This window comes from Panthera onca, chromosome X, assembly GCF_046562875.1.
Source record: "Panthera onca isolate mPanOnc1 chromosome X, mPanOnc1 haplotype 2, whole genome shotgun sequence".
Classification (NCBI taxonomy): Eukaryota; Metazoa; Chordata; class Mammalia; order Carnivora; family Felidae; genus Panthera; species Panthera onca.
The window spans coordinates 30,982,914-31,124,440 of record NC_138357.1 but is presented as its reverse complement, the minus strand read 5'-3'; the positions used below and the strand labels follow the sequence as shown (position 1 = coordinate 31,124,440).

At 48.0% G+C, this 141,527-nt stretch overlaps 5 protein-coding genes, 1 non-coding gene and 1 pseudogene across 9 annotated transcripts; 2 read left to right on the top strand and 5 right to left on the bottom strand.

Moving 5' to 3' along the window:
* Positions 1–47,673: 47,673 nt before the first annotated feature.
* On the top strand, positions 47,674–68,651 carry SOWAHD (sosondowah ankyrin repeat domain family member D). Of its 2 annotated transcripts, none has more exons than XM_081794150.1 (2): positions 47,674–51,974; positions 52,564–54,515. In XM_081794150.1, the coding sequence occupies exon 1, from the start codon at positions 48,708–48,710 to the stop codon at positions 49,674–49,676; it is 969 nt and encodes a 322-aa protein (XP_081650276.1). In that variant the 5' UTR covers positions 47,674–48,707; the 3' UTR covers positions 49,677–51,974; positions 52,564–54,515. The 2 variants fall into 2 exon arrangements, with proteins under 2 accessions (XP_081650276.1, XP_081650275.1); XM_081794149.1 differs by lacking the exon at positions 52,564–54,515 and adding an exon at positions 66,573–68,651 and having other exon boundaries at positions 48,066–51,974.
* Positions 68,652–78,042: 9,391 nt separating this feature from the next.
* On the bottom strand, positions 78,043–81,850 carry RPL39 (ribosomal protein L39). The gene is made up of 3 exons (XM_081794166.1): positions 81,718–81,850; positions 79,642–79,745; positions 78,043–78,274 (listed from the first exon to the last, which is right to left on the bottom strand). The coding sequence occupies exons 1-3, from the start codon at positions 81,718–81,720 to the stop codon at positions 78,226–78,228; spliced, it is 156 nt and encodes a 51-aa protein (XP_081650292.1). The 5' UTR covers positions 81,721–81,850; the 3' UTR covers positions 78,043–78,225.
* Positions 78,674–78,805, bottom strand: LOC145714773 (small nucleolar RNA SNORA69). The gene has a single exon (XR_014136980.1). It is a non-coding gene; the product is annotated as a small nucleolar RNA SNORA69 (small nucleolar RNA).
* A 4,775-nt stretch (positions 81,851–86,625) lies between the features above and the next one.
* LOC145713719 (protein BEX1-like) lies at positions 86,626–87,091 on the bottom strand (annotated as a pseudogene).
* An 11,666-nt stretch (positions 87,092–98,757) lies between these two features.
* Positions 98,758–114,682, bottom strand: UPF3B (UPF3B regulator of nonsense mediated mRNA decay). Of its 3 annotated transcripts, none has more exons than XM_081793515.1 (11): positions 114,273–114,674; positions 113,223–113,329; positions 112,951–113,057; positions 109,186–109,284; positions 107,332–107,442; positions 106,283–106,326; positions 105,605–105,787; positions 105,165–105,203; positions 103,129–103,289; positions 102,474–102,792; positions 98,758–99,787 (listed from the first exon to the last, which is right to left on the bottom strand). In XM_081793515.1, exons 1-11 carry the CDS (start codon positions 114,426–114,428, stop codon positions 99,638–99,640), a joined length of 1,476 nt encoding a protein of 491 aa, XP_081649641.1. In that variant the 5' UTR covers positions 114,429–114,674; the 3' UTR covers positions 98,758–99,637. The 3 variants fall into 3 exon arrangements, with proteins under 3 accessions (XP_081649641.1, XP_081649642.1, XP_081649643.1); XM_081793517.1 differs by having other exon boundaries at positions 99,674–99,787; positions 102,412–102,792; positions 114,273–114,682; XM_081793516.1 differs by lacking the exon at positions 105,165–105,203 and having other exon boundaries at positions 114,273–114,671.
* A 12,646-nt stretch (positions 114,683–127,328) lies between these two features.
* On the bottom strand, positions 127,329–128,547 carry RNF113A (ring finger protein 113A). Its single transcript, XM_081794142.1, has one exon. It carries the CDS (start codon positions 128,415–128,417, stop codon positions 127,386–127,388), a length of 1,032 nt encoding a protein of 343 aa, XP_081650268.1. The 5' UTR covers positions 128,418–128,547; the 3' UTR covers positions 127,329–127,385.
* A 63-nt stretch (positions 128,548–128,610) lies between these two features.
* NDUFA1 (NADH:ubiquinone oxidoreductase subunit A1) lies at positions 128,611–132,505 on the top strand. The gene is made up of 3 exons (XM_081794143.1): positions 128,611–128,832; positions 129,792–129,881; positions 132,376–132,505. Exons 1-3 carry the CDS (start codon positions 128,731–128,733, stop codon positions 132,394–132,396), a joined length of 213 nt encoding a protein of 70 aa, XP_081650269.1. The 5' UTR covers positions 128,611–128,730; the 3' UTR covers positions 132,397–132,505.
* The last annotated feature ends 9,022 nt before the right edge of the window (positions 132,506–141,527 follow it).

Below are 141,527 nucleotides of genomic sequence, written 5' to 3'. Positions count from 1 at the left end.
CCGGACTCAGGGCCCGATCTCACGACCATGAGATCATGACCTGAGCCAAAATGAAGAGTCCAGCTTAACCTACGAGCCACTCGGGTGCTCCCATTCTGCTTCTTTTATCGTAGTCAGAGCATTTGCATCTAATACCGGGTAAGCAACACCCAGTCTAGCTAGGGTCAGCGTCTATTCCTGTCGGAACTCATTTGTAGCCCCAGGGCTGCCACCATCAGGCTACATTCAGGGCCTTCCCACCAGAGAATCAGCCACACAGCCATCTGCGGTCTCTGTCTCTTCTGTTGGCAGAGAGAACAGTTTTATTGGCTTCCTGTGCGATCTCTGCTTGTCGATTCCGATCATCTTCCACACCTCGAAGGGACTTCCTCCGATGGGCGCTGACGTGTCCTTGAATGCACCCCTCTAATTTCCACAGAGCCACACCCCGCACAGGCCTCCCTTTCAGGGGCCAGATTTTCATTGTCCTCCTGTCTGACCATATGACCGGACCATTGGCTGCTTCCCATGAGTCGGTAAAAACCCCAACAGAAGGGCTTTTTCCACCGAGCTGATTGGGTTTTACCTTCTTTGATCAGAGTGGTGGCCGTCCAAACAAGGTGCTGTCCACTCAGCATGCACCTGCCACCCACCAGTCAAGCAGCTCTTTGTTGGTCCATTGAGAGCTGTTTATAGGGCACTTTCCGAGTCACAGGAGACACCAGCAGGTCCCCATGCAGTTCCTGAGTCAGTCTTGGCGGGGAGGGGGGAGTCTCCTTGCTCATGAGCATTTCCTCCTCACGATCCTCTATGAACTGCTTCCATTTTATTGTGGAATTCTTCTGAGCACTGCCATTTCCATTACAGCTTTGTTCCAACCCCACCCAAGACGTTGTGAGCATTTCAGCTTTCAAGAACATCTTACGTCCTGGGGCACCTGGGTGGCTCAGTCGGTTAAGGCATGAACTCTTCATTTTGGCTCAGGTCACGATCGCACAGTCGTGAGATTGAGCCCCACGTAGGGCTTTACACTGAGGATGCAGCCTGCTTGGAATTCTCTCTCTCTCTCTCTCTCTCTCTCTCTCTCTCTCCTCTCTCTCTGTCCCTCCCCACTTGTGTGCTCTCTGTCTCTCTCAAAATAAACAAACAAACAAACATCTTATGGCTTTTGGTCATCAGGGTAGCTTCCATTAATGTCTGAAAGCAAGATGGTGAACGCCCCTCAAATCAAATTCTCCAGTCCAAAGTGCCAGTAGTCATCGCTGGGAGGTTCTCACAGACTTTTGCCATAAGTCCTAGTCCACTGTCTGCACAGGGCTAGCGGCCAGACAAATTGTCCCTACCAATATTGTGCAGGCTCAGTCAATCTTCCTGATCCCCATTTAGCATGCCAATTTCACATTGCTTGAAAGGCTGATTTGCATGCTTTCTGTTTTAAAATACTAGGTAGGGGAAACATTCCCCAGTCAGGTATAACGTTTCTCTCCAAAATACAATCAAGCAATGACCCAATCATTTCACATAAAGACCGTTCAAACATATCAATGCTCCTATAACCTTTTATCTTAATTCCATCAACCCTTACATTCCTAACTGTAGCCTCCATTAGGACTTCATCATCATATTTTGCTTTTACAATCTGGAGAGGGAAGGTGTTTCCGGGCCAGACATAATTAATGCCCATTCCCACGTAGGGGAGGGCTGAGACTTCCCTGTAATAAAAGACAGATTAACGGGAAAAAAAACACAAACGGAAGTTTAACGACATGCATACCTCCTGTATACATGGGTGGTACCTGGGAAAACTAACTTCTAGAAATGGCCCAAGCCATCACCTCAAATATCTCCAGCTAAAGACAAAAGACGGGGGGGGGGGGGTGTAGGAAGCAGTTATGGGAGGTTCCCAGGCAAAGCACAGTAAAGAGGGTAAGGTTGTTCTACAGATTTAAGTCCCTGCCTTCTCCACTGATAAAAATTTCTAGAGATTTCTCAGTCCTCCTTCTCTTCCTGGTACGCAGAAGGAGACCCCCTTACAAATGGAGATTTCCTTTATAAATGTAAATGTCCCTTACAAAAGGGTAACTTGTACTTGGTTTTCAGACTTTTGTGTCTATGGTTTCTTCAAAATAGCCAGCTCAGGATAATCCTTATGCCAAAGAGACTTTTTTGAGGCGGTCGATTCTGCTCCCCTTTACTCATAAAACATTCAGGAGACACAGCTTATTTACATAATAATACCGTTTGCATTTTCCAGCTTTCACTATCCTATCAACCATTATATTTGAAAATTCTTTCAATCTACTTATAGCCTGAATCATGGTTTCACCAATGTTTTGGTACCAGAGTATATGAGGATCCTATACCTATGAGTCTTGGAAACTTCTCTTCTCCATCCCCTGACCATTTTACCCACTCTTGTGCAAAAGGTTTGGGTCCACAGCAAGGGACCAAGCCAGGGGACCCTGGACTTTTGTCAATCTTTACTTTGATTAATCTGCCTAACCATTGTCCCAAGTTACTGTTGGTCAGATTTCTCATAATAATCTCTACTGTCCAGCTTTTATTTTAATGTTTGTTTATTCTTGAGAAAGAGAGAGAGACAGAGACAGAGACAGAGCATGAGTGGGGAAAGGGCAGAGAAAGAGAGAGACAGAGAATCCCAAGCAGGCTCCACACTGTCAGCACAGAGCCAGATGCGGGGCTTGAACTCATGAACCATGAGATCATGACCTGAGCAGAAACCAAGAGTCAAACACTTAACTGAGTGAGCCACCCAGGTGCCCCTCTACTATCCAGCTTTTAAAATTTTAACACCAAACAGGGGTAAATAGAGTAGACTTATTTGTGTCACTTTAATGTTGGGGACCAACAGGGACTCCCTTTGCTCCACACAGCCTTTGGTAATACTGATTAAAACCTTAGGGGCACCTAGGTGGCTCAGTCAGTTGAGCGACTGACTCTTGATTTTGGCTTGGGTCATGATCTCACAGTCGTGAGATCTAGCCCCGAGTCGGGCTCTGAACTGAGCACAGAGCCTGCTTTGGATTCTCTTTCCCTCTCTCTCTGCTCCTCCCCCACTCACGTGCATGATCTCTTTCTCTCTCAAAATAAACAAATAAACCTTAAAAACAATACCTTCAGGGGCGCCTGAGTGGCTACGTTGGTTGAGTGTCAGACTTCGGCTCAGGTCATGATTTTGTGGTTCATGAGATCAAGCCCCTCATGGGGCTCTGCACTGACAGCATGGAGTCTGCTTGGGATTCTCTCTCTCCCTCTTTTTCTATCCCTCTCTGGCTCACACTCTCTCTCTATCTCAAAAATAAATAAACATTTAAAAAAATATATGGATGCCTAAGGGCCCCTGGGTGGCTCAGTCGGTTAAGTGTCTGACTTTGGGTCAGGTCATGATCTCGCGGTTTGTGGGTTCAGCCCCCGAGTCCGGCTCTGTGCTGACAGTTCAGAGCCTGGAGCCTGCTTTGGATTCTGTGTCTCCCTCTCTCTCTGACCCTCCCCTGCTTCCACTCTGTCTCTCTGTCTCTCAAAAATAAACATTAAAAATTTTTTTAAAAAAAGAAAGAAATGGGTGAATAAAATGGACATGAATGGGGTTAAATCTGTTCAAAAGCAAAATTCAGCTGAGCAAAATTTGAAGATCTAATTGACTCTATTCAGCGACTCGTGAACTGGGCAGCGCATCATCTGGCAAGTAGAGGGACACCCCCAGAAATACAAAATGGAAGGGTTGTTGTCGGAAGGAGGATGGGGCAAGAAAGCTGCAAGCAATGAAAAGCCAAGATTGTTTCAGGCGAGATCACCTTCCCTTGGGAGAAGGACAAGGGTCTTATTATGCAGAGTCTGACACGGGTGTCCATCTCATGAACCTTAAGATCATGACCTGAGCCAAAATCACGAGTTGGACGCTCAACCAACTGAGCCACCAGGGGCCCCTCATCCCGTTTCTTAATAACCGCCTGAAGTCTTTCACTCTGCCGGGGAGAGTATGGTGACTCTTTCCTTCCTGTTTGCTCTTAGTTTTGCCCTTTTCTTTATTAATCATTTAAAAATTTTCACCCTAGGGGTGCCTGACTGGCTCAGTCCATAGAGCTTGCAACTCTTGATCTCGGAGTCATGAGTTCAAGCCCCACATTGGGTGTAGAGCTTAAACACACACACACACACACACACACACACACACACACACTAAAAAAAATAGTAATTAAAAATTTCCACCTCCGGGGTAAGAGTCCCATAACTCTGCCCTCAGCCTCTGCCCATTCTGTTGTTAATTAACTTACTGGGGTTTGTCGTTGTTGTTGTTGTTGTTGTTGTTGTTTTGTTTTGTTTTGTTAAAGATTTTTTTTTTTAATGTTTGAGTAATCTTTACACCCAATATGGGGCTTGAAGTCACTACCCTGAGGCCAAGAGTCCCATGCTCTACTGACTGAGCCAGCCAGGTGCCCCTCCCCTACTGTTTTCATTAGCCTCTGTAAGAACCGTCAGGGGAAGCTGAGGCAAAAAATTCCATAAGGCTTCCAGAACTGTTTTTCAGTTTTGCAACTCTAAGCTTCCGCGGTGTGCTCGTGTGAAAAGGGCCCCGTAAGCACAGCATATACCGTGACCCGGATAACAAGCAGGTGTTATATTATTTGGCGGGTGAATATCACGGTCATTGTAAGGCCAGTCTCACGCGACTTGCATACGAAACACACCAGCTGCTTTATCTGGGGTGTTCCACTGGCATTTATAGGGGGAGACCGAGAGTCCCCTTTCTTGGGCTGAACAGATCTTACAGTGGCTTCTACCCAATCCACCAGGCTGGCTGTTTCCGCAGGAATAACCTCCTGTGTGTGTCTGCATCGCATGTATGCATATGTGCTCGTGTCGCAGTGAGCTGTGGGTCCCGCATCACCCCACATGTGCTCTTTCACGCGGCAGCATTGAAAACCAATGACAAAAAACAAAGAACCCTAATTCAAAAGGATACAGGCAACCCTGTGTTTACTGCAGCACTGTTTACAATAGCCAAACAATGGAAGCAGCCCAAGTGTCCATCAATAGATGAATGGATAAAGAAGATGTGGGGTGTCTTGCCATTTGCAACAACATGGATGGGGCTAGAGAGTGTTATGCTAAGTGAAGTCGGTCAGTCAGAGGAAGACAAATACCATATGGTTTCACTCATACGTGGAACTTAAGAAACAGAGCAAACGGGCAAAGAAAAAAAAGGGAGAGAGACAGAGACAAACCAAGAAACAGACTCCTACCTCTAGAGAACAAACTGATGGCTACCCTACGGGAGGTGGGTGGGGGATGGGTGAAGTAGGCGATGGGGATTAAAGAGTACACTGAACATGATGAAAAAATAAAACAAAATTATTTTTAGGAAGCCAAAACAAAGACGCTCCTCCCAAATTAGTCACTCTCATAATCCAAGGCTTATTTTTTTTGGGGGGGGTGGGGGGAAGGGGCAGAGAGAGAGGAAGACACAGAATCCAAAGCAGGCGCCAGGCTCTGAGCCGTCGGCACAGAGCCCGATGCGGGGCTCGAACTCCCGAACCGCGAGATCATCACCTGAACCGAAGTCGCATGCTTAACTGACTGAGCCACCCGGCGCTCTCCCCCTTGTTTTTTATTTTTTTAGTTTTTGGCTGGTCTATTATTAAATTGACATAAGACAGGGGTGTCTGGCTGGCTCAGTCGGCAGAGCATGTGACTTTTGATCTTGGCATCATGAGTTCGAGCCCCACGTTTTGGATAGAGATTACTGAAAGAAAGAGAAAGAAAGAAAGAAAGAAAGAAAGAAAGAAAGAAAGAAAAGAAAGAAAGAAGCTTAGGGGCTCCTGATGGCTCATTCCGCTAAGTGTCTAACTCTTGATTTTGCTTCAGGTCATGATCTCACTGTTGGTAAGTTCAAGCCCCGAGCCGGGCTCTGCACCGGCAGCACCAGAACCTGCCTGGAATTCTCTCTCTCTCTCCTCTCTCTGCCTGTCTCCTGAATACTCTCTCTCTCTCTCTCTCTCTCTCTCTCTCATAATACATAAATAAACTTAAAAAAAGAAAAGAAAACAAAGGTGGCCCTGTTAGGCAGAGAAGTTTTTAGCGGAAAAGGTATCTCTGGCAAGAGCTCTCCAATTTAGGCAGTTGAGGGGGAGGTAAAGAGCTTTTCCTGAACCTGCTGGGTTTTGGTTGCCTTTAGCTCAAAAGAATCCTCACGTCAAAGTGACATATTTTGGGGCAGTAAACTCTGCTCCCCTTCACCACAAAACCAAACAACTGCTTCACACGAAACCCCCTGGTTTCAATGGTTTCTTGGTTTTTGCCCTGCCCCCCTGTTGACTACCTGCTTGGTGACCAGAGGTCGTAGAGATACGTTCTGTGGCCCCTACAGAATTGTTCTTTTCCTGGGTAGCTTTGAGGCTAGTAACTGAAGCTTTGACCAACCCAAATCTGAGCTCCAAAAATAAAACTGTCAGTTATTTTACCAGCAACAATGCGTTTTTTTTTTCTGGAATAGCAATCCAGGACCAGAAGGCTGTGCAGAACCACAGGCCAATCCAGAGGACAAAGGAGAAGCCCGCTCTTTTATACAGGAAAGGGGAGTAGTTGCGAGGGCTTTTATGAATAAAAAGTTTATTGGACTAAAATGGGACTTCAAGGTACAGTGCCTTTTCATTGGCTGAGCTGTGACGTCTCTCATTGGCTGGGCTGTTGCCAGGAGAGGAGAAAAACCTTTCTTCCTCCTGCCCGGGGAGTAAAGTAGCTACCTCAGTATCAACTTGGGAGGTGTTCCCGTTGGGTCTGCCCTTGATGACTGGTGGTGGGGTGTGGCAGCTTCCCCTGTTGGTCTCCCGACTCCATTCTAAACAAGGTTTCCTCTTATCGACTTCCACAAGCTATTATAGATAACAATAACCAAGGGATTCTATGTTTAGCTTTTTTCTTTCTTTACTTTTTTTTTTTAAGTAGGCGTCACGCCCAGCGTGGAGCCCAACGCAGGGCTTGAACTCACGACCATTCCCACCCCACCTCCACCTTTCATCCTTTCTCTCCCCAAGTCACATGGCTGCTCTAGCAAATTCCGCCTCGCTGACATCAACTAAAATCGGTTCTGCACACAAATTCCAATGGCGGGGTGAGGGTGGGGGCGGTTGCCAACACCGACAAGCAATGATTAGACACCAGCTGTAATGGAAAAACTCAATTTTCCACCCGTGTAGGGAAAACCCCAGTTCTTTCTTCCTATATCTTTCTCCCATGAGTCTACCTTTATTACTCCCAAAACACTTCACTTCTGATCACCAAATGTGTGGGGTTTTTTTCCCCTTACAATATGCAATTTTTTGCAACCCCAGCTGGGTGTCCTACAATTTAAAAACAATTTTTAATGTTTATTTTTGAGAGAGAGACAGAGACAGAGACAGAACATGAGCAGGGGAGGGGTAGGGAGAGGGAGACACAGAATCTGAAGCAGGCTCCAGGCTCTGAGCTGTCAGCGGAGAGTCTGATGCTGGGCTTGAACTCACGAACTGTGAGATCATGACCTGAGCCGAAGTCACAGGCTTAAACCGACTGAGCTGCCCAGGCGCCCTGCGGGTGTCCTACAATTTAACTCAATGCTGACATTATCTACCTGGAGATAGTGTCACATCCCCCAGGTTAAGGGCTCAGTCCCACAAGAATGCTCCCACCCTGCCTTAGATGCCAATCTCAAGTAGTAGGTCCCCAGGTTACCTACAACTTTTGTCCAATTTGGCTACAAATCAGAGCTTCCCATGACCCGCCCCTCAGGTTCGATTAATTTGCTAGAGTGGCTCACAGAACTCAGAGAAATGTTTTGCTTACTATATTACCAGTTTATGAGAAAACGATATAAGTCAGGGACAGCCAGATATAAGTCAGGGACAGCCAGGAAGAGACGCATAGGGCAAGATGTGTGGAAAAGGGCACAGAGTTTCCATGCCCTCTCCGGGAGCGCCACTCTCCCCAAATCTCCATGTGTGCGTCAACCTAGAAGCTCTCTGAACTCCATACTTTGAGGATTTTATGGAGGCTTCATCATGTAGGCATGATTGATCATTAATTCTATTTTCAGCCCTTTTCCCTTCTCAAAAGAATGGAGGGTGGGGCTGAAATTTCCAAGCCTCTTTTTTTTATGTGTTTTTTTTTTTTTTTTTTTTGTTATCATTTACTTTTGAGAGAGAGAGACAGAGTGGAAGCAGGGGAGGGTCAGAGAGACAGGGAGACACAGAATCTGAAGCAGGCTCCGGGCTCCGAGCTGTCAGCACAGAGCCCGATGCAGGACTCGAACTCGCGAACCACGAGATCATGACCTGAGCCGAAGTCGGACGCTTAACGGACTGAGTCACCCAGGCTCCCCTGAAATTTCCAAGTTTCTAATCATGGTTTGTTCTTTCTGGTGACCAGCCTTCATCCAGGAGCCCACCCAGAGTCGCCTCGTGAGAACAAAAGGCACTCCTGTCACCCAAGAAATTACAAGAATCTCAGGAGCCCTGTGTCAGGAACAGGGGTTAAAGCCCAAATATCAGAACAAATGATGCTCTTGGTCCCCTTATCACTTGAAATCGCAAGGGTTTCAGGAGGTCTGTGCCGGTAACCCCGGGGCAGAGACCAATATATATTTTCTATTATCTCACAACTATGAATTCTGTATGCCCCAACTAACATGTTCATGATATTGAGTCTTCATATTCCTGAACATGGTGTGTCCCTCCAAATACTCAGGCGTTTTATGTCCGTCAATAAGAATATAAGTCTTTTTTTCTTAAGATTTTATTTTTAAGTAATCTCTACGCCCAGCGTGGGGTTCGAACTCACAACCCCGAGATCAAGAGTTGCATGCTGTACCGGCGGAGGCAGCCAGGCGCCCCAAGAGTGCAAGTCTTTATTGTGCTTAACACAGTGTCTTATAAATAGTTGGTCCACAATAAATATTTGTTGATGCTTACGTGATAAGGCTATCCTCGGGACTTAGAGGTCAAGAAGGCAGGGCCAACCTTATGTAAAAGTAGGTCCAGTTTCAGGCAAGTTTGTATTTGCAATCTTGGCGTTTCACTTCTAAATCCTGACCTTCAACTCGGTGTCCCACATACACCCACACTCCCTTGTCAGCAACCCGCAAGCCTAGGGCAGAAGTGAGAAGCTGGGGGTGCTAAATAAATGCTTGGCAGATTTCAAGCGGCCACGGAATTCTGGGAGCAGCAGCTGTCTAGGGAGTGTACTTGAGACGCCTTGCTGGGGATGTTCCGCCCCCAAGACCGACGGACAAGTTCCGCAAGGAGAGTGATCGCAGAGGATGCGTATCTAAAACAGACACTGGGGGCGCCTGGGCGGCTCAGTCGGTTAAGCCTCCAACGGTCGATTTCGGCTCAGGTTATGATCTCACGGTTCGTGAGATCGAGCCTCGCGACGGGCTCCATGCCCAGCGTGGAGCTTGCTGAGGATTCTCTCTCTCTCTCTCTCTCTCTCTGCCCCTCCCCTGCTCACGCTCTCCTCTCTCTCAAAAATCAATCAATCAATCAATCAATCAGAAATAACATACTCCAGAGTGAAGTGTGAGTAGGGCACCCAGGAGAGGGACAGCCAGGGCTTGAGTCTCTGAAAATCCAGGAATTACCTACCCTCCATGACATCCCCATTTGTACCGGACAAGGGCTGGCCTCGTGCGCAGAGAGGGAGCCCGTGCGTTCCTCTGAGTCCTGCCCCGGGCGGCCGTGCGGGCTGCTCTCCAGAACCTCTGCAGTAGCCAGGTTCCCGGTCACGTGTTTACTCCTCGGTGCTCCCATCATCACTTCAGTTCTGCCGCTCTTCCCTGAGCTGGGCAAGCCTCAGCCGCAGGGGTCGAAACGAAGGCTGTGGATGCGTCTTTCATCGGCTGCTGCGTCCCGCTGGCTTTGCTCACTGCTGTCTTCCTCGGAGGTCTCTCCAGTTCTCATTCATCACATCCCGGGGCCAGTCTCTGCCGAACCACTGCGATCCTGCGGAGCACTGTTCAGGGGGACCAAGAGCCTGTTCTCTCCTTCCCTTTCAGTGTCACTGATGAGCGGATCCGTACTGCTCGGAGCCTCGTTTTCACAGCCTTCGTGCCTTCAGGTCAGAGGAACATCCATTCGTCACTAGGACAAATCCCTTGAATCGTGGCTTCCGGAAATGGGGTTGCAAAATTGTCCCTCGTGGAGCCGATTCTCAGCACCTGAAGAGGGCTGTTCTTAGCACTCGGAGCTCAGGGTCTCTATCCGTCTTGAAAGGGAAATGGTAACCGCGCTCTCAAAAGAATTAACATACTCCAAATCAATGGTGGGTTAGTCACACCGGTGTTCCAGGCAAGGGGAAGTGGGAGGAATAAAGGTCCAAACGTATACAAGGTGGTACTCGGGAGAGACCACAGAGCCAACCAAGAGCTGACGTCCAGCTGCCAGTGCAAAAGTAAAGGTCCCCTGTGGCTCGAGCACACTGCCAGGGACCAACGGCACCCTGTTTAGTCGGTAGAGCATGTGACTCCTGACCTCAGGGCTGTGAGTTCAAGCCCCACGTTGGGCGTAGAGCTTACTTAAAAAGAAAGAAAGACAGACAAGAAAAGAAATCACATCAAACCAATATACAACGGTCACTTTTGGGTGTCTGTACGGGAGCCGTCCCTCTCCTGCTCTGGGAACCTCTCTGACCCATCCACAGGATGGCCCCTGCATTGGTTTCCTAGGGCTGCTGTAACAAAGTACCACGGACTAGGTGACTAAAACTCCAGAAATGTATTGTGTTGCAGGTCTGGAGACTAAAAGTTCAAAATCAAGGAGTCATCAGGCCACACTGCCTCTAACACCCGCGCGGGGAGTCCTTCTTGTCTCTTCCTAGCTTCCGGTGGTTTGCGGGCAATCTTGGGTGTTCTGGGCTCGTAAGTGCATGGCTCCAATCCTTCGGGTTCACATGCCTTCCCCCCTGTGTGTCTCGCATGGTCTTAGCTCTGGCCGTGCCTCTGTGTTCAAGTTCCCCCTTTCCTCGAGGACCCCAGCCATATTGGATTAGGACCCACTCTGTTGACTTCATTTCAACTTGATTACCTCTGTTAAAGACTCTCTCTGCAAATAAGGTCACATTCTGATGCACTGGGGGGTAAGACTTCAACATATCTTTTTTTGGAGGGACACAGTTGAGCCCATAACAGTCCCCCAGGAAACCATGCTTATTTATTTTTTTAAGTCTTTTTTTAAAAAACTAAAAAAAAAATCTTTTTTTACTGTTTTATTTTTATCTTTGAGACAGAGTCAGAGCATGAGCGGGGGAGGGGCAGAGAGAGAGGGAGACATAGAGCCTGAAGCGGGCTCCGGGCTCTGAGCTGTCAGCGCAGAGCCCGACGCGGGGCTCGAACTCGCGGACAATAAGATCATGACCTGAGCCGAAGTCGGACGCTTAACCGACTGAGCCACAGGTGTCCCTAAAAAAATTTTTTTTAATGTTTATTTTTGAGACAGAATGCAAATGGGAGAGGGGCAGAGAGAGAGGGAGACAGAACCCGAAGCAGGCTCTAGGCTCCAGCTGCCAGCACAGAGCACGATGCGGGGCTCGAACTCATGAACCGTAAGATCATGACCTGAGCGGAAACCAAGAGAGACGCTTAACCAACCGAGCCACCCAGGCGCCCCGAATCCGCTATCTTTATGCCGTCTTTCAGAGTGGGGCTGGCTACTGTCCCCTCGCCCAACGATCTTGGCTGCTCAGGGTCCATGGTAGCTGAGAGGAAGAGGAAGGCAGCCTGACAGGCTCAGAAAAGGCTGGCGACACCCCGAGAAGCGACACCTTTTGAAAGTGGAGTTCTCCTGTTTCAATGCACAGAGCTTGCAACTTTTCTGTAGGCTAGAGATCATTTCCGAAATAAAAGCTTCCACTCTGAAGCCATTTTAATTGCCTTCTGGAGACTTCTTCGCTCCTTGCAGACATCTCTGGCCAGGAAGGGGAGGGGCAGCCCTGTGACGGGTAGGTGGGGGTGTTCCCTGGGGGTAAGGGAGCCCTGAGCTTTCTTTGCTGCTATGAGTTCATCTCCACTGCACACTGTGGGTTTCGAGATAAATCTGGTATTAGTCAATATAGGCCTTTTTGCCAGGGTACATGACGTTGGTTTCTAATAGAGGCAAAAATCTCCCAGATATGTGAGTGCCTCTCAAAAGTGCCACCCTCTGGGCCGCCTGGGTGGCTCAGTCCGTTAAGCGTCCGACTTCGGCTCAGGTCATGATCTCACGGTTCGTGGGTTCGAGCCCCGCGTCGGGCTCTGGGCTGACAGCTCAGAGCCTGGAGCCCGCTTCGGATTCTGTGTCCCCCCCCCCCCCGCCCCTTCCCCGCTTATGCTCTGTCTCTATCTCTCAAAAATGAATAAAAGTTAAAAAATTGAAAAAAAAATAAAAAGAGGGGGCTCTGTACTCAGCACCGTGCTAGGAACTGGGGACACAGCAGAGGGAGAAACGGACAGCATCCATTCCCCATGGGAGCTCACAGTCTAGGTAGAGGTCAACAGTTAAGAACCATATACAAGAAGGGGCACCTGAGTGGCTCAGTTGGTTAAGCATCTGACTTCAGCTCAGGTCATGATCTCACAGTTCGTGGGTTCAAGCCCCACGTCTGGCTCTGTGCTGACAGCTCGGGACCCGGAGCCTGCTTCAGATTCTGTGTCTCCCTCTCTCTCTGCCCCTCCCCTGCTCACGCTCTGTCTCTCTCTTTCTCAAAAATAAATAAACATTAAAAAAAACTAATTAAAAAAAAATAAAAGAATCTCATACAAGGGAAAAAAAAAATCACATACAGGGCTGCCTGCCTGGCTTGGTTGGTAGAACATGTGACTCAATTTCAGGGTCATGAGTTCAAGTCCCACGTTGGGCATGGAGCCTACTTAAAATTTATTTTTTTTAACGTTTATTTATTTTTGAGAAAGAGAGTGAGCACGAGTGGGGGAGGGGCAGAGAGAGAAGGGGACAGAGGATCTGAAGCAGGCTCTGCCCTGACAGCCCCACGCGGGGCTCGAACTCACAAGCCATGAGATCGTGACCTGGGCCGAAGCCGGACGCTTAACTGACTGAGCCACCCAGGTGCCCCAGAGCCTGTTTAAGATTAAAAAAAAAAAATTGGGGCGCCTGGGGGGTTCAGGCAGTTGAGCGTCCGACTTCGGCTCAGGTCATGATCCCACACTTCATGGGTTCGAGGCCCGAGTTGGGCTCTGTGCTGACCAGCTCAGAGCCTGGAGCCTGCTTCGGTTTCTGTGTCTCCCTCTCTCTCTGCCCCTCCCCCACTCTGTCTCTCTGTCAGAGAAGAGTAAATAAACATTAAAAAATATTGTTAAAAAATCACATAAAGACATGTAAAATTATAACCATAATCAGGTCCAGGAAAGAGAATTTGCTGAGAACCCATAATAGGAGGAATTCTCAGGCCTTTTCTGAGGTAATAATCATAAGATCAAAGGATGAATAGGTGTTAACTAGACAGAGTGGAGGGAAGATTTGTTTCATAAAAAAAGGGGGGGGGGTGATATGTGCAGAGGCCCTGTGGTAGGAGGTGGCTGGGCATTCACGAGGAACTGAAAGGTGTCAGTGAAACTAGAGTCCTGAGAGCAAGAGGGACCTTGGGAATGATGGGGCTGGAGAAGAAGCAGAGCCAGACTACACAGAGCCTCAGAGGCCATGCCAAGAATTGTGACCTTTATTTTGACAGGAAGAGAAACTATTGAAGTACTTTTGACAGGGGTGAGTAGAAGCAGGGAAACCAGTTAGACGTCCGTCCAGAATTCCAGTCAGAAAGATGAGTGCACCGGTGAGAGTGGGGACAGAGACCCAAAGAAGATCCATAGCCACAGAACTTGGTGGTGGGTTAAGTAGAGGGGGTGAGAGCAGAGAGTGCAAGTATGGAACCCACTAGAAGACAAGAGGGCCAGAGGTCTAGAGGTGAGCAATCGCGTTGAGTTGGAGAGACCTGCTGGAAGCCGAGCTATCCCAGCCTGATGGCAAGGCCCAGGCCGTGGACGGATTGCTTCACCGACCGTGAAGCTTCTTGTACTCCCGCTTTTAGGTAATTTGGCCTTAATAAAAGTCTGTTGGGGAACTGCCCTCGACAGACCCCCTGGAAAAAAAACCATTAGGAAAGAAAATAAGGTTCCGCGAGAAATCGTGCGGCCTTACGTTTAGCCCTTGCCATCCCCTATGGAGGAAGGATAGCCTCATGCCTTTGCCAGCAAAGGAGGCCGACAAAGGAGAGACAAATGGTTTTGAAAGCCCCACTCCGGTAACGAAGGAGTGTATCTCTGGGCACAGATCACTCCAACCCCTAGGCCCACTTGGCCCCCAGGAGGCATTCCAGATGATGACTGAACCTAGTCGGTTAAGGTACAGAATGCTCATTGGTTCCTAGGTGCATTGTCTCTCTGAGAATGTATAAGGCGTGGGTTTCTAAGGCCCTCTTGGCCCCCTCCTGGAACCTCAGACCGAGGCGAACACTTTTGTTCTTCGAAACCACGAATGGTTCAGGGAAACAACTAAGAGGTCATGTCCCTGTAACTGTTCCACTTGAGGCGTTGAGAGATAAATGAACTTTCGTGAAAACAGCAAAGCAAATACTTTATAGATTATAGACCAACGTAGCTACGTAATAAAAACAATGAAAGAAATTAATCAATAAGCAAAGGGCAGGAGGGAACGTTACCAAAAAAACCAATCACGTTATTCCTTATTGGGCGATGATACAAAGGAACAAATTTAGAATTGGGTGATGCCAGAAAACATAGATGACGTATGCTACAAGGAAATCACTAGCTAATATAATGCCAAGTTTGCTACAATAAATCGGCCAGTTCAGCACACTGCTTTTGTCTGTGTCCATTTTTATTTTTTGTTTTAGTTTTTTAGTTTAGTTTTTTGTTTTACTTGTTTCCCGACGCTGTTCATCCTTCGGGAACCCCTGGACCTGCTGGGGCTGGTCTCTGGCAGAGACCTCTGAAACATTCAGGCTGAGATGTTCGAGAAGCAGCTGGAGTCCTGGTCTGGCGTTCAGAGGCATGTTTGGGTCAGCCGTATAAATTTGGGAGTCATGGGCACGTAGATGGTATTGAAACTGGGAAGGGCACAGAGAGGAGTCAGGAGGGAAGAGTACAGACGCAAGAAGAAACAGCACTCAGGAATGAGGCTTGGGGTGCCACCTGCTTAATGGCCAGGGAGAGAAGATTGAGCCTGCGAAGGAGACAGAGAAGGAGCAGCCAGAGAGGTGGGAGGAAGCCCAGGGGACGGTGGTGCCACAGAAGCCACGGATATCAGCAAGGTCAAAATCGGAAAATTCTGTATTTTCAGTAGAGGGCTGAAAAATGACTTTCAGGCTTGGTGACAAGGAGACCCTTAGTGACCTTGCAGATTGCTGTTTCTGTGGAGTGGCGGACTGGTGCGGGTGGAAGCAGGGGTGAGTGGGGAAGAAGTGGAGGGAGCGGGTATAGACGACCCAGGAAGTGCGGTTGTGATGGGGACAGAGAAATGGCAGTGGCTGGGAAGGGGTGTCATGGGGTCGAGGCAGGGATTGTCTGTTTTGTTTTTCATGAGGGTCTTGAGTTGACTGTGATGCAAACTAGCTTAGAAACAGCAGAGGACAAGGGCACCTGGGTGGCTCAGTCTGTTGAGCGTCCAACTTCGGCTCAAGTCATGACTCACAGTTCGTGGGTCTGGGTCCCGCATCAGGCTCTGTGCTGACAGCTCGGCGCCTGGAGCCTGCTTCGGATTCTGTCTTCCTCTCTCTCTGACCCTCCCCCGCTCACGTCTGTCTGTCTGTCTCTCTCTCTCTCGAAAATAAATAAACATTAAAAAATAAAAAAATTAAAAACAGAAAGAAAGAAACAGCAGATGGTCGAAAGAGCTTGGACTTGACCTCGGTTTAAATCTCATCTCTGCCAGATGGCACGAAGGTTAGAGGTCAGGCCCCGCAGCTAGCTGTAACCCCAGCTCCACGCTCAGACTCCCCGGTGTGACTGTGGGCCAGTTACGTGCTGTGCCTCAGTTTCCCTCTCTGTCAAGTGGGTGTAATAACAGTACCCACCCCATAGGATGGCTGTAAGAAGTGAGATCATTCATGCAAAGTGCCTAGACCAGCGAGTGCCTGGTGCACAGTTAGTGCTTGTTATGTGTTAGCTGCTATTATTGTTGCTAGCTCATTGGCCTTGGCCGTGTCAGTTAACCCCCCCATCTGTCTTTCATCCTCTCATTTAACTTCTCTTTTAAAGTTTATTGATGTATTTTGAGAGAGGGAGAGCGTGCGCGCATGCATGAGTGGGGTAGGGGCAGAGAGAGGAGAGAGAGAGAGAATCCCAAGCAAGCTCCCTACTGTCTGAGCAGAGCCCAATGCGGGGCTTGAACTCACAAACCACGAGATCATGGCCTGAGCTGAAATCAAGAGCCGGACGCTTAACCGACTGAGCCCCCTGGGGGCGCTCCTCACTTAACTCCTCATCGGTCCTCACTTGATTCCACGAAGGATTCAAAGCATCCGGTACATAATAGGTACGCAATAACAGTTCCCTTAGTTCTTTGTTACCCTATGAACCCTTACCATACGCTGAGCATGTTACCTATTACTTTAGGTACCCACTTAATTACTAAGACCACCTCATATATGAGGAAGGCGTGATATCGGGGAGCAATTATCCCTAGTATATAGATGAGGAAACGGAGGGTCAAAATAGAGTGCGACTGGCCCAAGGGCATATACAAAGTGGTGATGCTGAGACTGAAACTATTTAAACTCTTTCTTTCTGGGGCGCCTGGGTGGCTCAGTCGGTTAAGCCTCCCGCTTCTGCTCAGGTCATGATCTCGCGGTCCGTGAGTTCGAGTCCCGCATCCGGCTCTGTGCCCGGAGCCTGTTTCAGATTCTGTGTCTCCCTCTCTCTCTGCCCCTCCCCCGTTCATGCTCTGTCTCTCTCTGTCTCAAAAATAAATAAACGTAAAAAAAAAAAAACTTTCTTTTTCACATATTGATGGCTGTCGTTTGTTAAATTCAGGGACTGAGCCTCGAGGGCTATGTGGCTTCAGACCCAACCTCCTTGGGGGCTGGTGCTTCCTAGCCTTCCTCTGAGCAGGAACACTTTGCTGCCCCCTTGTGACTCATCAAGGTCTTACCTCCAAGTTTGGCTCCATTAAAAAAAAAAAAAGTGTCTTTTCTACGACAATAATTTCCTTCTAGGAAAGGTGTTGCCCTGGGAGAGACAGGCAAGGAAAACAGATGATTGGGGTTGACATTTTTTATTTTTTAATACAGAGGAGCAGGGGCGCCTGGGTGGCTCAGTCGGTTAAACTTCCGACTTAGGCTCAGGTCCTGAGCTCCACTTCGTAAGTTTGAGCCACAGACGGGGCTCTGCACTGACGGGGCAGGGCCTGCTTCTCAATCTCTGGTCCGGCCTCTCCTCCCCTCCCCCACGCGCACGCATGCGCGCTCTCTTTCTTTCGCAAAAAATAAATATTTAAAAAATACAGAGCGGGGAGACAAACACTGGTGCCTCTTCCACCAACAGGGTTGGTGTGCCAGGCACGTGTTTCCCCAAAGGAAAAAGCGACACAGCAGCTGACCTTGGCGGAGGGGAACGTTCGGACAACCAATTCAGCCTGCAGAGCGTCCCCACTGCGGGATTTCTCCAAGTAGGGCTCCCAGTTTCCACACCCCCCCCCCCGCCCCGCCTCAGCTCCCAGGAAAGCTGGTCCTGGTCCTGCATCTGTCCCCAGACCCCACGAGAAGGATCTGGGGGATAGATGGAAGGGCTGCCAGCTCCTGGTTCTGCCCACCGTTGTTCCTATTCACCCGCAGCTGGCCCTGGCCCGCTGGGCACCTTGGCACTTCTAGAGGTCTTGCTTGTGGATGGGGGGGGGGGCATGGAGGGGTCCAGGCAAAGCCAGGCCTCCTAGGGTGTCTGGTGTAGACACCCAACTGTCTTCCACAGGACTTCCTTGAGACCGTTAGTCCGCTCCCCATGGAATCAAGATGGCGGGCAGGTAACTGTTACCAAGTGGAAGGTGCAGTGTGACTTCATTCGTGTCTTTTATATACACACAGGCATATAGTGTTTCACAGACACCCATGTGCACGTGTTGGTGCCTACCTACACACCAGGGGAAGTTATGTCAAAATATTAGGATCTACGATAGGGGACTGTGGATGGGTTTTCTCTACACTCGCCCATATCTTCTAAATACTCTCTAGTACATGGGCACAAGATCCGAAAGCCCTGGCTCTTGATTGCATGCACCCTAACAAACCTGAGCAGCCATAGTTTCCACCTGTGATGTGTTTAAAAAGCAAAATTCAATTGAGCAAACTTGAAGACCTGATTGGCTTTATTAACAATTCGTGGATTGAGCAGAATCCCACCTGGCCGATAGAAAGGAGCTCCGAAGAGCTACACAAAATGAAGGGATTTTATAGACCGAAGGGGACAGGAAAAGGAAATTTCTAGCAAAGAGAGGATCGTTTGAGGCAAGGTCACCTTCCTGTGGGGGGACAGGAGGGGTTTATCAAGTGGATTACCTCACTAGCGCTGACCAGATGATTCCAGATTGACTGGTTAAAGTTTACATTCCTGGGACAGGCTGAAAGCACAGGTCCGTTAGGTATTGAGTCTTAGCTGGCTGATGTGGGGCTTAGCACAAATGACTCCCTTCGGTGTCTGTTGTTTTTGCTTTTGCTTTTTTTGAACAGGTAGATTTTTTAAATTCAGTCTTGTCTCTAAAAACCGTGATCAAATTTGTCCGATAGGGGGCACTAATTTTGGAGTTTGGAAATTACAGGCATTGCGGCTGGGAGAGGTTAGTGTCTCTTTCTAGAAAGTTTGGATAAGGGGCAAGGTATCGAGGTCAGTCCGGAAAACAGAGGAACTTCCCTAGTGAGGGGCTTCCAGGCATCCTGAGGACACGTACCCGGGGAAAGAAATGGTTCCCTCTTTCCCTCCTTTCTACCCCCTTCCTCTCTCCTCTTGGAGTTCATTCATTCATTCAGTCGCCAAACCTTTACCAAATGCTTAAAGGTTGTGCAGGACTGCGCCCTGGGCATACAGGGCTGAAAAGACACAGTGCTTGCCCTCGGGAAGCTCGTGGTTTCCTGGAAAATTAAGACAAATTGCCTGGGAGTCAGGCATTAATTGAGGCACGCACAGGATGCCGTGGGGTCACTGCCTGGAGACCCGGGAGCGTCACGAAGGTGGTGCCCGTGGGGTTGGGTCTTGAAGGACGAGTAAGGGTTTTCCGGGAAGATGGAGAGGAGGAAGGCCCTTCGGAGCAGAGGGAGCTGTAGCAGCAAAGGCAGCGAGTTGCAATGGAGCATCGCAGGATTTTAAGCTAGGAGAGCAGCATGAGCAGAACGATTCATTCATCGACTCAGTATATGTGCCGCGTGCTACGCCAGGTGGTGAGGACCGCGGCAGTGAACACAGCAAGTCTTTAGACTCGTGGAGCTTACATTCCAGTTGGAGAGATCAACGTGGAGCAAAGGTAGAAAAATCAAGAGGGGGCGGGTCTACAGAGGGACCAGAAGAAGCTATTTTTTAAATTAATTAATTAATTATTAATTCATTTATTTTTGAGAGAGAGAGAGAGAGCAGGAGAGGGGCAGAGAGAGAGGAGGAGAGAATCTCAAGCAGGCTCCACGCCCAACACAGAGCGTAAGGCGGGGCTGGATCTCAAGACCGTGAGATCACGGCCTGAGCCGAAATCAAGAGTCGGACGCTTAACTGACTGAGCCACCCAGGCGCCCCGCAGAAGATGCTATTTTAGACACGGGAGGCCTCCCTGACCGAGTGACATTTGAGCAGGACTGAATGAAGGGAGGGGGCAAGCCTCCTGAATTGATGGGGAAAGAGACACCAGGCAGCGAGGACTGCGGGTGCAAAGGCCCTGGGGTGGAAGCATGCTTGGCGTGGTCAAGGAACAGCAGGTGGGGTGGGAGTGGTGTTGGTAGGAGATGGCATGGGGGAGGTAGAGGAGGGCCTCGTGGGCCGCACACGGCAAGGAGTAGAGATCTCACTCTAAGTGGGATGGGCGTGTGCGCTGAGACTGCACGTTGGGGTGTGAGAGAGTGAGGCATTAGAACGACGTAAAGGTTTTCACTCAAAGCAACTGGAAGGACGGAGACGCCATTAAAGGGTGAGGAGGAGACGGTGGGGGTGGGTGGAGCTCAGAAGGACTTCAGTCTGGACGTGGTAGGTTTGATGGGCCTGTTAGATCTCCAAGGGGAGCTTGTTGAAGAGGCAGCTGGATCTGTCCGTCTGGAACCCAGAGGAAAGTTCAGGGCAGCGGGTGTCCTTGCAGAGGGGACGTTTAAAGACCTGAGACCAGGGGCGCCTGGGTGGCGCAGTCGGTTAAGCGTCCGACTTCAGCCAGGTCACGATCTCGCGGTCTGTGAGTTCGAGCCCCGCGTCAGGCTCTGGGCTGATGGCTCGGAGCCTGGAGCCTGTTTCCGATTCTGTGTCTCCCTCTCTCTCTGCCCCTCCCCCGTTCATGCTCTGTCTCTCTCTGTCCCAAAAATAAATAAAAAAAAAGTTGAAAAAAAAAAAATTAAAAAAAAAAAAAAAAAAAGACCTGAGACCAGATGAGGTGCTTGAGGAAGTGAATGTACAGAGAGGTAGTCAAAGGCCCTACCCCCAGGGCTCTCCAACCTCCAGACTCTAGAGGATGGAGGGAAGAGGAGAAGGCAGAAGGCACCGAGGACTGACTGGTGAGATCAGAGACAAATCAGGAGAGCTGGGCGTCCCAGACGCCAAGGGAAGCGAGGGTGGCAAGAACAGAGCGATCAGTTATGTCAGATGCCACCGAGAAGCCAGTAAGATGGGGACTTCAAACTCGCCATTGGATTTGACAGCAAAAGAGGCCATGGATGCCCCTGGCACACTCCTGCTTCATAGGCATGCGATCTATGCACTTGGACAGAGTCCTGTTCTCAGCAGGGTCCTGCACTTGCCTTAACGCTTTTCTGCAACCATCTTGAAATTCTTTTATTTATTTATTTGGGGGAGAGAGAGAGCGAGAGAGAGAGAGCGAGAGAGAATTCAAGCAGGCTCCATGTTCAGTGTGGAGCCCGGTAAAGGGCTCGATCCCACAACCCGGGGATCCTGACCTGAGCCGAAGTCAAGAATCAGACCCTAAACCGACTGAGCCACTCAGATGCCCCAACCATCTTGAAGTTCTTGAATAACTTTTTGTACTGGGTCGAATGATGGCCCCTCTCCTAAAAGATATGTCCACCCCAAATGCGACCTTATTTGGGAAAAGGGTCTTTGCAGATGTAATTAAGGTAAAGATGTTGAGATGAGATCAAATTAATGTGGGCCCCAAATTTAATAGCAGGTGTCCTCAAGAGAGAAAAGTGGGGGAAAGACCCACAGAAGGTGATGGAAGGATAGAGGCAAAGATTGGAGTGATGTATGTACAAGCCAAGGAATGGAACACCGTCAGGAGCTAGGAGAGAGGCGTGGAACAGGGTCTCTTTCAGAGTCTCCAGAAGGAATCCTCCCTGCTGACACCTTGGTTGCCCACTTCCGGCCTCCAGGACTAGGAGAGGATAAATTCCTGTTGTTTCAAGCCACCCAGTTTGCGGTACTTTGTTACAGTAACTCCAAGAAACAAATACACTTTTGAACAAGGGGCCCCACGCTTTTACTTTGCACTGGACCCTTCAAATTATGCAGCCCACCCTGCCTTGGCAAATGTGCATTCTGAGGCTTGGTTAAGTTTACTGGAATGTGTTCAAGAAACAATGGGAGGTGAGGAAGTAGAAACTGCCAGAAAAGACAACTCGAAATCCAGAGAGTCTTGCTGCAAAGGGGGGCATGGAAATGGGGTGGTGGGGGGATGGGGATATGGGGTCAAGAAGGTGTGTGTGTGTGTGTGTGTGTGTGTGTGTGTTTAAGTAGGCTTACACCCAGTGTGAAGCCCAGTGCAGGACTTGAACTCACAACCCTGAGATAAAGGCCTGAACTGAGATCAAGAGTTGTACGCTTAGACTGCCGGATGGCTCAGTTGGTTAAGCGTCGGGCTCTGGGTTTCAGCTCAGGTCACGATCGCACAGTTCGTGGGTTTGAGCCCCGCGCTGGGCTCTGCGCTGACAGTGAGGAGCCTGCTTGGGATTCTCTCTCTCCTTCTCTCTGTCACTCCCATGCTCGCTCTCTATCCCTGTCTCTCTCAAAATAGATAAAAATTTTAAAACATTGGACACTTAACCCACTGAGGCGCCCCAGGTTGTGGGTGTTTTAAAGAAAAGAAACAGGGGGCGCCTGGATGGCTCCGTCGGTTAAGCATCCAACTTCAGCTCGGGCCATGATCTCACAGTTTGTGTGTTCCAGCCCCGTGTCGGGCTGTGTGTGTGTTGACAGCTCAGAGCCTGGGGCCTGCTTCGGGTTCTGTGTCTCCCTCTCTCTCTGCTCCTCCCCCACTCATGCTCTGTCTCTCTCTGTCTCTCTCAAAAATAAATAAACATTAAAAATTTGAAAACATAATTTTTTTAATTAATAAACTTTTTTTAAATTAAAAAACAAAAAAAAGAGCACGAGGAAACATTACAGTATACTTGAATGTGGATGGCAACGTTCCATTGCAGGGAAGGGGTTAATAATGCAGGAACAATAGGGGACACTTGCTGAAGCAAAGTCCTTGAGTACTTGTGAAACTGAACACAGGAAACCTTATTTAAAATGGAGTGGGGACGGGTGCCTGGGTGGCTTAGTCGGTAAAGCATCCGACTCTCGGTTTCGGCTCAGGACATGATGTCACAATTCATGAGTTCAAGCCCCACCAGGCTCTGCGCTGACAGCGGGGAGCCTGCTTGGGATTCTCTCTCTCTCTCTGTCCCTTACCTTCTCTCTCTCTCTCTCTCTCAAAATAAATATAAATAAACGTAAATATAATAATAAAAAAGTGAATGGAGTTGGGAGGCCAGAAGGGGGAGCTCTAATGCCCTACCACTCCTCATCAACTGCAGACCCAACACCATCAAGGGTACCTGGCCTCCTTGCCCGGCAACAAGCTCAGCCAATAAGAAAGTAGCACAGCCCAGCCAATGAGAAACCGCCACCTCCCTGAACTTTTAGTTTCCTCCAATAACTTTAGTTCAAAGCAGCCCCTTCCGACTTCCTCTTTTTCTCTATAAAGTAACATTCCTCCCCTCCCCCGCTTTTAAAAGATTTTATTCCTAAGTAATCTCTACACCCACTGTGGGACTTGAACTCACAACCCCAAGATCAAGAGGCCCGTGCTCCTCTGACGGAGCCAGCCAGGCGCCCCTCCTCTCCTTTGATCTCTCTCCTCACTTGCCTCTGTTTTGCACACCCCCCCCCACCTTGCAGGCCCCGAGTTGTAGTGACTCTGTTTCCAAACACATTCATTTCACTGGTATAAAAGGTAGCTGTTTTACTTTGAAGGTCGACATCCTTCAGAGGAGAAGCCGTGGCAAGTTTTGTCTGTTCACACACACACACACACACACACACACACACACACCATGTTTTAATCAGTGTTTTTGTGTCTTATTTGCATTGGTGCATCCACACCACACAGCAGCACCAGGACGGCACCAAAATGCTTACCAACAGCGTTCCTGTCCATGATCTCGTCTGAGCCCCACAAAAGGCCTATGAGGCAATAAAAATAGTTCCTTTCGTGTCCATTTTTTTTTCAGATGAGAAAACAGAGGCTCCGAGAGGTTAAGGAATCGCCCCAAGTCACACAGCTGGTGACGGGCAGACAGCCCTAGGGCTGCGATCACAAGGAGTTCTTAGCCTCTCTCCCCGGCTGCCCGTTTTGAGCCAGTCTTCGAAGTACGAGGAATGTGGGTAGCAAGTTCCTGAGACATGTCCACTCACAAGTTTGGAGACCAACGTCTCTGTGGGGACTGGCGGCTGCTTCTCTCTCAGCAGTGATCCAGGCCAGCCCTTGGCAGGACTCCCTCCCTAGAGTTGGCGTCAGAGCCGTCCAGCTGGCAGCCAGCCAGGCTCACAGAGCGGACCCGATTGGAGTCAAGACCCCTGTGAAGGGCGCTGTCGGCACACGGGGTCCAGCAAGCTCGGGGGGGACAGAGGGCACAGGCGAGGGCTGCCTCGAGAAGCACGAGAATCCTCCACGGGGCCGCTGCGCAGGGGTGGGCAAAGAGGGGAGTGGAAGAGTGCCTGGGGGGCAGCGGCCGTTGAGTTGAGGCTGTATCAGGATGGCAGTTCGAGGTGCTGGTTGAAGGAAGGAAGTGACAAGCCGAGCTGAGTGGGAGGAGTGGGTAGGAGGGCAGTCCAGGCTCTGGAGAAAACAGCATGTGAACCTTCCTCTTTGACATTGAACTGAGCAGAAAAATGTCACTTTAGGGCCCGGAAATGGCCGAAGGGGCGCAATACTGATTCCCACCGCAGCCTCCTCCCCTCTCGGGAGCTGGGGCCGTAGGGCACGGTGGCGAGACTCGTGCCGTCCCAACCTGGTGACACATAGACTTGGCACTCGGTGTTCAGTCACCGAAGTCAAGATCAGGAGCCCCGAAGTCCCATCCCTGGAGGAGCTGCGTGGCCCAGATGCTTCAGGGGGCCAGGCGACGGACAGGGCCAGGTGCGGGGCACCTGTTACAGCCCGTCAGGCAGGAAGCAGGGGGAGAGGGGCGGGCTGGATCCTGCTCCCTGAATGACAGCTGAAGAAAGCAAGCCCCAGGGAGAGGACAGAGGAGCCTGTGGCCCGCCAGGGAGGTCAGGGCTGAACCGGGATCATAAAACAAAACCAAATCCGGCTCCCATTAACTGGAGGCTTGCCATGCCACCCACCTACAGTGCTGTTATAAGCATGAAATACAATAAACTATGATATCAGTAATAGTAAGAATAACCACCTCCTTGCATTGAACACCTGCTATGTGCCAGACATTGTCCTAAGCGCTTTTACAGGCAAGAAAAGAACTCCTTTGATAGTCACCACCACCTTGAAAGTAGATTTTATCACTGGTATCACCCTCCTTCTATAAATGGGGAAACTCATTCGTGTAACATGAGACAGAGGGCCCGGTTTTTGCAAAGAGCCCAAGGGTTCCTGGATGGCTCCTGGATGGGGGCTGGTCGGAAAGACCAAGCCATCATTAGAAGCTTGGAATTTTCAGCCCACTACCACCCCACCCCCATCCTCCAGAGAGAAACAGGGTTAATAATTAATGATGCCCGCACCAGGCAGCCTCCGTGAAATCCCAGTGGTAGGGGGTTTCGAGAGCTTCCTGGTGGTGAACACATCCACACCAGTAGAGTGACACATCCCAGCCAGCTTCAAGGGGACAGAAGCTCCTGTACTCAGGACCCTCCCAGTTCTCCCCCTATGGATCTCTGTCCATCTGGCTGTTCACCTTGTTAAACAACAAAATTTCAACAGAGTACCTTTAAAGATCAAATTAGGTTTCTTCAACGATGCATGAATCGGGCAGCATCCCATCTGAAGGATAGAAAGGAGCTCCAAGGATCTGTACAAAACGGAAGGCTTTTTCAGGCAGGAAGGGAAAGAGATCAGGAAAGGGCAGATTGCCTCGCCTTTCTTTGGGGGGCAGAAGGGATTTATGTGGCAGATTACCTCCCTAGTGCTAACCAGGTAGTTCCAGATGGACTGGTTCAAAGTCACGTTCCTGGGAGACACTGAATCTGTAACTAGGTCAGGTATTAAGTCTTGGTTTGCTGACATGGGGGTTAGCACAAGTGACTCCATTTGGGGCCTGCTGTCTCCTTGTGAACAATCCATATCCTCCATCATATCCTTTCATAGACTAGTAAACATAAATGTTTCCCTGAGCTCCTGTAGCAAATTAATCTAACCCAAAGACGTTGTTACCTGTGATCTATAGCCAGTTGGTCAGAAGCACAGGTAACAACCTTGCATCACAGACTGACATCTGAACTGTGTGTGTGTGTGTGTGTGTGTGTGTGTGTGTGCGCGCGCGCGCGCACGGGGTGCGGCCTTGTGGGACCCAGCCCTTAACCTCTGGGATCTGACGCTATCTCCAGATAGATAGTGTCAGAATTGAATTAGATTGTAGGACCCCCAGCTGGTGTCACAGAGAATTGCTCGATGTGCAGGAAAACCTCCACACATCTGGTGACCGGAAGGGAAGTGTTTTGTGCGAGCAGCAAAGGAGACTCACAGGGAAGAAACACAAGGCAGGGGAAGAACTGGGTTTTTCCCTTCGTACCGTGGAGGGAGGAAAAATAATTTTCCCTCTACTCTTCTGCATACGTGGCTCAGACGCCCCTGTAATAAAAAGACAAAACAAGAAAAAGTTTAACAACATGTATCCCTCCTGTGTACGTGGGAGAGACCCAGGAAAACTGAGTAAGTCCCCCAAATGGCCCAAACCACCGCCTTAAATAACTCCAGTTAAAGACAAAAGATGTTGGGCTGGGGGGACAGAGGGGAGTAGCTACAGAGGGAATAACCCTAGTCCCTTTTCCTTCTGTAGAGACGGAACGGTGTTTTGACAGTGGAGATTTGCAAGAGGATGTCACCTACCTCCATTTTGACCTCAGTCGGTACTCCTTAACTGATTAAATTCTTTCCGGCTTATCCCTTAGCTCAGGCAAACCACCCCGTGGGCAGAGCATCCCCTGATGGGAACTGAAACTACCCCCTCAAGCAGCGAGGGCTGCCCCGAGCCACCAAGACCCCCACCAGTCACTGACCCCAAGACGGTGATCGACCTGACCTTTCTTGCCCACCTGCACATACCCACTGACCTTCATCCCACATTTTCCTTATATGAACCTGGAAGGATGTTCAGCACTTTGGAGACAGTCCTTGAGTCACTGTCACCCTGGTGTTTGCCTCACTGAAATAAATTCCTTTCTCGTCTCCCCACCACTCCTTGCTCTGCCTTTGGATTTTGGAGCCGCGGAGCCTGGTCTGTTTGGGACCCCCGGAGCCAGGTGGTCTCGTACTCCTGAGCCCCGGTTACCAAGAGCTAAGGGGCCTGCTCCTGAGTGATCTCGCCCCACTGATGAGAACAAGAGGCGGGGGACATGTCGCCAGAGGCTAGAAGCCCCATCCTGTCGGATCTGTTGTCTTCAGGCAGCAGAATGGAGCCTCCCCCACGCTGGGCCTGGGGCGGGGGTGGGCGAGAATGCTTGAGAAAGACTCCGTGTAGGTTTGCTATTTGTTAACTCCAATCTGTGTGATGGTGTTATTCCAATCCCTTAGCCAAGTGAGAAGGACGTGGCTCCTTCCACGTCTACAAGGACAGATTCCCAGGACAAGTCTTAGGAGGCCTAAGGCAGCCTTGCCCAGGATATCAGCCCACAGGGACGCCGTTTCTATAGCTGGAGAGTCCACACACCTTCCATCCCACAGAGGCCTGGCTGAGCAGCTGGGGGGCCTTGGCTCCCCCAATATAAGAAGTCAACTCTGTGAGGCAAAATGCTCTATTTCTCTATTCCCAGCTCTTAAAACAACCCAGCAAGGGGCGCTTTGGCGTCTCAGTCGGTTAAGCATCTGACTCTTGATTTCGGTTCAGGTCATGATCCCAGGGTCATGGGATCGAGCCCAGTGTTGGGCTCCTCACTGAGTGTGGAGACTGCTTGGGATTCTTTCTCTCTGTCTCTCTCCCTCTGCCCCTCTCTCCAGCTCTTTCTGTCTCTCTCTCTCTCTCTCTCTCTCTCTCTCTCTCAAACAAACAATAAAAACAACCCAACAAAGGGTAGGTGCTACATAAACATCATGTGTCAAGTGCACGGGGCTGGGGGAGGGGTGGGAGCAGGAAGGGGCGCAGTCCTGGAGGCCATCCGCAGATGGGAACCCTAACAATGGCTTTTGGCACTTAGCTGAGTCCTTCAAACCTCTTCTGTTTACTTCCTGGAAGCCGTTGCCACATTATCATTTTTAATGGATTTCATTTTTATTTCTTTTAAATCCCACAAAAGTGATATAGGAATACAGTTTCCTTGGGGGAAAAAAGGCAAACATTACAGATATGACTAAAGTCTTCCTTGACACCCCTTCCCCATCCCCCCGCCCACTGGGAAGTAACCCTAGTTATCACGGCTGCCTTGGCTTTGGTGTGATCCTTCGGAGACGGCTCTGTGCATTTGCATCCATTTGCATGCATATATGCAGAATAGAATGGTGCCTAGTGGGTGTTCTTTTACATAAATTAGATCACACTATTCTTGTTGCCCTGCAACTTGCGTTTGTCACTTACCAGTCCGTCTGGGAGGTTACCAAACATTTATTGAGCACTTACCTGTGCCGGGCACCGTCATAGGAGCTGGAGAGACCTCACCACACAAAAATTCCTGCCCTCCTGGAGCTTCCTTTCTAACGGTCAATAATAATCATATTCAGTGAATAAAACATATCGTGTGCTGGGTGGTAACGAGTCCTAAGGAAAAAATAAAGCAGGGAAGGGAAAGGGGGAGGGAGGAGATGGTGGAGGGGGGGAGAGGGGGCTGCATTTCTAAGTAGGATGGTCAGGAAAGGCGTCACCAAGAAGATCTCAAGGCGGTGGGTGAGCAAGCAAGCAGACCAGATATCTGCAGAAAAGAGCATTCCAGGCCAGGAGCGTGGCTGGCATAGTGGAGGGAGTAGCAAGGAGGTCCGCTGATTCCCGGAGCAGGTTAAATGGAGAGAATAGTTGGGAGGTGAGGACTCCGGCTTTGGCTTTAGTAACATGGAGCCATTGGGCGGTTCTGAGCAGAGAGATGATGTGATCTGATTTATGTGTTACCGGAAAGTGAGAAGCAGCTGGCTTCTGGATACATGTGGAAGATAGAGCTGCCAGGATTTGCTGATGAATTGGATGAATTGCACCCTACAGGTGCAAGATGACCCCAAGATTTTTTAGTCTGAGTGACTGAAAGCACCGAGTTGCCTTTTGTGCAATGAGGAAGGTAGTGGGAGGAGTGGCTTTGTCCCGTGTTGAGCCTGCTGAATAAAACTCGGCAGTTAAACACCCAGGCGGTGATGTCAAGGTTGATTGAACAGGTGTGGAATTCAAGACAGAGGTCCCGGCTGGAGATGCGAACATGGGGGCTGTCCTGTAAATAGAGGCAAGAGCCCTGTCCAGTATATATATATATATATATTTTTTTTTTTAAATTTTTAACGTTTGTTTATTATTGATGGAGAAACACAGAGCATGAGCAGGGGAGGGGCAGAGAGAAGGAGAGACACAGAATACGAAGCAGGCTCCAGGCTCTGAGCTGTCAGCACAGAGCCGGACGCGGGGCTCGAACTCACAAACTACGAGATCACGACCCGAGACGCAGTCGGTAGCTTAACCAACTGAGCCACCCAGGCGCCCCGCTGTCCAGTATATATTTAAAGCCATGGTCGGCATGCGACCACTAGGAAACACTAGGGAAGAAAAGAGATCTGGGGTGTCTGGGTGGCTCGGTCGGTTAAGCGTCCGACTCTTGGTTTTGGCTTAGGTCATGATCTCACAGTTTGTGAGTTCAAGCCCCGTATCAGGCTCTGCGCTGACGGTGCAGAGCGTGCTTGGGATTCTCTCTCTCTCTCAACGAATAAATAAACAGTTTTGAAAAAGAAAAAGAAAAAAGAAAAGCCAGGAGACTGTGGTGTCCTGGAGGGAAGGAGAGGTCAACTTTATTGATCATGAGGAGGGGACAAGTCAGGGAAGATGGGGAAAACTGATCCTTGGGTCTGACGGCATGTAAATTGTCAATGACTGCACAGGAAAAACCCTCGGTTTTCTTCCTTCCTATGTAGGGAAAAACCCAGTTCTCCCCTGTGTGCCTCCTGTAGCTTCACAGACAACACTTCACTTCTGACACTTCTGGTCACCAAATGCCTTTCCCCACACCCACAAACAATTCAAGGACACCAGCAGGGGGTCCAAGACTTCTACTCAATTCTGATAGTATTTACCTAGAAATGGCATGAGATCCCACAGGTTAACAGCGTAGGCCCAGAAGACTGCCCCCCAACTTCAGGTGCCAGTCACAAGCCCAGGCTATCCCCTGTATTCCTGACCTACCGGCTATGGATTGGAAGTTCCAATAACCTCTCCCCCGTCTTGGGTTCGATTAATGTGCTAGGGCAGCAAACAGGACTCAGGGAAACACGTTTACCAGTTTATTGAAGGATATGATAAGGGATCCAGATGAACAGCCAGATGGAAAGATACATACTACGACTGGGATGACCAATTATTAGCTCTGTTCCCAGCCCCTGTGCCCGCTCTGGAGGATGGGGTTGAAGCTGAAAATCCCAAGCTACTAATCACGGCTTGGGCTTTCTGGTGACCAGCCCCCACCCAAGAGCCATGTAGGACCCTATGCGGAGTCACTCCAACAGCACAAAAGATGCTCTTAATGCTCCTATATTAGGAAATCACAAGGTTTTAGGAGTTCGGTGCCAGGAACTGGGGGCAGAGACCAATATATATTTTGTCTATTAACTCCCAAGGATCTTAGCGTACCAGGGTGGCTCAATCCGTTGGGCTTCCGACTTTGCTGAGCTCATGAGTTCTAGCCCCACATCGAGCTCCCTTTGGATCCTCTGCACCCCGCTCTCTGCCCCTCCCTCACTCACACTCTGTCTCAGAAATTTTAAAAACTTAAAAAAAAAAAAATTCACAGTGATCTTAAGAAGAACTACCTTGGTGGAGTGGTGGGGGCAAAGGCCAGATTGGAGTATGTAAAAGAGAGGGTTTGGGGAGAAAGACAGCAAATGCAGGCAGCTCTTTTGAATGGTTTAGAAAAAGGGAGGGAGAGAAACGAGGTAATCGGCTAGAGGAAATCGTTTTTTTCTTCACTTGGAGAATAAACAGCCTATTGGTGTGCAAATAGAAAAGACCCAGGAGAGGAGGAAAAATTGATGATGCAGGAGCAAGGGGCCAACTGCTATCCAGTGCAGAAGGAGAACACGCACAATCCCTTATGGTAACAGCACTGCGTGGAAACTCGGTATAGAATCTTTAACCCTAAAGGTTGGAAAAGACCTGAGAAGTGATGCACTCCAGCTTTCTTCTGTATGCAGGAATTCCCCCATGAAGCCTCCCAGAAAATCCTGGTCTGGCCTCTGCTTGAACGTCTCCGGTGATGATGAACTGGCTCCTTCTCGAAGCAGCCATTTGCATGTTAAGCCTCCTCTGTCGGTTAGGTAGCTCTTCCGAATTGTATTGCGCCAAAATCGGCCTCTCCGTCAATTTCACCCACTGGCCCGCCCTCCGTGATCCGGCGCCACCGACACTCACAGTGATATACATTGCCACGAATTTTGCAGATTCCAAGCAGTCTTTTAATAGACCGCCTCTCACGGAATCCTCACAACAGCACAGTGAGGAAGGTATTAGCCTCCTCCTCGCACCAATGGGGAAACCGAGGCTCAGGCAGATTCAGTGACTTACCAAAGGGAGCAGGCTTGGTAAGTTGCAAAGCCGTGGATTCAGCTGGGGGGAGGGGAGGGTTCTGAGTCCAAAGCCCACTCCCTCCTCCATCTCTCCCACGGACCAGCCCTTCAGTATTTTAAAGGCAGCTGTCATGTTCCCCCATGAGCCTTCTCCTCCTTCAGCCAAACATTCTCAATTTCTTTCAACCATTTCTCATCAGGAGTCCCTTCACTCCTGGCCACTCCCACTAATGGTCTCCCAAATCTGAGTACAATATTCCAGGTGGGGTCTGGCCGGCTCCATGTGGAGCAACCTTCTTCTGCCCCACCCCTTTTGCTGTGGCTACTGTCCCGCTGTTCCTGCAGCCTGGAATCAGATTCCTGCCTTGGTAACGACGCCTCGTCAATCTGGTGTCTTACTCATTTTTCACTCATAAATAGGAATCATTTGCATATGTGTTTGGTCTGTTTTGTTCCTTTACAAAATCTTCAGTCCCCAGGAGCCCTGAAAAACAAGTGTTACATGAGCACAGAAGGAGATGCCCCGACACTTAATTATACTTTGAAATGTGTGAAGTGTGAAACCGACCCTACCCACTTGCTACATTAGGCGTGTGGGTCCTATCTGTCTTTGGAAGGAGTGTGTCCTCCCCCTGGATCTCGATGAATGAAACCATGTCGAGCTGTTGCCTCCCGTGTGGATTTCCAGCAGCTCTGAGCGTCTGGCAGGGAGGAAACAAACCAAGTGACTATTCTTCCCAGCCCGCTCTTGCCAAACTGGCTGCCAGGGGACCCTAGGAACACAACCCCTGATGATGCCAGCTGGCCAAACTGGAACTAGTGGCCACGTTGGGGCACAATCTTTCTTGTGCCTTAAGGAAGCAGCCAAACTCCCCGAGGAATGGGAAGCACCCCCGGATAGGTCATACTGAGCTGTAGGCTTGCGGGTCCTAGAGCACCCAGCGGGCATTTGACCCCGAACCCTCCACTGTCCTGCCAGGGCCAGGCAGGGTTGTTTTCCTTCAAGGGGTTGACAACCTCTGGCATGCACGCCAAAGTAGGCTTGCAAATCCATTAGCACTGGCACTGGGACCAGCTGCAAAGCTCTCTCCCTCTCCCTTCCCTTGCTGTTTGTGGGCACCGCTAGGCATTCACTGGGGGAGCTGGCCCGGGGACAGGGTCTTGTCTTAAGAGCCTGTGCTGAGCTCGAGGCCCTCCTTGCCCCCTCTACCAACCCGAACCACACCCCAGCGCATCAGACAGAAAGATCATGCTCTAAGCGGACCAATTGTGAGACACTGTCCACACCTGCCCTAACCGATAGGTGAAAACAGAGTGTGGTTTGCTTCAAGAGCCACAGAATGCACAGGTGAGAGCCACGGTCTCCATGCCACCAAAGGCACAGAGCCTGTTTCTTAATCTCAAGAGCCAGAACAGATGACAACGAAGCATGATACAAAATAAACCCAGGGGCACCTGGGTTGGTTTAAGCGTCTGACTCTTGGTATCGGCTGAGGTCATGATCTCACGGTTAGTGAGATCGAGCCCTGCATTGGGCTCTGCACTGTAAGCGTGGAGCATATTCAGGGTTCTCTCTCTCTCTCTCTCTCTCTCTCTCTCTCTCTCTCTCTCTCTCAAAATAAATAAACTTAAAAAAATAATCAACATGATCCCTTGAGCCCATAGCCCCTTCTAGCCTCTACTATGGGGCACCTGGGTGGCTCAGTAGGTTAAGCATCTGACTCTTGGTCTTGGCTCCAGTCATGATCTCCCGGTTCATGAGTTTGAGCCCCACATCGGGCTCTGCGCTGATGGCACGGAGCCTGCTTGGGATTCTTTCTCTCTTTCTTTCTGCCCCTCACCTCCTGTGCTCTCTCTTGCTCTCTCTCAAAATGAGTGGGTAAACTTTAAAAAAGAATAATACACCCCAAACTGCTTTATGTTGAGATCTCACCAGATTCTGCCCACTTGAGTCAGAACAATGTTCAAGTGAACTCAGCCCTCACAGGGGCCACTGAAACATTTGAGGCCAAGACTTGGAGGCCTTGAGTCTTTTTTTTTTTTTTTAATGTTTATTTATTCTTGAGACAGAGAGAGACAGAGCATGAACGGGGGAGGGGCAGGGAGAGAGGGAGACACAGAATCCGAAGCAGGCTCCAGGCTCTGAGCCATCAGCCCAGAGCCCTACGCGGGGCTCGAACTCATGGACCGCGAGATCGTGACCTGAGCCGAAGTCGGACGCTCAACCGACTGAGCCACCCAGGCGCCCCCTTGAGTCATTTTTGAAGATGCCACGAGCCCAAGCAGGGAGCTATTGTCCCTCGTTTACTTCACATAAGAGGCAGCTGTGGTCTCCCAGAGGAGCCGCCATGGAACGTAGGGCTGAGTGTACTTCCAGGAAAGGCCTCCAAGAGGCCTTTTCTCTCCCCCTGTTGGGCTCCCCCATGTCTGAGATCTCCACCATTAGAGCCGCTCCTTCACGTTAAGGCACCGAAGGTCCTTTGTGTTGATATGGCAAATATTTCAGAATATAGGCTATTGGCTGAACATCTGCCCCTTGAGCCACACTGCCCGGGTTTGAATCCCAGCACCACCACATACCAGCTGTGCAATCTTGGGTGAGTCGCTTAACCTCTTCACTTCTCTGCGCCTCAATTTTCACACGTCGAATGGAGGCAACAATGGGAAGGTCAGTTTGAGGATTCAATGAGCAAATGCATGTGAACAGGGGAAGTGCTAGATGTTAACATCATGACAGGCTCAGATTGGGAAGGGCCTTGAATGCCAGGCTAAGGAACAATGCGGGCTCAGGTTCTGCCTGGTTCCCAGAGCCTAGTCCTCCCCAGCCCATGACTGGGGACAGTTTCTGAGGATCATGCAACCCTCCAGCTGTGAGCTCAGCTCTGCCCCAGGCTCTAAGCCAGAGGGACATCAGTGGCCCCAGCTCAGCACTCTGGGGCTCTGCCTGGGGTCACCCTTGCTGCTGGGCCAGTCCTAACTCCGGCCTTCGGCTCTGATAACTGGGCAGTCCCCTTGGGTCCATCATGCTTCAGTTCTGGCTGCTAAATCACTGCCTTTCCCCCCAAGCTTGCTTTGGGGACCTTTCACCCAGGTAGGAAATTGAGACATAAGGCACTGAGAACCATTTGGCTGCTATATGGTAGCAGATTGGGTTGCGTGTTCCAGACCGCAAGGATTCCGTGAGGGGAAAACTCACTTCACAATCTAGTTCAAGTTCTCAGTTCCTCAGAGCACTACCAAGCGAGCCTTTGAAATAAAAATGATACTGGATCTTTAAAGGCAGCGTCATTATCATCTAAAGCCAACCGCCTCATTCTCTTTGGGGAACCCCCAAAAGGAACAGGGTCAGGCCCTTATTGGCTTTCACAAACCCTCAGCATCAGGTTCAACTTGGGAACCTTGATTCGTCGCATCATTCCCATAATCCGCTCTCAAAATGACAGCCCATGGGCATGGATGGTGCACAGGATTTGTTTATACCAGTGCTTCTCAAACGATCTGTGGTGAAAGATAAGTTATTTATCTTTTTTTTTTTTAACTTCCAATCTGTCACAAGCGGATACTTCTGTAAAATAAAAAAAAAAAAAAAATGAATCATGCGCTTAGACGCCGCAGTGATATCAGATTTCCGTAAATGCTTCTAAGCTCTCAATTTCTGTTCTTACACTGTCGGACTGGCGTCAGTCCACAGACCGCACCATTCTAGGCCTCTCTGGATTCCATCTGCTCAGTGAGGAGTTGCTGACGGCATGCTTAACGGACTCCCCAAGAAAGGCTGGCTCTGCTGCGATCGTGTCCGTTCCCTGCCCAAAGCAATGATGGAAGGGAGGCCAGCCCCGGTGGATCTACCACTCGCTAGCGGCCATGTGACCTTGGACAAGTCGCTTAGCCTCTCTGAGCCTCTGTGTCTGCATCTGTAAAACGAGTACCTCTCTTGTGAGGCTGTTGTTGGAATTCAATGGGGTATAACACATGGAAAGCAGTTGTTACGGTAACCGGCATGTTGCTGACTCTGCGTGCTCACTAAAGCGATATCATCTATGGGGCAGTGGGACTACATACTGGTCAAGAGCCCGGGTTTAGGAGTCATTGCACGTTTGGCTTGGAATGCCAGCACGGCCACCTGATCTATTTGTCACCTGTAAATGGAAATGACACCCGGACCTACCCCCTAGGGCTCTGAGGAGGGTTCAGCGCTCAGCTCCGCGTCTTACACGTGGTCAGTGCCCAACGCCTGGTAGTTAGATTCCAATTCGGCCCACATCCTCTCTCCAATCCTAACCCCTGCTCTGCCATCGACCACCCGGAGGGAAACGTGCCCTCAGCTGAGAAAATAAGATTTGGCAGTCACCATTCTGGCATCTGAAACCAGAAACTATGCGTCGCCGAATCAGCCAGAATCTTTTGGTTGTAATTGAGGGAGCATGGGCATTGGAGCCAAACAGACCCGCGTGAATACTGGTTCCATGGCATACTGGCTGTGTTTCCTTGAGTCGGTGGCTCGAGCCGTCAGCACCTCAGCTGTCCCACGTGTAACATGGAACCAAGGCGATGAACCAGTTGTCTCCAGGGTGGGACAGGATGATTCACTGAGGTGTGGGCAGAAAATAGCAGAACTTCTGTTTAAATTTATCTTGTGACAAAATCATAAGAGAAATTCAAGTGTAATGTACACACCACACGGGTTGACGCTGGCACCCTCCACCATCCGGTCCCTTTGTAAGATGGTCCCTGATGGATATCCTGACGGAGGAACAAGAATTCCGCGACACAGAAACACTGATGGTGACGCCGGCCCCCTTTCGTTTTATTTTCAGCTTATTGCAAAGTTCTGCAATTTCTGTGTCGGGCTGTGAATTTACAGATTATATCATCTGGTTTTAACTAAACCGGTCCTCCCCAAATGGAAAAGTGGCTTGAAAAGATTCCTACAAAACCGCAGCCTGAATGAAGATAATATAAAGAACAGAAGTACAAATGGGCAAAGGAAAATGGCAGAACTAATTCATCTTCCCTCCTCGCGTGACCTTCTCATCCGGCCCCGTCGCAACGTAACAGCAACAACCCGTTGGTTCTGATAAGAAATCAGCCAAAAGTATCAATTTCTTGATCTGGCTGCCGGCGGTGAATTTGTCAAGCTGTACGTCCTACTTGTTTCCCGTTTACATTAAAAAACTGGGCATCCACAACAAAGTTAAACCTCTACTACTTTTCCGGCAATGTTTAACATCACGTGAGTTTCAACACAGCACTCTGTTAAGTCTCACTAAATGTAAAGATACATGTTTAGAAGCTGCGTTTGGAGTTTCTTGCTAAATAATGAGAGACAAAAGTTCGCAGATCCTTTTGGTTTTGAAAACACTTGTTTTTCCGGTCCTGGTAAGAACTGGTCAAAACAAATCCATGTGAAATAACACAGTGACAAACTAAGATTCATTGTTTTGTCAGCAAATACTATTGGAAGGCATCTAGAGGCCATTGCTGAAGAGCTGAACAAAGTGTTAGAATAAATGATAGTGTGGGGAGCTTGCTGTACAGCTGGATAAAATGTTTCTAACATTTGAAGCTTTGTATCTACAACGCTTTTGTTACAGCTAGATTCTGTTTCATCAATGAAATCCACAAAGAATTACTTTTTTGCCACTGCTAAAGAAAGATATAAATAAAGAGGAAGATGTAGTCTGAACCAAAAAATGACTACTTTACTTCTTTTATTTGATTATTTAAAAAAACATTTTTTTTAAGTAGGCTCCACGCCCAATGTGGGGCTTGAAACTCATAACCCTGAGAGCAAGAGTCTCATGCTCTCCTGACTGAGCTGGTCAGGTGCCCCCTAATTTTTAAAAATATCTTATAGAGGGGCGCCTGGGTGGCTCAGCCAGTTAAGCGTCTGACTTTGGCTGAGGTCATGATCTCACAGCTCATGGCTTCGAGCCCCGCATCGGGCTCTGTGCTGACAGCTCGGAGCCCGGAACCTGCTTCGGATTCTGTGTCTCCCTCTCTCTCTGCCTCTCCCCTGGGGGCGCTCTGTCTCTCTTTCTCTCAAAAATACATAAAGATGAAAAAAATACCAAAAAAATCTTATACAAAAACTGGAAATACAGTTTTTTGCACAAACGAGGCGCCACTTTGTTGGGAATTCTTTTCCAAAGGTGGGGGTGGATTTCAAGGTAAGTTTACTGAGAAAGTTGGCAAGCTGTTACAGCTAAGATGTTGAAGCCTGAGATACGCAAAGTGTTTTAGGATTCATCCAGAATGGTATAGAAACTAGACTTTTGAAATACAGTAAAATCTTCACAGTGCTCTATTTTGTAATAATAGGTAGAGAATGACACTCCCATTGTCACTCTGGTACCACACAGACGCTGTTTATTTTGGGACAAAGTCCTTTAACGAGTTTTCAATCTAAAAGATAAGCTTTTCTTTCACACAAAGATACGCGTTTCAAATTTACTGACTTCTTCCATGGTGTCCTATAGCAGTCAGTGAACCTTTAAAACAATTATAAGCACTCTCAATCTAGCTAGTCAAGGTTAAATTGATATTTTAACAATGAGTGAGAAAGTAACTGCTTTGGGAGGAAACTCAGGACATGGAGAGAACATTTGGAAAACAACTACATGTGTTTTCACTGTTATGTCATTTTATTGCCAAAAATGATGTGAGTTGCATACCTAGAAAACCTCTCATATCTGCACACTTAAAAACCTAGGACTGACATTTTCTGCCCTGGCTTAAAATCTTCCAAATGTAGAGTTTTTGTGGGTTTGGAAGACATTTGTTAAAAACACAAAAGTGCAACGGGCGCTGATTGGTTGGTAAGAACAAACGATCGACATCAGGAAACGTGTCCGTTCACCAGGTGAATTTCATCGAAAACCATTGAGTAATCAGTGGGTGGAACTGAAAAATGGCATCATGACGTAGTGAGCCAGCCAGTGGAGTTGTCTTCTGTTGAGGGCTGTGTGTCTTTTTGAGACATCATTCTCATCTATGACAGCCCCTGAAACCAAGTGCTGAAATAAACCAAGCTCAGAACCACATCTTTGCAGAGGCTCATGGCCGGCTCAGCCAGAAGAGCAAGTGACTCTTGCTCTCAGGGTCATGCGTTCAAACCCCATGTTGGGTGTGGAGATTACTTAAAAAAATAATAAAGGGGTGCCTGTGTGTCTCAGTTGGTTAAGTGTTGGACTCTTGATCTCAGCTCAGGTCTTGATCTCAGGTCTTGATCTTAGGGTCGGGAGTTCAAGCCCCACATTGGGCTTCACATTAGGCATGGAGCCTGCTTTAAAAAAATAATAATAAAATAAAAATAAAAATAAATCTTAGGGGCGCCTGGGTGGCTCAGTCAGTTGAGCTCCCGACTTTGGCTCAGGTCATGATGTCATGGTCTGTGAGTTCGAGCCCTGCATCGGGGTCTGTGCTGACAGCTCAGAGCCTGGAGCCTGCTTCAGATTCTGTGTCTCCCTCTCTGACCCTCCCCCATTCATACTCTGTCTCTCTCTGTCTCAAAAATAAATAAACATGTTTTCTGCCCATTTCTTCACTGGATTATTTGTTTTTCAGGTGTGGAGTTTGGTGAGTTCTTTATAGATTTTGGATACTAGCCCTTTGTCCGGTATGTCATTTGCAAATATCTTTTCTCATTCCGTGGGTTGCCTTTTAGTTTTGTTGATTGTTTCCTTTGCAGTGCAGAAGCTTTTTATCTTCATGAGGTCCCAATAGTTCATTTTTGCTTTTAATTCCCTTGCCTTTGGGGATGTGTCAAGTAAGAAATTACTGCGGCTGAGGTCAGAGAGGTTTTTTCCTGCTTTCTCCTCTAAGGTTTTGATGGTTTCCTGTCTCACATTCAGGTCCTTTATCCATTTTGAGTTTATTTCTGTGAGTGGTGTAAGAAAGTGGTCTAGTTTCATCCTTCTGCCTGTTGCTGTCCAGTTCTCCCAGCACCATTTGTTAAAGAGACTGTCTTTTTTCCATTGGATATTCTTTCCTGCTTTGTCAAAGATTAGTTGGCCATACCTTTGTGGGTCCAATTCTGGGGTTTCTATTCTATTCCATTGGTCTATGTGTCTGTTTTTGTGCCAATACCATGCTGTCTTGATGATTACAGCTTTGCAGTAGAGGCTAAAGTCTGGGATTGTGATGCCTCCAGCTTTGGTCTTCTTTTTCAAAATTACTTTGGCTATTTGGGGTCTTTTGTGGTTCCATACAAATTTTAGGATTACTTGTTCCAGCTTCGAGAAGAATGCTGGTGCAATTTTGATTGGGATTGCATTGAATGTGTAGATAGCTTTGGGGAGTATTGACATTTTAACAATATGTATTCTTCCAATGCATGAGCATGGAATGTTTCTCCATTTCTTTATATCTTCTTCAATTTCCTTCATAAGCTTTCTATAGTTTTCAGCATACAGATCTTTTACATCTTTGGTTAGGTTTATTCCTAGGTATTTTATGATTCTTGGTGCAATTGTGAATGGGATCAGTTTCTTTATTTGTCTTTCTGTTGCTTCGTTGTTAGTGTATAAGAATGCAACTGATTTCTGTACATTGATTTTGTATCCTGTGACTTTGCTGAATTCATGTATCAGTTCTAGCAGACGTCTGGAAGTTTTCCTTCCCTTTCTATTTTTTGGAACAGCTTGAGAAAGATAGGTATTATCTCTGCTTTAAATGTCTGGTAGAATTCCCCAGGGAAGCCATCTGGTCCTGGACTCTTATTTGTTGGGAGATTTTTGATAACAGATTCAATTTCTTTGCTGGTTATGGGTCTGTTCAAGCTTTCTATTTCTTCCTGTTTGAGTTTTGGAAGAGTGTGGGTGTTTAGGAATTTGTCCATTTCTTCCAGGTTGTCCAGTTTGTTGGCATATAATTTTTCATAGTATTCCCTAATAATTGCTTGTATTTCTGAGGGATTGGTTGTAATAATTCCATTTTCATTCATGATTTTATCTATTTGAGTCATCTCCCTTTTCTTTTTGAGAAGCCTAGCTTGAAGAAATGGGCAGAAAACATGAATAGACACTTCTCTAAAGAAGACATCCAGATGGCCAACAGGCACATGAAAAGATGCTCAACGTCGCTCCTCATCAGGGAAATACAAATCAAAACCACACTCAGATATCACCTCACGCCAGTCAGAGTGGCCAAAATGAACAAATCAGGAGACTATAGATGCCGGAGAGGATGTGGAGAAACGGGAACCCTCTTGCACTGTTGGTGGGAATGCAAATTGGTGCAGCTGCTCTGGAAAACAGTGTGCAGGTTCCTCAAAAAATTAAAAATAGACCTACCCTATGACCCAGCAATAGCACTGCTAGGAATTTCCCCAAGGGATACAGGAGTGCCGATGCAAAGGGGCACGCGTACCCCAATGTTTATAGTAGAGCTTTCAATGATAGCCAAATCATGGAAAGAGCCTAAATGTCTATCAACTGATGAATGGATAAAGAAGTTGTGGTTTATATATACAATGGAATACTACTTGGCAATGAGAAGGAATGAAATATGGCCATTTGTAGCAATGTGGATGGAGCTGGAGAGTGTTATGCTAAGTGAAATTAGTCATACAGAGAAAGACAGATACCATATTTTTTCACTCTTATGTGGATCTTAAGAAACTTAACAGAAGACCATGGGGGAGGGGAAGAAAAAAATAAAAAAGAGGTTAGAGAGGGAGGGAGCCAGAACATAAGAGACTCTTAAAAACTTAGAACAATCTGAGGGTTGATGGGGGGTGGGAGGGAGGGGAGGGTGGGTGCTGGGCATTGAGGAGGGCACCTGTTGGGATGAGCACTGGGTGTTGTAGGGAAACCAACTTGACAATAAATTTCATATTTAAATACACAAATAAATAAATAAATAAACATTTAAAAATTTTTTAAAATAAATCTTAAAAAAAGAACCACACTTTTGCATAGCTACATTACAGTGTTAACCTGAGGTTTTTAAAAAATGAAGCACACGTTGAGGCGCCTGGGTGGCTCAGTCAGTTAAGCATCCGACTTCAGCTCAGGTCATGATCTCACGGTTCGTGAGTTCCAGCCCCTTATGAGGCCTGCATCAGGCTGTCAGCACAGAGCCCGCTTCACATCCTCTGTCCCCTTCTCTGCCTCTCCCCTGCTCGTGCTGTCTCTCTCTCCCTCCCTCTCAAAAATAAAGGTTAAAAAAATGTTTAATGAAGCATATGCAATCACATTCTCTTCTGAAAAAATGTATTAATGAGAACATTGTAGTGACAATCAAAATCGGTTTTGTACTATAACTAATATAAGAAGTTTAAACTGTTTGAAATCCATTTATTTCATCCTTGTCTCATCCATGAAAGTGTCCTTTGCGGGGCACCTGGGCAGCTCAGTCAGTTGGGCAACCGACTTCGGCTCAGGTCATGATCTCACGGTGTGTGGGTTCGAGCCCCGCGTCGGGCTCTGTGCTGACAGCTCAGAGCTTGGAGCCTGCTTCGGATTCTGTGTCTCCCTCTCTTTCTCTGTCCCTCCCTCATTTGCTCTCTGTCTGTCTCTCTCAAAAATAAATAAACTTAAAAAAAAAGACACTATCAACAATAGCAGAAGTATGGAAGGAGCCCAAATGTCCATCGATGGATAAATGGATAAAGAAGATGTGGTATATATATATACAGTGGAGTATTACTCCGCCATCAAAAACAATGAAATCTTGCCATTTGCAACTATGTGGATGGAACTAGAGGGTATTATGCTAAGGGAAATTAGTCAGAGAAAGACAAATATCATATGATTTCACTCATATGAGGACTTTAAGAGACAAAACAGATGAACATAAGGGAAGGGAAGCAAAAATAATATAAAGACAGGGAGGGGGACAAAACAGAAGAGACTTTTAAATATGGAGAACAAACAGAGGGTTGCTGGAGGGGGTGTAGGCAGGGGGGATGGGCTAAATGGGTCAGGGGCACTAAGGAACCTACTCCTGAAATCATTGTTGCACTATATGCTAATTTGGATGTAAATTTAAAAAAATTAATTAAATTTAAAAAAGAAGAAACAGTTAAAAAAAAGAGAGAAAATGTCCTTTTTGTGTATGCTTTATAATATACATCATATATTAGAAGAGTAACGCACATCATTCTGAAATTACAAAACACTCAAATGTGGAGACTACTGGCTCAAAACACTTCCATTCGAGGGATGTACAACCAAAAAAGTTGGGAGACCACTGCTTTAATGGTATCTACCTTGTCTGAAGCGCCAACAAGATCAGGAATGTAATGTGCTTGGCACATAAGTCCCCAGTCGGTGCAGGCTGTAACGGTAGCCTCTGTATCAGTGATGTACGAGAGAGGGTGTAGAATTCGATCGAAGGCGCGAGCCTTGCAGTCAGGCAAAATGGGGTGGGTTCCCCCGACACTAGCCCGGTGAACGTGGCCACATTATCTTCACTGGGCCTCAATTTCTCATTAGTCCCCATTTCTTAGAGTTAATGTAAAGATTAGAGAGAATGCACTTCTTTGGTAACAGCTTTATTGAAAACAGCTTTATTGAAATATAATCCACATACCATACAATTCACCATTTTATTTTAGTTTAGTTGTTTATTTTTGAGAGAGAGAGAGAGAGAGAGAGAGAGCAAGTGGGGGAGGGGCAGAGAGCGAGAGGGAGACACGGAATCCGAAGCGGGCTCCAGGCTCCGAGCTGTCAGCACAGAGCCCGACGCGGGGCTCGAACTCACGGATTGTGAGATCATGACCTGAGCCGAAGTCGGTCGCTCAACGGACTGAGCCACCCAGGCGCCCCGGAATTCATTATGAAGTGTACCCCTGAGTGATTTTTAGCATTATGCAACTATCACCACTATCTAATTCTGGAACATTTTTGACACCCCAAAAGGAAGCCTGTACCCATTAGCAGTTGCTCTCCAATAGCCCTTTCCTGCCCCCCACCCCACCCCCCCAGCCTAAGCCATCACTAACCTACTTTCTGTCTCTATGGATTTGCCTCTTCTGGATATTTCGTATAAATGGAATCAGACAATATGTGGTCTTTTGTGTCTGGCTCCTTTCACTTACCATAATGTTTTCGAGGTCCCTCCATGTTGCAGCATGTGTCATTATTTAACGTCTTTTTTTTTTTTAGCACCAGGTGGGGACAGGCAGAGAGAGGAGAATAGAGGATCGCAAGCGGGCTCTGCACTGACAGCAGCGAGCCTGATGGGGGGCTCAAATTCGAGAATCGCAAGATCACAGCCCGAGCTGAAGTCAGACGCTCCAGCGGCTGAGCCACCCAGGCACCCCTAAATCCTTTTTGTGACCGAATAATATTCCAGTGCATGGATACGCCTTGTTTTGTTTATCCATGCATCTGTTGGCCATGGGGATTACTTCTACCTTTTGGCTGTTGTGAATAGAACTGCTCTGAGCTTTCACGTATGATTATGCACGTTTAATATCTGGCACAGGGCCGGCCAGGCACCCAAGTGCTTAGTACCGGCAGGTAGGTGTTATCCTTATCATTAGGGAGTGCTACATTGGGTAATTTGAGGCACAGGGCATCTGGATTAGAAACAAAAGGCAGAAGGCACCACGTAGGACATTCACTTACTGCACAGCGTTGCTGACAGCTGACCCGCAGACCGGTTCCACCACGTTTGAGCTGTGTGGCTCTGGGCAGGTCACTTAACCTCTCTCGGCCGTACGTGTGAATTGGTTACAAATACTGTCTTTTCTACATGCCTCCCAGGCTTGCTGCCTGGGTCAAAGAAATAATGAAAAAACATGAAAGCGCCTTGAAAACCACAAGGGATTATTATTCCAAGCATAACAGACTACAGAAGCCTACTCCTCTTGAATAAAGTAAGGAAACACCTTATTCTGTTCACCCTCCTCCTTCTCTCTCCAGATTGCTCACATTCTCTTCAAGATGACACCCTGGCCTTCTCATCACAGCCCCTGATGCTTCTGCTTCCTTCTCTGCATCTACTTAGGGACCAGGGGTGAGAAACCGGGGTGAAAACTTGAATCCACACCGACAAAGGACCTGCAACGCCTCTTCCCCGCCCCTCCCCGGTGGAAATCCGTGCGACCTTTCCGGTTCTCTCCATCTCTAGTTGGCTAGCGCGCCCTCGTGTGTGTCCGCGTGGTAATACTTCGAGAAAACGTCCGGGATGTGACATTTTCACAGCAGTATCAATATGTGTAATGGAAATTTTTTTTTTTTTTTCTCTCGTCACACTTCAGGGTCCATGCTTGACACGTGGACTTCAGTTAAGCCATTGCAGCCCAAGTCTTAGGAAGTTTCCTATTTGCAATAGGGCCTGGGCCTAAAGATTTCTTTCTGCTCCCTGCATGCCCCTTCCTCCTCAGCCATTTTGAAAAACCCTTGGTCTCATCATTGTTCACAGATCAACTTGGTCTCACCACCTTCTCCTACGCTAAGCTTACCCTGGTCCCAGAGTAAGAGCATAACTTTTTTTCCCCCAAAATGTACATCCCGCGGCGCCTGGGTGGCTCAGTCGGTTGGGCGTTCGACTTCAGCTCAGGTCATGATCCGGCTTTGTGAGTTCGAGCCCCATATCGGGCTCTGTGCTGGCAGCTCGGAACCTGGAGCCTGCTTTGGATTCTGTGTCTCCCTCTCTCTCTGCCCTTCCCCTGCTCGCACTCTGTCTCTCAAAAATGAATAAAAGCATTTAAAAACAATTTTTTAAATGTATATCCCCACTTTACTGAAGGACTGGCAGGGGGCAGTAATTCCAAAGTAGTAGGAAAGAATTTTTAAAGTGTCATTTGTTCTATCATCTAAGGAAAAGGTAATCAGAATGTTAAACTTTTCACAGGGGTATCCTCAAGTAAAGCCCTGACACGTGGAAAGGGGGAAATGACAACCAGAGACAGGCCTGGCAGTGTGCACCCACACACAAACACACACTCAAGCATACGCTCGTGCACGCACGTTTGCACACAGCCACACACTCTTTGGCTCAGTGGGAAAGGAGCTTTCTCTCCTTCACTGAGAATCATGTGATGATATCAGCACAGGTCTGCGGAAGAAAGGAAACATATTTGGCACTTCTATATTTGGCACTTCTAGAATGTTCTCTGCCCCCTGCCATCCTTCCTGACAGGTCAACCACAGCTGAAAAATGAAAAAACGACCAATGAAATAGGAAGTTCTAATTCAAATGGTCCAGGATCTGTAAACAAACCCGGAGTATTTATTGTATTTTATTGTTTTATCAGAGAGGCTGGCCGGAGAAAGACACCAGGCATCGCCATTTGAAATGCAAACACCCGCCCTGAAGGCACCTTTGGGGGGGGGGGGAGACTGTTTCCAAGGGGTTGAGGGGGGTCGCTCCACTCCCTCTGGGGGTGAGCAGTCACCTCAGGTGCCGGGCGTCTTCATTTTAGGAGGGTCAGTCCTGTTGTTTCTGCGTTCTGCCTCCGCTACCCCACTCCCAGCCCTGAAGTTCCAGGGACCCTCTCTCCTGAACTAGAGGCCATGCGTGGCTCTGGGGAACCGTGAAGGCGGCTGGTGACCTAGGGCAGGAAGTACTTGCTAAGTAAAGGTGGAATGAGCTGCCAGGGAGGCACCGTGGGTTCGGTTTCTGGCAACAAGAGCCAACTAAGCAAGGGCACGGGTGTCATGGGTGTGCGGCGCCGGTCAGGTGACCGCCTTTGCAGCCTTTGGACTGTAACCAGAGATATCATTAGCGCCAACGGGGAGGGGGATTGCCCGCTTAGTGGCCAGGAAAATTAATAGCCCGAGCATTCTTCTATCCTGCATTCTCCATGCTGGCATTTTCATTTAAAAAATATATATATTGCTGCAGCTGTTTGCATATTCTGGAAGTGTGTGTGCATGTGTGCGGTTTGGTGTTTACAAATTTGGGGTTATGGAGGGGAGTTTCCAGAGCAACGGAAGTAGCTGCTTGTCAGTCAGGGTTCATTTTGAAAATGAAAGCCTGAAAGCTTGGGGCCCCGCTCTGGGCCTGGGCCTGGTCTCTGAGGAGTCAGCAAAGGCCAGGAGGTGGCTTTGGCTGATGGGCTCGGTGCAGCAGCTACTTGATCGCTACTTTATTTTATTTTTTATTTTTTTTATTTTTTTTTATTTTTTTTTAACGTTTATTTATTTTTGAGACAGAGAGAGACAGAGCATGAACGGGGGAGGGTCAGAGAGAGAGGGAGCCACAGAATCGGAAGCAGGCTCCAGGCTCCCAGCGGTCAGCACAGAGCCCGACGCGGGGCTCGAACTCACGAACCACGAGATCATGACCTGAGCTGAAGTCGGACGCTTAGCCGACTGAGCCACCCAGGCGCCCCGCTACTTTATTTTTTTTTTACGAACGACGAACTCCACGAGTCGGTTTTGGTGTCCTACAGGTGGCAGTCCGAGGCAGGGACGTGGGAGTGGGCACCCCCCCAACGCACACCGCCCCCCTCGGCCTATACACGCAGTCACATTCCCTCCCCCCCCCCCAGGCTGCCAAACCAGAGCAAGGATAGTATGACACAGCCATCGAAGAGTTGAGAGTGTATTTGGCATGTCAGAGCACAGAGAGGGAAGCACCACAAGGCGGTCAGCGCTGGGTGCCAAGGGAGGAGGGCAAACAGCTGGTTGGGAGAGGGAGAGCCATCACTGGGCTGGGGGAATCGGAGGAGGCATGCTGGAGAAGGTGGACACTGAGGCCAATGTCAAAGGACAGGGAGAAGAACTTCCCCGGACGGAAGCTCTGAGGGAGGACGCTCGGGAAGAGGAGGGCAACCGTCAGATACGCTCAGGTTGGGACAAGTCCGTCCATTGGGCTGAAATTTGGGGCCTGTGTGAGTGACTGGCAGCTGATAAGCCTGGCTTGAATGCCAGTCCCTCTGTGCCAGGACACAGACTGTGGTGTCACACAGACCTGCTCTGCCACTTTCCTGCTGGCTGACCTTGAGCAAGTGGCCTAACCTCTCTGCAAACTGGGGGTAGCAATGAGACTTAGCTTTTGAGGTCACTGGGAGGATTAAAAGAGCTGATATATATAAAGCATCTAGTCCAGCGTCTGGCACATAATAAATGTTCAAAAATCGATTGCACATGCATAGGCTGTCACGAAGGAAAGCTCAAAATATTTAGGGCAAAATATTTGAGGGTCAAGGAGGAAAAGCCTCGGATAGCTTCCATCATTGTTGGGCCCAGTGGAGTGAGCTGGCCTGGCCTGAACTCCGGTCCCCTTTGGCCTAGACTGTCGGGACGGTCTCCCGGCTTCTTGCCTCTGCCTCTCCCCGAATCATCTTCCCAAACACCACCTTAAGCACGACTGTGCCCCTCTCTGACTCAAGAAGGTTCTATGCGGCTCCCTGTGGCCCACTAACTGAACTCCCTAACACGGCGGGGGCGGGGGCAGGAGGCAAGAACTACCACTCGGTCGAGGGAAGGAAGGTAAAATATCCTCAGGGAGACAACAGCGACACCTCTCTGGAGAGGGCAGGGCGTTGCCCCGGCAGCGGACTGATTCACCTGTGCCTGCTTCTTCAAGCCAACTCGGGAACGGTTGAAGAGGAGGAGAGGGCGGAGAGCCGAGCAGGGACCCGCGGGGAGGAGGGGAACACCCCTTTTCGGGTCCCTGCAAGAGTTTCCGCCTGGACCCTCGTCTCGGGTTCCTCTGCGGGAATCCCGGGGCGCTCCGGGCTCCGCGGGGAGGGCCAAGGCCGTACGAAGGGCAAGGCAAGGGAGCCCGAGTCCCCGGCCGCCTCCGTGAGTGCTAGGGGCGGGACAACGGCGGCTCGGGGACAAAGTGCAGGGAGACTCCCGAGGAGATAAGAGGGAGAGGCGAAGGAAGGGGGCGGGGAGCCAGCGCCCCGGGGCTCAAGGCTCGCGCTCCCGGAGGTCTTGGCCGAGAGCCGAGCTCAGCCCGCCGGGGAGGGGGCGCCCTAGAGCCTCTTCACCCCAGCCGCTGCCGGGATGCCGAGAAGCCCCGCGGGCCGCGGCGGCCGGGCGGCTCGCGAGCGCGGGCGGCGGCCGGGGCCCGCTCGCGCCCGCCCCACCGGAGCGCGCGGGGCGGGAGGCGGGGCTGCCCGGCTCACCTGGCCGTTTGGGGCGGAGCCCCCGCGACCCGGGGACGCGGAGGGAGCGGCGGTACCCACGGGGCTCTAGAGGGGCTTGCCCTGCGTACCCCGCCCGAGCTCCCACCCTCCCAAGCACACCCCCCACCCCCCCACCTCCCGCGCCGGGCCCTCTCTCGGCTCGCGGCCTCTCTCCCTCCCTCTCCCCTCCTTTGCTCCCTCCCTCCGAGCCCAATTGCTCAAGCCGCTTCCTTCCCCAACGCCAGCGCCAGTTCCTCTCCCGGAGGGGCCCGGGAAGGGCAGCGAACGCTCGACACTGGAAACGCCGCGGCGGCAGCGGCCGGACCATGGCCGAGCCCCGAGGGGCCGCGAACCCGGGGCGCAAGGCCTCCCTCGCCGCCACCGCGCTGAGCTCGCGGAGCGCCGCGCCACCCCGCCCCCCGAGAGCGGACCCCAGCAGCCTGGGCAGGTACCGGGACCACGCCGCCGCGGCCGCCGCCTCCCGGGACTTGCACGGCTCGCCGATGCTCTCGGGAACGGGCAGCGGCCGCCGGCGCGGAGCGCTGTGGGAGCTGCTGGGGCTGCAGGGGGCGGCCCCCGCCGGCTGGCTGTCGGAGGAGCGCGCCGAGGAGCAGTCCCCGGCCGGGCCGAACGGTCCGGGGGGCGGCGGCGGCGGCGGCGGCGGCGGGCTGTGCCTGGAGCCCCACGAGCACGCGTGGATACTGGCGGCCGCCGAGGGCCGCCTTGAGGTGCTGTGGGAGCAGCTGGAAGCCGAGCCCGGGCTGCTGCTGCGGTGCGACCCGATCACGGGCTACACGGTGCTGCACTGGCTGGCCAAGCACGGGTGCCACGAGGAGCTCATCCTGGTGTACGACTTCGCCCAGCGCCGGGGGCTGCAGCTCGACGTGAGCGCCTCGGGCAGCGGCGGCCTCACGCCCCTCCACCTGGCGGCCCTGCAGGGCCACGACATGGTCATCAAGGTGCTGGTGGGCGCCTTGGGGGCTGACCCCACGCGCCGCGACTACAGCGGCCACCGGGCCTGTCACTACCTGCGACCCGACGCGCCGCGGAGCCTGCGGGAGCTGTCGGGGGCCGAGGACTGGGAGACGGCGGGCGGCAGAGGGCGGAACAACGCCAACAACAACAGCAGCGGCTGCGCCGCCGCGTGGACGCTGCGACGGACCCCGAGCGCGGTGGGCGCGACCGCCGTGGAGAAGAACTACACGCCCCGAAAGGAGAAGGACTACGCGGGCAGCCGGGTGGCGCAAATTCAGGGCCTTTTCCGCCAAATATTCCCCTTCTTCCAGGACCGGTGAGGGCGACGGAGACCAGAGAGCGCGGAGGGACCGCGACGCCGCGTCGAGGCCTCGGTCTCCGGTTGTCTCGGGCCCCGCCCGAAGGGGCGGCAGCTCGGGCCGAAGCCGAGCGCGCTGTGCCTGCAAGCGGCGGACCACCTCCAGCTTTGTCTCAGGTACCTGTCCCAGGTCTTCTACGGCCACCGGCCAGGAGACCTGGGGACCAGGGTACCCTCACCGAGACAGCAAAGACCAAGCCGCCCTGACGCCGAGTCCCAAGACTACAGGACTACGGAGTTAGGAGCGGGAGTGCCGTCCTACGTGGGAGAGGAAAACTTATGCTTCCAAGAGCCATTTCTGGGCAGGCAGAAGCTCTGGGTTTATTAGGAAGCACTCGCTTAGAAGAACGAGTTAAGACTATAAACCACGGATAACAGAGGAAACACCTAACTGAAGGCTTGACTCGGCTATTCCTGCGGGCAGAGTCACCCTTCCCCCCATCCTGCTCCTGACACCTCCAGGCTTTTACCGGTACTTTTTCTAATGTATCACGGATGACTTCTTGAGCATATTAAAGCGGAGTATGTTTTCCTTTCACATGACAAAGCTGTCCTTTGAGTGACTTTTTTTTTTTTTTTTCCATTAACCGCCGAGTGCGGGAAGCTTCCTACATTTGCAGGGAAGAGCTCACCAGCTGGCCACGAGCTAGTGATGGGGCGGCTCAGGACCTCGTTCCCACAGCAGATGGCCAAGCCGTGCACTAGAAGGAGCTGCTTTCACCTTGGCTCTGAGTAGAGACACACAGTTTGCCTGTCCCCCGGGGCTCTTTGGCCGCTAGGTCTGGCTTCCGGCACAAGTCTCATCCTCGAGGAGTCGTCTGTAGGGGGCAGAGGGGTGGGAGAAGGGCGAAATGTGCAAGTGTACGTTTCTGATATTTTGTGGTGAGTCATGTAATTTACCTGGACTTCTGCCCTCCCATGAGATACACCCACTGGCACTTTTTCCGAGATAGGGCTTCTTTAATCATCGGCATTGCTTTTTCATTACATGTAATCTATAAGTTATAGTTAGGAAAATTGCCCCCATTCAGAAATTGTGTATGAAGACAGTAGAATACAGGAAGGTTGACTTTGGCCGAAGGGAGGGAAAAGCAGTTGGTGGCTAGGGATCCATGCTGCCTTAGAGAGCGGTGCATTTTCAAAATAGCACGGCATCCCTGGAAGCTTGGACAGCCCTTGCAATGGACTGTTGTGTCCCCAGCCCTCCCATCCCCATCCTTGAACACCAGGGAGAAATTGAGTCATCACAGAACACAGAAAGGCCACCCTGAGCTCATCCACACAGGTTTCCGTCTCCGCCTGGCCCGCCTGCTTGGCCCTCTCTGTTACCTCCTCCCGGCTCAAAACGTTCCGATCTTCCCTTAATAACCCACCGGGTTCTTGTCATCCATGAAATGATCCAAACCCTCCCTGTCAACGTTCTCGGCCTGTGGTATGTGTCTAGGAACTACGCCTCAAAACAAATTGACACGGTGTGGCGTAGCAATAACTTTTTGTTCTCCATGAACTTCTTCGGTGTTTGAAAGGGTGAACACTTCCTGGATCCTGGCAGTTGCCATCGGCAGCTGGCACGGCCCACTCCACCCCCAAGCCCATTTTGTAGATGCAAATTGGGTGCCTGATGCAGGGCTGTGGTCTCTGCTCCACCGTCTCTCCCTTGACAGCTTCCAAGGTGGGCGGGGCTGGGTGAAGGCCGTGGGGGCGGGGCCTTCCTGCCCAGCGGCTGGGGCTGCGGGCTCCCGGGCTTGGAGGGAACGTTGGCTTGCGCCGGTGCCCAGCGTTCAAAGGACCGTTAGAACAGCAGTCCCCTCTTCGTGGGAAAAGTCTGCCCCTAAGCATCTGAACTATCAGCAGATCTGAGGACCTGAGACAGGCATCTGCCCTGCTTCTTCCAAAATGAAAACCAAGTCAGCCGGAAGATTGGAAAGCACTTTGTATCGTTTCTCCCGGAGTCAGCTATTCTCCCGCGCAGATTTCCCTCATCATGTGATATTGCCTAGCCTACCTCCTCCATGTAAAATTGAGGTTTGGCTGCAGGGGACAAACTCCCATGCTGAAAAGCCTCCATGCCTCACATCAAGCCATTGGCATTTCTGGTATGCTTTTTGAGGCAAGACTGGTATGCTTACCCCAAGAGAAAGAACAGATTCCCTGAGAAACTGCTTTCCAGGGGAGCAAGACGGAGCTAAACAGATGATGCAAATCTGCATTCTGGTGGAGCAGGGGACGAGGAAAGGTGACAGAAGCAGGCCTGTGACAGGTGAGCATGAGAGTTTCAGGTGGGTTGCCACCCAAGGGCGGGGCCTGACCCAGGGGAAAGGTGCAGGAAAAGCTTTCCAGGGAGGAAGGTAAGGCCGGATCTGAGGCTCCAGGGGTGCGTGGGGCGTTGGTCAGTGGAAGAGGGGAGGGGCCTCCTGGCAGAGCCACCGGAGTATGTCTGGGAGAATACAGCAAGTACCAGGAAATGTAAGTCGGCAGGTTTGGCAGGAAGGCGGGAGCCGGGCAGTAGTTAAGGACAAAGCTGGAGAAGTGGGCGGGGGTTCAGATCACCAAGGGTCTCATAGGTCATGCTAATGGAGGAGCGTGGATTTTGGCCTAAAGGTAGCCAGGAGCCATAGAAGGTTTCTAAGCAGAGGAGTAACCTGCTGGGATTTTAGAAAAGTCACTCTGGCAGTCACATGAAGCATGGATGTGCCAGGGAGACAGTCGGGGGAGGGGGGGGTCGCAGTGGAACATCACACAAGCAAAGCGTTTCTGGAAAAACGCTTCAAGAAAAGTCATGCTTCAACTCAGAAGTTCACAGAACCCTGTGGAGAGCAGTGGCTTTCAAACTTTTTTTTCCTCCATAGAACTTGCTCTCACGAAGCTGACCTCGAAGCCCCACGTGTAAAACTGGTGAACACGGAGATGGACAGACGGTGGCACACAGCGACACCCCCCCCCCCCCACCGCCCAGCAAAATTCAAAACCACTGGTGTGCAAAGCACTTAGCCTAGCCTGGGTTTGAATGCCGACTACCGATCAGTGACCTTGAGCAAGCAGGCCACTCACTCCTCTGAGTTGTGCTTCCTCATCAGCAAAATGGGACCAACACAACCTCCCCAGCAGGGTTCCGAGGGTTTCAGATGATGCATGTGCAACAGCCTAGCACACCGCAGGGCACACGGAGACCAGGAGAGGGGCGCCTGGGGGGCCCAGTCGGTTGAGCGTCGGACTCTTGATTTCAGCTCAGGTCATGATCTCACAGTTCCTGGGATCGAGTCCCAAGTTGGGCTCTGAGCTGTTGAGCAGAGCCTGCCTGAGATTCTCTCTCTGCCACTCCCCTGATTGTGTGGGTGTGCACAGGCTCACACGTGCACTCTCTCTCTCAAAAAAAAAAAAAAAAAGGGAGGGGGGACAAACGGGCTCAAGTCTCCCCCAGCCTTCTGGCCAAATCTGTGACTCTCTCCTCTTGGCAGCCAAGCCTCTCCAAAGGGAGGTCTCCTCCCCTCACTGTCTCCATCTCACATCTTTTTTTTTAATGTTTATTTGTTTATTTTGAGAGAAAGAGAGTGCACACCAGCATGGGGAGAGGCACAGAGAGAGGAGAGAGAGAGAGAATCCCCAGCAGGCTCCACACTGTCAGCACAGAGCCCGACTCGGGGCTCGATCCCACGAACTGAGATCATGACCTGAGCCAAAATCAAGAGCTGGATCCTTAACCGACTGAGCCCCCCAGGCGCCCCTCATCCCCTCATTTCTAAATCTCTCCTCGACGCTCTGCATTCTGGTTTCCACCTCCATCATCCCAGCACGATTGCTTCTACGCCGTCTCCAGCGATGACCTCCCAGCTGCCCAGTGCAAGTCCTTATCTTCATTCGCTTCCTGGCCTCACTGACTCATGTTGGCTACTTCCTACTCCTGGAAACTCTCTTCCCTCGTCTTCCATGACCTCCTACAGCTGTGATTGCTGGCATTTCCCAACTTGAAGTGTCAGAAAGCTTTCTTTTCACTCTGCATTCTCTCCCCGAGTCCTTTTCTCCCTGCCCCACGCCCCTGCCTGCTCCCTTCCTCACTCTGCCAGCCACACAGCCCTCCTAGCAAGGTTCCTTGAAAGAGCCATGTTCTTCCGAGTTCTGGGAATTCCTACATGCCGTTCCCTCTCCAGAAACACTCTTCCCTCTGTTCTTTGCCCCCTTCACCTGGCCCACTCCCACTCATCCTGCAGATGTTAGTCACTGCCTTGGGGAAGACTTCCTTGCCCCTTGGGCTGGGTTAGCACTTGGCTCATTCTGCTCCTTTTCATAGTCCTCCTTATACTTTTTTCAAAATTTTTTTTTAGCATTTATTTATTTTTGAGAGACAGAGCATGAGCGGGAGAGAGGCGGGGAAAGAGGAAGACAGAGAATCCGAAGCAAGCTCCAGGCTCCGAGCTCGAACTCACCAACCTGTGAGATCATGACCTGAGCGGAAGTCGGATGCTTGCCCCCGACTGAGCCACCCAGGCGCCCCTAGTCCTCATTACACCTGAGGAAATTATTCCAGCAGTTATTACATTAAAATCTCCCCTGCCACCACTAGACTTACATTCCATGAAGACAGGGACCAAGTCTGTCTTACCCACTACAGTACCCCTAGTTCCTGATGAATGGAGGGTGCTTAATAAATAGATATGGATTTGGCCATGGAATCATAGCTTGGCACTCAAAGCCACAAGGGACAAAACGAGAAAGAGATAAATTGGACTTCACCGAAATTAAAGACTTGGGGGCCTCAAAGGAAAACGATTGGGAAAGTAAAAAGACGACCCACAGAACAGAAGATATTTGCAAACATATATCTTGTAAGGCTCCAGTATCTAGAGTATATAAAGAATCCTACAACTCAACGACAAAAATATAAACAACCTGTCCTTAAGAAATGGGCAAAGGACTGGAACGGGCGGGGCGGTTCTCCGGAGAAGAAGGGATATATGCAAATAGCCGACAAGCGCCTGAAAAGATGTTCGACATCATCAGTGATGAGGGAAATGCACGTGAAGCCCAGAATGACATACGACTTCATAGCCACGAGGATGGCTGTGATCAGATTATAACAAGCATTGGACAAGGATGCAGAGAAATGAGAACCCTCATTCTCCACTGGTGGGAACGTAAACTGGTGCAGCCACTTTGGAAAGCAGTCTGGCAGCTCCTCAAAAAGTTGGAACGTACAGTTACCATATGTGATATTGCGATTTATAGTAAATACATATTTGGGGGCGCCTGGGTGGCTCAGTCGGTGCAGCGTCCGACTCTTGATTTCGGCTCAGGTCAGGATGTCACGGTTCATGGGACTGAGCCCCACATCCGGCTCCGCGCTGACAGTGTGGAGTCTGCTTGGGATTCTCTCTCTCTCTCTCTCTCTCTCTCCCCCTCCCCCGCTCACATACACTCGCTCTCTCATTCTCTCTCAACATAAATAAATAAACTGAAATTTAAAAAATATATATGTATATATTTGGCCCTTGACCTTGTTCCAGGCTCAGAGCAACCCTTCAAATTTCCTGATAAGAGTGATAATGGTGTCTTGTTATGTTAAACAGGTGTCTTTTGGAAAGCCCTTAAGACAGGGCTGGTTGCCAGGGCCACCAACCCCAGGATTACCCAAAGTAACAGAACTTTCCGTACCTCCCCCAAACCTCCTGGGAGGGAAGAGGGCCTGAGGTTGAGTCAGTCCCCAAAGGCCAATGATTTAATCAACCATGGCTAGGTAATGAAGCGTCCATAAAGAGCCAAAAGGAAGGAATTCTAAGAGCTTCTGGGATGCTAGGTGAGTGGCACCCTGGAGGGCATGGAAGCCCCGAGAACCCTTCCCTATGCCTTGCCCTAAACATTTCTTCCATGCGTCTCTTCCTGAGTTATACCCTTTTGTCATAAACTAGGGATCTAATAAGTGAAACGTTTCTCTGATTTCTATGAGGTGCTCTAGCGAATTAATCGAACCCAAGGAGAGGGTCCTTGGAACCTGCAATCTACAGCTGGTCAGCCAAAAGCACCGGTGACACCTGGGTTTATGACTGATATCTAAAGTTGTCAGGGGAGGGGGTGAGTCTTGTAGGACTCAGTCCTCGACCTGTGGAATCTGGTGCCGTCTCCCGGTGGACAGTGTCAGAATGAAGCTAAATCGAGTTACGTTGTAGGGTATCCAGCTGGCACGAAAGAATTGATCCTTATTAGTGTGGGGAACACCACCCCCCCCATACACACATGGGAATTGGTACCGTAACTTGTTTGCTCTGTGACTCAGAAATTCCACTCCTGGGTATCAAGTTATCTACCTAAGAGAAATGAAAACATATGTCCACACAAAAATTTCTACGTGAATGTTCATAGCAGCATCATTCATAATAGCCAAAAGCTAAAAATAACCCTAATGTCTACCAACAGGTGAATGGATAAGCAAAATGTGGCGTCACCACACAATAGAATGTTGTTTGGCCATAAAAAGGAATCAAGTTCCAATACATGCAACAAAGTGGATGAACCTTGAGAAGGTAATGATAGGGATGCCTCGGTGATTCAGCCAGTTGAGCATCCGACTCTTGATTTTGGCTCAGGTCACGATCTCACGGTTTGTGAGTTTGAGCCCCGTGTCGGGCTCTGTGCTGACAGCTTGGAGCCTGGAGCCTGCTTTCGATTCTGTCTCCCTCTCTCTCTGCTCCTCCCCCGCTCATGCTCTGTCTCCCTGTCTCTCTCTCTCTCTCTCTCTCTCTCTCAAAAATAAACATTAAAAAAATAAAAAAATATATATATATATATATACATATATATATATGTATATATATATATACATAAAGGTTGCCTAGGGCTGAGAAGGATGGGGGGCTAGAAGGTGATAGTAAAGGGCAGGGAATTTCGTTTAAGGTGATGAAAATATTCCAAAATTGGCTGTGGTAATGGTAGCACATATCTGTAAATATACTAAAAGAAACTCAACTGTACACTTTGTTTTTTTGAGAGAGAGAGAAAAGAGAGAGAGAGAGAGAGAGATGCAGGGCTCACCCGAAACAGGGCTGGAGCTCACCCGATGTGGGACTCGAACTCATGAACTGTGAGATCATGACCTGAGCCAAAGTCAGATGCTTCACGACTGAGCCCAGGTGCCCCCGTACACTTTATTTTTCAACTGAGGTATAGTTGACGTACGATATTATACTAGTTTTAAGTGTACATCGTAGTAAGTTGACAATTACATACATTACAAAATGCTCATCATGGTAAGTGTAGTTACCACTGGCCAACCGTACAAAATTATTACATTATTGACTGTATTCCCTAGGCCGTATTTTTCATCCCCATGATTTATTTCTTTTATGACTGAAAGTTTGTACCTCTTAATCCTCCTCACCTATTCTCTCCGTCCCTCCACCCTTCTCCTCTGGTGACCACCATTTTGGTATGTTTGTTAATGAGTCTGTTTCTGGGACACCTGGCAGGCTTTGTCCATAGAGCACGCGACTCTTGAGCTCAGGGTTGTGAGTTCAAGCCCCATGTTGGGCATGGATCCTACTTAAAATAAAAATGAAAAACAAATAAGTCTGACTCGATTTCTCTTTTGTTTGTTCTTTTCTTTTGTTTTTTAGATTCCACATATACGTGAAATCATAGGGCATTTGTCTTTCTCTGACTTATTTCACGTAGCATTATACCCTCTAGGTCCATCCATGTTGTCATGAATGGCAAGATTTCATTCTTTTTTATGGCTACGACTCCACCACATTCTCTTTACCCATTCATCTACTGATGGACACTTAAGTTGTTTACCTATCTTGGCTATTATAAATAATGCTGCAATAAACATAGGTGTGCATGTATCGTTTCGAATTAGTGTTTTCATTTTCTTCGGGTAAATAACCAGCAGTGGAATGATTGGATCATATGATATGTGTGTTATTAATTTTTTGAGGAACCTCCACACCGTTTTCCAGAGCGGCCGCACCAGTTTGCATTCCCACCAACAGTGCAAGAGGGTTCCCGTTTCTCCACGTCCTCGCCAGCATCTATAGTCTCCTGATTTGTTCATTTTAGCCACTCTTACCGGTGTGAGGTGGTATCTCAGTGTGGTTTTGATTTGTATTTCCCTGATGAGGAGTGACGTTGAGCATCTTATGTGCCTGTTGGCCATCTGGATGTCTTCTTTGGAAAAATGCCTATCCAGGCCCTTTGGCAATTCTTTACCCAGATTATTTGGGGGTTTTGGGGTTTGCTTTTTAGTGTTGAGTTGTAGGAGTTCTTTATATATTTTGGATATTAATCCCTTATCAGATATATCATTTGCAAATATGTTCTTGCATTTCAGTAGGTTGCCTTTTTGTTTTCTTGATGGTGTCCTTCACTGTGCAGAAACTTTTTAGTTTGATGTAGTTGCAATTACTTGTTTTTGCTTTTGTTTCCCTTGCCTGAGGAGACAGATCCAGAAAAATATTGCTAAGGCTGATGTCTAAGAGATTACTGCTTTTTTTTTTTTAAGAGTTTTATGGTTTCAGGTCTTACATTTAGATCTTTAGTCCATTTTAACTGTATTTTTACTTATGGTGTAAGTAGTCCAGTTTCATTCTTCTGCATGTAGCCGTCCAGTTTTCCCAACACCTTTTATTGAAGAGTCTGTCTTTTGCCCATTGTAGATTCTTGCCTCCATTGTCATAGATTAAATGACCATATAGGCATGGGTTTACTTCTGGGTTTTCTATACCATTCTATTGTTTTATGTGTCTTTTTTTTTTAATGTTTATTTATTTATTTATTTATTTTGAGAGAGAGAGTAGAGAACAAGTGGAGGAGGGGCAGAGAGAGTGGGAGACAGAATCCCAAGCAGGCTCTGCATGGTCAGCACAGAGCCCCACATGGAGCTTGAACTCATGAACTGTGAGTCCATGACCTGAGTTGAAATCAAGAGTTGGATGCCCAACCCACTGAGCCAGCCAGGTGCCATCTGTGTGTCTGTTTTTGTGCCAATACCATACTGTTTTGATTACTGTAGCTTTGTAGTGTTGTTTTATTTTTTTTAATTTTATTTTTATAAATTTTTAACGTTTATTTATTATTGAGAGACAGAGACAGAGCACGAGAGGGGCAGAGAGAGGGGGAGACACAGAAGCCGAAGCAGGCTCCGGGATCCAGCTGTCAGCACAGAGCCCGATGTGGGGCTCGAACCCACAAACCATGAGCTCATGACCTGAGCTGAAGTCCAAGGCTTAACCGACTGAGCCACCCAGGCGCCCCTGTAGTATTGTTTTAAATCTAGGATTGTGATACTTCCAACTTTGTTCTTCTTTCTTAAGATTGCTTTAGTTATTTGGGGTCTTTTGTGGTTCCATAAAAATTGTAGGATTATTTGTTGTAGTTCTGTGAAAGAGAGTATTGGTATTTTTATTGGGATTGCATTGAATCTGTAGATTGCTTTGGATGGTACAAACATGTTAACAATATTAATTCTTCCCATCCACGAGCATGGACTGTCTTTCCATTTATTTGTGTCATCTCCAATTTTGTTCATCAAGGTCTCATAGTTTTTAGAATACAGGCCTCTCACTTCCTTGGTTAAATTTGTTCCTAGGTATTTTATTGTTGTTTTTTTTTAATGTTTACTTATTTTTGAGAGAGAGAGACAGAGAGAGACAGAGAGAGAGAGCATGAGCGGGGAAGGGGCAGAGAGAGAGAGAGACAGAGACACAGAATCTGAAACAGCCTCCAGACTCTGAGCTGTCAGCACAGAGCCCAGTGTGGGACTCGAGCTCGGGACCAGCAAGATCATGACCTGAGCCGAAGTCGGACGCTGAACCGACTGAGCCACCCAGGCGCCCCAGTATTTTCAGTATTTTATTCTTTTTGGTGAAATACAAATGGGATTGTTTTCTTAATTTCTGTTTCTGCCACTTCATTATCAGCGTATAGAAATACAACAGATTTCTGTATATTAATTTTGTATCCTGCAACTTTATTGAGTTCATTTTCAGTTCTCCCTTCCAATGGAGATACCATGTATGCTTTCCATGTTACATAGTATCATGTCATCTGCAAATAGGGAACATTTTACTTCTTCTTTACCAATTTGGATGGCTTTTACTTCTTTTTCTGGTCTGATTGCTGCGGCTAAGACTTGCAGTGCTATGCTGAATAAAAGTGCTAAGAATGGACATCCTAGTCTCGTCCCTGACCTGAGAGAAAAAGCTTTCAGCTTTTCACCATTGAATATGATATTAGTTGTGGGTTTGTTATATACGGCCTTTCTCCTGTTGAGATAGGTTCCCTCTACTCACAAGCATGAGGTCATGACCTGAACTAAAGTCACAGGCTTAGCCGACTGAGCCACCCAGGCGCCCTGAGATGTCTTCCTTCTAGACTCGCTTTACCCACCCAGGTGCCTCTCCTTATTGATTTTCTATCTGGATGATCTATCCACTGATGTAAGGGGATGGGTGTTAGAGTGCCTTATTATTGTATTACTGTCACTTTCTCCCTTATGTCTGTCACTATTTCTTTACATATTTAGACACTCCCCTGTTGGGTGCATATATATTTATAATTGTTATATCCTTGGGGCGCCTGGGTGGCCAGGTCGGTTAAGCGGCCGACTTCAGCTCAGGTCATGATCCCGTGGTTCATGGGTTCGAGCCCCGGATTGGGCTCTGTGCTGGCAGCTTGGAACCTGGAGCCTGCTTCGGATTCTGTGTCTCCTTCTCTCTCTGCCCCTCCCCCACTCACGCTCTGTCTTTCTCTGTCTCTCAAAAATTAATATACATTAAAAAAAATTTTAATAAAAAACCCCCACAATTGTTATATCCTCTTGTTGGATTGACCCCTTTATCATTATGTAGTGCTGTTCTTTGTCTCTTATTACACTCTCCCTTTTAAACCCTATTTTGTTTGATACAAGTATTGCCTACCCCAGCTTTTTTTTTTTTGGCTTCCATTTACATGGAGCATATTTTTCCATTCATTCACTTTTTGTTTGTGTGTGTCTTTAAGTCTGTTGTGAGTCTCTTGTAGGAAACATATAGATGGGTCTTGTTTTCGTTTGTTTGGTTGTCTGGGTGTTTTTTTTTTTTTAATATATTCAGTCACCCTAGTCTTTTGATTGGTGCATGTGGACCAATTGCTTTTTTTTTTTTTTAATGTTTATTCATTTTGAGAGAGAGAGAGAAGAGAGAGAGGAGGACAGAAGATCCAAAGCAGGCTTTGCTGACAGCAAAGAGCCCAATGTGGGACTCGAACCCATGAACCATGAGATCATGACCTGAGTGGAAGTCAGACGCTTGACTGACTGAGCCACCCAGGCAACCCTAGACCATTTACTTTTTTTTTTTTAATTTTTTTTAAACGTTTATTTATTTTTGAGAGACAGAGAGACACAGAGCATGAGCAGGGGAGGGGCAAAGACAGAGACACATACACAGAATCTGAAGCAGGCTCCAGGCTCTGAACTGTCAGCACAGAGCCCGATGCAGGGCTCGAACCCATGAGCCGTGAGATCATGACCTGAGCCAAAATCAAGAGTTGGACGCTTCACCGACTGAGCCACCCAGGCGCCCCTCCCTGAACTAATTTTTTAGATGTAATTAATTGCATTACTTTTGTCTTTTACCATTCATACATAAGTGATGGTTACCTTTACCAGTGAAATTATTTTTTCATAATTTTCTTACTTCCAGTTATGTCCCCTTTTTTTTTCCACTTAAAGGAGTCCCTTTAACATGTCTTGGAAAGCTGGTTTTGTGGCGATGAACTCCTTTAACTTTTGTCTGTCTTAGAAACTGTATCTCTCCTTTAATTCTGAATGGCAGCCTTGCTGGGTAGAGTATTCTTGGTTGTAGGTTTTTTTCCTTTCAGCACTGTGAATGTGTCGTGCCACATCCTGGCCTGCAAACTTTCTGCCAAAGGATCAGCTGTTAGCCTTATAAGCTTTCCCTTGTACATAACACACACACACACACACACACACACACACACACATACTAGTAAAAGAAAAGTATCAACTCTTACTTATTCTTGTATCCCCCATGCCCAATACAGAAATATGAGCATTCATTTTGCATGATGCTTTTGGTCGATCTATTTCACATTTGACATGAACTAGATCTCAACCTCAGGACAAAGACCTGACGGTTGACACAGGAACTAAATGACCTAGAGCCAACTGAGCTCAGCTCAGTATGATAAATGATGTTCATATGAGGGGCCCTGGGTGATTCCGACCAGATAAAAGTAGTTAGTAGTTCAGTTGAAGAAGGCGGAGAAGTTTATGGTGCATCCTGAATATGTAACAGTCTAGGGGCACTTGGCTGGCTCATTTGGTAGAGTATACAACTCCTAATCTTGGGATCTTGAGTTCAAGACTTACGTTGGGCATAGTGCGTACTCAAAAACAACCAAACACGGGGCACCTGGGTAGCTCAGTTGGCTGAGTGTCCAACTCTTGACTTCAGCTCAGGTCATGATCCCAGGGTCATGGGATCCAGCCCTGCATTGGGCTCCATGCTCAGCGTGGACCCTGCTTAAGATTCTCTCTCTCCCTCTCCCCCCTCCCCCATGCTGTCTCTCTAAAATTAAAAAAATAAAATAAAAAAACAAAAACAAAACAAAACAAAACAAAACTTCTGTTTTGAATATGTAACAGTCTAAAAGCTTTAGTTCATATGGGAGTACTCTTCAGTAATCCAGAAAATGTACATTTATAGAACACAGTCAGTAGATGAGGTGCTCCAGGATTTGGAGCCTTTTAAAGGTACGATGGTCTTTTTGATGTGTTGCTTAGGTAGGCTACAGTCCCCATTCACTCAAACACTAATCTAGGTATTGCAGTCAGGGTATTTTGCAGATGTAATGAAATCCATAGTTCAGTTTAAGTAAGGGAGGTTATCCTGGATAACCTGGGTGGGACTGATTTAATCAGTTGAGGAGCCTTAAGAGCAGGGTTGAAGCTCCCTCAAGAAAAGAAATTCTGCCTGTGGACAGCCCAAGCTCATGAGGTACACTGTGCCCTTCTGAAGGCCTGCCCTGTGGATTCCCAATTTGCCTAGTCAGACCTCACCATCATGGATGTCAGTTCCTTGTGATAAATCTCTTAATAGATATTGCCTACTGGTCCTGCTTCTCTGGTTGAACACTGATACAAAAAGCAACTATGATGGGGCACCAGGGTGGCTCAGCCTGTTAAGCGTCTGACTCTTGGTTTTGGTCATGATCTCACAGTTCGTGGGATTGAGCCCTGCATCGGGCTCTGAGCTGACAGTGCGGAGCCTGCTTGGGATTCCCTCTCTCTCTCTCTCTCTCTCTCTCTCTCTCTCCCTCTCTCTGTTCCTCTGCTGTCCCAGTGCTCTTCTCTGCCTCAAAAGAAATAAATACACTTAAAAAAAAACCAATTATGTTACTTCAAGATGATAGGTTTGTGATCAGATTAAAGTTTATTCGGATGGGAAATACCTAATGCCCAGATCTTGGTTTCTAATACCATTTCTCAGTAAAAGAAACCAAGGTTCCTTGCTTCTTTGGAAAAATAGTTGATTCTAGGGCTGGGAAGGTACTGGATTATAACACAAAGTATAAAAGAAATATCCATAAGTCCATTTTGATAGAAATAAATTATTAAATAAATAAACAAATAAATAGAAAAGAAGAGACACATGTCCCACGCAGAATAATTCCAAATAATTTATGGGGACATTCCTCCCTTAAAGTGTGGAAAATACAATTCTCTGCTCCTTAAGAGAGTGCTGCACATTGTGACTTCCTTCCAAAGAGTAAGGTTGGGAAGAAGGGAAAGTAACTTTATGGTGAAGCCTGAGCCACACTACTTTAGCCAGGTGATCAAGGTCAATATCAAGGGGGATAAATCAGGTTAATGGTATGTACCCTTGACATGATCTGAGAAGAATGGCACTTTATCTCTGTGACCTTCCTCCTCCAAACCCATAACCTCATTCTAATCATGACAAAAACATCAAACAATCCAATAAAGGGGCATCCTACAAAAATTTGACCAGTACTCAAAATTGTCAAGGTCATCAAAAAGGAAAATCCAAGACACCATCACAGCCAACAAGAGCCTAAGGGGATATAACAACTATATGCAAAGTGGATGGGATCCTGGAACAGAAAACGGATATTAAGTAAAAACTAAGAAAATCCAAATAAATCATGAGTTTTATCTGTATTATCTTCTCAACTTTTTGGTATATCTATAATTGTTCTTTACAAAATCTATTAAGAAACTAGATCAGGGGCACCTGGCTGGCTCAGTCGGTGGAGCACGTGACTCTTGATCTCGGGCTTGTAAGTTCGAGCCCCGTGTTGGATGTAGAGATTACTTAAAAAATAAACTCTTAAAAACAAAGGAAACTAGATCAGGAAAAAACCAGATGAACAAATACTTGTGATTTGTACTGCGTACAAGTTTCAGTACTAGGCTACAAAAGCAGGAGTCACTTTAATTTAAAAGCAAATCTTGGGGCGCCTGGGTGGCTCGGTCGGTTAAGCGTCCGACTTCGGCTCAGGTCATGATCTCACGGTTCGTGGGTTCGAGCCCCGCCTCGGGCTCTGTGCTGACAGCTCAGAGCCTGGAGCCTGCTTCGGATTCTGTGTCTCCCTCTCTCTCTGCCCCTCCCCCACTCACGCTCTGTCTCTCTCTATCTCTCTCAAAAATAAATAAACATTAAAAAAAAAAAAACCCAAAAAGCAAATCTTGACGATTTCAGTGACTGGCAGTTTGTTGACCCTTGTTGACAGTGACTATCCTGTCTCCTAGGCAATGCAAAACAAGTGGCTTTTCTAGTCTCAGAGACATTTGCACATAGCCCCCTTTAGATAACCTCACCTTTTATTTCATCAAAAAGATATAAAATATCTAAAAAGAATTTGTTCAGCTTCCTGTAACCAAACCTATGACCCGACTTGTGCGGGCATCCATTGTTTTTCCTCCTGTGCTCCTGTTATAACGATGACACCTCCCATTTAGGCGGCACGACCTAAGAGCCAAGCACCGTGGTAAGCCTATTACACACACTATGGCCTGTGATTATCAGGCCAAACTTAGCAGGTTCTCATCATTTTCCCACTTTAAAGTTGAGGAAACTGACACTCAGGAAAGTAAGTGACTTGCCCAAGGTCTCACAGCTAGAAGGCGACAGGACCCAGATTCCAGAGGCTGAACTCTTTTCTTTTTTTTACCTAATCTTGCCCTGCAACGTGGGTCTCAAACTCACAACCCCGAGATCAAGAGTCACGTGCTCTACCGACTGAGCCAGCCGTCGCCCCTGAACTCTTTTTTTATTTTTTTTTAAATTCCAGTAGAGTTAACATACGGTGCTATATTAGTTTCAGGTGTACAATACAGTGATTCAACGGTTCTATATGCTACTGAGTGTTCATCAGGATAAGTGTACTTTTTTAATATAAATGATTTTCTTTCTTTTTTTAAACTGCTTATTTTTTGAGAGAACGGGGGGGGGGGGGGGGGAGGGTGTGGAGTGGGTGGGGAGGGGCAGAGAGGCAGGGAGATCGAGGATCTGAAGCAGGCTGTGCGCTGACGTGAGATCATGACCTGAGCCAAAGTTGGACGCTTAACCTTCTGAGCCACCCAGGCGCCCCTAACTTTTTTTTTTTTTTAAAGATAAGTGCGTTCTTAGTCCCCTTCACCTAGTTCACCCATCCCCCTACCCAAGCATCTGAACGCTTAATTCCTAGGCTTTCCTCCTCTGTAAGACAAACCCCTAGTCCTGGGCTAACCCGTCCCTCCCCAGCCCCCAGGAGCTTCGATCCATTGGCTATTCCTATTGACCCCCTCTGTCTTCCTACCTTTCCTTCTCTTCTGCGCTCTTCAACGTCATTTTGCAAACAAGCCGTCACTCCTAGGTCAAAACAAAACCCCTCCCCTAACCCACAGCCTCCTCCAGTTCTCTTTTGACTTGCATATCCACAAGATCTCTCTGTTGGATACCTTCACCTGGAAGTCTCACAGCCATCCCAAACCAAATACAGTAAAACCTTGTTTGGTGAGGGTTCCCCAAGATGAGCAAACACTTCTAATCAAATTTAATTTGACAAACGAGTGGTGTCTTGCAATGCGAGTAGTACGTGACGATGATCGCAACTGAGCCCATGGTTCTTGAAATTTGCTCCGAGATACAAGCGCTTTGGATGACAGTCACGTTTCCGGACCGAATCATGCTCGCAAACCAAGGTTTCCCCGGATATACCAAACTGAACCCTTGATCCCTCCGCTTCTCCTCCAAAAAACAACTGTTCTCGTGGTCTTTCCCTCTCAGTAAATGACACCACCATCCACCCTGTTGCTCCGACCAGGAACTTGGGCATGACCCTTGCCCTCTTCTCCCTGCTCTACACGCGGTCACAAGTCTCGCTTCTACTAAATCTCTCTCGTCTGTGCATTTCACGCCATCTCCACTGCCCTGCCTCTGCCTTCGTGCCGTCACCATCATTGCTCACCCAGACCACAAACCGCAGCCTCCTACCAGGCTGCTCCCAGCCTACCCTGCCCTACTTCCAACCAGTCTGACCTCGGCAGTCCACACAGCAACCCCGGTGAGAGTCCTTCGACCCAGAGCGGAGACCCTCCGTCCAAGTTCGAACCCTTCAATGTTTGCCTGGGCCTCAGGGTAGAATCCAAACTCTCTCTCAAGGCTTAGAGGCTCCCGGTGATCTGACCCCAGCTTCCGCCTTCAGCCCCGTTCCCCCATCACCCCTTCCGTCAGCACCCTCTCCTGCCACTACCCACCGAACACGTCCCCTTTCTGCACTTACTTCCACACAGAGTGACTTTCCGTTCCATCAAGTCTCCCAGCTTTCCCCCGACCGGGCCTTTTTGCAGGCCTCTGCCCAGGACGGGAACGTGCCCCACTCGGTGCCCCGGCCCTGAGTCCTCCGCAGCCCGCGGGGCTCAGCTGGCTCTTCCTCGGCCCCTCCCCCATCAGGGCAGGACTTACTGCCTTCCTGGCCACATTAGAGGCTGCGACTGTCTACATTCACCTGCCGCACCGTAGGCCGTGAGCCTCTGAAGACTGGAGTCTGTGGATGTGGCTCATCCCCGCAGCCCAGCACCCAGCCCTGCGGGTCTGCCTCATCGCCCGCGGTGCGCGTTTGTGGGAGGAACAAGTGGAAGGTGGAGGCAGGTGACCTTGAACCTAGATCCACAGCCCTACTGATTAAACCAATAATCTTTTTTTTTTTTTTTTTTTTTGTAGCTCATTGCCCTTCCGTTCCCATGCCCCGTGGAAACATTTTTGTTTTCTAACGAATACCCTATCAGATGTACATGTCGAGAGTTACAAATGTGTCACTAGAAGTTCATGACTTTTGAACCAGTTTCCTCATTTTAAGTGGAAGGAAACCGAAGTCCCCAAAGCTGAAGTGATTGTTCGCAGCAGGCCCATTGTAGCGATAAAACTGGGACCAGACCTCAGATTTCTTCTTCTTCTTTTTGTAACAGTTTATTTATTTAGGAGTCTCTACACCCAATGTGGGGTTCAGACTCATGACTCTAGGAGTCACGTGCTTTTCTGACTGAGCCAGCCGGGTGCCCCTAGATCTCGGATTTCTTGCTTCTAGTACTCTTATCACCTCTCTTACACCATGCGGTGATGGATTAAAGACCCTGAGTTCTTTGATATTCTTCCTGATGGTGAGCTCTGTATCCCCTTCCCTTGAATCCACGTGGGTTCTGCAACTGCTCAGACCAGTAAAGTAGAGCAAAAGAGATATTCTGGGCAGAGCCCAAACTGAAAATGTAGGGTCCCTTCTAAACATTGATTAAGAATTTCAAGATGGCGGGGTGGCCACGTGACTCAGTTCATAGAGCATGTGACTCTTGATCTCAGAGTCATGGGTTCGAGTCCCATGTTGGGTGTAGAGAATGCTGAAAAAATGAAATAAACTTTAAAAAATAGAATATTTTGGGGGCACCTGGGTGGCTCAGTCGGTCAAGCCTCTGACTCCGGCTCAGGTCATGATCTCCCGGTTGGAGAGTTCGGGCCCCGTGTCGGGCTCTGTGCTGACAGCCCGGAGCCGGGAACCTGCTTCGGATTCTCTGTCTCCCTCTCTCTCTGCCCCTCCCCTGCTCGCATTCTGTCTCTCTCTATCTCTCTCTCAAAAACAAAAACAAATCAAAAATTTTAAAAAAAGAATAAAAAAATTTTTTTGAAAGAATTTCAAGATGGCAGAGAAGCAGGGCCTTGAACTTAGCAGCGCCCCGTGTGACTGCACAGTCTGTGTGCCCATGAACATGCCAGTTTCAGGGCTCAGGTCGGAAGAAACCGGCAGCGGCTTCCAGTTCCTATTTCTTGGAACGTTCAGTCAAGCCAGATGCCATGCAAGCAGTCAGCTGCCCTGAGATCACCATGCTGCGAGAAGCCCAGGCTACACGGAGAGGCCCTGGAGGATGAGATGCCACGTGCAGAGGAACAGACCGAGGAGCGCCAAGGTGCTCAGCATGTGAGCGTCGGGGTTCACAACAATCACCCCAAGATGTGCCACTTACACATGCGGATTCCTTCAAGCTGAAAGCAATCAAGGCCCAAAAGACTCAGGAAGAGGGGCGCCTGGGTGGGTCAGTCGGTTGGGCATTGGACTTCAGCTTAGGTCATGGTCTCACAGCTCATGGGTTCGAGCCCTGCATCAGGCTCTGTGCTGATAGCTCAGAGCCTGGAGCCTGCTTCGGATTCTGTCTCAGTCTCTCTCTGCCTCTCCCCACTCACGCTCTGTCTCTCCCTCTCTCTCGAATATAAATAAAAATGTTTTAATAAAGTAAATGTGAGTTCAGAATACTTCCCTTGGCCCCTAGGAATACTTCTCTGTCATTGCACTTATAACACCGTATGATAATTAATTGTCTGTGTGTCTGTTTCCTTGACTAGATCAATGCTTTTCAAACTGTGGATGCAACCTATTAATGGGTTATGAAATATATGTATTTTTTATTAAAATTTTTTTAATGTTTTATTTATTTTTGACAGAGCATGAGCAGGGGAGGGGCAGAGAGAGAGGGAGACACAGAATCCAAAGCAGGCTCCAGGCTCTGAGCTGTCAGCACAGAGCCCGACGCGGGGCTCAAACCCACGGACCGCGAGATCATGACCTGAGCCCAAGTCGGACGCTCAACCGACTGAGCCACCCAGGTGCCCTGAAATATATATATATTTTTAATTTTTGTTAATGTTTATTTATTTTTGACAGAGAGAGAGACAGAGCATGAGTGGGGGAGGGCAGAGAGAGAGGGAGACACAGAATCTGAAACAGGCTCCAGGCTCTGAGCTGTCAGCACAGACGTGGGGCTCGAACTCATAAACTGTGAGATCATGACCTGAGCCGTCGGACACATAACCGACTGAGCCACCCCGGCGCCCCTGAAATATATTTTTAATGAGATAGAATAACATAAAAATATGAGTATGTGTTGCACACAACCAGTATTATATCTAGAAACTTGCAGGTGTGTGTGTGTGTGTGTGTGTGTGTGGCTATTGGACTACACTGTGAGAGCCCTCAGTGCAGTGTCCGTGCTTAGCCTATTCACCACCATATCCCCAGCAGCCGGCCCATTGTTTGACACATGTAGATGTTGTATAAATATTTGTTAAATGAATGAATGTTATTCTTGACATTTCCTATTCAGAGATGAACCTCCTCATCTTCTTGGGACCCTTTACTGGTTCCTAACAATCCTGGGCTCCAGACTTCTACTCCCTCCATAAAGCAGGGAGTCTTATAGCAGTTTATTTATTACCCATTCGTTTTCAAATTTTAGTTTTCAGTTTGCACCTAAATATCTACACCAGTGTGAGCTTTCTGTTAACTGCCTGCTGATACAGAAGCTGTTCATCCCCTCCCCAATCCAGTCAAAAACTAAAGAAGGAAGCAAAGGAAGGAAGCGGAGGAGGGAGGGAAGGAGGGAGGGAAGGAAGGAAGGAAGGAAGGAAGGAAGGAAGGAAGGAAGGAAGCTGAGGGAAGGGAAGGGAAGGGAAGGGAAGGAAAAGAAAGAAGAAAAACTATGTTACAGGTTTACTCTAGGAACTCTTAAAGATGAATTGCTACCATTTACTAAGTCTGAACAATAGACCAGATATTTTTTTAATTTAAGTTTATTTATTTATTTTGAGAGAGACAGAGAGAACAAGAAGGGGAGGGGCAGAGAGAGAGCGAGAGAGAGAATCCCAAGCAGGCTCCGCGCTGTCAGCGTGGAGCCCGATGTGGCCTTGAACTCACGAACCGTGAGATCAAGACCTGAGCTGAAACCAAGAGTTGGACGCTTAGCCAACTGAGCCACCCAGGTGTCCCCTGACCAGATATTTTTGATATACCATCTCATTTAATTGTCACAGCAAGTCTGTAGCACAGTATTATTTTTTTTTTTCAATATATGAAGTTTATTGTCAAATTGGTTTCCATACAACACCCAGGGCTCATCCCAAAAGGGGCCCTCCTCAATACCCATTCCCCACCCTCCCCTCCCTCCCACCCCCATCAACCCTCAGTTTGTTCTCAGTTTTTAACAGTCTCTTATGCTTTGGCTCTCTCCCACTCTAACCTCTTTTTTTTTTTTTTTCCTTCCCCTCCCCCATGGGTTTCTGCTACGTTTCTCAGGATCCACATAAGAGTGAAAACATATGGTATCTGTCTTTCTCTGTATGGCTTATTTCACTTAGCATCACACTCTCCAGTTCCATCCATGTTGTAGCACAGTATTATTAACCCCCATTTCACACATACCCAGGGAGGTTAAGTAACTCCCCTAAAGTCACCCAGCTAGTTAGTGAATGGTAAACGATGTAAACCCAGGCCTGGCCAGCTCCAAAGCTCCATGAGCTTTCCGTATTCTTCTGCTACCCCCACACGATTAACCAAAGCACCTATACAGAGGGTTGTACTAAGAATGGACAGGCTACAAATAGTAGATTTTCTCTGTCAACCAATGGGGAGCCAATCTGTGTAGACACAACCTTAAGATAGGTGCTTATAGGGGCGCCTGGGTGGCTCAGTTGGTTAAGCATTCTACTTGGGCTCAGGTCACGATCTTACAGTTGGTTAAGAATCCAACTTCGGTTCAGGTCGTGATCTCACGGTTCGTGAGTTCAAGCCCTGCATCGGGCTCTCTGCTGTCAGTGCAGAACCTGCTTCGGGTTCTCTGTCCCCCTCTCTCTCTCTGCATCTCTCTCTCTCTTCCTCCCTCAAAAATAAATAAATGTAAAGATATTTAAAAAAAAAAAGATAGGTGTTTATGATGTACACATCATCAGTGGAACTCAATAGCTTTTGGTGATTTGTAAACATACCAGGAGCTCACTTTCCTATCGGCATACTTCTGTAAGCACCACATTTTAAAATGCGTGCTTTAAAAAAATTTTTTTTTCTAAAGTAATCTCTACACCCAACATGGGGCTCGAATTCACAACCCTGAGATCAGGAGTCGCCTGCTCTACTGACTGACCCAGCCAGGCACCCCTAAAATGCATGGTTAATTAATTTCACCCTTAGGTTTAGGTGTTTGGTTGGTTATTTCATTCTGTTTTTAAACTCGTTTTATTTTCAAATAGTTTTAGATTTACGGAAAAGTTGCAAGACTATCACAGAGAGTTCCTGTGTGCTCTGCACACAGTTCCCCTATGGTTACTGGATTTTTAAAATGTTTTCAAACACAACCACAATAATGAATCGATAGCAATCAAACAAGTGGCATCTATCATGTGCTGTTCGGAACCCATCAAAATACATGTCTTGGAGAACTCAGACGCATGCCAGGCTGTAGGCAGCTCCAAGGGCTTCCTCCAGAACAAGTAGCTCCAGATAAGAACACGGGGCTTGGAACGCCTGGGTGGCTCAGTCTGTTAAGCGGCTGACCTCGGTTCAGGTCATGATCTCACAGTTTGTGGGTTCGAGCCCCGCCTCGGGCTCTGTGCTGACAGCCTAGAGCCTCCCTCTCTTTCTGCTCCTCCCCCACTCTCTCTCTGTCTCTTAAAAATTAATAAACAGTAAAAAAAAAAAAAAAAAAAAAAACATGGGACTCGTTCCTCAGTCTCTAAAGAGGAGTAACATTTTTTTCTAGCTTGAATGCCTAACTGGCCTTGTAGCCCAAACCACGAATTTGGTCTAAGGTCAGAAGGGTATGTCTTTTTCAAATCCCACAGCTCGTAAGTTTGTCTAGTTTATTTCAGGATTCTCTCTTGTTTACTTGACACGTCATCTTTCCCACATCTCCACGTTCGTGGAAGCTTCTGGAAACACCCGCAGAAAAGCAAACTTAAGACTCGACATAAAGAACTGTAGAGAGCACTGGATGAAGAGAAGCGAACAGAAGAGGACAAAGGCCCAGATACGTAAGAGGTTCCTTGAAGCAACAGCAGCCCTAGGGTGCAGGTCTCTCGTTCCCACCTTAGAGCTCCACTGGAGTCCGTGCGCTTCGGAGGCGTCAGCTCAGTCCACACTGTTCTTTCTGGGCACTAGTCCATCCACAGGGCAGTCATGCTTGCACAGGACCCTGCCCTCCAGCGATAGGCGACTGATTCTTTTTTTTTTTTTAATTTTTTTTTTTTTAACATTTATTTATTTTTTTTTGAGACAGAGAGAGACAGAGCATGAACGGGGGAGGGGCAGAGAGAGAAGGAGTCACAGAATCGGAAGCAGGCTCCAGGCTCCGAGCCATCAGCCCAGAGCCCGACGCGGGGCTCGAACTCACGGACCGCGAGATCGTGACCTGAGCCGAAGTCGGACGCTCAACCGACTGAGCCACCCAGGCGCCCCGTTAGGCGACTGATTCTTGACTGGGCCAGTCAGGCTCACCATCTCATGATCTTGCTGTGGGGATTCAGAGATTCCCACCCATTTCTCTCTGGGACCAAGTGGACGCCAGGTTCGGCTTTGCTCGAAGGGAAGCAGAGGAAAGAGGTCTGCCCAGAAGGACGAGAGTACAGTGACGTTCAGAAAGAAGCTGAGAGGGGCACCTGGGTGGCTCAGTGGGTTAAGCGTCTGGCTCTTGGTTTCGGCTCAGGTCATGATCTCACGGTTCGTGGGTTCAAGCTCCACGTCGGGCTCCACTTTGTCAGTTCGGAGCCTGCTTGGGATTCGCTCTCTCTCTGGCTCTCCTCCGCTTGTACTCTTTCAAAATAAACAAATAAACTTAAAAAAAGGAAGGAAGGAAGGAAGGAAGGAAGGCAGGCAGGCAGGAAGAAGCTGAAAGAAAGGCCCCAGAGGGAGAACAGCCTGCCTGGCTTCTTAATGGCTTTTAAGACCCTGGTTCTGGTTCTTGAAGCCTGGGTGTCTCCTGCCGTTGGATTCCATGAGACATCGTTGAAGGATTATATTAAAGTCCCCACTTGAAAGAAAAAAAAGCAGCATATATGGCAGCATATATGAGTGGTTCCCTTCTAAACCCTGAAAAAGTTTTCTTTTCCTGTTCTTTAAAAAAAATTTGCTTTCTGGGGCACCTGGGTGGCTCAGTCAGTTAAGTGTCTGACTTTGGCTCAGGTCACGATCTCACGGTTCGTGGGTTCCAGCCCCGCATCAGGCTCTGTGCTGACAGCTCAGAGCCTGGAGCCTGCTTCAAGTTCTGTGTCTCCCTCTCTCTGCCCCTCCTCACACTCTGCTTTCTCTCTCTCTCAAAAATAGACATTAAAAAAATTTAAAAAACCATTTTTGTTATGTTTATACATCCCGAGAAATAGAAAATGAAAACTAAATCACTTGTAGTGAGATGCATACACATGTCCAACGAAAGGTATGTACAAAGACGTTCATAGCAGTTCGCTAAAGGCCCCAAACCTGAAACTATCCAAATGCCTATCAAGAGTAAAATGGGGAAATAAACCGTGGTCTATTCACACACTGGAACGCTTGTGAAAATTCATCAAAAGGAAAGCTCATTTAAAACGGAGACAGGAGGCCAGAAGGGGGAGCGCCCATGCCCTACCATCCATGGTCAATTGCAGACCCCAACAGGAAAAGACCCCAGTTAGAAGCCTATACTTTACTACCCTAGGAGGAGGAAGGATTTTCTCCTTGCCTCATAACAGCCCGGTGACGGCCACAACTCAACCAATGAAAAGCCACATTTCAAACTCCCAGTTTACTCCCATGGACTTTTTATTTGTAACAGCACCTTCCAACTAAAGCCTTCACCTCCTTTGTTTGCTTTTGTGCCTCGGTTCACGTGTCCCGAGGTGCAGTTCTCCGCTATTCCTGAAAAAATCCATTTTTGCTGGTTAAATAACTGACAGTTTTATTTTATTTTATTTTATTTTTAAGTTTATTTATTTTGAGAGAGAGAGAGCGTGCACATAAGCAGGGGAGGGGCATAGAGAGAGGGAGATAGAGAGAATCCCAAGCAGGCTCTGCATTGTCAGCACAGAGCCCAGGGCAGGGCCTGAACCCATGAACCATGAGATCATGACCTGAGCCAAAACCAAGAGTCGGATGCTTAACCGACCGAGCCACCCAGATGCCCAAGTGACAGTTTTTTTTATTTATTTATTTATTTATTTATTTATTTATTTATTTATTGTTTATTTATTTTTGAGAGAGTTATTTATTGTTTATTTATTTTTGAGAGAGAGAGACAGAGAGACAGAGAGAGCGTGAGGGAGGGGCAGAAAGAGAGGGAAACGCAGAATGTGAAGCAGGCTCCAGGGTCTGAACTGTCAGCACAGAGCCTGATGCAGGGCTCAAAATCGTGAACCACGAGATCATGACCTGAGCCAAAGTCAGACGCTTAACCAACTGAGACACCCAGACGCCCCACTGACAGTTTTATTTATTTATTTTTTTAGTGTTTATTTATTTAAAAAGATTTTTTTAATGTTTGTTTACTTTGGAGAGAGAGACAGAGCATGAAATGGGGAGGGGCAGAGAGAGATGGAGACACAGAATCCAAAGCAGGCTCCAGGTTCTGAGCCGTCAGCACAGAGCAAGACACGGGGCCCAAACTCACAAACCGCGACGTGACCTGAGCTGAAGTCGGACGCTTGACCGACAGAGCCACCCGGGCACCCCTGACAGTTTTAAGGTCAATACGTTACGTAGCAATGAAAATGAATCCTCTACAACTGCACATAACAACAAAATCTCCTATGATGGTGAGTGAACAAAAGAAATTAGACACAGTAAGTGCAAAGTTAATTATTCCATTCCTATAAAATGCAAAAATAGGCAAGACTAATCTATGCTGTTAGACGTTAGGACAGTGGTTACATCTGGGGGCAGTAGTGACTGGAAGGGGGCCCGAGGAGGGGCTTCTGGGATGTCGATCATCTTGTTTCCTGACAGCTGTCAGCACAGAGCCCGATGCGGGGCTCGAACCCATGAATCGCGGGATCGTGACCTGAGCCAAAGTCGGACGCTTAACCGACTGAGCCCCCCAGGCGCCCCGTATAGTCTTGACTGCAGTAGTCCTGCAGGTTATGCTTGCCTCTGGTGCCCCAAACACCCACCAGTGTTTTTGCCTGGGAGGTGGTTTGATGTTGACTTCTCTGGAACAGAACAGGATGGGGGAAGTGTGAATGCTTATTAATATTTCACTCTGTTCCGTCGGGTCCTCGTGGCCATTCCTAAGGGCGGCTCCCTGGCATGGTAAGCACTCAAAATGTCAGTTGCTATTAGCAGAAGAGTTGTATAACCTTTTAAAATCTGTACGATGGGGGAACACCTGGTAGAACCGACCCTTTATAGACATTATCGATCCTTACAAACCCCAAGGTAGGTAGGACTTGGGGCGGGCGGTGGGGGGGAGTCTCCTAAAGTCCTAAAGATCGAGTTTCCACAGTTGGGTCAGGATGGAGCTGGGACTCAACCGACGCCTGACTGCAAGGCCCAGGATTTTAACTCTCACACTGCCCTGCCTCCTCTCCGAGCCCTCGAGGTGGTTAAGGCACTCGCAATTAGAATCCCGGGATTGCAAGGGAACCAACATCTGTCTAGAGGCTGACACTGAGCGCGAACATTGACAGCTGTGCCTGACCTCTCCCTGGACGACCTGTCCCTCCCCACTATCTGTCCTTAGCTTTATCCAGCACATAGCTCATGTCTGCTGGGGAGGGATCCACACCCCTCGACTCCTGCTCACTCCCCATTCCTTGTTTTCCTGGTCAGGCACCAAACCAAGCGCTGTAGGTACATGATCCTCACAGCCCCCTGAGGGAGCGCCCACTGGCCCCACTTCACAGATGAAGACCCGGAGGCTTACAGCTGGCAAACGAAGAGTGGGATTTGAATCCCAACTCAGCAGACTCCCCCCCCCCCCCCAAGTGCCTGCTTCTCAGCAGGACGTCAATGGGCGGGCAGTGTCAGCTCAGGGTTGACCCCATGTCTTTCAACAGCTGACCTCTAATGCCACACTTCTGGGAGTTTGTAAATGTAGATCTTGAAGGTCTCAGAGCTCCCATAATTCCCCCTTCAGGAAGCACTGATCTAGTCCTTCACAGATGGGCAAACAAATACTGGCAACCGAACGAGCTAGAGCTAGTGAGGGGCCAATGGAACCAGGACCTGTGCCCAACTCCCAGGCTCAAAAGTAACTCCTTAGGGAAAGAAAAAAGTTAGCCCCTTATGTACAACCAATCATCCCTGGTGCCCATGTCATTCTACCTTTCATTTCTGACACCTGTTTAAGGTCCATTAGTGGCACCTTCGCGGTGTCCCAACCTACTCTGAACAGTGAGGCTGAGGTTTTGTGTGTGTGTGTGTGTGTTTTTAATATTCGAGTGTGTATGTGAGCAGGGGAGGAACAGAGAGGGAGAGAGAATCCCAAGCAGGCTCTGCGCTGTCAGCATGGAGCCCAACACAGGGCTCCATCCAGAGTCGGACACAACAGATGGAGCCACCCGGCCGGCCTGAGGCGTTTTTAATACTCCAAGTTGAAAATTCCCAGCACAGGACTGCCAATTGTTTATCGAGCCCCACTGCTTTGGATCCGTGTAACATTTTTTAGGTTACCACTGCTACCAGGGTGCCTGGGTGGCTCATTTCGTTAAGTGTCTGACTCTCGATTTCGGCTCAGGTCACGATCTCGTGGTTTCCGGGGTTCGAGCCCTGCATCGGGCTGTGCACGCAGTGCCTTGCAGGGCCTGCTTTGGATTGTCTCCCGCTCTCTCTCTCTGCCGCTCTCCTGCTCACACGCTCTCTCTCTCAAAATAAATTTTAAAAACAAAACAAACCCCCTGTTGTCCCCACAGCAGCAGCTCCCAGGTTCCTAGGTTGGTTAATTGGTATTCTGTAGCCCACTCTTCTGATTTCCAATAAACAGTGGTCCTTCAGGATTATGACCATCTGAACCTCTTAGTGTGGTTCTGGGTTAGGGACCCCTGTGCCAGGCCATCCCTGGCCACTTGCTCTCTGCTATATCCAGCACAGGGTCCCTACAAACCCCATATGGGGTCGCCACCAAACCTGACTCCCCTTTCCCTCGCTGTAGTTTCACCTACATCCCACAGGTAATTAGGGACCCTTTGTTCCTTCCCACGTTTTCCAGACCTTTGCTCTGGCTTCCATATTGGCCCCTAGGGTGTAGCCTAACCTACACCCACACCTGTCTATCAACTGACCCCAAGTATCTAGAACAGTTCCTGGCACATAAAGGCCCAGTAAATCTGAATTTTAGTGTGTCAAAACAGTCTTTTGATTTCGTTCAACAATTTAAAAATACAGAAATTTAGTTCACAGGCCAAACAAAACCAGGCAGACCAGTCTGATAACCCCTGGTTCAGATGATTCCTACTTGTATTGACGACTGGCATTAGAGAATAGTATATAAAGATGCTATTTAAGAATGTGCTTGGGCACCTGAGTGGCTCAGTCAGTTCAAGTTCCATTCTTGATCTGAGAGTCCCGAGTTTGGGCCCTGTGTTGGGCTCCGCGCCAGGCATGAAACCTACTTAAAAAAAAGAATGTGCTACCTCAAATATTCACTTCCCATAAGGCGTAAGAGCCATTAGCCACATGGAGTTTTTTAATTACAATTAAATAAAAATTTAAACATTAGTTCCTGGGGCGCCTGGGTAGCTCAGTTGGTGAAGCGTCCGACTTCAGGCCGGGTCACCGTCTTGCGATCTGTGGGTTCGAGCCCCGCGTCGGGCTCTGTGCCGACAGCTCGGAGCCTGGAGCCTGCTTCACATTCCGTGTCACCCTCCCTCTCTCAAAAACAATTTACACATTGAAAAAAAAAAAAATCAGCTCTTCACTCAAACTAGCCACACGTCTTCCAATACTCAGTAGTCAAAGGACATTTCTATCACTGCACAAAGTTCTACCGGACAGCGCTATGGGAGATCTGACAGGAGGAAGTCAGTCCTTCACAAATCAGAACACAGCAGCAGTTCAACCAAAATGTCTCACATGTTTATTACTGAACCAACCTACAGGAGCAGAAGAAGCATCATAACAGAGAAAAGTCAATTTCCTGATAAAACAGATCTACTGGTCAGGCAGCAGGGAGGTGATGGAATAGAAACGTATGACTTTCAGGCGGCATAAACGTGTGCCATCTCGTGTTCGAACCCTTACAGACCCAGCTTCGTTCTTCTCCAATGCCGCCTCTTGGAGTTGTATCTGCACAGAAGGAAACTGCGGGTTACAAAGGCAGTCTGACTTCAACAGGCTCCCAGTTTGCCTTCCCTTAACACGTTTGGAGCTCTTTGGAGAGTAAAAAGTGACTTGCTGGATGTGTTTAAGAACTGGTCACATCAAATTTTTGCCTCTCCAAAGGATTCCAGGCCAAGAAAACACACTGGTTCTTGAGACTGGACTGGTGGGGAAGTTCTTTCCCCTGCCAAGAGTACGCACACCTACTTGTGATTCAACATCCCTGGGGAGACCCAGACATCTTTATTTTCGAACCTCCCGTCTTTCAAAACATCAAAACAGCATCTGCAGAATCTTTCCAATAGATTAACACCCCCAATCATTTCAGTATCAAAGCAAGTGACGTGCAGAGTGAAAGCTCCTCAGAATTGTCCGTGTCAATCTGTCCTGATTTTACCCTTAGAGAGGCAAAATCAAAAATGATCAACACTGTTTTTCTTTCAGCAGGATAATGTCAGTACTTCCACAAAACGAAGCACTGTAATTGCAACCTGCTTTAACACACTTTAAAAGTTGCAAGGCAGCTGAGGGAAGAGAAAAATCCTACAATTGTGCCAGTTTCTCTGGGCCAAGTGTATACTCTGAAATATACATTTCTTTCACTCCTCACAATAACCCGTAACAGCAGGCCCCACCACCAGGTGGGGATAGGACAGAGAAACCGATGTTCATGTCAATCCATTTAAAAAGGGCTTTACTATGGATGTCCAATGTTCTCAACGGAACTGCAGCAAGCTTATAGAAGGGCTGACCTGCCCAAGTAACCACTTCGCCAAGAGGCTCAATGCTCTTTTCTCAGTGTTGTATGAGGGCAGCGCCTGGGTGGCTCAGTTGGTTAAGTGACTCTTGATTTTGGCTCAGGTCATGATCTCCCGGTTCCTGAGTTCAAGCCCCACATCGGGCTCCACACTGACAGTGTCGAACCTGCTTGGGATTCCCTCTCTCCCTCTCTCTCTGCACTGAGGGCATGGAGCCTGCTTTGCCTGTTAGCCTAGATGACCCCAGAGGCCTTCTGTCGAAATTCTAGCAATTCCACCTTTTTTCCAAAACCATCAATTCAACTACTTCTGCAGTAGAGGGCAATCTTCCAATCTTTTAGAAAAGATAAACACCTCAAAGATGGACTAGGCGAGCAACAAGACAGCCTTCCATTTTACGTTCTGGCTCAGACTAAAGACAACAGGAAATTAAATATTGGAGTGTCTGCCCTTAATCCCAGAGGTGGGCTGGGTTTCTGTCCAGAAACACAGAGGAAGCACATTAAAACAAAACAACAACCCCACAAAAGACGCAGGTGATTACAGGGCGGGGTGTGTGTGTGGGGGGGTCCTTACCTGATTTTATTACCAGTTTTCATCCGAATCCACTGGGGAATGGGACGATTCTGCTTTTGTTTCTTGGCCAGGAATCGCTTGATCCTGAAAGTCTTGTGAGAAGACTGGGAAGAAAAGGTAACCAATTAAAATTTTTTCAAAATGTTTTACTTATTTTTGAGAGAGGCAGAGCATGAGCATGGCAGGGGGAGAGAGAAAAAGAGACACAGAATCTGAAGCAGGCTCCAGGTTCTGAGCTGTCAGCACAGAGCCTGATGCGGGGCTCAAACTCATATGAACGGCGAGATCATGACCTGAGCCAAAGTCAAGTCAGACACTTAACCAACTGAGCCACCCAGGCGCCCCAAAAAGGTAATCAATTTAGACAGCAACACCAGAGCTTGCTCAAAAGATTCAAAGTCAGGAACTCCCTCAATCCACAAACATTTGAATGCTTTATCTATACCAAAAACAACCTTCTCAATGCTAAACCCACCCATCACGCCCTTTGTGCTGCTTCTTACAATTTCTAGAGGCAGATATATAATTCCCACTGTTCAAATAAAAACCACCAAGAGTCAGAAAAGTAAGTAACCTACCCCAAATCAGAGTATTAATGTGCAGACCTGGGATTCAAGCTCAGGTCATCTATGCTCCAAGGCTAGGGTGCCTTCCACTCTTCCCTGCTGTCACCCAGGACCCAGAGGACCACTGGGGATGGCTGAGGAACTTGGTTTTCACAAAAGAACACAAGCTTTTTTTAAAAAAAATTTTTTATTGTTTATTATTATTTTTGAGAGAGAGACAGAGAACAAGCAGGGAAGGGGCAGAGAGAGAGGGAGACACAGAATCGGAAGCAGGTTCCAGGCTCCCAGCTCTCAGCACAGAGCCCGACATGGGGCTCGAACTCACAGACCACGAGATCATGACCTGAGCTGTAGCTGGCCGCCCAACCCACTGAGTTATCCAGGGGCCCCAAGGACACAAGCTTTTGGTCACCCAGAACAATCTGTCACTTGCAAGCCAACTAGTCTCAGTGCACTATGTACAACAGGTACCTAATTTCAAGGGTCATGCCAAGAGTAATTAAAATATACACAAAGTCCTCGACCGTCAATAAATCTATTCTAACCCACTGACCATTTTGGTATTAATTCTAACTGTACTTAACACATAATTTTCAAGGATGACTTTCCCAATTTCTCATTGCGTTTTTGGCTTTAAGTACTTGGGTCATCTAAGTCCAACCCCAACCACCCCCCCCCCCTTCAGAATGCAGAACAATCTGGAAATGGCAGGAGTGGTAGTCTCGTCTGGCCAACGTGGTCCAACACACCCTTGCATAATAACAGGGGCCATTACAAAGAAGGCAAGGACTACACTCCTCTCTCCCAGCTCACGGTAGCAGTTGTAAATTTTCTGTCAACTAAAACAACCAGTTACCGATCCTCTCTCTCCACACCTAGAAGCAGAAGGCAATTTTATGTTCTAAGAAACCTATCACAGGTTAAAATCCACGACCATAATTGTCCTCAGTTGGCATTTTAGGTTGAACGCCCTAATGGCATATAGATTCACACTAGAGCACCCCTTCCTCCAGGTGCTTCCACGGGGGAGATACTTAAATCCTCGAACAAAGAATTAAAAGTCCTGTAAGCGCCTAGTTTGGTATGCAGCCGGCAGCCAACTTAAAAAGTTTCCTCAAGCCAGCTGACCACATTCCCTTCTCGATGCCTGGCACGTCCCACGTGCCCCAAGGTTGGGCCACGGTATCTGGAGTGGATCCCCCCGACTTCTCTCTCTGTCCCAGAATCACAGTTCGCTCCAGAAGGGCGAAGGGCAGGGGGAACCCCTGCTAGCCTGGGCAGCGGCCTGGAGCACAAAGCGCCGCCCCCCCCCCCCCCCCACCTTAGGTTCTCCGTCACTTGCTAGTTTCCCGCCAGGCCTGTAGCTGGAGCCGTGGCCAAACTCGGCCTTCTCTAGAAAAAGCCTTTAAAAGGCCCCAGCACCTCCATACAGCGTACGGTGCCTGCGAGATCGCGGAAGCCTCAAGTCTCGCGAAAGCACCCCGGGGCCGATGGTTACGGATAAACTTACCATGGCGAGAAACGACCAGCGGCGCACGCAAGGATGGCGAAGAAGGAAAAGAAGGAAGCGGGCGGAAGGACGTATTTAGAAGACGTTGCCGGAGGCGGAGCTTGGAAGCTGCTGCCATTGGCCGATGGCCGTCTCTGGCCGCCCTTTCTGCCTCAGCCCCGCACGCGTGCGCGTGCGCGCTCTCGTGGGAACTCGGCAAATCGCGCTCGTCCGTGCGAAATGGAATTCGTTTTACGCCACTTCCGTAAGTGGGGCCCTCGGGAGCAGGGCACCCTGCTTCGTGGGTGAGGCGCACAGGCCGTGGTAAGAGCCGAAGTGGTAGCCCTTCCGAGGGCAGAAAGAGCAGAGTGGGCGGGGCTAACTCCAAGGGCGGGTGGGGGATACGTCACGTCCGAGTGCAAGGGACTTCGGTCCTGGGTTTAGGAAGCAGAGCGCCGAGGGTTAACCTCCGCCGGGGTGGCCTGGCGGTGCGCATCTCGGTCTTATCTCGACCTCTAGCATGGTTTCGAGCTGGCTGGCTGGGCCGTGCTGGACGGGAAGGGATGGTGATGTTGGAGAAAGCAAGGGAGGGTGGCGAGGGCTGCACTGGGTGGGTCCGGGAGGTCTAGGCAAGAGGTTGCTGCTAATCAAGGTCTAAGCTGAGAAATTTCGAGATAACCTTTTCCTTGGCTGCTAGGAATCCCAGACGGACTTTTAGCCCGCTTTGCAAAATGCATAGGAATTAATGACATGCGTTTTGGATGTTGATGATCCCCGATTCCATGTTTTTCTTCTCCACATTTAAAAACAAACTTTTGGGGGCGCCTGGGTGGCTCAGTCGGTTGAGCGTCCGACTTCAGCTCAGGTCATGATCTCACAGTCCTTGAGTTCGAGCCCCGCGTCAGGCTCCGTGCTGACAGCTCAGAGCCTGGAGCCTGCTTCGGATTCTGTGTCTCCCTCTCTCTCTGCCCCTCCCCTACTCACGCTCTGTGTCTCTCTGTCTCAAAAATAAATTAAAAAAAAAAACATTAAAAAAAATAAAAAACTTTTGGGACGCCTGGGTGGCTCAGTCGGATGACTGTCACACTCTTAATTTAGCCTCAGGTCCTGATCCCGAGGTCGTGGGATTGAGCCCCACTTGGGCTGTGCGCTGAGCGTGGAACCTGCTTAAGATTCCCTCTGCCCCCTTCCCGCTGCTTGTGCGCTCTCTGTGTCTCTCTAAAATGAAATAAAAAAGAAACAAAATCCTCTGTGTATCTTTGCAGTCACTTCAGGCCATTTTGCACCAGAAGATTAAGGTAAGGGTTTTTAACCTGGGGTCCACAAATGGTCCATTTATAGAGTTCACAGTATACATGAACTTGGATGGGAAAAAAAAATCACAACTTGTTTTTATCAAACTGTCTGAAATTTAGCACTTTCTTTACAAAGGTAGGCAACATACTATAGTCGCGTCAACAGTACCTATGACTTTGTCACCAGTAGAAATCAAAGATGGTTTCATGTCACATTGCATTTGATGCAGATGTCTTGAAATACCATTTACACATTCATCACTTGTTTGGAATTATAGGACAGTTGGCCTTTCAACAACGTGGACTTGAACTGCCTGGGTCCACTTATATGTGGATTTTTTTGATGGATACAGTACTATAAATATTTTCTTTGGTGATTTTCTTAATAAACTTTTTTCTAGCATACTTTATCATAAGGATATAGTATATAATACATATAACATATGGAATATGTGTAAATCAACAGTTTGTGTTAGCAGTAAGGCTTCTGGTCAGCAGTAGGCTATTAAGTTTTTGGGGAGTCAAAAGTTACACGTAGATTTTACACTGCATAGGGTCAGCACCCCTAACTCCTGCGTTGTTCAAGGGTAAACTATAGTTATTAGGCCCATAAGTGGAACTGTGTTAAGAAGCCTATATGTCCGGGGCACTTGGGTGGCTCAGTCGGTTAAGCACTGACTCTTGACCTTGGCTCAGGGTGGGATTGAGCCCCGCATCAGGCTCTGCACTGACATTGCGGAGCCTGCCTGGGATTCTCTCTTTCTCTCTCTCTCTCTCTCTCTCTCTCTTCCCCTTCCCTGCTCATTCTCTCTCTCTCTCTCTCTCTCCTTCTTTCAGAATAAATAGATAAACTTTAGGGGCACCTGGGTGGCCCAGTCGGTTAAGCATCCGACTTCAGCTCAGGTCATGATCTCACAGTTTGTGAGTTCAAGCCCTGTGTCGGGCTAAGGGCTGACAGCATAGAGCCTGGAGTCTGCTTTGAGTTCTGTGTCTCCCTCTCTCTCTGCCCCTCCCCACCGCGCGTGCGCGTGTGTGTGTGTGCATGCGCATGCTCTCTCTCAAAAATAAACATTAAAAAAAATTTTTAATAAAATTATTAAAAAATGGGGAGCCTGGGTGACTCAAGTCACTTAAGCATCCAACTCTTGATTTTGGCTCAGGTCATGATCTCGGGGTTCGTGGGATCTAGTCCTGAGTCGGGCTCTGTGCAGACAATGGGGAGCCTGCTTGGGATTCCCTCACTTGCTCTCTCTCTGCCCTTACGCCGATGGTTCTCTCTCTCTTTCTCTCTCTCTCTCAATAAATAAATAAATAAACAAACAAACAAACAAACAATTAAAAAGAAGCTCATATGTTATTACAGCACACATTTCTTTTAGAAAATATTTTGATAACTATTACAGTGTAGTTGCTTTTCTTTGTAATCCTATGTACTCTGTCTTATGCATTTAAAAACATTCTGAAAATAAACTTCATCTGACTGCCAAAGGACTCCACAGCACAGAAATAGTTAGGAATCCCTATATTGGAGTACAGTGACAGATGGTAGAACAAACTAGGTGGGAGAGAATTTGGAAATAGTCTGGGCAAGAAACTGGCCCGGGGGGGCCTGGCTGGCTCAGTCCGTAGAGCATGTGACTCTTGATCTTGGGGTTGTGAGTTCGAGCCCCAACATTGGGTGTGGAGATTACTTAAAAATGAAATCTTAAAAAAAGAAATGGCCCAAAGTAAAGTAGTCCCCGGGGATGTTGAATAAGAAGAAATAAAATCAAGAGATGATTTTGACATTAACAGGACTTGGTCCAGGTTTCTGTCTTGAGCAACTGGATGCTGGTGGCTTAGGTCTAGAGAGGAAATACGCAAACAATAGGAAGTTTGAGCCAAATTTAATAACCATTTTTTAATTTTTTTTTATTTTTTTAATTTTTTTTTAACATTTTTATTTATTTTTGAGACAGAGAGAGACAGAGCATGAACGGGGGAGGGGCAGAGAGAGAGGGAGACACAGAATCGGAAGCAGGCTCCAGGCTCTGAGCCATCAGCCCAGAGCCCGATGCGGGGCTCGAACTGACGGACCGTGAGATCGTGACCTGAGCTGAAGTGGGACGCTTAACCGACTGAGCCACCCAGGCGCCCCTAATAACCATTTTTTAAAATGTTTATTTATTTTGGGGCACCTGGGTGGCTCGGTTGGGCGACCGATTTCAGCTTAGGTCATGATCTTGAGGTCTGTGGGTTCAAGTCCTGCATCAGGCTCTGTGCTGGCAGCTCAGAGCCTGCAGCCTGCTTCATATTCTCATTCTCTCTCTCTCTCTCTCTCTGCCCCTCTCCCATTCATGCTCTCTCTCAAAATAAATAAACATTTTATTTTGAGAGTGCACACACACACACACACACACACACACACGAGAGGAGGGGAGGCGCAGAGAGAAGGATAGAGAGAATCCCAAGCAGGCTCCAAGTTCAGCGGGGAGCCCAATGCAGGGCAGGGATAGATCTCACGGACTGTGAGATCATGCCCTGAGCCGAAATCAAGAGTCAGCCACTTAATCGACTGAGCCACCCAGGTGCCCCTAATAACCATTTTTTTTAACAGCAAAACTTTGGTTACTTTAATCCCATCCAGTTTTTAAATTCAGACCCTCATCCAGATAATTTTATGTTTAACTGAAGTGAGACCTCAGGCTTCTTAACCTGGATTTTTATTATTTATTTGAGAGCCAGTATTTTGTTTTTGGTGGCCCAGAGGAGCAGCAAATAAGCCTTTAGTTGCTGAATCACCATCATTATCATCATTATAGCTACCATTTACCCTAGGTTGAGGGTGCGATTGACACGGTGCTGAGAGCTTACACAAATCTTTTTTTTTTTTTTTTTTTTTTTGCCTCTTTAAACTGCTTTATTAACTTCACAATGTATGATGAGCATCTTGCTGTACAATAGGGTAAAACTCCCCTGCTGACACAATCCTACAGATTGGGTCAAAATATAACATTCAGTTAGAAGCTGGTAACAGGAGACCCACAAGAGACATGGAACACCAAAAGGTTTATAACAAAGGTACATTGAGAACATGTAAGTTGAGGAAGCAGGTATGTCTTCCTGTTAACTTCAGGGAAAACAAGATTCAAGATATGAGGCAAAACTCATCCTGATGGTCACGGCCGCAGGGTCAAGTGCTAACCGTCCTCAGACCATGACCGGATTGCTTTTCCCTCAGCTGTCTCACCTCCTCCCCAATCCTTTCCATATTCTCTCTTTTTTTTTTTAAGTTTATTTATTTATTTTGACAGAGACAGTGGGGCACCTGGGTGGCTCAATTGGTTAAGCATCGGGCTCTTGATTTCAGCTTAGGTTATGATCTCACAGTTTGTGAGTTCAAGGCCCACATTGGGCTGTGCGCCGACAGTGTGGAGCCTGCTTGGGATTCTGTCTCTCCCTCTCTCTCTCTCTCTGCCCCTTCTCCACTCGCTCACTCTCTTTCTCTCAAAATAAATAAACTGGGGTGCCAGAGAGAGAGAGGGAGACAGAGAATCCGAAGCAGGCTCTGCACTGTCAGCACAGAGCCCAAGGCAGCGCTCGAACCCAGAAAACCGGGAGATCATGACCTCAGCCAAAACCAAGAGTCCCACACTTAACCGACCGAGCCACCCAGGCGCCCCGCCATATTCTCTTCTGTCACCCTTGCCTGTGGCTCTGCAAGCCTCCATCGTGCCCCACCTAGACTGCAGCATGGGCTGCCGAACGTGGAATCACCTGCAGTTTCCTCTAGGCACACGATATATACCAGCTTCCAAAGGGAGAGTCAAGGACTCTCCTTTATTGGCAACTTGCTCCATTGCATCCTTTTGTTTTATTTTCTTGGTTGGCATTTTCCATGTTGAGATTTTTTTTTTTTTTTACTGCTTGCTCCTCTTTGGATGCCACAGCTCCTGGGCGTATCCTTGCGGTCTCCTGCCCATCCCGATTCTCCCGGGGAGTGTGCCATCGCCACTCAGACCTGCCCACCTGCTCCCCCTCCGCCTCCTACTCTTTGGGGCCGCCCCTGGCCTGCACACCCACAGGGCCACGGGGGGCAGGTACCGAGAGGGGTCAACCATCTTTTTAATTCTTAACAGCTTTAGAGCGCAATCTTTGTTCTAGCTGGTTTTGATTCTTCCTCGCACGCTACCCCTTCTGAGTTTCTTTTGCTGATTCTTCCTTACCTCAATTCCTTTTTAACATTGGAGAGCCCCGAGGTTCGGTTTTGGACCTCCTCTTTTTTTTTTTTTTAATTTTTTTCTTAAGTTTATTTATTTACTTTGAGAGAGACAGCAAGAGGAGGGGAAGGGTAGAGAAGAGAGGGAGACAGAATCCCAAGCAGGCTCCGCGCTGTCAGCACAGAGCCCCCTGTGGGGCTCGAACTCACAAACCCGTGAGATCGTGACCTGAGCTGAAACCAAGAGTCGGATACCTAACTGACTGAGCCACCCAGGCGCCCTTGGACCTCTTCTCTTTTCTATATACACTCCCTCCTTTGGCGATTTCATCCAATATCATAGCTCTAAATACTCTCTTGGGTGATGACACCCAAACATGTATCTCCAGCCTGGATCTCTCCTGAGCTCCGATCACCTTCTTGGCATCCACTTGGATGTCTCATAGATGCCTTAAACTTAGTACGTCTCCAACAGAACTCCTGACCTTTTCACCCCTAACTGGCTCACTCAAAGTCCTCCCCATCACCGCAAATGGCACTCCATTCTTCTGCCGCTTCGGCCAAAATCTATCTTCCACCCGTCCCTTTCACATCCCGCATCTGGTTTGTCAGCAAATCTGGTCCGCTTGACTTTGACATTTATCCAGAATCCGAGGACTTCTCATCACCTCTGCCCGGGTCCGAGCCACCCTCTCTCACCTAGATTAATTTAAGGCTCCTCGCTGCTCTGCCCGCTTGCTGGCTTCCCTACAGCAGCCAGAGCGACCCTTTCAAGACCTCAGGCAGATCATGGCGCTCCTCCGCTCAGCGCGCTCCAATGGCTCCCCATCCCTCTCCTCATAAAAGAAAGTACAGGGGCACTTGGGTGGCGCAGTCGGTTAAGCATCCAACGCTTGATCTGAGCTCAGGTCATGGTCTCGCAGTTCATGAGATCAAACCCTGCGTTGGGCTGTGCGCTGATGGCACTGGGCCTGCTTGGGATTCTGTCTCTCCTTCTCTCTGCCCCACCCTTGCCCTCTCTCTCTCTCTCTCTCTCTCAAAATAAATAAATACACAACAATTAAAAAAAAAAAAAGAAAGCAAGCACAGGAATTTGCAGTGGCCTCAAAGGCCCTACCCAGTTGGTCGGACATTAGTTCTCTCACCCAGCCTCGTGCTGTCCTCCCTCTCACTTACTTTGCTAAAGCCTCACTGACCTCCTTGCTCTTCCTTAAACACGTCAGACACAGTTCCCTTCATGGCCTTACACCAGGTGTTCTCCCGCCCTGGGACTCCATTCCCCCAGGTACCCCACGGCTGCTTTCCACACCTCCTGCAAGTCAGGGCTCAAATGTCTCCACTCACGAGAGACCATTCATTCCCCAACACTCCGGATCCCCATTCCCCGCTTTTCATGATAACACTTACCACCATCTAGTATGTCACAGCACGTATTTCTTTATCGTCCTAATTCCACATAAGCTCAATGAGGGCAGGGAGATTTTTTTTTTTTAACTCTTTATTTTGAAAGACTCAGGGATTCACAAGAACGCACAAAAATCTACAGAGAGATCCTGTGCACCCTTCACTCAGCCTCTAGCATTATCGTCTTGCATTGCTATAATATCAAAACCAGGAAATTGACATTGGAACAATCCAAAGAGCTTAGATGTCACTCGCTAGATGTGCACTCATCTGTGTGTGTGCAGTTCTATAGCTTTATCACATGTGTAACTTCGTGTGCGCGCGTGTGTGTGTGTGTGTGTGCGTGTAGTTCTATATAGCTTTATCACATGTGTAACTTCATGGACCTACCGCCGCAGTAAAATCTAGAACCGTACCATTACCACAAGCCTCCACAAGGGCAGGGTTTTTTGGTCGCATCTCTTCCCTCCTGTACCCCCCGCGCCAAGAACGAAGCCTGACACGGAGTAGGCCTGGGTACCTGTCGAACCGAAAAGGCCCCAAGTGCAGTGCTGACAGACTCTGAAGCCAGGGCCAGCTGAGTTTGGACACCCACCAGTGCAACGTACTAGCTACATGACGTTGGATACGTAACTCGGCATGTCTGTGCCTCAGTTCCCTCTTCTGTAAAATGGGGGTAAATAATATTGCTTAACTCGCAGCGCCGCGGTGAGGATTCAGAGTCGCTGGTAACACGTTACACACACAGTAAGGCCTGAGTTAATGTCTACCTGGCACATAATAGCCCCCGAGCTCAGTGAACAGCAGACATTATTACTTTCATTCCCTTGTATGGTAACAGGGCAGAGAGTGCTAGGGAGCAAATAAACTGTTACAAGAAGATTGAAGGGGAGGGGCGCCTGGGTGGCTCAGTCGATTGGGTGTCCGACTTCGGCTCAGGGCGTGATCTCACGGTTTGTGAGTTCAAGCCCCGCGTCGGGCTCTGTGCTGACAGCTCGGAGCCTGGAGCTGCTTTGGATTCTGTGTCTCCCTCTCCATCCGCCCCTCCCCTGCTCACGCTTTGTCTCTGTCTCTCAGATAAAAATAAACATAAAAAAATTTTTTGTTTTAATATTGAAGGGGTGCTGATTGCCAGCTAAGGGGAGGAGATGGCATCTAAATCCAGCCTTAGAAGGTGAGTGGTGGTGTTATGGGCTGAACTGCGTTCACCTAAAATTCCTATGTGGAAGCCCTAACCCCAGTATTTCACAACATGACTCTTTGGAGGCAGGGCCTTTATGGTGGTGATTAACTTAAAATGAGGCTTGCTGGTGTGGGCCCTAAAGCAATCTGACTGGTGTCCTTTGGGATACACCAAGAGACACCAGAGACCCTCAAAGGCCATGTGAGAACACGATGGAAGCTGGCCGGCCAACTGCAAACCAATCAGAGGCCTCAGGAGATTTAGAAAAAAAATTTTTTAGTTTATTTATTTTTTCAACGTTATTTATTTATTTTTTTGGGACAGAGAGAGACAGAGCATGAACGGGGGAGGGTCAGAGAGAGAGGGAGACACAGAATCGTCAACAGGCTCCAGGCTCCGAGCCATCAGCCCAGAGCCTGACGCGGGGCTCGAACTCACGGACCGCGAGATCGTGACCTGGCTGAAGTCGGACGCTTAACCGACTGCGCCACCCAGGCGCCCCAAGTTTATTTATTTTGAGAGAGGGCTAGCGTGAGCGGGGGAGGGGTAGAGAGAGGGAGAGACAAGAATCCCAAGCAGGGTCCGCCCTGTCAGTGCAGAGCCCCCCTCGGGGCGTCAGCTCGCAAACTGTGAGATCAGGACCTGAGCGGAAAACCAAGAAGAGTTGGACGCTTAACCGACTGAGCCCCTCCCCCCTCCCCCAGGTGCCCCAGAGAGGCCTCAGGAGACACCAAACCCACCGATGCCCTGATCATCGTGACCTTGGACTTCTAGCCTCCGGAACTGTGACAAATTTCTGTCGTTTGAGCCACCCAGTCTGGCATTCTGTTACGGCAGCCCTGGCAGACTAATACGGGTGGGATCAGGACATGGGGAGACGGGGAGGAGGGCTTTCCAGCCAGAAGGAGCCGCACGCCGCCAGCCACAAGAGACAAGAGTCGAGGTGCGGTACATTCTGATTGGGCGGAGCCAGATTTGCCGGAGGCACATTTCAGGGACCAGAATGCCACCGAGCTGGGTCCCACAGGTGTCCGAAAGGACAGGGGCTGTGAAGAGGCTCCGGGATTGGCCATCATGGTGCTCCTTGGTGCCCGTGAAAGTTGGGCAGTATAGATGGGACGTGAGGAAGGTGGCAAGAAGGGAATAGAGTGGGTGAGTGGTGAGGTGGGGCAGGCCTTGAAGGGAGGAGATGCTCTGAGGACATTTGGGTGTGAAGGGAAGGAGACAAAGAAGGGCCGCGCGAGAGAGTGGTGAGCTCAAGAGTTGGTGGGTTTTGGTAGATCATGGAGAAGAAGGTGGGAAGAAGAGAGAGTAACAATGCACGGAGATGCAGGTATAGTGGACAGTGTGGGGGGCTCGGCGGGCATGCGGGGGCAGGCCAAAGGGCATCAGGAGAGGAGCTTCCCTGGACAAGAAAGACACGAAGAGAGAATGTTTTTTGTAAATTTAGTTCTTTTTTTTTAATGCTTATTTATTTCTGAGAGAGACAGAGACAGAATGCGAGTGGGTTAGGGGCAGAGAGAGAGGGAGACATAGAATCAGAAGCAGGCTCCGGGCCCCAAGCTGTCAGCACAGAGCCCGACGCGGGGCTCGAACTCCTGAGCTGTGAAATCGTGACCTGAGCCGAAGTCGGAAGCTCAACCGACTGAGCCACCCAGGCGCCCCTCGTTTTTAAATTATGTAAGTATTTTACGTGGCTCCCTCCTATCTAACCCTACATTTCCTGTCCTAGGCGTTTCCCCGACGGAAAGGGGAACAAATGGGCCTGCAGAGGTAGGTACTAGATTGCTTGTAGCAGAATTATTTATGAGAGCCCCACGCTGGAAACTGTCCTAATCTATCGCCACGTGAGCAGATGCACCGCGTGTTTCCCAAGGGCGGCAATACAGCAGCAGTTCTCAAAGTGTGATCCGTGGAACTCTGGGGGAGGTCATTTAGACCCTTTCAGAGGGTCTGCGAGGTCAACATGACTTTTTTTTTTTTTTAATTTTTTTAACGTTTATTTATTTTTGAGACAGAGGCAGAGCATGAATGGGGAGAGGGTCAGAGACAGAGGGAGACACAGAATCTGAAGCAGGCTCCAGGCTCTGAGCTGTCAGCACAGAGCCCGACGCGGGGCTCGAACTCCCGAACCGCGAGATCATGACCTGAGCCAGAGTCAGACGCTTAACTGACTGAGCCACCCAGGTGCCCCTCAACATGACTTTTCTAATAATACAAAGACATCACTTGCTTCTTTTACTCTCGTGCTCTCATGAGCTTAGTGTGGAGTTTTCAAAAGGCTATGTAACTAGAATGACCTCCTTGCTCTGACAGACAATAGAATGTGTGCTTGTGTGTTTTTTATATTCCTGTTTTAGGGCACCTGGGTGGCTCAGTCATTAAGCATCTGACTTCAGCTCAGGTCACGATCTCACAGTTCGTAAGTTCAAGTCCCACATCTGCTGAGCTCGAGCCCAACTTTGGGTGAGCGCGAGGCCCTCATCACGTTGGGTGAGCCCTGCTTCTCTCTCTCTCTCTCTCCCTCTCTCTGCCCCTCCTGGGATTCTGTCTCTCTCTCTGCCCCTTGCTCACTTGTGCCCTCTCTCTCTCTCTCTCTCTCAAAAAAAAAAAAAAAATTCCTGTTTTACTTTCTAATACAGTATATATCTATCTACATACACAGAGGTCCATGAGGTAAGTGGTCTTAAGGAGGCTTAAGAGCAAAACATTTGCAAACTGCTCCTATCCAGCAGTGGAAATAAACAAACTACGACAAAACCACCATGGCACGGATGATCTCATCAACATCCACAAAAATGTGGTACAAACGAAGCCAGACAAGAGCACGCTTTCTGTGTGATTCCATTTACGTAAAGACCAAAACCAGGAGAACGGAATCTGTGCCATGTGAAGTCAGGACAGTGGCTATCTTTGGGGGCAGGGGACGCTGATCATACTCTTTTTCTGGATCTGGGTGCTGTTTGTATGGGTGTGTTCACTTTGTGAAAATGCATCTAGCTGTACCCTTCGGGATTACACGGTTTTCTGTATGGGTGTTATATTTCGGCATAAAGTTAAAAACACATTTATATGGGTCTACAGACAAAACTATGAATGAGGGGCACCTGGGTGGCTCGGTCGGTTGAACGTCCAACTTCGGCTCAGGTCATGATCTCACCGTTGGGGAGTTTGAGCCCCCCGCCCCCTCCCGACTCCCTAGGCTACGTTTACCCCATAGGTAATTTCCATTGTGTCTTTGGGAAATATCTGAATATTTTCACTTTCATATCATTTCAGATATTCATATATTTGTTCGAATAACCCCCACCCCTGCCTTCCTAGGACAAAAGCAGCCTGGTAGGTAGGAGAGAGAGCCAGTGAGGGGGGAGAGAAGGAGATGGGCGGGGCGCACAGCAGGTGGGTTGGAGTGGGGGGGGGACTGGGGCTCACCAGCCCTCTGCAGGGAGTAACGCGGTGGAGGAAGCGAATAAAGCCGAAGGCCGGCACCGTGTGCTGTAGTGGGATCCAGGGCACTGTCCTTGGCGGCAGGGCGTGGCCCACGTGCTGGGAGGGATGCGTGGGATGCTGGGAGTGCCCCCAGCCTGGGCAGTGGAAGGCCACGGAAAGGCCTTCAGAGAAGGGGCTGCTCGAGGGCAATCCTGATGAAGGAATAGGACGGGGCAGAGAAGGGGACGGAGGGAGGGCTTTCCAGGAAGAGGGAACTCTGTGGGTGCAAAGGGGCAGAGACCCCGAGCAGGTGTCCCGGGCTTCCCGGGGCAGGCCCGGGAGTCTGAGCTTCATCCTGGAGGCCAGCAATCTGCAACTTCTTGAGGAGGATAATTCTGCATTTTTAAAAGGCATGGTCTATAGAGATCCACCCTTGACTCTTCTTCTCTTACCCCTCTGTTCTAATCTGCCAGCAAGCCCTGTTCGTGCTCTCCTCAACATCTAGAACAACATCTTCAACAGCTCTCTTCTCCAGCTAGAATCCACGCGCCCCCGCGGCCCCCAGCCTGGCCCAAGATACCACCATCCCCCACCTGAGTCATGACAAAAGCCTCCTAACGCTTCTGCCTTCTTTTGACCTTACCCCCTCCAGTCACTTCTCGGTACAGCAGCCAGAGTGATCCTGGTTTTGTTTTTTTGAGTAGTTTATTTTGACAGAGACTGTACCGAGTGGGGGAGGAGCAGAGAGCGAGGGGGAGAGAGAGAGAGAGAGAGAGAGAGGGAAAGAGAGAGAATCCCAAGCAGACTCTGCGCTGCCAGCAGAGAGAGCCCGATGCCTGGCTCAAACCCACGAAGCCGTGAGATCAGGACTGGGCGTGAAGCTGAAATCAAGAGTCGGACGCTCGACCGACTGAGCCACCCAGGCGCCCCTCCAATCAGGTTTTCACCTGTTCTGAAGATCACTCGTGACTTCTCTGTTGCCAAATCCTAGGTTAATGTCTCTGGTATGGCCTGATTTGACCCATCAGCAACATTTGTCTGAGTTGACTCCTCCTTGAAATACTCGGTTCGCTTGGCTCCCAGGACAGTATGCTTGCTTGGTTTTCTTCCTCGTTCAGACCCTCTTTTTCTGGTTCGTTGTCGCGTGTCTAAATGCCTCAGGGCTCCAGACTTCACTCCTTGAATCTCTTCTCTTCCATCTATACTTACTCCCGTGGTGATCTTAATCCCATGGCTTCACATGTCTGAAACTGATAGCCCCCTGCACCACCGCACACACGCACGCGCGCGCGCGCGCGCACACACACACACACACACACACACACACACACACTTTTTCCTGCAGTTTTCTCCATCTCAATCCTTTCCTCATCCTCCCGGGTGCTTAGACAATCTTTGCCTCTCTCACGCCCCACACTTGGTCGGTCAGCAAATTGTGTGGGCTCTACCTACAAAATATGCTCAGAATGTGATCACTTCTGACTACTTCTGCTGCTGCCATCCTGGTCCAGGCAACTGTCATTTCTCTACTAGATTACTGCGACAGCTTAAGGTCTCTTTGCCCTTCTTTCCTCTGTTTTGGTCTGTTTTCAACACAGCAGCCAGAGTGATCCTTTTATTTTAAAATAGTAAGTCAGATTATATCACACCTCTGCTCAAAACTGTGTGGTGGTTCCTATAACATCTGGAAGAAAAGCCCAAGTCCTAACTATGACCTGTAAGATCTTGCCCCTGTGAGCTCTCTGACTTCACTCCATCCGTTTTGGCTGCCCCCCGCCTTGCTCACTCTACCCCAGCCATTACGGGGCCTCTTTGCCATTCCTGAGCAGGCCAGGCATGCTCCTGCCCCAGGGCCTTTTCACATGCTTTTTCTTTTGGAGGCTTCTACCTCGTGTCCTTCTCAAGTCTACTCAGAAGTCACCTTCTCATTTAGGACTTTCAACCCCCAACTGTGAACATCATATTACCTTTCCCTGATGTATTATTTCTGTCAGGCACCTGTCACTTTTTTTTTAAAGAAACTGTAATTTTTTTTAAGTTTGAGAGAGAGCGTGTGAGCAAGTGGGGGAGGGGCAGAGAAGAGAGAGAGGGGCAGAGAGAGAGAGACGGAGGAGAGAGAATCCCAGGCCAGGCTCCGCACTGACAGTGCGGAGCCTGATGCAGGGCTCAAGCTCAAAGTCACGAACTGTGAGATCATGACCTGAGCCAAAATCAAGAGTCAGATGCTTAACCGACTGAGCCACCCAGGCGCCCCCACTTGTCACTTACTTTTTTTTTTTTAATGTTTATTTTTGAGAAAGAGAGAGACACTGAGTGCGAGCGGGGGAAGGGACAGAGAGAGAGGGAGACACAGGATCCGTAGCGGGCTCCAGGCTCTGAGCCGTCAGCACAGAGCCCGACGCGGGGCTCAAACTCACAAACTGTGAGATCATGACCTGAGCCGAAGTCCGACGCTCAACCGACTGAGCCACCCAGGCGCCCCAGCAGAGTTTCTGTACACCAACAAAAGGCTACAAAACTCCTATTAACCTTTCTCCTGTGGAATTAAAGATAGCATCTGTGAATACCACAGAGAGTTAGATTTTCATTTACGAGCAGAGTTAAGTTACTACCTCAGGACTACCTTGTGTATGCGTGCTGGGGAAAGGGGGGTGCGGTTCCCGATTCCGAGGGCATGAATGCCCAAAGCCACCCATTTGTCACTGCCCTGGAGATACCTATTCCCACCGCCCTCACCCCTTCAATTTTTCCTGCCTACTTCCCTTAGTATCACTTCTCTCCACCAGAGCAGCAAACTCCCAATGGCTGTAAATATCATGAGGGCAGGGACCTCGTTCACTGCCATCATCTTGGTGGCAAGCCCGTAGGTGTTCAATGAACGTTTAGATGTGTGAGCTGTCTCCATCCCGTCGTTATTTCCAAACAAACGAAACCTTTGTCGGAAGTAGGCGAAAGTGGAATGGATGCTTACTTTTCTCTTCTTGCAGCAGTTTGTTTTCATGAGGAACATGAAATTATGAGTTAGGAGGAAGCGTCCTCGCCTCCTTCCTCCTGACACGAGAGCAGGGGGGCCAACTAGAGAAAGCAAGGTGCGCTGTGGAAAAGGAAGTCAAGATGGATTTGAAAAGCAGATTATTGGCAGGAGGGAGGGCCCTCCTGTCGTCTCATCTGTTGATCTGGTTTAGGGGTTTTCTCCAGCAACACTCGGCAGCCGTGCTCTGGTCATTTCTGTTTCCTCCTACCACTGGACCATGGTCTCTCAAGGACAAGGACTCGAGTCCTCGACCCCCGGGGACCCGCACACAGTCAGTGATTAGTAAATGTTGGCAAAAATGACTACGTATGTGAAGAAATTTAAGGGGCGTAGGGAAGTGTGGTTTACCAAGTGGGACTGGCAAGGCAAGTGGAACAAAAGAGGGAGGGTGCTGATGTGAAAACAGCCTCCGGAGGCCTGGCAACCGGCCCCAGGCTGGGTCAGGAGGCAAGCGATGGGACTCAGGACTGATGGCCGATGGCCGCGGAGCATCGCTCCTCCTAAGGCCAGCTGTACCACTGCCGCCCCGTTTTCACCTGCTTTCTCAGGAAACCTGCACTATTGATGTTCACTCCCCCCTGGGTCCTCATCCTCTTTCTCGGGACTTTCCTTGTGGCTTCTAAACATGCTTTAGGAGTTCTCATATTTAACATAATCCTCCATTGGGGCGCCTGGGTGACTCAGGCGGTTAAGCGTCCGACTCTTGATCCCAGCTTAGGTCTGGACCCCAGGGTTGTGAGCTCAAGCCCTGCGGTGGGCTCCACGCTGGGCATCAGAGCCTACTTAAAAATAATAATAATAAAATAAGATAACCCTTCATCCACACCATTTACCTATCTCCATTTTTTCACTGCCAAACTTCCCTCTATGCGGTTTCCATTCTCAACCTAGTCTGGCTTCCGTTCCCTGTAATTCCAGGTCATCAGTGATTCGTGGGTCACTGAATCCCGTGGCCTTTTTTCAGGCATCACGCTTGACCTTCCAGCAGCATCCAACCCTAATGGCCACTTCCCTCTCCTTCTTCACTCTTTTCTCTTGGGTTAGGTAATACCAGGGTCTTCTGGTTTTTCACCTACTCTCTGGCTACTCCTTTTCTGTCTTTGTAGATATTTTTAATGTTTATTTTCTACTTGTGTGAGAGAGAGCACGGGGGAGGGGCAGAGATTGGCGAGGGGCACAGGGAACCCCAAGCAGGCTCTGCACTGACAGCAGAGAGCCCAACGCGGGGCCCGAACTCACAAACTGTGAGATCCTGGCCTGAGCCGAAGTTAGACGCTCAACCGAGTGAGCCACCCACGCCCCATGTAGATACTTTTTTTTTTCCTTAAACATTTTTTTAATGTTTGTTTATTTTTGGGAGCAAGCCGGGGAGGAGCAGAGAGCGAGGGAGACACAGAATCCGAAGCAGGCTCCAGGCTCCGAGCTGTCAGCACAGAGCCCGACGCGGGGCTCGAACCCACAAACCGTGAGATCATGACCTGAACCGAAGTCGGATGCTTCCCTGACTGAGCCACCCAGGCGCCCCATGTAGATACTTTTCCTTCCCTGTCACCTTCGCGTTCTTCAAGGCTGGGCCCTAGGTCCGCTTGTTCTTTCTTTACCGTCTCACCCTAAGTGACTAAATCTAGACCCATGGCTTCAGCGATCACCTAAAAACAGATGAATTCCGGGGCCCCCGGGTGGCTCAGTCAGTTAAGCGTCCAACTTCAGCTCAGGTCATGATCTCGCGGTCCGTGGGTTCGAGCCCCACGTCGGGCTCTGTGCTGACCGCTCAGAGCGTGGAGCCTGTTTTGGATTCTGTGTCTCCCTCTTTCTCTGACCCTCCCCTGCTCATGCTCTCTGTCTCAAAAATAAATAAATGTTAAAAAAAATAATTAAAAAAAAAAAACAAATGAATTCCAAACCTGTATCTCCAGCCCAAATCTCTTCTCTGAGCTCCAAGGTCCATTCATCCAGCTGCCCCCATCTCTATTTCCTACACGCCACTCACCCCTCACTATAACATGGTTTCTGCCCCCATCAGTTCACCGGTGACCTCAATACCGCCAAGCGCAACGAGCACCTTTCTTGACTTCCATCACCGCCACGCGGCACGGAACAGCGGCAGCCACTCTCTCTGACGGTCTCCCTGCCCGTATTTGGGTGCTGTCTCCCAGTTGAGGAGCATTCCCTTCCGGGAACCTTTGATGGCTCCTCCTCTTTCCCTGCTTCTTGGGAAACTGCTTTCTCAAAGCCGAGGAAAACATGAAGCGGTGACTTCGGTAACGGCAGAGCGACGCCACCTTAGGGGAGGCTGGCAGGATGCCGTCCGGACATTCCGGTTCTTGAGGAACAAGAGTAGTGAACCATGACTTGATCTCGGTGGGCAAAACAAAGGCCTAACGCTGGCGAAGGCAGAAGCGAATATCGCTCGTCCCCCTTCAAAATTCCCGAGAGGTGAGTTCAGTATCAAAAGCCTCATCTCTCCAAATTAATAGCTAGTTAGTAAAGGTAATAAAAAAAAAAACCCACTTAGCTGCATACTTGAGTGATATTGGTATTTATTGACATCAATGCAAAACAAGCTAGGACTAAAAGTAGCTATTTGACAGGAACAGAAATTGGTGCAGTTTCCTTCCTGGAGAGGGTCTGCCCTCAGATCATCGGACCTAAGATAAAACAAAGACTGGATTGTCAAGAACCGAACACAGGTTAAATTTTACTCATTAATATCAAAATCGCTAAAGGCAAAAAGGAGAGGTTTAAAAATATTCTTGGCGCTAAGCTCACATAAGCAAATAAAAAACTACAACTAATCCCAAAACTTCAGGACCCAGGATATAGACACGACATAATTAAGTTTTTGCACAGGCGCAAACGTGTTATACCCTTCACTGTCCTTGTACTACAATTACATGCTCGTTGCGTCTACGCTACACGGTCAACAGTTATCACCAACAATGAATGTAATTAGATCTGAACAAGACTTCACAGTGACTCTGTTCCACTCGGATTCAGAAAAGTTCAATCCAGGGTTTGACCAAAACCTTTGATTACAGAACGAGCTGTCTTTTTTGACTCTCCTCGTGTCGCACCTAATTAACTCCTCACTGGACATTTCCTGCCTGCAAACCGCACTGCGTGGCCCCTCCCTCATCTTTGACACTTTAAAATGACTTTGTAGGAACTGCATAAGAAAGTGAAATTGTATTTCCAACCTGAACCTGCAACCGGGCTCCTGCTCGGACGCAAAAAAAAGAAAAAAAAAAAAAAGAACATACTCCTCTGCAGTGTACCTCACCAGCCCAGCGATCCCTTCCTCTGTCTCTATTCCTTTGCCCTGAAGGCACTTCTGGATTGCTTAATACATGCTCTTTGGCTGCCTAGACAGTCAGGACACCTAAGGCCGTTTGGACTTATCACTCCTCTCCTCCTTCTTTCCTATGGCTAATACCACTTTCCTGCTTCTTTTCTAGCGCCGCATCTCCAGACTTGGTGCCGTCATCAGGCGGACAGAGTCGGTTTCGGCTTCGAGCTCCTGGCTGGTAAAGCTGCATTGCCGGGCGATCCTGAAGTAAAATGAAACGTTAATGTCACGACATCGCCGCCAGACATTCCCAGGGGGTCTTCGGAGTCACGAATTATAGGTTGGTATGTACCCCGAAACAACCCCTACGAGACCAGAAACGTGAGGGCACAGGACACGACAGTGTTGATGGTTAACTTGCTTTTAACCTCCCGCCTCCTTTCCCCTCTCTCCAAAGAAAAGCAACCGTTTATTAAGTATTATTGTGTACGCTGAGGGTAAGTTTCCGATAAGTCTAATTTTTATAACCATCTCAAGATGAGCTGAATTAACTTGAATTTTCTTTACTTAGAAACCTCAGCCATTGCCTATCTCTCCTCCTCATCCGTAAATGGACTTTAACATTCGCTACCACATAGCAAAGTTTTAGGAGGAAAACCAAAATGAAGAAGGCAAAGCCTTGGGGCGCCTGCGTGGCTCAGTCGGTTAGGTGTCTGACTGGATTTCGGCTCAGGTCCTGATCTCACAGTTCGTGAGTTCTAGACCCACAGTAGACAGGCTATCAGCACACAGTCTGCTTGGGATTCTCTCTCTCTCTCTCTCTCTCTCTCTCTCTCTCTCAAATAAATAAAAACCTTAAAAAAAACAATGCAAAGTCTTAGTGAAGACCCCCCTGAAATTACGAGCTCATATCCCATGCAACTTGCCACAAAGCATGGCTATTTCTTAATTCACGTATGACAGTTTAACACCCCAGCTTGAGACTCTCTAGGTGGCTCTTTCGATCTCCAATTCCTAATAAGCCTCAACAAAGTCATCATGTACCTCTCGGTTCAAGTCATGCGTGTGGTTTATGATAGTGTGATCCTGGAAAACTTAGATGTATAGGTCCTTTTTAGAACTCAACAAAAAGATTACATGAGCCTTCCTTACCCTTTCTCCCTGGCGTCTGAAAGCTAGCCTTAAAGCATTAGTCTCAACTGAATAATTCCAGCAAAATGTCTCAATATTTTTATAAGATGAGATGTTAAAACAGATAAAGACTCCTGCACAGTATTTGAAGAAACGGATGATGGGGCTCCCGCTGTGCAAAGATGGGACAATTTAAACGTCAACAAGGATGATAACTGATAAAAGCAAGTTGGAATCCATCAAATATTTCTAAATCCACAAGTTCTTATGACAAGGCAAAACTCACGGATGACCTAGAAGTTGCTGGGACCCCAACTCATTACTCTGAATGCCGGTGCATAAAGGGAAAGGATCAAGTGTCTATCTTGCCTTTCCTGGATAAACTGAATTTCAGGCCAAAAATGTTTAGAATACATGGGTCAGGCTTACAATACCTGAACCTACTGATTGGTTGTTTGTTCAATTTTTTCACCCTGAGAAATTTTAAATCTATAGAAATGTTGCAAAACCTGCATAGTGAACACCTAGTACCCTTCTCCTGGATTCGCAATTATGAACGTTTTGTCACGTGCTTTTTCAGCCTCTAGTACGCATTGTTTTCCATTTGAGAGTAAGTTGCACACGTCATGACCCTTCATCCCTAAATATTTCAGCTTGTATACCCTAAGAACAAGGACATCCTATTCCATAACCACAATGCAATTGCTATTGATTGATCATAGCATTACACTAATGGGGCGCCCGGGCATCACATGTTTCCTGACATCATACAATAGGAAGTACACAACACCCGTCTATGAAGTATTCTTTTTTTTTTTTTTTTTTTAATTATCTTATTTTTAAGTAACCTCTATATGCAACACGGGGCTCGAACCCACAACCCCGAGATCAAGAGTCGCGTGCTCTACCGACCGAGCCAGCCAGGCGCCCCTCCATCTATGAAGTGTTCTCGCCAAAAATTGAGCCTGAATATATTCAGGCCTGTGGGTGAGGAGCCGCCTGTTTTCATGAACAGAGTGTGGCACACAGCCGTACTCACTCTTTTCATATTCTCTATACCTGCTTTCCTACGGAGCTTAGTGGTTGTGATAGAGACCATATGGCCCACAAGGCCTACAGCGCTTACCATCTGGCCCTTTACAGAAAAAAAATCGGCCGACCCCTGTTTTTCAAGATAGAACTACCAGTTTTCAAGGAAACGTAGAAGATAGACCATTTAGAGCTGAGAGTTCCACAGGACAAAGTGGTTTCTGCAGCAAATAAAGGGCAGGAAAACAGAAGGAGGGGGGATTGTTTAGGTTAAAAGAGACCTAAGGATACAATACAATTGGTGGACCTTGCTTGGAGCCTATCAAGAAGTTACTAATGAGGCGACTGGGAAAAACGCAGTAGGTAGGGCGCTGAGGACTTACTAGTGTGTGTTGGGGGGGGTGGGGTTGGTGTGAAAATGCGACCGGGGTTCTATGAAGAAAAAGAATCTCTGTCTCTAATATCGACGTATTTAAAGAAGAAATTCTGTGTCTAAGATCTGCCTGACAAGCATCAGTAGGGGCAGGGATGGGGTAGAGTAGAAAGCCTGGCCGGGAGCCGGTAACTGCTGAAGCGTGTGTCTTGTTCTTCTCTGTTCTACTTTTGTGTGTGTCTGAAATGCCTACAAGAAGTTAATCAAAGGACCGCACCGAGACCGAAAAAAGGTTGCAGACAGTTAAAGATCCCCTGTAAAAAGTCTGCCACACACAGCGAGCTGGCCCTCGCCTCTACACGTGCGAGAGGAGAGCAAAAGTCCTCATGGAAACAAACAGAACAAAAAGCACCACCTTGTTTCTTATGCGATCTCTCTTAACCACTTCCTCTTTCTTTTCAGTTTTTTCGGAGCTGCCTACGGATTCGGTACTTTCCGGCTTCTTTCCTTTGTCCCGAACCGCTTCTTTCTCTTTTTTCATTTCCTCTTCCTTCCTCTTAAAAGCCTTCTCCTTCTCATAACGCTCCTTCTGCCTGCGGCGCTCCTCTTCCTGCCGCTTCAGCCTCTCCCTCTCCCGCAGGAGGCGCTCTTGGTCCCGCTCGTAGTCCCGCTCCCGCTCCCGCTCCCGGTCCCGGTCCCGGTCCCGGTAGTCTCGGCCGCCCTCGTCTTCGGGCCTGCGTGGGGAACAGATCTCAGATGGCACCTCCAAACGCCGCCTGCTCCCTGTGGCCTGCTCCCGTGCACGGAGGCGCTCCGGTTAGGACGCGGCCACGACAGGTGACCTTGTGCTTTTGGAGCAGGGTGAAAAAACGCGAGCGTTTTGAAAACCAGTAACAAAACCCAAAGGTTCGTTCGCCCAGACAGACTAAGATGCTAGAATATCTGAAACCTTTCCTCCTCATCCCCTGCACTCCCGCCCCCCTTCGGGCACCAGCCAGGACACAGCGGTAAAACTGGCACGTTGAAACAGGCTGAAAACGGAGTGTCCCAAGGAGCCCTCGGCCACTGACCTCTTAGGCTTTTCGTCTTTAGGCTCGCCGTCAGAGCGCTTGGGCAGTGTACAACTTTGCCCGCTGGCTCTTTCATCGTTCAGATTCTCTTTGTCTAGTTTCTTGGCTTTTTCTCTTTTGTCTAATTCTTTTTCATCTCCCTTTTCTGGCTTCTTGAGTAGCTTTAAAGAGAACAAATGTATTCTTATTTTCAAGGGTAGGACATTCTCTTCTGATTCTACCCGAGAAAACAATATTCCAAGTGTTTTAAATTTAGGCTATAGGAGGCCTTTTTCTGCAGCTACTCTTAAACTTCCAGGTTAAGAACTAGTGCACGGAGAGCAGGAATTGACTAAAAGGATGCTATGAACGTGGAAAGTGTTATCCACTCCAGGTGGTTTAATCACTTGTGGCAATAGGATCAAGACTCCTTTGGCTTGAAATGGGTCAACCTTTTAGTGAAACAGTGCACACTTCCAAGTATGCCTTCTGTAGCCAGCTAGCATACTGATGTAACTTGATGGGAAAATAGGCCACAAATCGAAGATGCCGGGCAGATCATTACTGTTGGACAGTAATGTTGGACAGCCGTTTGCCTGTCGTGCTTGGAGTGACCGATACCTTTGTCACCAAAGGAGGGATCCATTGCAAGAATAATTCTGCCTTGAGCCTGAGAATAACACACTTATGATGGTACGATCAAACATAATTTTCATCATTTGATTTAAAAATCCAAAGGCCTCACAGAACGGTGAGGTTCCGTCTCTACGGAGTAGGAACTCTGCTCAATGTCACATATATATACATACACATGCATATATATGACACGCATATATATGACAAAACGCAGTTCTAAAATAAACGTGCCTTATGAAGTCCAAATTGCTAACAAAACAGTCTCTTTCTCCCATCGCTGCCACAAACCTCTCTAGAATATCCCCAAGTGTTGGATATTCAGAGTGATTCTTAGGCAGAATAGAAGAATTTCGAGTCTCAGAGCGAAGGCATCATACAAAGGTTCATCTCAGGGTGAAGGCATCACACGAGTCAGCAAGCAAGAGGCAAAGCACCACAAGAAAGACTTGAGCATGAAGGCCTGCAGCACGTAGCCACGGCAAACGGCCAGTCGAAACTGGACGCTACGGAGCATCGATGTAGTGAGGATACCACGTGCAGGTTTCATTGGAAGTGTTCTTATTTTTTCTAATGAACATCTTTGTTAGAAGCCAGGATGTTCATTACTCTATTAAGAACAATCGTGAAAGTTTCTAGTATGGCTGGCTCAACCTTCTGCCTTGCTGATAGGAACAGCAAGTCAGGTCACTTGTGCCACGGCAGACAGAGAGAGAGAGATCGCTAGAAAGAATTAAGATGGGAATCTCCCCACCCTGCTGCCCAAGCTCCTTATCGCCTGTAATGAGCCCAGGAGAGACTTGGGGGAACACGCTCTGGCCGTAAACTGCTTCATTTTGAGGAGGTAAGAGGAGGAGACCCTGCCACCATCTCTGTGAGATTTTCCCTTTCTCTGAAGGACTAGGCAGTACTTCCCCAGGAAGTTTGCTGGAAGCAAGAGCTGCCTCAGCCATGCCCTCAGAAGGGAAGCGGTAGGCTGGGAGCTTTCTACAAGCTCGCCTCTTCCTAGGTGCGATGCGTTCATCACAATCAGCTGCTCCCAGATCCCCAGGCAGATGAGAGACGGTAACGGGGAGAATCATGTGAAAGGGAAGCGTGTAACACAGGCTATATTTATCCCTAATACTCCCACAAGGCAGCCCGTTAGGAGAGGCATATGGAAAGAAAGAGCGATTTAGGCATGGTTGTCCTCTAGCCGTAGATTGTTAAAGCTTCCGGGTACCCAGCGGAGCAGCAGGAAGTCATTGGGGCTTCCTTCTAAGGTAGGAATTGAAAATGGCTCAGATTTCAAGAAGACTCAAGTCAGTTGGAAGGAGTTTTCTACAGGTATCACTACCACCACCACCAAAAGGACTTATTATGAACTAAGACCTGTGTGTGTGACATGATACTAGGTGCTCTGTATCATGTACTTGGGTCCTTACATTTTTCTGATTCACAGCTTGTAACAGAAACCTGTGTACCTGAAGACAGTGGAAAACAAACAGATGAGGCAACTTCATGTATCAAATATGAAGGAAAAGCTGAATAAAACCCGTAATTCATGCCAGCCAGCCCTAAGCCCTTACTTATGAAGAACTGAGAATAATAATCCAAACATTGAACATTTTCTGTGACAAAAATAACAGATCTTCATGAAAAAATATCATGTAAATTACTTAATTCTTTTAGATTATCTTGAATTTTTAAAAACAATACCATTCGCATCATAGGAAGGATTTCTATTGGTTCACCTCCTCCCCCCCCAACAAAGACAAAAACAAATTAAAAAAAATTATGTTTACAACAGCACAAGATGCATGCATATCTAAAGAAGTACATGCAATTTTTAGCAACATGCAGTCAGCTCACATCATTTTCATACCTTTATCTTTGGTTCGTCCTTTAATTTGTCCCTTTCTGGAACTCTGTCTATCTTCTTTAGCTTTTCTATATCTTTCCTTTTTCGTTTTTCTTCTTCCTTCCACTTCCTCCTCTCTTCTTCTCTTTGCCTTTTTCTTTCTATTTCTCGCCTCCTTCTTTCTTCTCTTTTTTCTTCTCTCATTCTCTGGAAAGAAACATCCACATAAGCCTTCCAACAAGGTAATCATCACCAAAAACCTAATCCACAAGTTATGGCGGGCACCCACTAGACGGGATTGTCTTTCCTTCCTACTTTCTACAAAGTGGCTGCTACCTACTTTCTACCTCTTTAACCCCCTCGCCACCCCACTGAGAATCTGAGAATAAAGACCAGGGCCTGCCAGTATCAGAGTCTCCCCACTGTTGCCTACATGCCGTATTTCCAGAGGCTTTTAGAAAACCAAGGGAGTGTCTCTGGAATAAGCTAAAGACTCTCTGGGTTTGCAGAGCGCATCCTTGGCCCAACAACACGAAGGAGAGGGCCAGAGGGTGAGGCCAATGAGCCGCATCTTTCAAAGAATCACGGTAGAAAAGGTAGCTGTTTCTCCACTAGGATCCCAATTCAATGCTTGTATGCTTATGGACTACGAACGAGTGAAAATATAAAGTATCGAGAGAACTATAAAAACAAAAGGTTTACCTGCTTGTTTTTCAGGAAGCTCAAAAGTGGGGTTGTCTTTTTAGCTACATAAATGTAAACAGATTATTAATAATACTTATCAACCCCTAGAAAGGATTCCATTTTCTGACATTCCCTGCCAACCACCCAAGGTGGGAAAACTATACCCCTTAAAACAGTTCACGAGTACATTATCAGAAAAGAGTTTTACGGTAGTTTACTTCAATTCTGAAGGTTTGAAATACTTTTTTCAAAAGTGAAGAAATCCAAATTCAAGCAGTTTTTTAACAGACTAATTCCCAGTGTCAGTGAGAATTAAGTGCAAAGGATAGTCTCTTGTTTCGGACGGCAATATAAATTTGTTCAACTGGGAAGAAACTGGGGGAAGGCGCTAAAAATATCTCATCTTTTTGTCCCCATAATTCCACTTCCAGGAATTTATTCTAAGGAAATTATCAGAGATGGGCTTAGACTCTGCATCCATTAATAAGATCCATTTTAGAAAAATAATTTAATTTCCAATATCCTGAACAATGCTATCTAGCCTTGTAGTTAGCATTTTTGAAAGCCTACTTCCTTTGGATAAATTCCTAGGAGTGGAAATCCTGGGTCAGGGGCTATGCTTATGTTTGGAGCTGAGAGAAGAGTGACAATTTACTGCTAGGGCCAACGTCCAAACTAGAATTTCTCAAGGAGTTTTCAATTTGGCAGTAACTGACTTCATTTTTTGATATTTGCAGTTCACATGTTTTTCGGGAATGTGAGCTGCTTGTTACCAGAAAATACCAATTGATCTTCAAAGGCCTGCCGACGTCAAAACGTCCCATGAGTCTTCAAACTTTTTCTGCTTATATTTATGTGGCATTAAAATAGGTCACGGAGCATTTTTCCCATCTTATCAATGCATTTACATAATCCTGTGAGGCAGGTATTATCGTCTGCACTTTATAGCACAGAGGCTCAGAGAAGTTAGGGCCTTCCCCCTGGTCACACAGCTAGCAAGTGACAGAAGTAGGAGTCAGGTCTTCTGATGAAAAAGCCGTTGCCCTTAATTCCTGTTGCCCACTTACCTATTAATTCTCTATTTTTTGCTTCTATTTCCTCTAGCAGTGTCTCTGGAGTAGATGTCATTTTCTCATTATCTGCAGCATAACTTTCCAAAAATTTCCTATATTCTGGATCTAAATAATTGTTTCGGTAAACAGAAAATATAGCAGACTTTAAAAAAAAAACTTTCTACATCATGGAAGATTAAAAATAAACCTAAACATACCCACTAGACCGTTTAGGGCTTTATTGGCCTATTACTCTCGGAACTCCTATTCCCTATGCTCACTAAGGGAGCCTGGTACGACATCAAGTCAGGGATAAGCAGACACCACACGTTGTAACAGAACCTCCAGGCATGTTAAGTAGTTTGCTTTTAAAAGTCACTGTCCACCTAATCCAGACTCACACTTACGTGAGAACTGCAAGTTGTCGTTATGGGACCTTCACAGTATTACAGATGGCACGTAAGCAATTCCTGTATGGGCATCCCTCACTTTAAGTAAACCCAACACGGGGCGCCTGGGTGGCTCAGTCGGTTCAGCGGCTGGCTTCGGCTCAGGTCACGACCTCACCGTTCCCGAGTTCGAGCCCCGCATCGGGCTCTGTGCTGACAGCTCGGAGCCTGTTTCAGATTCTGTTGTCTCCCTCTCTGTCTCTGCCCCTCCCCTGCTCGTGCTCTGTGTCTCTCAAAAATAAATACACATTAAGTAAACCCAACATATTGAGGGGGGATGTCCTAGATGTTGCACTGGAGCTGATGATTCCTGGAGTTTTCTCGACGCATCTGACATCAGAAAGGGTAACACATTGGCGTCATCCCATTGCTGGTATTTGGAGTTTCTGTGCACTGTGGGGCATGTCACTTGATCTAGTCTTCCAGATCCGAATCTATGATATAATCAGTCACTAGCTGTGTGTTGAACCTTTTCTGTGTTTTCTTTATAATACCCACTATAATAATAAGTAATGGAAATCAAACTAGAGGATTCCAAAATATCAGATATAAAATGCTACAGCTAAGTCCATATCCAACATAACATTACACAGAGCTCAAAATCTGGATCCAGTTTACCTTACGTGGCAATTATTCCAGTTTTTCAGTTCCCGTATTCCAGTTCAATGTAATTACTATGTGTGCAGTTAACTGCATATTCAAAGCCTAGGAAAATAGGACTAGCCACTTCCACTACTTTAGGTTATGTTCCTCAAGTACAGAAAATTTTCCATCCCAGTTCTCAATGATAAACCTTCCCTCTCTATAAAAATGGAAATCAAAAGAAATAAATAAGGGGCGCCTGGGTGGCTCAGTCGGTTGAGCGTCCGGCTTCGGCTCAGGTCATGATCTCACGGCTCGTGGGTTCGAGCCCCATGTCGGGCTCTGTGCTGTCAGCTCAGAGCCTGGAGCCTGCTTCAGATTCTGGGTCTCTGTCCCTCTCTGCCCCTCTCCCACTCATGCTGTCTCTGTCTCTCAAAAATAAAAATAAACGTTAAAAATAAATAAATAAATAAATAAATAAATAATCATCATCATAAAATACAATTGAGACCTCAAAGAGTTGTACTTTGATACATCTGATTTTTCACCATTGTCTTCCAATCAACAAACCAAAGGTAATTTACTGCTCGAGTCAATGCTATATCGCTTGATGGTGAAGGAATGAGATGGCACCAGCCAAAGAGTGGGAACTCTACAGGAAACCCACTTCTATTCTGACAATTAAGCAAAGCTTTCACCAGTGAATTACATTTCTCACAAACTTTATTCTGTGTGTTTTCCTATTTAAAAGACTGGAATCCAATTAATTCCCACAAAGGTAGTCATTTTTTTAAAAAACCCAGGGCGACAGCATTACATAACTAGAGCTATACTGTACCATCATCGATAGTCCCAACTTTGGTATCTCTTTTCTTAGTCTTCTTTTTTGCAGCTTTTTGAAAAGGTGCAAATTCTACTATGGCAGGATATTCCTGACCTGTTTAGAAAAAAATACCACACTTGCTATAACAACAAAAAAGCCAAAAGTGGATACAAGAGAGTCAACCCACCATTCTCTAGGCCTCCTTTGACAGCAGTCAACTGAATAGGGCCCCTCAATGGGAATAAATCACAAGGGCACAAATCACATGGGCACAACTAAAATCAGTATGTTACCAAAGGAGCCCCAATTTCACACTGATAACATAACGAAAAGATATGGCAGGAAAGTAAAATAATCATTTAACTTCAACTTTTAAAGTGTGATATTTTGATATGAGGGGGAAAAAATCTATAAATCAATGTTCATTTAAAACATACATCAGAGGGGCGCCTGGGTGGCTCAGTCGGTTCAGTGTCCGACTTTGGCTCAGGTCATGATCTCACAGTTCGTGAGTTCAGGCCCTGCATTGGGCTCTGTGCCGACAGCTTGGAGCCTGGAGCCTGCTTTGGATTCTGCTCCTTCCCCACTCGTGCTCTCTCAAAAAAGAAACATTTAAAAATATTTTTTAAAATACATCAGGAATCTCTAGAATAGGCAAATCTGTAGAGATACAAAGAAGATTAGTGGCCACCTAGAGCTGGGGCATAGTTGGGGGAGAATGGAGAGTGAGAGCTAATGAATACGGGGTTTCTCTTTGGAGAGCGAAATGTATTCTAAGATCAGATTGTGGTGATGGCTGCACAACTCTGTGAATATACTAAAACCCACTGAACTGTACACTTTAAGAGGGTGACTTTTATGGCATATGAATTATAGCTCAATAAAGCTGTTATAAAAAATATGCCAGGAGACACCAAAAGCACAGTCAATAAAAGTGAAAAATCGATAATTGAACTACATCAAAATGAAAAACTTTTGTTTATCTAAGGGACAAGTTAACAGAGTACAAAGGCAACCCACAGAATGGGAGAAAATATTTGTAAATCATACATCTGATAAGGGGTCAATATATACAAAATATATAAATAACCCCTACAACTCCCCAGCAACAAAAAACCCAATTGAAAATGTTCAAAGGACTTGAATAGACATTTCTACAGAGGTGATATATAAATGGTTAACAAGCATATGAAAAGATTAAAATATTACCTCACTGATCATTAGGGAAATGCAAATCAAAACCACAATGAGCGATCACCTCACACCCATTAGAAAGGTAGCTACTAAAGAAAAAAAAAAACAAAAACCACAGAGACTAACAAGTGTTGACGAAGACATGAGGAAATTAGAACCCTCGTGCATTACTGGTAGGAACACAAAATGGTGCGGTTGTTATGGAAAACAATATGGTGGCTCCTCCAAAAAATTAAAACTAGAATTACCATATGACCCAGCAACTCCACCTTCAGGTATATATTCAAAAGAAGCGAAAGCAGAGACTTGCGTAGATATTTGTACACCCACGTTCATGGGAGCATTATTCGCAATAGCCAAGAGGTGGGAGCAACCCAAATGTCCTCCAACGGAGAAATGGTTAAGCAAAATGTAGTATTTACATACGATGGAATATTACTTAGGCTTAAAAAGGAGTTTCTGACCCACCCTACATGGCTCAACCTTGAGAACATTATGCTAAATAAACAAGCCAATCACAGAAAGTCAGACACTATGTGGTTCCACTCGTATGAGGTACCTAGAATGGCCAACTTTATGGAGACAGAATGATGGCTCATAGAGGTAGAATGATAGTTGCCAGAGGCTGGGGGGAGGAAGAAATGGGGATTTATTGTTTAATGGGTATAGAGTTCCAGTCCTGCAAGATAAACAGGTTCTAGGAATTGGTTGCACAGTGTGAATGTACTCAACTGAACTGTAGAATTCAAATGGTTAAGATGGTAAATTTTGTGTATTTTACCACAATTTTTAAAAAATGTGTATGAAAAAAAAGGAATGAGGTAATGATTATAGGCTACAACATGGATGAACCTTGCAAACACGTTAAGTAAAAGAAGCAGTCACAAAGGCTACATATTGTATAAATCTGTTTCTAGGAGATATCTACAGGAGGAAGGAGGGGAGAGGACTAATGGTTATAGGATTCTTTTTGGAGTAATAAAAACATTCTGGAATTACATCGTGGTGATGGTTGTACAACTTTGTGAATATACTAAAAACCATGGAATTTTATGGTATGTGAATTGTAGCTCAGTAAAAAAATACCCAAGTGACTGCTGGAAAAAGAAAATACACCAGACCCCTGTTACAGAATGATGTCATAAAGGGTATAAAATACTATCATTGGCATGTAGACATAAGCCAGAATAGAATAAATAGAAATGACCAGAGGGCATCACAAAGAAGTCAGGGAGGAAGCATGATTTTGGAAATCCTACTGAATACAGAATCAGATTAGTTTATTAACTGATATATTTGAGAAGGAATAAATAAATCAGACTAAAGCAGAAGGAATTGTGGAAGAGAGGCTGAAAAATCAAAAAAACAAACAAAAACCCCAGAAGTGAGGCCAGCCTATGAAGGACCCTGACTACCAGGCTATAGAATTTGGACTCCCCCCCCCCCCCCCGCCCCCCGTAACTGCTATCTTAAATCACTATTTTCAAAAACATTAATTTCATGGCAGTGTAACAGACTGACTTATACAGAAATGAAAAAAAAGGAAAATTCTGTAAGTTTAAAGACAATGGGTTGTCTAAGCGTTGGGAGGCAAGGACACAGTGTGAAAAGTACTAATGAGTAGATGAACGAGACATTAAAAAATAAACTGGAAAAATTCATCCCTTGTTTAAATATAAGGGATAAAAAAGAGAGGAAAAAAGTTAAACATAACTCAGGTTTCCAGGAAAACATTGCTATCTAGTGGAATAAAGTTGGGAGTGGAGAAGTAAGTGGTTTCAGGGGTCTGTGGGGGCACGGGGATTAATAAAATCTGGTGAAACACAGTGGAAATCCTTCAACTTTTCCTGGCATGTTCCCTCACAAAGATTTCATTTTTACCAACTCTGAAGTAATACTGAAAAACAGTCCAACAAAAAGATACTTTGCTTGCCTATAACAGTTACAAGACAAAAAAGGAAGTGGGAAATAGCAGCTTGGATATCCTCTAGCTACAATGTTGCAAGTGGCAGATAATAAAGAGAGTTAAGGCAGAAGTTTTTCTTCCCTATAGAATCCTGGATACAAAGTGGGAGATCGTGAAGTTGGATGTTTTAAGCACAAATACGAATCGGAACGTTGAACAGTGTTCCCAACTGGGAATTACTGGCTTAAAGGATTTAACCTAAATCAATCAATGTTGGTCCTTGAAGTGAGATGACAAGTAAATATTTAAAATTTGTTGTACAAGTTTAAAGAGCCGTTTATCAGTATTGCTGTTGAAGCTGGTAAATAGTCAGAACAACAGATCGCCTAATCCAGGGCGAAAAAAATTGGCCACAGGAAGAGAAAACAGTGGCAATTTCATTCAGTCGGTCAAACTACAGAAATAACAGGTTAATAAAAATATCCAAGGGCTGTGAAAAGTCACACATCTATTTATAAGACTGCAATAAGCTTAGTAAATGTGTAAAACTCTTTACAGGCTGCACATTTTATCACCGAGTTTTAGAAAAGCTACGAAGGCACTGAGAAAACACTGTGATACACACATTGTCTTAAACATACAAATGACAAAGAAACTCCCCTTCAGTTACAAGGACTCACCTTTATTGTCAAGGAATACATAACCATCAAAGCGATCCCTGAACAAAATAATGTCCTCTTGGTTTTTAAAGTTGATGTATGCTCTGGCATACATATGAGGATACAGACTGCAGAGAGGAAAGCAATTATGTAAATGTGCTTGCAGGTGTCTGAATTACAAGTATGCATATATTAAAGAGACAGGCTCAAAAATCAAATGGAAACAGTAGGGTAAAAAAGAATGAAAGAAAAATTTTCATTTACCCCCGCCCTCTTTTATTTATTCATTTTACCTAGTATCATTAGAAAAAAACTCAAAATAATCATGCTCCGGCATAGGCTGAAGATGTTCCTGAAGCTGCTCCTTGGTCAAAGTGGGAGGTAATCTCCGAATGACCACCTTAAGAAACGAACAAGGAAAATGAAATTAGTACAAATCCATTTCCTGTCATACCTGAAAGAATCACCATCCCTGAAAAAAAGTTGGTCTTTAAAGTATGAGTTCACATATTAAAAACCCAGTAGAAAATTATTCTAATGTTCAGAATTAGTCAAGACTAATTGTAACGTTTTGTTTTTGTTTTTTTTTTGTTTCTTTTTTTTTTTTTACAAACTCTTAGAAATAAGAACAGCAGAGAGCAAGGAAAATCTTAGGTTCTGTTAAACAGAACCCAGCCGTTTACCAGGTTTTTGCATCATTTTCTATCACCCATTTTTCGACAGATGTAGTAACAAGAAATTAATAGGCCAATCCTGGTCTTTTGTGGGTACCATGAACATTTGACTTATGATCCCCTTACCACAGCCAACATATCCTAAAACAGAATCCTTCCGCATTCAGCATAGAGAATTCAAAACGCTAAGGAATACCAAAAGTTCCTTATTGCTCCCAAAATAAGATGAACCCGCCCCCCCCCCGCCCCGACCATGAATCCCCCCACTCCCGCTCAACTCGCCTCCATTACTACTCTGGTCACAAACTACTCCCACCCCCGATGGCCCCTTCACTATTTAATAATCCACCCCCCCACCCCCACCCCCATTAACCTTCTAATTCCTCATTCTCTTTACTATCGATCCCTCTTGCACTCTTCTCACAGCTCGGATTTCCACCTTCTCATCTAGGAATCCCTCCCTTTTCCCTCACTCGTACCCCGGGGCTTGGCCGACAGGGGCTCCCTCGATCTCGGGCGAGTGGATGAAGACTAGGTGACGCGATTTTCACTCAGGTAAAGAAACAGAGGGGCAGACTGGGAGGGGAAAGAGGGCGGCCCCACTCCCAACCATCCTCGCGGGTGGCGGACCCGTCCCGCCCTCTCCCGGGCCAACAGCCGGCCAGGCACCTTGCTCAGCGCCTCCTTCTTCTCCTTATTTCGATCCTGCTTATCTTCCCCTTTGGCGCTGTCCCCCGAAGCTCCACCGCTGCTGCCCGTGGCCCCCGGGGGAGTCAACAGGGTTACTCGTTTCTCTTTAGGCCTGTGATCCTTCTCCTCCTTCATGGCCACGGCTTCGCTCCTGAGAACCGCAGCTCGGCCTAAACGCCGCTACGCCGGGCACCTACGACGCCCGGCCCACTCCCGTCTAGCTCCGCCCCCAACAAACGCCCCTAGTGATAAACCAGGCCCCGCGTTCCATTGGGCCCGGCCAGGATCTCGCGAGACTTCAGGGCGCCAGGCTTCCTTTGATAGAAAGGTCTTAGCACCTGGTCTTAACTTCCCGCCGGCGGAAGGTCCGCACAGCCCAATCCCCTGGTGGCCCAGACTCCCTCGGGGCCGCTCTTCGCACGTCATTAGCAACTCCGCCATCTTGGCTAGAACGACTCTTTCGAGGACTACAAATCCCGGCATACAACGCAGCTAGCTCCTCCTAGCCAGGCGTCTGGAGCCACAGATGGGTCAGTATTCCTATCTGTAAGTAAGTGGAATCTTGACTCTCGAAAGTTTAGTGTTTTTCAGGTCAAAAGATAGGTTCTGCAGGCTTCGTTTTCCTCCAGTAGCCCAATGTTATCCAAAGTTTATCTCACTGGGGGAGCGACTTGTGTTTTCTTTTTTTAGACTTGTATTTTCTATTATTCATTCTAAAGTGTACTCTGAGCAACTTTGGAATTTCCTTTCCTTACCCTGATTAGGATTCACAGATACTTAATGAACACTCACCGTTCACTGGTATTTAAAGGACTAATATGACCAAAATGTATGAGATTTGTTTCCCTTATCCTTTTTTAAGTAAAAGAATTCTCTCATGCTTCATGAGGAGAAAATAAAATAAAACCCACTTGCTTTACATGGGATTACGCTTTCTCCCACTTTGAAAAAGGTCAATTATTCGCTTTTTATAATAGCCCCAAACTGGAGACGATCCAAATGTCTGCCAACTGGCGAACGAGCAAACAAAATGTGGCACATCCACAGAGTGAAATAATACTCAACAGTGAAAATGAACTGATAACGTCTGTCAACATGAATGAATCGCAGAATGATTATGCTGAGTGAAAAGACCCAGACGCAAAGAGAGTACAGGCTGTACAATCTCATTTATCGGAAATTTTAGGAAAGGTAAAACTATAGTGCTAGATGGCAGATCAATGATTGCTTGGGGATAGGGGTAGGGAGAAAGGATTGACCACAGAGAGACCCCAGGAAACATTTTGGAGTGATGAAAATGCTCTTTATCATGATTGTGCTGATGGTTACATGACTGCACGCATTTGTGTAAACTCGTTTAATTGTACACTTAAAATTGGCGGATATTATTTTCAGTAAGTTAAACTTCAATAAAGTTCAGCCCCCTCCAAATTTAAAAAAAATGCAAAATTTGAAAAAAAATGCAAAATTTGAAAAATTTGAAATGCTCCCTAAATGAGAGAGCAATTATATTTCATGAAACCAAAGATACCATTGACTCTAAGACCACCATTATTTTTTTTTTTTACATTTTTATTTATTTTTGAGAGACAGAGACAGAACACAAGTGGGGGAGGGGCAGAGAGACAGACAGACAGACAGACAGACAGAATCCGAAGCAGGCTCCAGGCTCCGAGCTGTCAGCACAAAGCCCGATGCGGGGCTCGAACTCACAGACCGCGAGATCGTGACCTGAGCTGAAGTCGGATGCTTAACCGACTGAGCCGCCCAGGCGCCCCCAAGACCATCATTATTTTATATACCAAGAAGGAAAAAAATGCTGCCAATTAAACTATGACACGATTCATCTGATTTCAGAGGTGTTAAAATGTGGGAAAAAAAGTCAGAATCAATTGAATATATTATTTGTATGTTATGTGCAATTAAGGAAAAAGGAGGAGAAATGGGAGAGAAGGGAAAATGATAAGCTAGAAAGATACACAAACACCCACAGGGGCCAGGAATCAAGTTAAGGATGCAGTAGAAGCCCAAGGCAGAAAGCTGGTTCAGGGCCAAGGTCCCATCTTTGCCAACGTCTAAAATATATTGCCCTGACTCTGTCCTTATGTTTTTCTCAACCTCTATTGCCAGGCCTATGCCTATTTCCTCTTGACAAGACTGTTGCCCTGTATTTGAGATCTGTGACTCACTCCTGTCTCCAGCACCTGCCTGTTCTTACAAGCCGAGTATTAAGTATCTGCCTCTGACCTACTGCTTAGCTGTGCATTTACATCTTGGAGCCTGCCTGTGTTTTGGAGTGCTTGCTACCTTGAAACCACCGGCTGGATGTCAGCTGTCAGACTCGGGTGTTCCAGGGCTCACTCCTTAGACCTCTTCTCTATCTACACTTGCTCCTTTGTTAACCTTATCCATTCTTTTGGCTTTTTGCTCTTCGCTGACAACTCCAAATGTTTATCTGCATCCCATACCTCTCCCCTGAATTCCAGACTCTTATCCATCTGCCTATTTGGTATCTTCTACATAGATCTTTACCACGCTCAGATTCTCTGAACACATCCAAAACTGAACACTTGAGCTTTCCCCACACCAACTATATTAGTTCCTATTTTTTTAATTAATGTTTATTTCTTGTTGAGACAGAGAAAGAAACAGAGAGCAAGTGGGGGAGGAGCAGAAAGAGAGGGAGACACAGAATCCGAAGCAGGCTCCAGGCTCTGAGCTGTCCGCACAGAGCCCGACACAGGGCTCCAGCCCACCAACAATGAGATCATGACCTGAGTTGAAGTTGGATGCTTAACCGACTGAGCCACCCAGGCACCCCTGTGTTGGTTTCCTATTGATGCTGTAACAAATTACGACGAATTTAGCGGGTTAAAATAACACACATTTATTGGCTTACAGTTCTGTAAATTAAAAGTCCAACATGGATATCAGGGCACCTGAGTGGCTCAGTCGGTTAAGTGTGCGACTCTTGATTTCGGCTCAGGTCATGATCTCACAGTTGGTGAGTTTGAGCTCTGCATCGGGCATTGTGCTGACAGTGTAGAGCCTGCTTGGGATTCTCTCCCTCTCTCTTTGCCACTCCCTTACTTGCATGTGCGCACATGCTCTCTCTCTCTCTCTCTCTCTGTCTCTCAAAACAAACTTAATAAAAACACACACAAAAACTGGAAATGATCAATAAAACCAAATGCTGGTTCTTAGGAAGAAATTAATGTAATAGGCATACCTCTATGAAGACTGACCTATTTAAAATGATGAAAGGTATACATAAATAATATTGAAAAAAAGATATAGCTATGGATTCAATTTAAAAAAAATTTTTTTAACGTTTATTTATTTTTGAAACAGAGAGAGACAGAGCATGAACAGGGGAGGGGCAGAGAGAGAGGGAGACACAGAATCTGAAACAGGCTCCAGGCTCTGAGCTGTCAGCACAGAGCCCGACGCAGGGCTTGAACTCACGGACCGTGAGATCATGACCTGAGCCGAAGTCGGACGCTTAACCGACCAAGCCACCCAGGCGCCCCGGATTCAATTTAAAATTAAAGCCACATAGAACCGGTTGGAAACATGGCAGAATAAACATGTTTTCATTTCCACAACATTCTGAAATCACATTAAAATGATAATAGATAATTGTATGGGGCACCTGGCTGGCTCAGTTGGTGGAGCGTGTGACTCTTGATTTTTTTTGTTTTTTAACACAAATTCTATGGCAAAGGGAATTAAGGCGGATAATTACCTGACATTAACATAGGAAGAGTATTTTGGAGTATTCAGGCCAGTATAATCACAGGGGTCTTCGAAGTGGAAGGGGGAGGCAGAAGAGAGAGTGAAAAAGAGGTAGATGAAGCAGAGTCAGAGAGAGATGCTATGTTGCTGGCTCTGAAGATGGAGGAAGGGGCCATGAGCCCCCAGCAGCTTCAACACCCTGAAAATGGGGCACCTGGGTGGCTCAGTCGGTTAGGCATCTGACTCTTGATCTTGGCTCAGGTCATGACCTCACCGTTTGTGAGATTGAGCCCTGCGTCGGGGCAGGGAGCCTGCTTGGGATTCTCTCTCTCCCTCTCTCTCTCCCCCTCCCCCGCTTACTCTCACTCTCTCTCAAAATAAATAAACTTAAAAGAAAACTCTGAAAATGACAAAAAAAAAAAAAAACAACAACAACTAGATTCTCTCCTAGAGCCTCCAGTAAGGAACTCAGTCCCGCCTGTACTTCAATTTTAGTCCAGTGAGATCTGTGTTGGGCTTTTTTTTTTTTTTTTTAACTCCTGCTCTTCTCTATTACTTTTTCCCACTGTCCTTTTAGGTTTGTCCTCCTCCTTTTTTAGCTTCATAAATGGAACTCGTGGGACACTGGGCTGGCTCAGCCTGTAGAACATGTGACTCTTGATCTCAGGGTCGTGAGTTCAAGCCCCACGTTGGGCATGGAGCCTACTTAAAAATCAATCAATCAATAAAATAAAAATGGAACTCTTTATGCATTAATTTGGCATATTTAAAAAAAACGCATTCAACACTATGCACTGTTTTCGTGATTCCATTTTAGACGCATGTCACATGTTTTTACACGTATTTTATTGTCATTGAGGTTTAACTTTTTCATGATTTCCATGAAGATTTTCTCATGAACTCATTGGCTATTTAGGGTTGTATTTTTAGTTTTCAGGTGTATGTGTTTTTGTTTCAGGGCGCGAGGGAGCGTGGGGCGAGCGGAGGACAAAGTGCAGGCTAACAGCACCCCCCCCCCCACCCCCAGGTGGGACATGTGTGATATTCCTTGGACACTCCAGGCTACCCCCAAACAGGAAAGGACAAAAACAAATGGTTAAACTGATAAGAGCCTCCACCAATTTACCAGAAAAAGGCAGTCCCATCATAGCCTGAAGTCCAGGAACTCCCAAATGTCTTAACGTTGAGTGCTTTGCTGGAGGGAAAGACAACTTTAGCTTGACGATAGCTAGGCCTCCAGTAAATCTTTAGCATGTGAAAATCTCTTTGCAAACTCCCTCTCCCCCCACTCCATAAACCAGTAACCCCCCCCCCACACACACACACTTACAGTGCCTCTCTGCCTGCCCATGGGTCCTGTCCCCGTGCTTTAACAAAATCACCTTTTTACACCAAAGACGTCTTCAGGAATTCTTTCTTGGCCGTTGGATCCAGACCCCACAAACCCCCCAATCACCCCAAAAGTTCATCACCAGTGCAGAGCTAGATGTCGGGCTCGAACCCACAAACTGTGAGATCATGACCTGAGTCAAAATCAGGAGTCGGATGCTTAATTGACGGAGTCATCCAGGCGCCCCCTATCTTAATTATTTCAGATTAAGTTAAAAAAAATGTTAATGTTTTTTGAGAAAGAGAGAGAGAGAGAGAGAGAGAGCAAGCGGGGGAGGGGCAGAGAGAGAGGGAGACACAGAATCCAAAGCAGGCTCCAGACTCCTAGCTGTCAGCACAGAGCCCGACATGGGGCTTGAACTCACAAACCACGAGATCATGACCTGAGCCGAAGTCGGACACTTAACCGACTGAGCCACCCAGGTGCTCCTGGATTGTTCACTGTAAACTGGTTAATTTTATGTGAATTTCACTTCAATTAAAAAAAAGCTTAAACAAAATTACCACATGACTTAGCATTTCCACTCCTAGGTATCTCCTCCGGAGAAATGGAAACCTGTGTCCACACAAAAATGAATGTTCATGGCACCATTATTCGTAATAGCCAAAATGTGGAAAGAGCCCAAATGCCCATCAACTGATGAATGAATACACAAAATGTAGTATGTCCACACAATGGAGTAGTATTCAGCCATATTGAGAAAAGTACTGATATGTGTTACAGCATGGATCAACTTTGAAAACATGCTTAGTGAAAGCAGGCAGTAACACAATACCACATATTATATGATTCCATGGATACGAAATGTCCAGAAAGGGGTAATGTATAGAGACAGAAAGTTGAGTGGTTGCCAGTGAGGTGTGGGGCACGAGGGGGAATAGCGGAGAGCGACCGCTGGTGTTTATGGGTTTCTTTTTGGGGTGTTGAAAATGTTCCCCTAAAAAAATTCTAGTAGAATTAATGTACAGTGTTCAATTAGTTTCAGGTGTACAATGTAGTGATCCAACAATTCTGTATGTTACAAAAATGTTCTTGAATTAGTGGGGATGGTTGCACAACCTTGTGAATATGCTAAAAGCCACTGGAGTATATACTTTTAAATTTTTTTTTAAACGTTTATTTATTTTTGAGACAGAGAGAGACAGAGCATGAACAGGGGAGGGTCAGAGAGAGGGAGACACAGAATCCGAAACAGGCTCCAGGCTCTGAGCTGTCGGCACAGAGCCCGACGCGGGGCTCGAACTCACAGACCGCGAGATCGTGACCTGAGCCGAAGTCGGCCGCTTAACCGACTGAGCCACCCAGGCGCCCCTGGAGCATATGCTTTTAAATGGTGACTATGAATATATTCGTACTGAGATATGAGCTGTATCTCACCAAAGCTGTTACAAAGAAAGAATAAATGGGAGATGAGAAAGGAAGGACATTGAGTGTGCGGTTTTTCTTGGTTTGGTGAGAGGGAAGGAGAGAGAAATAGCTAAAGAGGAAGGCTGGGTCGACGGAAAAAAGCAAAGGACCGATTACCGTAAAAGTCAGCACAGGGGGTTACCTCTGTGTAACCTCTACGGGTGGAGGGGTGTGATCTGAAGAGGGTGCACTGAGGCTCCTTGAGTGTTCTCAGTTTTGTATTCCTTGACCAGGGTCGTGGTTATGCGGGTGTTCCTATGTAATTACTTGTTCTGCAAAGTTGTGTTTTATGTGCTTTTCTGTATGTGCATCTTTCTTTTTTTTAGTTTTTTTTTAAGTTTATTTATTTTGAGAGAGAGTCGGTGGGGGGTGGGGGGGCAGAGAGAGGGAGAGATAGAATCCCAAGCAGGCTCTGCACTGCCAGTGCAGAGCTGGACACGGGGCTCGATCTCATAAACTGTGAGATCATGACCTGAGCCGAGATGAAGAGTCAGACGCTTAACCGACTGAGCACCACTTTTTTTTTTTTTCAAAGTATTCTCTACACGCAACGTGGGGCTCGAACTCATAACCCAAGATCAAGAGGCGCATCCCCGACTTGTGCACTTTTGTTATGGCTGTGTCTCTATTGCTTAAATCAATGCCTGGCATATAGTGGATGCTCGAAAACTACTTATTAAATGCATGTCCACAGCCTCCAGTCTAGTCCAGTCCACCATCCTGTCACCTGGACTAGAGCTCCAGCCTCCTAAGTGGTCTCCGTGTCTCCTGTCTGGTTCCTTGAATCCATTCTCCACACTGCAGAATTCTCTTTTTAAAAATTCAAATCGGGGGGTGCCTGGGTGGCTCAGTTGGTTAAGCCTTCAGCTCAGGTAATGATCTCACGGTTCGGTTCGTGAGTTCGAGCCCCACATCAGGCTCTCTGCTGTCAGCACAGAACCTGCTTGGGATCCTCTGTCACCCTTTCTCTCTGCTCTCCCCCATTTCCACTCTTTCTCTCTCAAAAATAAACGTTAAAAAAAAAATCTCTCTCACTTTGTCCTGCTCACATTCATGCTCTCTCTCTCTCAAAAAAATTCAACTCTGATCATCTCACTTTCTTTTTTTTATGTTTATTTATTTTGAGAGAGCACGTGCACATGCATACAAGTGGGGGACGCGCAGAGAGAGAGGGAGAGAGAATCCCAAGCAGGTTCCATGCTCAGCTCGGAGCCAGACATGGAGGCTGGATCCCACGACCATGAGCTAGATCCTGACCTGAGCCGAAATCAAGAGTCGGACACTCAGCTGACTGAGCCACCCAGGTGCCCCTTCACTTTCTTTTTTAAAACCCTTTGACGGCATCCCTTTGCCATTCAGATAAAGTCCAGAGTCCTTAACGTGCCTCGCAAGGTGTCTGCTCTTTGGCCCCTGATTACCTCTTTCCTGCACCCGTGCTGGACTGCTTTGTATTCTTAGCCCAAGCCAGTCGCTCACTTCAGGTCTTCAGTGTGTACTTATCCCTCTGCCTGGGATACTCTCTCCCGCTCCCCTTTTAGGTCTCAGTTTGAGGGTCATTTCCTAGGGCAGCCTCCTCTGACCTCTCAGACTAGGTTAGCTTCTTTAGAGCAATCTTATCTCTGCTCACATGCTTGCTTTCCCCTCCCCCCCTACATACTTTAAAAAACTATTTGTGGGACACCTGGGTGGCTCAGTCGATTGAGTGTCCTACTTTGGCTCTGGTCATGATCTCACAGTTCGTGGGTTCGAGCCCCACATCGGGCTTTGCGCTGATAGCAAGGAGCCTGTTTCGGATTCTCTGTCTCCCTCTGTGCACACTGTCTCTCCCTCAAAAATAAATAAAAGTTAAAAAAAAAAAAAACACGATCAGCAAAACTAAAAGGCAACCGACCTAATGGGAGAAGATATTTGCAAACAACATATCAGATAAAGGGTTAGTATCCAAAATCTATCAAGAATTTATCCAACTCAACACCCAAAATACAAAGAATCCTGTGAAGAAATGAGCAAAAGACATGAATAGACACTTCTCCAAAGAAGACATCCAGATGGCCAACCGACACATGGAAACATGCTCCACATTACTCAGAATCAGGGAAATGTAAATCAAAACCACAATGCGATACCATCTCACCCCTGTCAGAATGGCTAACATTAGCAACTCAGGCAACAACAGGTGTTGGCGAGGATGCGGAGAAAGAGGGATGCTGTTGCACTGCTGGTGGGAATGCAAACTGGTGCAGCCACTCTGGAAAACAGTATGGAGGGTCCTCAAAAAATTAAAACTAGAACTACCCTATGACCCAGCAATTGCACTACGAGGCATTTATCCACGGGATACAGGGGTGCTGTTTCGAAGGGGCACATGCACCCCCATGTTTATAGCAGCACTATCGACAATAGCCAAGTATGGAAAGAGCCCAAATGACCATCGATGGATGAATGGATAAAGAAGATGTGGTATGTAATATGCAATGGAGCATTACTCAGCAATCAGAAAGAATGAAATCTTGCCATTTGCAACTACGTAGATGGAACTGGAGGGTATTATGAGAAGTGAAATTAGTCAGAGAAAGACAACAACCATATGACTTCACTCATATGAGGACCTTAAGAGACAAAAAAGATGAATATAAGGGAAGGGAAACAAAAATAATATAAAAACAGGGAGGGGGACAAAACAGAAGAGACTCTTAAATATGGAGAACAAACAGAGGGTTACTGGAGGGGGTGTGGGAGGGGGGATGGGCTAAATGGGTCAGGGGCACTAAGGAATCTACTCCTGAAATCATTGTTGCACTATATGCTGACTAATTTGGATGTAAATTTAAAAAAAATGAAAATGAAAATTAAAAATAAATAAAAATATTTGAAAGAACAAATGTTTAATTTCCACCTATGAAATGAAGTTGCACCATTTAATTAAAGGTGATAAAAACTAGTTCTGACTTTTAAAATGTAATCATAAACTGGTAAATATGAAAGATATTTTGAGTACACTATTGATGCGTGTGCTTTTGTGGTTATGGTCCCTTTTAAGAAAATGCTGGATGTTGTGGATCCTAAGATTAATGCTCATTTGCATGTATCTTGTATATTCTTAAGATTCAGAGGCAGGTATTAAACAATATGTGGAGTAGTAGACAAATGTCTTTCTCCTATTCTTTCTCTCAGCACTTTAAGACCAACTTCTTAGGGAGCCTGGGTGACTCAGTCAGTTGAGCGTCTAACTCTTGATTTCTGCTCGGGTCACAATCTCAACGGTTGGCAGGATGGAGCCCCACGTTGCTTCAGGCTCTGTGCTGACAGCGGTAAGCCTGCTTGGAGTCTCTGTCTCTCTCTCTCTCTCTCTCTCTCTCTCTCTCTGCCTGTCCTCCACTCACATGCTCTGTCTTCCTCTCTCTCAAAATAAATAAATAAACATTAAAAAAAGACTTCTTTTTTTTTAATATAATTTATTGTCAACTTGGTTTCCATGCAACACGCAGTGCTCATCCCAACAGGTGCCCTCCTCCATGCCCATCACCCACCCTGCCCTCCCTCCCACCCCCCATCAACCCTCAGATTGTTCTCAGTTTTTAAGAGTCTCTTATGCTTTGGCTCCCTCCCTTTTTTTCCCCTTCCCCTCCCCCATGGTCTTCTGTTAAGTTTCTCAGGATCCACGTAAGAGTGAAAACATATGGTATCTGTCTTTCTCTGTATGGCTTATTTCACTTAGCATAAGACTCTCCAGTTCCATCCACGTTGCTACAAAAGGCCAGATTTCATTCTTTCTCATTGCCAAGTAGTATTCCATTGTATATATAAACCACAATTTCTTTATCCATTCACCAGTTGATGGACACTTAGGCTCTTTCCATAATTCGGCTATTGTTGAAAGTGCTGCTATAAACATTGGGGTACACGTGCCCCTCTGCGTCAGCACTCCTGTATCCCTTGGGTAAATTCCTAGCAGTGCTATTGCTGGGTCATAGGGTAGATCTGTTTTTAATTTTTTGAGGACCCTCCACACTGTTTTCCAGAGTGGCTGCACCGGTTTGCATTCCCAGCAACAGTGCGAGAGGGTTCCCGTTTCAGACTAACTTGATCTGTGCCTTCAATCTCATCCCTGGTCAGTTCTAGAGCTTAGTCTTCGGCAGCATTCTTTCTCTTTCATCTTTTTCTCCTGGACCCTTTCCATCAGCTTAACTTCCTGAATATCAATTCTCAGGAAGGGTAAAAAAAAAAAAAAAAGAAAAGAAAAAAGAAAGAAACATTTTTATAATTCTTTTGCTCCTCATCACCATGTATCTTTCACGACACTTCACTCTCTTCCTTTGCCTTCCATGACAGTGTTCGCTTTTTTTTTTTTTAGTTTTTTTTTTAATGTTTATTTATTTTTGAGAGAGACAGAGACAGAGCTTGAGCGGGGGAGGGGCAGAGAGAGAGTGACACAGAGAATCTAAAGCAGTCTCCAGGCTCTGAGCTGTCAGCACAGGGCTCGAACCCATGGGCCGTGAGATCATGACCTGAGCTGAAGCCAGATGCCCAAACGACTGAGCCACCCAGGCACCCCGACAGTGTTTGCTTCTATTTCTCCATCTGTGTCCCCACAGCATCCTGTTTCCTGTTTGGCTGCTTCTTTGTCTCATCCCTTGAGTGCTGTTTCCTCTGGCCATCCTTTCTTAAACCCTTTCCCAATAGGTTATGACGTATCCCCACTGGACTTTATCCATTCTCTTATAGAATGTATCACTTTGTAGAAAGTAAAACGATGCTTCTGAACTCCGAGGCTGGGATTGGGTTAATCCTGAGAGATCGACCCAGTGCACTTTTTCCCTCCTGCTTATCACACCTGCCACTGTTTGATGTCCAGCTCCGTGAAGACAGGGGCTGTGTCTATCTTGTTTGCTAATATCCCCTAGGCCAAACATAGTGCCTGACACACAGTTGCCGCTCAAAGAATATATTTATTTTTTTATTTATTATTTTATTAAAAAATTTTAATGTTTTTATTTATTTTTGAGACAGAGCATGAGCAGGGGAGGGGCAGAGAGAGAGGGAGACACAGAATCTGAAGCAGGCTCCAGGCTCTGAGCTGTCAGCACAGAGCCTGACGAGGGGCTCGAACTCATGGACCATGAGATCATGACCTGAGCTGAAGTCGGACGCTCAGCTGGCTGAGCCACCCAGGCGCCCCTCAAAGAATATATTTAAATGGATTAATGAATGTGAATTTAAAAACTCTAACCCACAATTAATTATTGCATCTCTTTCCTGGGATCAGCACAAATACTAATCAGTAAAAATGTATTCATCATTTGGTCTAAGTGGCCTCCCTGCCTCGTGTCTTCCATCTTCCTGCAATCTATCCAACAGCCTGTGGCCCCAGTAACATTAAAAGAAAAACAAAAAGCCTGGGGGCACCTGGGTGGCTCAGCTGGTTAAGGTTCCGACTTTGGCTCAGGTCGTGATCTCGCAGTTCATGAGTTCAAGCCCCACATCGGGGCTCTGTGCTGGCAGCTCGGAGCCCGGAGCCTGCTCTGGGTTCCGTGTCTCCCTCTCTCTCTGCCCCTCCCCTACTTGCTCTCTCTCTCCCTCTCAAAAATAAACATTGGGGAAAAAAAAAAGTCTGATTGTGTTCCCTTCCCCAAACCTCTGCTGTCTCATTACCTACAGAATGTGGTCAAAGCTCCTTGGCCTGGATTCAAGGCTTTGGCCCCAGTATCCCTTTTCAAGCGTCTCTGGGTTTATTGTTTATTACATGCCAAGCACTGGGCTTGTCCCTGAAGACTTCACAGACTGGTTGGGAAGACAGGTACGTAGATGACCGTGATCGGCTCCGTTACAGTCTGTGAGGACACGGTTTCAGACAATGGATTATAAAATGCTGGGTTTCTGCCCTGCGAACTTGGTTTACAAGTTGGGTCTAGCGCTGCAGTGTCCAGTATAGTGGCTAACTTGCCACACTTCAGGTCCTCAGCTGCCACATGAAGCTAGCGGCTACCATACTGGACAGCGCAGCATAGGCCATTTCAATCGTTCGTGGAAGCAGGGTCACCTATGGTGCTTTAAAGAGAGCAAGGACCATTTCCCAGACACGCACCCTGCTGCTAGCTAGCAGCTCGCCCACCCGATCCTCCCACTCACCCCCCACCCCCCGAACACACACCTTGACTGGGGCAGGTTTTGAAGCAGTACAGGCTCCCAACAGAGATAATGCACGGAAGGTACTTTTGTAAACTATTAAGTGATACAGAAACGTGACACGGTAGGTTCAGTTCTTGCTTTCATCACAGCTTTGATTAGTTCTAGCAACTTCTCGCTCTTCTTTCCAACTTCTCCCCTCCCCGGAATTCATGCCAAAGGGTTCTGAAAAGTTATGTTACACCCAGGCAGCATTTATACCAGGCAAAAATCCAGATTGTACCTACCTCGAGGCTTTTACAAGCCATCCATCCAGGAACCTACTTCACCACCCGCCTCTTCCACTCACTTTCCCTAGAAAGGAAGGACACGGCGCATTACGCTTTCCAAAACAACAAAAGTATTTATTTTGAGGTATGAGAATAATAGGAAAACTAAGTGATGGGGTTTGGACTCTCATCGGGGTCTTCTGGGAAATCGGAAGCACCACCCACTTCCGCAGCTCGGTGCTTCTCCAACTTAGCAATCAATTCTTTCGCTGGATTGAAGACGCCATTGGTCTGCTGGTCACAGACATAGCAGCGAGGGGTGGTGCGGAAATGCTGGAGCGCACAGCTCTCACAGAAATAATGCCTGCACTTGGTGACAACTGGATTCTGGAAGGTCTGGCGACAGATGAAACACTTGAATGGTATTTCCTCATCATCGCTTCCCACTTCATAGTTTTCATCCTCATAGACGCCATAGCGACCCTCATCAAGCTCACGTTCGATCTGCCACCCATGCTTGTAATCTGAACGGTCATGGAGGAACTTGCAGCTGTCTCCGAAGCCGCAAAAGCCAGTCTCCTTGTAGTCTTTGCAAATGTCGGGCTGGTAATCCCAGCGCACGGTGGCGCGTAGATGCTCGGGAGCTCGGATGGGGCCCTTCCTCACCATCCCGGAGGAAGCATTGCCCATAGACGTATCCTTGGGCTTCATGTATTTCTGATAATTATTGATCCCCCGATAGATCTTGTCATCTTCCTTGCCCCTCAGCTCCTCCTGGATCTTCTGGCTGCGCTCAAAGATGGCTTGCGCGTCACGCTCCTTCTCTGTGTCTAGCTCGTAGACCGCAGTCGCGCCCATATCCTCTGGTCCCACGGGCTTGGCCGAGCGGGTGGACTTGTACACCACGCCAAGGCTCTCGGGCTCGGTCGCCTCCTCCTCGCTGCTCAAGTCGCCGTAAGCCTCCTTCTGTTTACCACTGCCACGAGTCTTCTGTATCATCGGGTTGTGGATCGCCCGCTTCTTTTCCGGGCGAACCACTGTGTTGCCTTCGTCGCTGCTGCCGCTGCTGTCTCCGGACTCCTTGTCGCAGACCGGGCGCTTTCTGCGGCCCGCAGCCCCTTTTCGTGCACCGGGCTTTTTGAAGAGGAAGGTGCACACCTGGTCCGTGGTCTTTCCCGGCGAAAGTTGCTCTGCCATTTTAGAGTCCCGAGCTCCGGAACGGCTATGGCGTGCTCGGCGGCGCGGGGCCTCTTCACGTCATCGTACGTCGCGCGCCCGGCCGCCAGTCGGAGCCAACCGGGCGGCCCAAAGCCGACTGCGGGAGCGCTAGGGGGCGACGGGGCGAGCGCGCGCCACCCCTGAGCCCCGTCGGCCTCCGTCGTTTCCTCCGGAGGCGTGTGCGGCCCCGCCCCGCTCGCAGCTTGCCGCGGAGCCTACCGGGAAGGGTCCGAGGCCGGGTCACCTTTCGGGGGCCGGGAAGGAGGGGCTCGGTCCTGGCAGCCGCGGCGCGATGTGGTTCGAGATTCTGCCCGGCCTCGGCGTCATGGCCGTGTGCTTGGTCATCCCCGGCATAGCCACTGCGCACATCCACAGGTTCTGTAACGGGGGCAAGGTAAGGCGGCCTCTCCGGCGCGACGGCTGACTCCGCGGACTGGCGTTACGAAACGGGCCGCGGGAGGCCGTTGGGGCGCGGAGCCTCTCTGGGCTGGGGAACACCAGGGGCGGCCCTCCCCTTTCTTAGTGTCGCCTGCAAGCGGAGGCTTGCGGAACGAAACCCGACGGAAACCACATCCTCCTCTAGCAAGAAGCAGCTAGTTGTCGTGCGAAGAGTGGGCTAGAGGGCAGAGTGGGTTCGGGGGGGGCTGGGAAGGTAGATTAGAAGGTAGGTCCGAACTCCTGGGCGTCAGTCTAGTCTTGCCTCCGCTTCCTCGGATCTCTGATCTTTCTTGCTGGATGGTTTTTTGTTTTTTGGCTTTTTTTTTAGTTTCTCGCATCCACATCCTGGTAGCTTCACGGTTTTTTACCTCCCTACCCGTAGTTAGGTTTTTCCCCTGACTTTTTTTTATCCCCCACCTTTCCCCCCCAAGCCTCTAGGTATTTACCGCAAGATCCTGCTTTTCACATCAGAGTTGTAATTTTCTTCTCCTTCTACTCGTTCACGTTATTTCTAGAGTGCAGGGTATAAGTGTGTTTGCTTTCTGGTTTTGTGACTTTTCTTCACGTGTGATCTGCCGCTGTTGTTTCCTCTCATTAGGGTCCCAAAAGGAAACGAGTAGTCAGGTGTCTTTAAAAAAAACAAAAAACAAAAAACAGGGGGCGGGGCGAGGGGAAGGAGGAAAGGGGAAAAAAACCAGATGCTGGTTAAAATATAAAGGGTAAGAACTCATGGTTACCATCTTAATTATGAAGTTTAATGATCCGATTTTATTTAGGATCCGGTCTTAATATCGATTTGGTTTTTGTTTCAGTGATGATTCCTTTTCTAGAATGTCACTTATAAGTTCCGATAGCCCTCTCTTGGGTCATTCATTTTCATAAACATTGTGCAATAATACTTTCTTTTAATTGTAGGAAAAAAGGGTTGCCTATTATCGGTATCAATGGAGTTTGATGCAAAGAGACAGGCGCATCTCTGGAGTTAATCGTCACTATGTGTCAAAGGTAAGATAGCTCTGATGCTAGCCATGTGTCCGTTGAGATGGGTTCTAGTAATGTTTTGCCAAATGTCTTACAGTGCTAATTTCCTTTGTGTTTTTTATTCTGTGGATTGTCTGCCTGTGCCCTTTGCTTGTTCTTTTTATACACACACCTACACATATATGTTATTTACATGTAATGACTATTAATCTTTTGTCTGTTGCATATGTGGTAGATCTTTTCCCAAGTCTGGCTTCTTCGTTTTATGATGTCTTTCATCACATAGGTTTTAATTTTGGTGTTCAGTTTATCATATTTTGTCATTCTGGATTTTGGCTCACAAATGATTCTCCTACCCAAGATTATTTATATATTTTAAAGATTCCTCCAAAAATATATATATATATGTATATATATTTACATTTAGTGCTTTGACCCATCTACAGGTCATTTGGGGGTATAATGTGAAATCAGATTTTAACTGTACTTTTTTCCAAGGGATAGCCAGTTGTCACAATTGTCCATTTGTAGAACAGTCCGTTTTTTTTTTTAACATTTATTTTTGAGAGACAGAGAGATAGAGCATGAGCAGGGGAGGGGCAGAGAGAGAGAGGGAGACACAGAATCCAAAACAGGCTCCAGGCTCTGAGCTGTCAGCACAGAGCCAGATACTGGGCTCGAACTCACAAACCTGTGAGATCATGACCTGAGCTGAAGTCAGACGCTTAACTGACTGAGCCACCCAGGTGCCCTGAACAGTCCATTTTTTAATTTGAAATACCATTCTAATAAACTAAATTTCCATATACACATGGTCCTGTTTCACAAATACACTTTTCCGTACTCCATTAGTTTGCCAGTTCCTGCCCCCAATGCCATAGGTTAAAGAATTACTCTAATTTTAAATTTGATTGAATCCTATGGAATTGCAGTTTTTTGTAGATACAAAATGGCCAAGCAATAGCATTTTAATCTGATAAACCTAATAGTATATTCCTACATCTTGTAGGAGTTCATCTCCCATTATTCTTTTAAAAAATTGTAGTTACTTTTTAATATTCTCTCCTGGCTCGTTTATTCTTCACCGTCAACCTAGGTTAATATGAGTTTCATTCTATAGATGAGAAAACAGGGTCGGTGACTATAAATAACACTCTAAGGACTCAAGCTAGCCTGTCAGTATAGTGCTGTTTGAGAATCTAATGTAATGAACGTGACGATCGATCTCTACTCAACTAAAGCGGTATTTCTCAAAGCACGGACCAATAACCATCACGATCAGTTGGCGTGGGAGATAAAATGAAGATTCCTAATTAGAATTTCTACAGGGTGGCTCCCTGGGCCATGCAGTTTTAATTTCTCGCAAGGTGATTCTTCCCGCAATAGTAAACAAAATACCTGGACTGTGTTATTTTAACACTTGGAAGAAATGTCATCGCTGATTAATCTTTTACTCTATGGTTTCTGAGGTTTTTGGTTGTGAGCTAAGTAAGAAAGAGTGGGTCTTCTGAATAAACAGTGTCTTGCTTACAGAGCAAGAGTTCTGGAGGTGGGGGGTCCCTGACCTTGAATTCTGGCTCTGCCACTTTCTTACTGACTTAAGCAAGAGACTTTTAAGCAGTCTCCATTTGTCCATGTGTAAAAAAGTAGAATGAGGTTGACAGTATTTTCCTCACGTTGGCTGTTATTATTTTTTTTTAATGGTTTTACCTTACTGTCCTCTCTCTGAAGGATCCAGATGGTAAATAGTTGCTTGACTTTAGTTCTGATGGGGTGGGTTGGGGGGGGGGGGGTCTTTTCATATAAAGTGATATGTTTGCTGCTGTCAGAAAATGAAAACTAGACATCCTTATAGCTTGCTCTTTTTACTTTAGTGATTATAAAATTCAGTTCACTTTATTGTTGCAGTTAGAGAAATAAGGGATGTGCAAGTACTTTCTTTAATAAAATGCCATTTGGGGACACTGGAAGTAAGGGTACAGGCATACCTCATTTTATTGCACTTATCGATACAGTACTGTGCTTTTTTACAAATTGAAGGGTTGGGCGGTCCTGCATCGAGCAAGTCCGTCAGCGCCATTTTTCCAACAGCATCTGCTCAGTTCGTGTCTCTGTATCACATGTTGGTAATTTTTGAAATATTTCAAACTTATTATGAATATATTTGTTACAGTGACCTGTGGTCAGTGCTTACGACTCACTGAAAAGTCAGGTGATGGTTGCATTTTTTAGCACTAAAGTACTTTTTATTTTTAAGAAAACATTTTTTAGCACTAAAGTACTTTAAAATTAAGGTTTGTACACTGTGTTTTTAGACCTAATGCTATTGCACAGTTAAGAGACTACAGTATAGTGTGAACATAATTTTTATATGCACCGGGCAACCAAAAAATTTATTTGACTGACTTTACTGACGTGGTCCGGAACCAAACCTTCAAGATCTCTGATGTATGCCAGTACATGCACATCTTTGGTGGGAACAGAATTCTCACATTTTCCTTTTTATACTGTTTTTCAGGGTTTGGAAAATATTGATTAAAGAAGCCTTTTCCTGACCGATGAAGATTAACTCAGTTATGCTCATCTGCCCTTTCTAGAAGGTTATGCAGTCTATCAATGTAGTACATAGTAAAAACAAAAAAGCAAAATCACAGGCTTTCTCTACTTTTTTTTTTAATAGTACTAAACAATCTCAAGCAATCTACCCAGTGTAGCTGTATCACTTTAAAAAAAACTAGGGGCGTTGGGTGGCTCAGTCCGTGATCTCACAGTTCATGAGATTGAGTCCCACGTCAGGCTCTGCGCTGACAGCACAGAGCCTGCTTGGGATTCTCTCTTTCTCTGTCCCTCCTCTGCTCGCTCTGTCTCTCTCTCTCTCAAAATAAACTTTAAAAAAAAAGAAGATTTTTCCTCTTAAAAAAGTAGAAGGCAGCTGAGGCTTAAAATGATAGATGTAATGTACACCAAGCACCTGTCAGTGCCTAATGTGTCGTAAACGGTAGTTGTTACTATCGGAGTAGATAGGAATACATTAACAAAGACCTCATTCCTTCAGCAGTTGCTAGTAAAATATAGTTCCTTTCTAGTTCCTTTTCTGGGTGATTCCTATTGTGTTAAGTTCCAGGTAGAATGCTTTTATATGAAGTTTAAAGTGTTTAGTGATCTCTACACCCGACATGGGGCTTGAACTCAGAACCCTGAGATCAAGGGTCGCACGCTCTTCCTACAGAGCCGGCCAGGCGCCCCCAGGTAGGATGTTTTTAAAGCTGAGCTTGCACCCTGAACTTCCATGCACTCTGCATCTGACACATAGGATTCACTCAAGTGCCGATTGTTGTCTTAGTGGGGAGCAGCGGCAAGACTCGTCATTCTATTAAAATGAGTACACTGACTGCTTGAAATAAACACTGGCACGTTCAGCACTAAAGGTAAGCAGATAATCTGAAAAGCTGTAACCCCTAGAGACATGGTGCTGCCCCGTGTGTGTAGATGTGTGTGTAGATCAACCCCCAAGGCGGCCACAGGACCTGTTCTCTTCTCCATCTTAACGTCTGACGTGACCTGTCCCGCTGTCGCACTGTGCGCTTTCCATTGAACTCCTGCCGCCGGGCAGGGCTTACGGAGGAAGCAGGTGGCGGCGTTCATGCTTCGAGCGTTATTCTCTGTTGTGCTGCCCGGGGATGAGAAACTGTTCAAGGAAAGCCACGGCCCCGATGACACACTTCATGCAACCTCTAGTCCGCATTTAGCACCACACAGGCCTCACTTTGTTGACCGTCATGAAAACCGTCTCTGGGACGGAAGAGGCAGGGAGTAAGGATGGGGATGTAGAAGACCTTGACAGCATTACTAAATCCATCGCTAAGTCTCTGGATTTTTAGGTCTGTTCTGTCTACTGTGCCTCAAGGTGGGGATCATCCACGAAGGGTATCTGCTTAGATGGATTCGGGGCTGTTCAGTGGAGGGCCACAAAATGACAGGTAGAAATCAGTCGGTCAGGTTCAGCACGAGGGTCTGAATCCTTCACCTCCCTCTTTTCTGGCACCTGCCAATGAAATTTCACTTCATCATTATAGTCTGCGGCCAGGGAGTGAACCAGGTGAAAACACCGAAGTTAGAAGATGACAGTCGTTTGGTAGCCTGCGTCTCCCTCGATTCTTTGCAGGTGCAATTAGCCAGAAGTGTTTTCTTCCAGCAGCTCTGACGGGTGGTCAGGGCACTGACCCCTCTCCCACCCCTGGTCCATAGCCACCTGCTCTTCAGGTTGAAATGATGCTCGGGAAATGACGCCATTCATTTGGTTTTATTCACTATCTTTAATTTTTTAACTACTGTAGTCACACAGCTCAAACATCTAACAATATAAGGTATTCAGTGAAAAGACTTGTTCCAACGCCCTGCCCAGCCCCTCCCCATCGACACACCACCCTGGAGGGTCTCTCTGTGTGCGCATACGTACAAACACACGTCGGTAAGCGCGTAACAGCTGACACACAGTTTACCTTTACGTCACTTGTTTGGAAGAATGGTTCTTGCTTGAAATTACGTCTGCCAGGCTGCTGTAGCTATTTCTAGGGTCAAATAACAGTCGATAGGAAAAGACTTTGAAAAAGGTTAAAGGTCCTACACGTTCAGAAGGGGAGGAAGAGGATGATCCTGCCCTTTGGGAAGCATTTTTAAGTGGAACATTTATGAGAAAACCTTCTAGAATCAGCAGTCCAATTCCTTTTTCTTTTTTTGAGACAGAGCTCTGCGCAGGCGCGGGCAGGGGAGGGGCAGAGAGAGAACCCCAAGCAGGCTTTGCGCTGTCAGCGCAGAGCCGGATGCGCGGCTCAGGACGCTTAGCCGACAGCCACCCAGGCGCCCCAGCAACCCAATTTCTAAGGACCCTTAGACATTTCGTCCAAACTCCCGTTCCTCAGAGGAGGAAACAGAGGCTCAGGGGCGGGAAGCAATCACTTAGCTGGGGCGCGAGTGGGAGCAGACTCCTGGTGTTCTCACTCCCAACCCAGCGTGCTTTCATCTGTTCTCGGGGGTTCGCGTCTGTAAACGCCGCTGAGTAAATGCTGCCTGCCAGGCACTGTGCCTCAGACTCGAATAAGACACAGCCTCGTCCTTCAGGAGCTCCCAGTAGCGTGAAGGGCAGTTGATGACAGGATGGGGTGAGGCGTGCCCAGAACGGAAGCTGCAGAAGGTGCGGGAGCACGGAGGTGGGGCTTGAGGAGGGGGGAGGGAAAGGCCACGGGCTTAGGGTAAGTTTCCGGGCGATGCCTACGCTGCTAGGCACGTCTTGAAGGTTGGGTAGGATTTGCGAGCTAAGGAAGCGAGGGGGAGGGCACGGCACGCAGAGAAAGGGCATGAACGTGGGCGCACAGACTGGCACGGCCGTGTGGGAAAGAGCTATGAGCTGTTGTGCCCTGGAGCGGGGCGTGGGGCGGGAAGGAGGGGGGAAGAGGGACTGGAGAGGCCGGCAGCGCCGAGAACCCGAGGGGCCTGGTCTGTCTCCTTCAGGCTGTCAGACTCGCTTCCTGGGGCAGCTGGGAGCCCCTGCAGGGCGGGAAGCAGGAGTGAGATGGTGACGGGCCCATTCCTGCCTGGCCGCGCTGCAGACCGAGGGACAGAAAGCCGTGCTTCAGCCCCGCCCCCGCCGCGGAAAGTTTACTTTTCCTGGGGCGCTGCTGACACCTAGTGGAACGAGGCCAGCAGTGCTTCTAAACCTTCTAGGATGCACAGGACGCCCGACCCAGGACGGCTCCTTTTCCGAAGGGCTGACGTGTGCCGTGGAGCCTCAGCGCGGGAGGGCTGATGTGTCAGGCGGCCCCGCCGCCCGTCCCGTCGGCTGTGTGACCTTACGCAAGTCACTTCACGGCTCTGAGCCTCAGGTCTCCCATCTCTCACGTGAGGATAGTATGTGCCCCGCACACGTCCCTGCAGATATGAGACTGCCACGAAGTCGTGTCCGTGAAATGGTTTGCACCCACAGCACATGCGGAAGGGATCGTTGCCGGCACTGCACGCACCCCTCGAGTGGCTGGCCAGTCCACCCCTAGGTCCCCAAAAGTCTCCCAAGTGTGGCGTCGGGGGGGGGGGCCCTGAGGCCCAGCGTGTAACCAAGTGCAGGGAGCGGTCTGGGGGTTCCCTCTTAGAATGAGGGATCGCAACTAAGGTCTTTCCAGAGCACTGCAAAGACAACAGGCCTTACAAAGCTCAACAAAGACACTGATCGCTCTGAAGGTATTTTCTGAAAGCAGAGAGGAGAACCGGCTTAACGCCACCGCCACCCTGAGAACCAAGTGCTGGCTTACCCCTCTCAGCAGCTGCCACTCGCTCCCTTCCAAGGGAAGGTGACGAGTGGCTCGGATTGAAGCCGGCCATCCTCGACAGGAAGCTTCTGGATGAAGGTAGGGGGTGGGGGCTGAGCGCTGAGCACCACTTGCTTTTCCAAGATTTCCTCTCGTGCTGATACTTCTGTGACCCGAGAACACAAATTTTTATACCAGCCTTTTGTGAGACACAGGACACAAGGAACAGTTACAGAGCTTTTTCTTCCCAGGTTATGTCGATGTGGACGTCAGATACCCAGAGTCTGGCTCTCAGCTTCTGGGCTGGGGTCTGTGTGTGCTTGTGGAATGCCCCTCTCCTCCCCTTAACTCATGCACAGCCCGCGGGCATACTGCGCTGGGGTTCACCATGCTCTTAGAACCTTCGCGTTTTGGGTGCACTGTTGCTCAAAGACAAGAGAAGGAAATTTCTGTGAAGAAATCCAGGGCTGTGTTTGCACACTCTGATTGCTAAGGGTCTCCCTGGCATATCTGTGTGCCCTCGGTGTCCGATGCTGTTGGCTGCAATACGCTTCCCCACCCGCAAAGGCCCTTTTGCAACAAAGAGCCAAATCACTGCTTTGGGGATTTCCACAAATCTTCATTCGTGATTACAGCCCTAATTGTTCTTTTCTGGGCACGGCTTGAGAAAAGGGCCAGCCGATCTTACCTGTATAAACCCATGCAACTGGGAAGAAAAGGCCCTGTAACTGTTCCGTGCTTTATTAGTTGGGATACATTTTGTTTCCTCTGTTGTCCTGTTTCTTGGCAGATGTTCTTCAGTCCCAGAAGACAGGAAGATAAGATTTTGCCTTCTGGGCCTAATACCTTGTGTTTCTAAAGGCCCGAAAACAGGGTAGCCCCCTAGAAGCCCACTGCCCTCTCTTACCTGTAAGAGCCCCATCTTGGGGCGCCTGGGTGGCTCAGTCGGTTGAGCGTCCGACTTCGGCTCAGGTCATGATCTCACGGTTCGTGAGTTCGAGCCCCGCGTTGGGCTCTGTGCTTCGGATTCTGTGTCTCAGTCTCTCTGCCCCTCCCCTGCTCATGCTCTGTCTCTCTCTGCCTCAAAAATAAATTAACATTAAAAAAAATTTTTTTTTTAAAGAGCGCTGTCTTTGGGGCGGGGTGGGTCAGGTCTCTACAGCAACCTTGGAATTTGTATCCAGGGCCTGTAAGAGCGGCCCACCGTACTTACGACCGTGGATGAGAATCAGGGCATCACCGTGAAAAAGTCCAGCGATCCGAGGGGTGCCTGGATGGCTGTCAGTTAAGTGTCCGACTCTTGATTTCGGCTCAGGTCATGATTTCAGGGTCGTGGGTTCGAGCCCCACATCGGGCTCTGCACTGGCAGGGCAGAGCCTGCTTGAGATTCTCTCTCTCTCTCTCTCTCTCTCTCTCTCTGTTCCCCCCTGCTCATGCTCTTTCTCAAAATAAATAAATAAGCTTAAAAAAAAAAAAAAAGTCCAGCGATCCAGAAACCGCTCTGCCACAGTGCTTTTGTTCTGAGCAAGGCACTGTTCAGCGAGGCACTCGCTCAATGGCAGACCTGTGTGCTCAGGATGGCTGGAACGTTCTGAGAGGTCACTGGGCAGCACAGTGCTCAGGGTCCCTGACCTTTAATGTTAGGGGATGGGCCTCAGCTGGGGAAAGGCCCTGGGCCTCCTACCTCCTCCTGCCCCTTCCTGGGACAGTCTGGTGGCCTTTTAGACTCGGACCAAGAAGGTCATAGAGCCATACTGGCTTAGAAGCTGCCCAAACCCAACGTGCCCTGCCACATTTGACTTACTAGTTGTCTCTCTTTTTAAAAATGTATTTATTTTAAGGGAGAGAGAGTGCAAGTGAGGGCAGAGCAGAGAGAGGGGGACAGAGGATACGAAGCAGGCTCCGCACTGACAGCAGAAAGCCCGACGTGCGTCCCGAACCCACAGACCGCGAGATCGTGACCCCATCCGAAGTCGGATGCTTAACCGACTGAGCCACCCAGGTGCCCCCCTGGTTCTCTTCTCGCGTGGGCCTGCCTTATCTTCCCAACTAGACCATCAGCGCGCCGAGGGTGGGGGCCTTGTCTTCTGCTCCCCGTCACGCACCCCCAGTGCCTGCCGCCCGTGCTTCACAGATAAGAGGATAAATGAGGCAGAGGGTGACGAGGTGAGCGTGAGGGTATTAGTGGAGGGGAGGGCAGAGACTGAGCAGGAACGAAAATGACTGCAGGGACAGAGGGAAGAATCCAATTCGGGGCCCACGGTGTGGACTCCCTCGGAGCGGGCCCCCGACTTGAGCTCTGGCCTCTCTTCCCTGTGCTCTGATGTCACCCACCTCCCCCCGGAGGCCTCTCCCCACCCTGTGCTCAACTCGGGGAGAAGCTAACAGAGACCTGGGGTCTCCAGAGCAACTCTCTCTCGGGAGCACCATATCCTTGGTACAAATTCACCCCCACTTCCCACACGCAGGGCCAGTGAGGTGCCTACCTCCCTCTCCGCTGGCGCTGTGTCCCGTGAGGCAGCCTCGGGACGCCCGGATGGACAGGGCGACGCCTGTCCAACAAGCTCTGCCCCTTGGTCTCCACGGAAGGGGATGCAACACCCACTCACTGCGGACCGGCCTTCCGGCGGCCAAGGAGGCGCCCTCGGCGCGTTCTGGAAGAGCCCCGTGGGCTTCTGAGGCGGCACGTCTGTGGGCACGGGCTCCGCGTGCTCTCAGGTGAACACAGGCGCGTCACTGGACCGCACGCTGGTGTCCGAGCCGGGAACCGGGGCTTGGGGGCTCCGAGGAGGCAGGGCTAGGTGAGGGGAGGCCCGTGGAGAGGTGGGGTGGGGGCAGCAAGGTGTGGACTTGGGGCTTCCCGGTCCGCCGCATCCATCTGCTTCCTGGGGAACCAGGGGCTGGGCTGGGCTCGTCCTCCACCGTCCCGCTCGCTCCTCTGCCTCCGTCTCCGGGCCACACACACCTGCGCCAGGGAGAGCGAAAGCATCCGGCGTTTGGGAGAACCTGTCGCCGGCACTGCCCGAGTCCAATCTGGAGAGCCCGGGGCCGGAATCTGTGGCTTAGGTCAGGGGCTCGACTGGGGGAGGAGGTCAAGTCCTGGCCCATGGAGTTCAAGCTCCCACTTCAAGGAGGCGCCTTCTCTCCCGGCCTCCCCCATGAAAGCGTTTTGCCTACAAGGAGTTTCTCATCGGGGCGCCTGGGTGGCTCAGTCGGTTAAGCGGCCGACTTCGGCTCAGGTCACGATCTCGCGGTCCGTGAGTTCCAGCCCTGCGTCGGGCCCTGTGCTGACAGCTCAGAGCCTGAAGCCTGTTTCAGGTTCTGTGTCTCCCTCTCTCTCTGCCCCTCCCCTGTTCATGCTCTGTCTCTCTCTGTCTCAAAAATAAATAAACGTTAAAAAAAAATAAATAAAAATAATTAAAAAAAAAAGGAGTTTCTCGTCACCTGGCCGCCTGTCCTTCTGCTCCGGGCCGTGAAGGATCCCAGCACCCGGCCTCCTGGGCCCGGTTCTCACTGCAGGCCTCTCACCAGCTCCCCCCCCCCCCCCCCCCCCCTTCTTAGGAAAGGCCCTGCTGCCTTCGGCCACACACGAAACCTTGACACAAAGGAGGCCGGAGCTCTGCCCTTTGGGAACGCGGCTGCCGTGGATCCGGGCCCATCGTGGCCCTCGAAGGTTCACGGCAGTTGGTCTGGTGGGCCGCATGGGAGTCAGACCAGCGAGTGGCACCGAGGCCGGTCATCAGCACCGGGAGTGTTTTTGCTCTGGAGCCCACGTGCTCACCAGCGACAGTGTCACGCAAATCCCTTCCTGGCTTGGCTGCTGGGCCTTGGGCCTAAACGGCGAGAGCTCAACACACTCATTTGTCCCAGGCAAATTCGCCCAGCGTTGGGGGAGCACTGGACTCGGACTCCTCCACTCCTCTGTCTCCGCTGTCACGACAGTGCTACCTACTGCCTGTTGCGCACTTTCGGTGTGCCTTTTCTTGTTTTATTTTATGTTTTTAATGTTTTTACTTCTTTATTTTGAGAGAGAGAGAGAGAGTGGGGGAGGGGGAGCAGAGAAAGGGAGAAAGAAAATCCCAAGCAGGCTCCACTCGGTCAGCACAGAGCCCGATTCGCAGCTTCATCTCACAAACTGTGAGATCATGACAGGAGCCGAAATCAAGAGCCAGTCACCTGGGGCGCCCGGGTGGCTCAGTCAGTGAAGCATCGACTTCGGCTCAGGTCGTGATCTCACGGTTCGTGAGTTCGAGCCCCATGTCGGGCTCTGTGCTGACCGCTCAGAGCCCGGAGCCTGCTTCAGATTCTGTGTCCCCCTCTCTCTCTGCCCCTCCCCTGCTCGTGCTCTGTCTCTCTCTGTCTCAAAAATAAATAAAAACATTAAAAAAAAAAAAAGATTCCCATTGCACACATGAGGCTCAGAGAGGTGAAACAACCTACCTAAAGTCACACAGCCAGTATGTGGCAGACCTGGGACGTGAAACCCTTTGTCTGCGATCAGGATCAGAGTCTGAGTCCCTGTAAGCCACAGTACCTACCCCCTCGTCCCTCCCCAGTCCCGTTGCTCTACCTCCCGCACTATCTTGGGGGCAGGCTCCGTGCGTGGGACCTCGATGTGTGTGCCAGCTTCCGGGCAGTGAGCTGAGCGTTTCATCCTGGGTGAGGAGGGGACACTCAGCGAATCACCTTCCTTTCTTTACTGCTATTGAGACGGATTGTCCGAGGGGCGGGGAGCCAAGCACTTCATACACAAAGCACAGTGGTTAAAAGCAGGGGTTGTGAGACGGAGGGACTTCACGCATCAATCAAATTAATAAAACTGGGTCCTAACGTAGGGTCAACGACTTTTGATTTCACCGCATAAAAAAACATTTTCTACTACTACCGCTATCAATAATAATGCTAGAAATAGTATCTAACCATCGTAAAGACAGCTTATGATGCACCAGGCACTGTTTTCAGTCTTTTTTTTTTTTAAGTTTATTTATTTATTTTGAGAGAGAGCAAGCAGGGAAGCGGGGGGTGGGGTGGGGAGAATTCCAAGCAGGCTCTGCACTGTGCAGAGCCCGATGTGGGGCTTGAAGTCACGAACCGTGAGATCACAGCCTGAGCCGAAATTAATAGTCGGACTTCGGTTCAGGTCATGATCTCACGGTTTGTGGGTTCGAGCCCCATGTCGGATTCTGTGCTGATGGCCCAGGGCCTGGAGCCTGCTTCGGATTCTGTGTCTCCATCTCTCTCTGCCCCTCCTCTGCTCATGCTCTCTCTCTCTCTCTCAAAAGTAAATAACATTAAAAAAAAGAAAGAAATTAAGACTCAGATGCTCAACCAACTGAGCTACCCAGGAGCCCCACTGTTTTTGGTCTTT

Coding starts and splice junctions, on each gene's coding strand:
- RPL39 (XM_081794166.1), bottom strand. Junction 78,275..79,641: donor AAAACTGGTAATAAAATCAG/GTAAGGACCCCC, acceptor CCTTCTGTGCAG/ATACAACTCCAAGAGGCGGC.
- RNF113A (XM_081794142.1), bottom strand. CDS start 128,417: ATGGCAGAGCAACTTTCGCCGGGAAAGACCACGGACCAGGTGTGCACC.
- UPF3B (XM_081793515.1), bottom strand. CDS start 114,428: ATGAAGGAGGAGAAGGATCACAGGCCTAAAGAGAAACGAGTAACCCTG. Junction 113,058..113,222: donor TTTTTTTCTAATGATACTAG/GTAAAATGAATA, acceptor TCCTCTCTGCAG/TCTGTATCCTCATATGTATG. Junction 107,443..109,185: donor AGTTGGGACTATCGATGATG/GTACAGTATAGC, acceptor ACAATTATTTAG/ATCCAGAATATAGGAAATTT.
- SOWAHD (XM_081794149.1), top strand. CDS start 48,708: ATGGCCGAGCCCCGAGGGGCCGCGAACCCGGGGCGCAAGGCCTCCCTC.
- NDUFA1 (XM_081794143.1), top strand. CDS start 128,731: ATGTGGTTCGAGATTCTGCCCGGCCTCGGCGTCATGGCCGTGTGCTTG. Junction 128,833..129,791: donor GGTTCTGTAACGGGGGCAAG/GTAAGGCGGCCT, acceptor TTTTAATTGTAG/GAAAAAAGGGTTGCCTATTA. Junction 129,882..132,375: donor ATCGTCACTATGTGTCAAAG/GTAAGATAGCTC, acceptor ACTGTTTTTCAG/GGTTTGGAAAATATTGATTA.